The sequence below is a fragment of the Panthera tigris genome, chromosome E1 (genome assembly GCF_018350195.1).
Source record: "Panthera tigris isolate Pti1 chromosome E1, P.tigris_Pti1_mat1.1, whole genome shotgun sequence".
In the NCBI taxonomy this organism is placed as follows: Eukaryota; Metazoa; Chordata; class Mammalia; order Carnivora; family Felidae; genus Panthera; species Panthera tigris.
In genome coordinates this window covers 26,775,571-26,883,553 of record NC_056673.1, presented here as the reverse complement: position 1 = coordinate 26,883,553, position 107,983 = coordinate 26,775,571, and the positions used below count along the sequence as shown (strand labels likewise).

The following is a 107,983-nucleotide window of genomic DNA, read 5'->3' as shown; positions in this document are numbered from 1 at the left end:
AAAAATTTTTTTTTAAGTTTGTTTGTTTGTTTATTTAAGTAATCTCTACATCCAGCATGGGACTCGGACTCATAACCCCCAGATTAAGAGTCACAGGCTCTTCTGACTGAGCCAGCCAGGCACCTCAAAAACATGCTATTCCCATTTAAGAGGTTTCCCTCCAGGAGTACCTGGGTGGCTCAGTCGGTTAAGGTCCAACTCTTGGTTTTGGCTCAGGTCATGATTTCACAGTTTGTGAGTTCAAGCCCTGTATGGGCTCTGTGCTGACAACGTTGAGCCTGCTTGGAATTTTCTCTCCTTCCCCCTCTCTCTCTGCCCCCACCCCCCTTGCTCACACACAACACTCTCTCTCAAAATAAATAAAATAAACTTAAAAAAAAGGTTTTCCTCATTTTCTTTTTTATCTTTTATTATAATCTAAGGTAACATATAGTATAAAGGTTTTCCTTGGGAATGCAAGCTGGTGCAGCCACTCTTGTAAACAGTATGGAGGTTCCTCAAAAAACTAAAAATAGAACTACCCTATGACCCAGCAATTGCACTACTAGGCATTTATCCATGGGATACAGGTGTGGTGTTTTGAAGGGACACATGCACCCCCGTGTTTATAGCAGCACTATCAACAATAGCCAAAGTATGGAACCAGCCTAAATGTCCATCGATGGATGAATGGATAAAGATGTGGTATATCTATACAATGGAGTATTACTCAGCAATGAAAAAGAATGAAATCTTGCCATTTGCAACTATGTGGATGGAATTGGAGGGTATTATGTTAAGTGAAATTAGTCAGAGAAAGACAAAAATCCTATGACTTCACTCATATGAGGACTTTAAGAGACAAAACAGATGAACATAAAGGAAGGGAAACAAAAATAATATAAAAACAGGGAGGGGTACAGAACATAAGAGACTCATAAATATGGAGAACAAACTGAGGGTTACTGGAGGGATTGTGGAAGGGGGAATGGGCTAAATAGGTAAGGGGCACTAAGGAATCTATTCCTGAAATCATTGTTGCACTATATGCTAATTTGGATGTAAATTTAAAAAAATTAAAATAAAATAAAATGAAACAAAGGTTTTCCTCCTGGGGCGCCTGGGTGGCTCAGCCAGTTAAGCATCTGACTTCGGCTCAGGTTGTGATCTTGCGGTTTGTGAGTTCGAGCCCCACATTGGGCTCTGTGCTGACAGCTCAGAGCCTGGAACCTGCTTCGGATTCTGTGTCTCCCTCTCTCTCTGCCCCTCCCATGCTCATACTCTGTCTGTATCTCTCAATAATAAATAAACGTTAAAAAAAAATAAAAAAGTTTTCCTCCTTTTCTGTGGTTATGGTATGCCAAAGGAAAGAGCATTCACCTTTGTTACTTTAGCAGGTAGGGATCTGAACACCTTACAGAAAAAGTAATATTGAAAATTGTTTAGCCCCAAAATGACCTAGGGTACTTTTTCTCCTTTGTTGGCGATCAGAGATTGCAGTAACTGGCAACAACTTGTTCCAACAATGTGAAACTGTCCAGAAAGTCCTCTTCTTCAATTCCAAATTTTGTGTACTGATGAATGTAGGCTCTGACGAAAGAAACAGAAAATGTAAAATAAAAAAAATCTCAGAGAAATTAGTAACTCCTAAAATCAAACCATAAATAGAACTGTCCTAGTTCATGAATAATTGAAGATGGAAGAATCTCTTAAATGTCTTATATTTATTTCAATGTTTATTCCAAAGATTAGTAAACTTTGAAAGTTTATGTCAAGCTCCCCGCCTTTTTAGTATCCAAGAGAGTGACAGTAAGAAGCACATAGGAAGAAGAAGCATATTCAGATTTGGTTATCTAACCAAGCACATATTGAACACCCTACAGAGATGACTGGGTTCAATACAAACTCTAAAAGGTGCCTGAGAATTTTTACCTAAGGCTTGAAATGCATTAATCTAGTGCTAGGAATGAACTGAAGTCTCCCAAGTATTTTTCAGACATTTACTTTGCAGTTATACCAGGTGGTTCTTTTAATACCCCGTACCCTCCAAATGTTCTGAGGTAGGAGAAATATTAAAAAGAATGCCAGGGGCAGACATGGATTAAATTGATGTAATAAGAGCTGCTGCCATTTAAGGGGGGTGGGAAGTGAACGATATCAGAAAAGGACAGAATTCACTGCTGTCCTTTTGGACGGGGCTTGTGGAATAGCCACGTGTGGAAAGGGGGAGCCCTTGGGAATCCTGGATAATCAGAGTAGAGGCCTTGCCAATTAATATGAGGAATTCTGCTTTGACAAGTAATTGTGGCAGAGGTCAGGAGACCTGATAACTCATTTCTTAGGATCAAGCAGACATTTTGTAGTGGCAAATGGAGTTAAACTTGCAATATTTCTTGCTGAACAAGATCAGGATCTCTTCCATTCTTCCAAGGATCTTATTTTGGAATACTATTTTATTGTCCCAGCCTTATAATGAAATTTCTACTTTAATTTCATTTCATTTGGAAACTACTCCTTTTATCAACAAGAGTTAACAGCAATGTGGTAGGTATTTTTACATGATTATCTCACTTAATCCTCTTATTTTGGACCCATTGTGCAGAAAAGAAAATGATGCCTGAAGTAACATGACTGAATTTCACACCTACAAAGTAAGCCATGCTTGCTCCATGTTGTAGGTTGAATGTTTGCGTTCCCCCAAAATTCGTACATTAAAATCTTACCCCCAAGGTGAGAGTATAAGGAGGTGAGGCCTTTGGAAGGTGATAGGTCATGAAGGTGGAGCCCTCATGAATGGAATCAGTGTCCTTTTAAAAGAGGCCCATAAAAGATCTTTGCCTCTTTGGCCATTTGAGGACACAGGGAAAGACATCACCTATGAACCAGGAAGTAGCTCCTCAGTAGACATCAAATCTGCCAGCACCATTTAATTTGGACTTCCTAGCCTCTAGAACTGTGAGAAATAAATTTCTGTTGTTTATAAGATATGCAGTCTGTGCTATTTTTGTTAGAGCAAATCAAACAGACTAAGACATTCCAGATCCTGCTTTCTGTTTTAAGATTTATATTCCTAAGGGTAGAAAGACTTGTAGATTTCTGGGCACCTGGGTGGCTCAGCCAGATAAGCATCCGACTTTTGATTTTGGTTCAGGTCATGATCTTTCAGTTTGTGAGATTAAGCCCCCCATCAGGATTTGTGCTGAGGGTACGGAGCCTGCTTGGGATTCTCTCTCTCTCTCTCTCTCTCTCTCTCTCCTGCCCCTCCCCTGCTCACATACACTCTCTATAAATAAATAAATAAGTAAATAAATAAATAAATAAATAAAACAAAGAAAGGTTTGTAGATTTATTTTTTACTTACTTTGAAGCAAACATATTCCATGCTTTGCCCACAATTGTATCAAGTGGTTTTAGTAAGAACTGGCTATTGCTGACCAATGCTGCAGACTTCTCATATTTGCTAAATGCTCGCTGGGTTTTCCACACATTGAAAGCATTAACAGGCGCTAACCAAGAAGTATAGAGTGCTGGATCTTTAAATCCTCCTAGAGTAAAACAACATTAAGCCATTTTTCATACCATAAATCATTAATTTTGGAAACAAATTAATAAACAGATTTTTCTTATTTTAATATTTAACCAGAAATCTTTTGTTTTACCTATTTAAAACTAGTTTATAGTGCTTTTAGATAAATGACCCATAGACATTGTAAAAAAAATAGTAGTAATTCACACCACTCAGAGAAGTATTAAGAAGAAAATTTAAGTCAACTGAACAGGTGAAATGTCACCATCCAGAGAAGATTGTGAACATTTTGTTGACCCTCTTGTGTATATAATTTTACAGACACGCTGTTCTATAATCTATGTTTTCATTTACCAGTATGGTGTGAACCTCTTTTTCATGTCAATAAATATCACTCATATTTAAAGCCTTAGTATGTGAATATACCATAATTTATTTAACATATTTCCTACTGTTGGGCATTTAGGTTGTTTCCACATTTTTGTGTGAAAGATACTACAGTGAATATCTTTGCAGGAACACCTCTCTGTACCTATGTCATTTGTTGTGGGTAAATTTTTGGAAGTTTGATTACTTTATATATTCTCTTATTAATTCTCTTGATTTAGAATCTAAAATGAAGACTATGAAGAAAATGTTCTGAGGTAGGAGAAAGTATACCATCTGATGGACCTGAAATGATCTCTCTTTAGTTTTCACTTTTTTATCTAAGGTGCATTACAGATTATTTGGTCTTCTTTCTATCATAGCTAGAAGCAGCCAATTTGATACTGCTAAAATCATCAAATAAGGATAATACAAACCTGGAGATTCGCCATAGAAACAAACTAATAAGAGTACTGCTCTTTGAACCTCCTGAAAATTTTGTAACAAAATGCTTGTCACAGAGATCCTAGTTGTGCTACATTACCTGTTCTCCCCTTCTTTAGTAACAGAGCTCCCCAATTTTAACTGTGCTCATGACACCCTTGCAGCTAGTTGTAGCACAATATTCAGTCCCAATCAAAGCTATTCAAACATGAGTGTGGTGTGCGACCCTAGGAAAAGGCAGCATACCCTCCTTTGCTCATTCCTATGTGATTTGATGGCTGAAGCTCAAACAGAGGTCTTGGACTATGAGGAGGAAGCCATGGGACACCCGGGTGGCTCAGTTGGCTGAGTGTCCTACTTTATCTCGGTCATGATCTCACAGTTTATGAATTCGGGCCACTTGTCAGGCTCTGTGCTGACAGCTCAGAGCCTGGAGCCCACTTCAGATTCTGTCTCCCTCTCTCTGCCCTTCTCCTGCTTGCACCCTGTGTCTCTCCCTCTCAAAAATAAATAAACATTAAAAAATTAAAAAACAAAAAAACCAAAAAAAGCAAGAGGAGAAAGCCATAAGGTGAGGACAGAAAGAATTTAATCTGTATCTTGTTTCAACTACTTCTATTTTTTGGTGTCCAGTTACATAATACTGATACAATGCTTACACTTTGCTACTAAAACACAGTTATTATTTTCCTTTCTTTAAAAATAAATTCAGGGGGGAGGCTGGGTGGTTCAGTCGGTTGAGCGTCCAACTTCAGCTCAGGTCATGATCTCACGGTCTGTGAGTTTGAGCCCCGCATTGGGCTCTGTGCTGACAGCTCAGAGCCTGGAGCCTGCTTCGGATCCTGTGTCTCCCTCTCTCTCCGCCCCTCCCCCACTCATGCTCTGTCTCTCTCTGCCAAAAATAAATAAACATTAAAAAAAATTTAAAAATAGATTCAGGGACTTCCTTTTTTCCTAAAATTTTTTATTTTTTTGAGAGAGTACAAGAGGGGGAGGGGCAGAGTGAGAGGGAGACACAGAATCTGAAGCAAGGTTCCAGGCTCCAGCTGTCCACACAGAGCCTAACATTGGGCTCGAACTCATGAGATCATGACCTAAGCCAAAGTCCAACGCTTAACTGACTGAGCCACTCAGGCACCCCCGGGGAGGAACTTCCTTTAAAAAACAAACAAACAAACAAAAAAACGTGTACCATGTACATGAGCAAAATGTACATCTTAATTTTCACCTTAACTTCTGCTTACCCAGATCTGCACTATGCACATCTTTCCCACGAAGGATGACCAAGTTAGCAATGGAAGTGTTAAAATGAAGCTCCCTGTTGAGAGACACTTTACCAAGAGTAGGAAGTCCTGATAAAGGAGGCCGAACCTGCCAATCAATACCTACCAAAGGAAAAAAAGCAAGAAATTTTATAAATCACTTTGAGCAACAAGAGAAAGATGTATTATGGCAGGTATATTTTACATATATTTTTATTTGATAAGTAAAAAAAAATTTTTTTAAGGTTTTTATTTATTTTTGAGAGAGAGAGACAGAGCATGAGCAGGGGAGGGGCAGAGAGAGAGGGAGACACAGGATCTGAAGCAGGCTCCAGGCTCTGAGCTGTCAGCACAGAGCCCAATGAGCCCAATGCAGGGCTCAAACCCACCAACCGTGAATCATGACCTGAGTCCAAGTTGGACGCTTAACCGACTGAGCCACCCAGGCTCCCCAAAAGTTGTTTTTTTCTACTAAATGTTTAAAAATTTTTACCTGGTTGACCAAAATGATTCAAACTATTAAGTCCCGAGAAAGGGATGAAATACTCTGCATAGGGTGTTCAAGGATGGTGGTAGGTGCATACAATGGATTTCTACTCAGGAATAAAAAGAAACTACTGATACACATAACAAACAACATGGACACATCTCAAGAGCATTATGCTAAGTGAAACGAGTTTGACTCAAAAAAATTACGTACTGGATGATTCCATTTATAGGACATTCTGAAACAGGCAGAACCATGGGAACAAAATTCAAATCAGTAGTTGCCAGAGGCTGGAGTGGAGGGAAGAAACTGCCTACAAAGGAGCATGAAGGAACTTTTTGGGATGATGGAAATACTCTATCTCAATTGTCATAGAGGTTACTATAAGTTTGTCAAAATTCATAGAACTATACACCTAAAAAGGGTGAACTTTGCTCTATATGCCTGTATGAACAAACAAAATTCATACAAAAATGTTAAGGGATGTAGAAACACAAAACAAAAACAGGACTGAAAATTGACTGGTTATAGGGAAATATTAAGAAAATACTTTAAAAAGTTTTTTTTCTTAAATATTTATTTTTGAGAGAGTGAGTGCGAGCAGGGGAGGTGCAAAGAGAGAAGGGGACAGAGGATCCAAAGAGGGCTCTGCGCTGACAGCAGTGAGTCCAGTTCAGGGCTTGAACTCATGAACTGTGAGATCATTACCTGAGCTGAAGTTGGAAGCTCAAACAACCGAGCCACCCAGGTGCCCCTAAGAAAATACTCTTAAATTATACATAGGATAGGGATAAAATTCAGTGTTCGTAACAGACTGATTTTCAGCAAACAGAGAAATACAACAAACCAAAAATTTTGGCATGCTGAACTCAGTAAGAAGACAAGCCAATTTAAGAATTAGAAAGATGTTTGAATAAACATTTCACCAAAAAAGATAATCAAACAACTCTACCGAGCACATTAAAAGATGCTTAACATCACTGTCATTAGGAAAATGCAAATTGAAGGGCATGTGGTTGGTTCAGTCCGTTAAGTGTCTGACTCTTGATTTTGGCTTAGGTCAGGATCTCACAGTTTGTGATATCGAGCCCCACATTGGGCTCTGTGCTGACAGTGTGGAGCCAGCATGGGATTCTCTCACTCCCTCTCTCTATGCCCCTCCCCTGCTCTCTTTCTTTCCCAAAATAAATAAATAAACATTAAAAATGTAAATTGAAGGGCATCTGGGTGGCTCAGTAGGTTGAGTCCGATTTTGGCTCAGGTCACAGTCTCGTGGTTCATGAGTTCGAGCCCTGTGTTGGGCTCTGTGCTGACAGCTCAGAGCCTGGAGCCTCTTCGGATTCTGTGTCTCCCTCTCTCTCTGCCCCTCTCCTGCTTGTGTTCTATCTGACTCTCCCTCTCTCAAAAACAAATAAACATTAAAAATTAAAAAAAAAATGCAAACTGAAACCACAAGGAGATACTACTTCATACCTATTAGAATGGCTATAATCAAGAAGACTAACAATATCAGATGTTGGCAAGGATGTGGAAAAACTGAAACCCTCTTAAACTGTTGGTGGGAACGTAAATGGTGCAGCCACTTTGGAAGGGTTTAGCAGTTTTACAAAATGTTAAATACATACTTATCCTTTGACCCAGCAATGCTACTCCTAGGTATATAATCAAGAGATTGATGGGGTACCTGGGTGGCTCAGTCGGTTGAGCGTCTGACTTTGGCTCAGGTTCGTGGGTCTGAGCCCCACATCAGGATTGCTACTCTCAGCACAGAACCCACTTTGAATCCTCTGCCTCCCTCTGTCTGCCCCTCCCCCACTCGCATTCTCTCTCAAAAATAAATATTTAAAAAGTTAAAAAAAGATTAAAAACATATGTGTACACAAAAACTTGTACACAGATGCACACAGCAGCATTATTCGTTACAAAGTGAAAACAAGCCAAACGTCCAGTCAACTGTTGGACATCTAATTTTTTTTTTAACGTTTATTTATTTTGAGACAGAGAGAGATAGAGCATGAACGGGGGAGGGTCAGAGAGAGAGGGAGACGCAGAATCTGAAACAGGCTCCAGGCTCTGAGCTGTCAGCACAGAGCCGACGCGGGGCTCGAACGCACGAACTGCGAGATTGTGACCTGAGCTGAAGTCGGATGCTTAGCCGACTGAGCCACCCGGGCGCCCCTCAACTGTTGGACATCTAAATAAAATGTCATATGTCCATCTGATGGAATACTATTCAGCAATACAACAAACAGATTGAACTACTGATACATACTACAACGTGGATGAACCTCAAAGACATTAAGTGAAAAAGATCAGGCCCAAAAGACTATTTATTGTATAATTTCATTTATATGATATGTCCAAAATAGGCAGATCTGTAAAGACAGAAAGCACACCAGTGGTCATTTGGGACAGGGGGTAAAAATGGGAGCTGACTGCAAAATGAATACAAGGAACTTTCTGGAGTGATGGAAATGTTCTACAGCTGGCTTGTGATAATGATTGCACAACTCTGCAAAGTTATGAAAAAAATCACTGAATTATACACTTATCATAGGTGTATGTGGTATATAAATCACACCTCAGTAAAAATATTTAAAAATTTGTGACACGCTGGGGCACCTGGGTGGCTCGTTGGTTGAGCGTTAGACTTAGGCTCAGATCATGATCTCACAGTTTGTGGGTTTGAGCCCCACATTGGGCTCTGTGCTGACAGCTCAGAGCCTGGAGCCTGCTTCAGATTCTGTCTCCCTCTCTGTCTGCCCCTCCCCACTCACACTCGGTCTCTCGCTCTCAAAAAAATAAAAAATTAAAAAAAAAAATTTATGACATGCTATAAAAGCTGTACTTGTTAGATAATTCATCACTCTATATTACTCAGAAATAAAAGGTAATAAACTCTATCTAAAAGTTACAAAAAGAAAAAAGAAATGAAGCCATTCTAAAGTTAGGCCCTTGAAAAATTAATGTTCAAGAAGTGAAAAGGGGAAAAAAAAAAGTGAAAAGGGAAAAGTTAAGCAAATAAAATTTATTTACTTATTTATTTATTTATTTTTAAACTGTATCTAGAAAACTTTGCTCTTTTTTAAAAAAAATTTTTTTTTTTAACGTTTATTTATTTTTGAGACAGAGAGAGACAGAGCATGAACGGGGGAGGGGCAGAGAGAGAGGGAGACATAGAATCCGAAGCAGGCTCCAGGCTCTGAGCTGTCAGCCCAGAGCCCGATGCGGGGCTCGAACTCACGGGTCGAGATCGTGACCTGAGCTGAAGTCGGACGCTTAACGGACTGAGCCACCCAGGCACCCCTAAGCAAATAAAATTTAAAATGAGAAGAGAAGTAACCAAAAAAAAGCATTATCGGAAATAAAAATAAATCCAGATGGGTTAAAAAATTTAAATATTAAATATAAAACTATAAAAAATGCTGGAAAATACTAAGGAATATTTTATATCTCGGGCAAGGCTCAGAATCTATAACATAGGAAGATATATGGGTTTGCTGACATAAAAATGTAAAACCTCCATATGATGAAAAATACTACACAAAAGACAAAAATGATGGACAAAAATACTTGAAACCCATGTGACAAAAAAGAGTATAAATCCATAATATTATTTTCCTTCCATCTAAGAAACCACTGATTATAAAAAAGATTATCAAATTATGTCAATTATTCACTTAGATTATTAAATTTTATACTTATTGAAATAGTTCTTTTAGAGTAAATTAGGTTTGGATTTTTAAAAATTAGATCATTCTTGAACATCCATAAAAAATATATGTAACAAAATAAATTGGTTAAAGTTTTCCTAAAATGTTTTCACATTCAGTGGCTTTATCACTTTTTGACTCAGCATTAATGATGCCAATGTTTTTTCACCCATTATTATTCTCTGTCCCTCCAGAACATCTTTAAGGGAATCCATGAAAACACTAAGTCACTGGCTCCTAAATTAGCTTTCCTATCCTGTAGAGCACCACTGCCTTTGACTCCTGATCAAGGAATGTTGTTAAACTTGTCTGTTCAGCATGATTAACTGCCTCTTCTGTACTGTAGCATAAAACTAAAGGTTTATTTTCTAGAGAGGATATGATTGAGGGTCTCTGGTCTGGAGAACACAAGGCAGAGTTAAGGGTAAGGAACTAGAGAGATCAAGCAAAACCCAGAAAAACCATGACCCCTCTCCTCCCCTCTCCCTAGAACCCTTGGGCTTTGCCTAAACCTTCTGAACAGAACATTCAACACAGGAGACAGGCAAAGAGAATATCCAGGATGACAAGTGTACCCTGGTTAGAGAGGGCAAAAAGTCCAGATTGAAGCAGAGCAGATGGCTTTAGGAGAGATTTCTTAAAGAAGATGAAACTGATACAATATTTGAGCTTATCAAGAAAAAAATTCAGGGCACCTTGGTGGCTCAGTCAACTGAGCATCCAACTCTTGGTTTTGGCTCACAGTTAGTGATTTCTAGCCCCACATCAGGCTCTGTATTGACAGTGCAGAGCCTACTTGGGATTCTCTGTCTCCCTCTCTCTCTCTCTGCCCCTTCCATAGCCATGCTCTCTCTCACTCAAAAATAAATAAACATTGTTTAAAAAAGTTCTTAGGGTATTTCTAATACACAACTATATTTGAAAACCATGTTTTAAAAAAAATATTAGGGATGCCTAGCTGGCTCAGTGAGTGGAGCATGTGACTCTCTATCATGGGGATGTGAGCTTGAGCCCCATGTCGGATATAGAGATTACTTAAAAAAAGTAAAAGAACATCTTTTAAAAAAAGAAAAAAAATTAGATAAGTTATTCAACTTAGGACTGAATTGACAGGTACACAGAAAATGTAAGCAAACAAGAAAACAAGGCAATTATTAACTCCAAAGAAAATAAAAAACTATACAGGAAAGGAAAAGTAATTACAGGGTACTACATGGCTCAGTTGTGAATAGCATTTACTTGGTCACGATAATGTAAAGCTGAATACTGTTTTAACCCAATGATGACACTACTATGTTGGAAGGGTGGGAAGACAGAAGGGTGTTTGCAGGGTTTACATTGTGGGAAAAAGCTAAATCCTAACCTTCCACATTTTGGAAGTAAATAGGTAATACCTAAACAATTGAAAAATCAATAGATGGCAATGAAGAGATAAACACAGTAAAAGAACCAGCAAAAAAGTTTTGAAAATGGTTGCTCCTGGGAAGGAGAAAATACAGGAATTTTATGGAATGATTGTTTTAACAACTGGCTTTGTAGAATTACTTGACTCTTTAATCTATATGCACATAATAAATTATGACACATATATAGTAGAAAACTATGTAGCCATTACAAAGAATAAGGCATGTCCAAATTTAATGAATTGGAAAGAAGTCCACAAAATATTGTTATATTGAAAAAAAGCTATAGAGGCAAAAAATACATATAATGTGATGCCACTTTTATTTAAATTTTTACGTTTATTTTTGAGAAACAGAGTGTGAGTGGGGGAGGAGCAAAAAGAGAGGGAGACACAGAATCCAAAGCAGGCTCAGGCTCTGTGCTGACGGCTCAAAGCCTGAGCCGTCAGCACAGAGCCTGATGCAGGGCTCGAATTCATGAACCATAAGATCATGACCTGAGCCGAAGTCAGACGTTCAACTGACTAAGCCACCCAGGTACCCCATTTTTTATTTTTTTTAAAGTTTACTTATTTATATTTGATAGAGAGAGAGTGGAAGAGGAGTAGAAAGAGAGGGGGGAGAGAGAGAATCCCAAGCAGACTCCACACTGTCTGTGCAGAGTCCCACACAGGGCTTGATTTCACAAACCTGTGAGATTATGCATGACCTGAGCCAAAATCAAGAGTCAGACACTTAACCAACTGAGCCACCAGGGTGCCCCAAGCATGCAATTCTTTTTTTTTTTTTTTTTTTAATTTTTTAAATGTTTATTATTTTTGAGAGAGAGACAGAGAGCAAGCAGGGGAGGGGCAGAGAGAGAGGAAGACACAGAATCGGAAGCAGCCTCCAGGCTCTGAGTTGCCAGCACAGAGCCCGACGCGGGGCTCGAACTCACAAACCACGAGATCATGACCTGAGCCGAAGGCGGCCGCTCAACTGACTGAGCCACCCAGGCGCCCCCCAAGCATGCAATTCTTGATCTTGGGTTTGTGATATTGAGTCCCATGTTGGGGATAGAGTTTACTTAAAACAAACAAACAAACAAACAAACAAACAAAATTATAATTTAGCTTGACTCAAAGAGCTAAGCCAAAGCCATGAAAAATTATTCCCATGTCTTATATTTTTATCAGGAGACAGCCAGGATGTGCCCTGCTGAATTGTTATGGACCTATGACTTCTTTGTGCCTTCCGTTTCCCCCTTTTTAAGGGGGCTGTCTACCAGTTATGCTATGCCTGGTCCACCATGGTCTACTGATTGGAGGCAGGGGGAAGAACTGTACTCAAAGAGCTATACTCAAAAAATCTCACCTGAGGAGTGTAAATCCACCATACCTGGACCTGCTTTTAGATGATAAGATTCTGGAATTTAGCTTGATGTGCTATAGGGAAACAACTTTTGAAGCCTTTGGGAGGGGTTAGGTCTATTCTCCATATGGGAAGACATGATTTAGTAGGGGACAGAGGGTGGAGTGGTAGCCAGCCTCCAAGATGAATGCCATTGATCTTCCCTCTGGTACTGAAGCCCTTGTATGGTCCCCTCCTACATGCATAGGGCTGACCTCAATAACCAAAAGGATGGTGGAGAAATGATGTCCTGTGGGGGCACCTGACTGGTTCAGTCAGAAGAGTATGTGACTCTTAATCTCAGGATCATGAGTTTAAGCCCCACATTGTGGGTAGAGATTACTTAAGTAAAAATAAAACTAGGGGCGCCTGGGGGCTCAGTCCGTTAAGCATCCGACTCTTGATTTCAGCTCAGGTCATGATCTCACAGTGAGTAGGATGGAGCCCCGCAGAGGGTTCTGTGCTGACAGTGCGGGGTGTCTCCCTCCCTCTCTCTCTGCCCCTCCCCTGCTTGTGCGTGTGTGTGTGTGTGTGTGTGTGTGTGTGTGTGTGTGAGTTTCTCTCTCAAAATAAATAAACTTTAAAAAAATAAAAAGGGACATTTGGGTGGCTCAGTTGGTTAAGCGTCTGACTTCAGCTCAGGTCATGATCTCATGGTTCATGAGTTCGAGCCCCGTGTCGGGCTCTGTGCTGACAGCTCAGAGCCTGGAGCCTGCTTTGGATTCTGTCTCCCTCTCTCTCTGTCCCTCTGCCACTTGCCTTCTGTCTTTTTCTCTCTCTCAAATATATATAAACATTAAAAAATAAATAAATAAAATAAATAAAACTAAAACTAAAAAATAAAATAAAATAAAAAAGATGGCATGTGACTTCCAAAGCTAAGTCATAAAAGACACTGTAACTTCTGCCTGGCCCCCTCTGGGATCACTCATTCCTTCTGTTGCTAGGACATATGGAAACAGATACATGGCTGATAGTGATATTAATAGGGTCAATCTTCAGATGGAGTCGTCTGGTAATATACAAAGATTTTTAAAGCTATTTGTTTCAACCTGGTTAGTACATAAATATATTTATTCATATATCTTCACATATATGAAGATATTTATATGTTCAAAGCTCTAACTATAACTATGAAGAAATGTTGATACTCAGAGTCCCGCATGAGAAAATGACTAAGCAAACTGTGTTTTATTGACCTAAGAGAGTTCAAAGCAGCACGTCTTCTACTATACTCTGAGAAACAGTGTGTTCCTTGAGATATTAACAGGTATTACTAGAAAAACAGGTACTGAGGCCAAAAAATTGGGGAAGCATTACTTTAAGATGTGAACTTTCTATTTATCTTCAAACCTCAGACACTATAATCTAAAATCTATAAGGTTTCACTAGTAAGTAAATGTAGAAGAAATCCACTTTCATATTATTGAAACCTAAATTGTTGTTATTTGTGGTAAAACATATGCTACTAAAATAATACATAGTGGTGATTTCTAGTTAAACATGACAGACTGAACATCAGCTTGTCATAAACAAGAAAAAAGGGAAGAGAAGAGGAGACAATAGCAAAAAAACTTTGGAATCTGGAAAGCAAATGAATCAGTGGTGACTGACTTAGCAAGCAGGGGAAGCTTAGAATGTCTGCCCACAGTGGAGAGGTTCTGGGAGCAGACCAGCCACTTCTAAAAGAGAAGGAAACAAGAGGATTTAGTTAAAAATCTGTATGAGGGGCACCTGGGTGGCTCAGTTGGTGGAGCATCCGCCCAATTTCACCTCAGGTCATGATCTCACGGCTCATGAGTTTGAGCCCCACATCAGGCTTGCTGCTGTCAGCACAGAGCCCACTTCGGATCCTGTGTCCCCTATTTCTCTCTGCCCCTCCCCTCCCCCTCTCCTACTCATGCTCTCTCTCAAAAATAAAATAAACTTAAAAATAAATAAATAAAAATAAAAATCTGTATGAGAAGTGGTGAGAACCCTAGACCCTTCCCCACTCCCTGCAGCAGAGGGAGTGCCCCCCCCCCCCCTTCATCCTAAAAGGCTTCTGCTCCAGAAAGGCTAAACCAGTCAGGCTCTGGCCTCAGTAAAACTACCTGCTGGGCCCTATGTTCCAGGCTCTGAAGGTACAACAGTAAACAAAACAGAATCCCTGCCCTAATAAAGCTTACATTCTACTAAGCTCAATGAAAGATCCACATTAAGGAATTACAGAATTCCAGGGACAAAAAGGAAATCCTAAAAGATCCAAGAGAAAACAAAACAGGATTAGGAATCAGATTGATGTGAGACTTCTCGTGTGTGCGTGCGTGCGTGTGTGTGTGTGTATGTGTGTGTGTGTGTGTGTGTGTGTATAGCAGTGGTATAAGAAGATTCAATTCTCAATTTCACATTAGGAAGGCAATTGGTAATATCTAAACCTAGAACACAAAATAAGTAATAATATAAGCAAGATACTTAGAAATATGGAGGCAAATTCCAGAAGAGACAGCCAAAACCATTGACAGTATTTTCATCTGGGTAGTGGCGAAGTATAGGCCAGGGAGCTGCTCTTTTCCTCATTATAAATACATACTGGACAATTACTTGGCTTTATCTAAAAAAATTGAGATATAATTTACATACAATGCAAAGTAAAGATATAAGTATATACTTAGATGAGTTTTGACTATTTGTTTTTTTTAAGTTTATTTATTTATTTTGAGAGAGAGAGAGTGTGTGTGCACAAGCTGAGGAGGGGGAGAGACAGAGAGAGAGAGAGAGAGAGAGAGAGAGAGAGAGAGAGAGAGAGAGAGAGAGAATCCTAAGCAGGCTTGGTGCTGTCGACAAGAGGCTCATCTCACAAACCGTGAGATCATGACCTGAGCTGAAATCAAGAATCAGATGCTTAACCAAGTGAGTCACCCAGGCGCCCCTTGACTATTTGATTAAAAAAAATTTTTTTTTATATTTATCTATTTTTGAAAGAGACAGAGCATGAGTGAGGGAAGGGCAGGGAGCGAGGGAGACACAGAATCTGAAGCAGGCTCCAGGCTCCAAGCTGTCAGCAACAGAGCCTGATGTGGGGCTCGAACTCACCAACCGTGAGATCGTGACCTGGGCCAAAGTTGGATGCTTAACTGACTCAGCCACCCAGGCACCCCAGACTATTTGATCTTTTAAAAAAATTTTTTTTCTTTTAATGTTCACTTATTTTTGAGAGAGACAGAGAGACAGAGGCACAAGTAGGGGAGGGGCAGAGAGAGACAGAGACACAGAATCTGAAGCAGTCTCCAGGCTCTGAGCTGTCAGCACAGAGCCCAACGCAGTGCTCGAACTCATAAACCATGAGATCATGACCTGAGGTGAAGTCGGACGCTTGACCAACTGAGCCACCCAGGTGCCCCTGATTTTTTAAAAATTATGTTCATATATTACTTTGATAAAAATAAAATAAAATAGGGGCACCAATAAAATAAAATTGGCTGGCTCAGTCAATTGAGTGTGCGACTCTTGACCTCAGAGTAATGAGTGCGAGCTCCCTGTTGGGTACAGAGATTACTAAAAGTCAGTCAATCAATCAATCAATAAAACTTAAAAAAATGTTAAACTCCTCTGAAAATTTTTTTCATTTTTGGTTAATGAAACTGTGCAGTGATTAAGCAGTCCTCCTGGGATGCCCTGGTAAGTTTTTGCAGGAACCTCCCTGACCAGAAGTCACCATTATTTCAACTGGCCCAAGCCAGTTTATACTGAGAACTCCAGTGCAGGCTCTTTTCCCAGTTTGTGGCTTGCATGTTTTTAAAATACCCGTTACCTTCTTCCATTTTCGAATTAGAAATGAGCATCTGTCTCAGGTGCTTGAGGAGGCCAGCCCAAGTAAACGTACTGTAAGCCAGTGAGTTCTCAGACATCTGAGGAATGTTACGAATACCCAGCATCTTGAATTCAGGATGGGGGACTAAATTCTCCATTAACTCTCCTGTAAAGAAAAAAACCTGGACTGAAATTTTAAATTCCACAATGTTTCCATTGACCCTTACACAACTATGGTTAGATGGTTTGGGGGGCCAAATATGTTTTCTCCACCAAGGCCAGAATTGCTTAAATTTAAAAATGTAAATAAAATTTCAGAGACAATATCTATTTCAGATCACATATTTGCTTCATTTTGGCACCTATTTCAGCTTGAGCGAGAAAACATACTTTGACAAAAAGGAAACAAGAATGTAGAAGCTAAGAAACTGGAAATATGAACAAAATATGTAGCTACACCCCAGGAATCTAAGTGAGCATCAGAGCTAATATGCTTTTATCATCATTCATATCCACTAAATATTCCTTTAGAAAATTTTCTAGATCTCTTATTTATTTTATCTGGTTAAATGATAAGCAGGGCATGTTAAATCAAATTCTACTAGGGAAAAAAGACAAGATTAGTGATTCCTGAAGACAGGAATACACCTATCTTTAGAAACTTATATTTGTAATGAAACAGGATTATGGAAAAAATCTAATTTGTTTTACATTCAGAGCTGTTTTACATATTTTTGGGAAAAAACTAGAGAAAAGAGAAAAATATATTATTATAACAACATGAAATATAAATTTTGTAACACTGAGTGCAAACTCATCCTATATCCTAAAGAACAAATTTTGACACAAACATCTACAAAGTGTTGCACAAATTGATCTTATGACTAGTGGAGTTTCCTCTAAACATGAATCTTTTTTTTTTTTTTTTAATGTTTATTCATTTTGAGATGTGTACTAGGGAGCGCACAAGTGGGGGAGGGGCACAGAGAAGGAAACAGAATCCCAAGCAGGCTCTGCACCATCACAGCAGAGCCTGATGTGGGGCTCGAATTCACAAACCGTGAGATCATGACCTGAGCTGTGATCAAGAGTTGGATGCTTAACTGACTGCACCACCCAGGCACCCCTGAACATAAGAGTCCTTTAATGCAAAATACCTACAGCTGAATTTTATTGCATAGCACAAATAAACAATAGTCAACAAATATAGCCTGAGCACTGACACATGAATGATCATCCTTTAGAAAGGTAATTAATGATCTACCTTTTAATTTTTTGATTTATTTTTATTTTTTTGAGAGTGAGAGAAAGAGCAAAGGAGGAGCAGAGGGAGGGGGAGGGAGAGAATCCCAAGTAGGCTCCATGCTCAGCATGGAGCCCGACATGGAGCTCTATCTCAGGACCCTGAGATCATGAACTGAGCTGAAATCTAGAATTGGATGCTCAAGCAACTGAGCCACCCAGCCTCCCCAACACATGAATTATTAACGGTCACAATCTACTTTCCCCCCAACCTTCTTGTTCACCTACTCTCATTTTTAACCATGCCAAGACCTTGTTAAGACCCTATTATGGACTGAAGGTTTGTTCCCCCCTCAAATTCATATATTTGAAATCCTAACCCCCAAGATGATGGTATGGTAAGGGTGGAACCCTCAGAAATGGGATTAGTGCCCTTCTAAAAGGGGCCCCACAGAACTCTCTAGCACCCCCTGCCATGTGAGGACACAGTGAGAAGATGGCCATCTAAGAACCAAGAAGAAGGACTTCACCAGACACTGTACCTACTGGTGCCTTGATCTTGGACTTTCCAGCCTTCAGAACCATGAGAAACAATGTTATGTTCTAAATATGTTACTTAGTAAATAGCACTTTTGTTATAGCAACCTAAATGGACTAAGACAAACTAATCCATGGACCTCCTGCCTTCTCAGTCCATCAGTCTTCCCCTTGCTTCACTTCTTTTCTTATCCAGCTATTTGCCCCTGTCTCTTCATCAAATCTTCCTAAGTGAAAGTCCACTCTTGGACCAGCCCCACTCCTCACATTCTCTGTTGCTGTCAGAGCATTGCTGTAGAAAGTCACCCCACATCACAGACTGGGGCCCCTCAGAATTTAGATGCCCACTAATGCTGATGCTTTGTTGTAAAGGTGACATCTCCTCAAACACCTGAATGGAGCCATGTGGGTATCTGAGGTCATTCAGTACAGAGACTCTGAGGCACAACAGACATATCTGAGAAAAAGCATGGAGGCCAATATGGCTAGAAGAGAGAGAGCAGGATATAAGGTCAAGAAAGCAATGGAAACCAGACAGAACAAAACCTTGCATGTGATTCCAATTACTTTGGCTTTAACTCTGGGTGAGATGGGAAACCTCTTGAAGGTTTTGAATAAGAGAGTAACAGGATCTAATGGGATTTAACCTTTTAGACAAGTAAAGCCAGAGTTCAGTCTGGCTGCTACACTTTAGAAAAGGCTGTGGGCTGGCAAAGGTTGAAGTGGGAAGACCAGGTAAACTTCCAGCTAACTTATCACATGACATTTCCGTTAAGATATGGCAAAGGCACCTCACACTCAACATGTTTAAGACCCACCTCTTTCTTTGCCCCATACTATGCCCCACAAACCAGATCTTTTTTTAGTGTCCCCAGATCCAGCAAACACCACTACAGACTACACTGTTTTGTAACCCAGGGCCCCATGACTTATGCTCTGCACCTCCCTTTCTGTCATTTTCCAGATCCAATCCATCACCTGGTCCTCTGCATTTTACTCCACCCCCAATTTCTCTCAAATCTATCCTCTTTATCTCAGTGTGTTTAGTCCCATTTAGCAAGGACCTGTTATATGAGAGGCATTGTTCTGAGGATAGCAGACACAGTGGAGAGCAAGGTAGACAAGGCCTTACTTTCACAGAGCTTCTATTCCAGTGGTTAGAAACAAAGAACAGGGGCATCTGAGTAGCTTGGTTGGTTGAGTGTCCAACTCTTGATTTCCACTCAGGTCATGATCCCAGGGTTGTGGGATAGAGCCCCGCATCAAGCTCTGTGCTGACCCTACTTAAGATCCTCCCTCTCTCCTTCTGCCCCTGTCCCATGCTGGTGTGTGCTCTCTCTCCCTCTTGAGAGAAAGAAAGAAAGAAAGAAAGAAAGAAAGAAAGAAAGAAAGAATAAAAGAGGTAAAAAGAAAGAAAGAAAGAAAGAAAGAAAGAAAAGAAAGAAAGAAAGAAAAAGAATAAAAGAGGTAATAAATGAACAAAACAATGTCAGAAAGTAATACATGGTGGGAAGGAAACAAACAGAATGATATTATAGGTGCTCACTCCTCAGACAGGATCATGGAAGGCCATTTTAAGAAGGTAACAGTGAGCTGAGACTTGAAAGATGAAAGGGAAATGGTCAGGAGAATACTCCTGGTAGAGGGAGAAGGAAGTTAATGAGGACAGCAAGAACGGACACCCTGGTGAGAATGAGCTGGGCTATATGATACATAATGAGGCCCCTGAGGCTCTGTTCATGAATAGGGGAGAATGGCAGGAAAGAAGGGAAACTGGAAGACAGAAGATAAACCACATACAATGGAGGCAATTATAGACTTTCCTGTAAGAAAACTGGATCTAAGATTTAAATTAAAAAAAATTTTTTTTAAGTTTATTTATTTATTTTGAGACAGACAGAGACAGAGTGAGCAGGGGAGGGGCAGAGATAGAGGGAGAGAGAGGATCCCAAGCAGGCTCCACATCATCAGCACAGAGCCCGATGTGGGCTTGAACCCATGAAACTGTGAGATCATGACATGAGCCAAAACAGAGAGTCGGATGCTTAACCGACTGAACCACCTAAGTGCTCCTAAAAAACTTTTTAAAAATATTTACTTTTGAGAGACAGAGAGACAGAGACAGAGAGAGAGAGACAGAGAGAGAGAGAGAGAATGAATGGGGGAGGGGGAGCAAGAGAAGGGGACAGAGGATCTGAAGTGGGCTCTGTGCTGACAGCCCGATGCAGGGCTCAAACTCATGAACCATGAAACCATGGCCTGAGCCAAAGTCAGATGCTTAACCGACTGAGCTACCCAGGTGCCTCTGGATCTCAGATTAAAAAAAAAAATTAAAAAAAAGTTTTTTTTAACGTTTATTCATTTTTGAGAGACAGAGAGAGACAGAGTATGAGCAGGGAAGGGGCAGAGAGAGAGGGAGACACAGAATCTCAAGCAGTCTCCAGGCTCTGAGCTGTCAGCACAGAGCCTGACACGGGGCTCGAACTCACGAACTGCGAGATCATGATCTGAGCCGAAGTCGGACACTCAACCAACTGAGCCACCCAGGAGGCCCCCCCAAATTTTTTTTAATGTTTATTTATTTGAGAGAGAGAGAGAGAGAGAGAGAGAGAGAGAGAGAGAGAGGATGAGTGGGGGAGGGGCAGAGAGAGAGGGAGACACAAAATTCGAAAGCAGGTTCTAGGCTCTGAGTTGTCAGTACAGAGCCGGACGCGGGGCTCGAACTCACAAACTGTGAAATCATGACCTGAGCCAAAGTCAGATGCTTAACCAACTGAGCCACCCAGGCCCCTGCATCTAAGATTTTAAAACTGAGTAACTGAGGGAGTGAGAAAGAAATGAGCTTCTGGGGAAAAGCTCTCTGTTTTAGACACATTATTTTTGGGATGTCCATGAAATGTGTACATACAAATGTCATACAGGAAAAGGCTACTGGATATAGAAATCTGGAGCTTAGGGAATTGGTCAGAGTTGGAGATAAACCAGCAAGTTGGAGAATACAAATGGTGTTTAAAGCCATGGAACTAGGCCAGTTATCAGGGAGAGGGTCTAAGACCAGCATTTAGAGCTTGGGAAAAAGAAAAGGAGCCAAAGGAGGAGAAAAGAAGGGAATAAAAGGTGTAGTCAGTGAGATAAAAGGAAAATGAGGAGAGGGCCGTCACAAAAGACAAAAGATTTGGAAGACCAAAGATCAGCCATGCCAAATTCTACTGATGGAAATGAGGACAACAAAGTGTCCACTAAATTTGGCAATGTGGACACACTTGTGACTTATAAAAAGCATTTTCAGAGACATGGTGGGGTAGAAACTAGATCAGAGGGGGTGAAGATGATGAGATGAGGAGAAGCTAATGACAGCAAGGACACACACCCTTGCGTTGTTTTAAAGAATAACAGAGGAATGGGTGCAATCACTAAGGGTGATGTCAAGGGAGGATTTTTTCAGTGTAAGAGATGCCCAAGAGTGGTTGTAATGGCAATAATCCAGGAAAGAGGCATAAGTTTATGACAGGCGAGGACGAGAGATGAGTGAAGAATTAAGTCCCTGAGAAGGGAGAGGGAATGGGACCCAGAAATTAAGCGAGAGAGCTTTGACAGGAGCAGGACACTTCTCCCACCGTGACACCAGGTGAAGTGCAAATTGTGAGGTGAAGTGCACAGTAAGGTTTGCACATAGTGGGGGAGTTTTTATTAATAACTGTCTTTATTTTCTCAGTGCAGTTCAATGAATTCAAACCACCACAATCTCTGCAGGGAATGACTAGACCAGCCTACAGACTCACCTCCAATCAGCTATCCACAGAAGTCCAGTGGATTTTTCAAAAGTAAAAGTGATTATGTCACCAACCTGCTTAAAATCTTTCAGCAGCTTCTCCCTATTCTTAGGGTAATGAGGAAGGTCTCTAAATGGCTTATGAGAACCTGCAAGGCCTACCCCTGCTCACCACTTTAGCCTTACCATTCTCTGTGCTCCAGGGTCATGGGATTTCTATTTGATGTGCCAGGATTCCTTCTGCTGCAAGACCTCTGCCCATGCTGTTCCCTCCTCCTTCCCTTGGCTTAGTCATCTCCAAGTCCTTTACCAGCTTTTGGCTCAAGTATTACTTTCTCAGGGCAGTCTTCCTTGTCCCTGCAGTCTAAGTCTGATTCCTTTGTGACACATTCTCTTGAAACTGGACTTCTTTCCTTCAGAGCACTTCAGAGTGCAGAGCACTTCAGAGACGCCTGGCTCAGTCGGTTAAGCATCCCACTCCTAACCTCAGTTTAGGTCATGCACGATTTCACAGTTGGTGAGTTCTTTAATTATACATTCTTGGTGTAATTTATTTGTTTAATGTCTCTCTTTCACATTTCACAGTGAACACAATGTCTGCATTGGCTCCCATTGGATCCCCAACATTTAGCATAGTGCCTGGCACACAGTAGGAAGTCAATAAATATTGGTTGAATGAACAGATGTGCAATACAGTAAGTACTGTAGAATGCACAGAAATTAACAAGACATGTCTCCAAGGAAGTTGCAAATTAGTAGGACTACGTAATATGCACATGACAGAATCCCTCTCTAAGGAAACACATGGTGTTAGTTATAGTGGTAGCATCTGGGAAAGGGTGGGAAGGACACTTCCTTTTGATTGCGTATTGTTTTTCACTTGTTGAACAGGTGTGCTGTTTGTGTTACTTTTAAAGATAAACAAACACACTTAAAGAAATAATAATGGTAAAAAATATTAAGTGACACAAAAGAGATAGAGAATGCCTTAAAGTTCAGAAAAAGAGGGTTACTTTAGGTGAAGACCTCAGTATGAAAGCTTTACAGAAAAATTATCACTTGAATTGGGACACTGAAGGATGTATAAGGTTTTAATAGAGGTGAAGAAAGGAAGGAGGAAGCGATTTCTAAGGAGAAGGAACACTGAACAAAGGGACCTGGGCTGGAAAGCACCAGACTGAAGAGAGACAGTGCAGACAGGATGAAAAGTAGGTGGGGATCCATGCAGAGGAGACAGTAGGTAATGAAGCTAGAAAGTTAGGGTTCAGGGCATAATGTGGAGGCCAGGCGAAGGAATTCTGGCAAACCTGGCCATAGGATGAGCACGAGGGAATATAAGAATTAGATCTGCACACTGGGGAGGCTCTGTTGCAGTAAGCTTGCAAGATGGACTGCAGGGGGATGAGGCAGGTACAGGAAGGAATGCAAGGTTAGGACCACCTTCAGATAGGAATGTTGATTAGATCTAAGCTCTGTTTTTATGCCAGAGAGAGAGAGACAGAGACAGAGAGAGAGAGAGAGAGAGAGAGAGAGAGAGAGAGAAGGAATAGAAAGAGGCTAGTTTGCTTTGTGTTCATGGAGAGTATGCAGTATTAGTTGAGAGATACTGGCACCCTGAGTGAATGTCAGAGAGATAGGGAAGTAGGGGGAAGAATGCAGGCAGATGGTAGAGAAGGCACCATACTGATGGGATATGAGGACAGTGGGAGAAATCCAGGTGACAGAAACTTAGGAAGAGGGAGCAGGGGAGAGAGGACAGGGGAAAAAAAAGATGGATCTATTCAGAACATTCTAAACTCGAAGAAGCCAGAAGACAAGTAAAAAAATTGGGATAGGCAACTATTTGGGAAAGACATTAGGACTGAGAAGGGTATAGACTATGGAGTTATTTGCATCTAGGTGATTTGGATTGATAAGGCACCACTTGATGAATAAGCTGAAAAAAGAATGATGGGTGTCTTAATGGGGTGATGAAAATGATGGTTGTACAACTTTGTGAATATGCTAAAAATTGAATTGTAGGGATGCCTGGCTCAGTCGGTTAAGCATCCCACTCCTAACCTCAGTTTAGGTCATGCAAGATTTCACAGTCGGTGAGTTCAAGCCCCACATTAGGCTCTATGCTGATGGCATGGAGCCTGCTTGAGATTCTCTTTCTCACTCTCTCTGCTCCTCCCCCACTTGTGCACTCGCTCTCTGTCTCTCAAAATAAATAAACTTTAATTTTTTTTAATGTGTATTTATTTTTTGAGAGAGAAAGAGAGAGAGAGAGAGCGTGAGCAGGGGAGGAGATGAGAGAAGGGGAGACACAGAATCCGAAGCAGGCTCCAGGCTCAGAGCTGTTAGCACAGTGCCCGACATGGGGCTCAAACTCATGAACCACGAGATCATGACCTCAGCCGAAGTTGGACACTCAACCAACTGAACCACTCAGGTGCCCCAAAATAAATAAACTTAAAAAAAAATTGAATTGTACATTTTAAATTAGTGAATTATATGGTGTGTGAATTATATCTCAAAGTTGCTGTAAAAAAAAAAAAAGAAGAAAAGGATCCTGAAGAATAGAACCAATGTGCATCTATCACTTCAGAAATTTAGTAACTTCTCAAAACTTCCAACTATCTAGTTGGAGAGCTAGGTCGTTCTTCAGGAAGGTTTTTGAGATGAGGGAGATCTGAGTGTATCCTCAGACAGACGGGACAAGCCAGGGAGGAATAACTGAGGCTTTCAAAACGTAAGACTTTCATACAAGTTACATACAAGAGGACAAATACCTAATGGATTTCTTCTGTAGTGATACGAGCCTTCCATAGAATAAGTAGGTTGGAACACGCTTCCCAGCTGATGTGCAAGGACTTGGTTTATATCGCTAAAGGAGATTTGCTTGATGTTCATCAGTTTTGCACAGATCTTATGAACAGCATCATTTTCATGAACGAGGAGGGCGTCTGAAGATCGGTACAAGTGAGAAAGAGTCAAAATGGAGTTGTAGTTCTGAACAATAACCTGGAGAGAAAAAGGTCAGAAATAAGAAAGGCAAAAGAAAAGAGCGATTATGAGGGTAGATTCTAAGGGCATTCTGCTTGGGTTCAAATCCCAGCTCTGTCACTTTTTAGCTATATGATCTTGAACAAGTTATATAATCTCTCCATGCTTCAGTTTTCTCATTTGTACAACAGGTGTAATAATTATATCAGCTCCTAGAGTTGTATGGATTAATGACAGAATGCAAGTAAAGCACTTAAAAGAGTGTCCTGTATATAGTAAGGGCTTAATAAACAGTGACTATTACTATCATACTTTCTTCCTACAGCGTTTCCTATAGTGACTTAACTCACCTCCATTTTAGAATTTCTCCTACTAGGCTGATCAACAAGAAACTAGCCTATATAGAAATTTCCTCTCAATGGAAAGAAAGGAAAATTCTTTGAAGGTTGGTAATGTCATGATGAACCCCCACATGTGGTCAAGGTCCCTCCTTTACATACTATATCCAGAGGGACTAACCCAGGAGTGGATTCCTAAGATGGTACTTTTGTGAACAATCCATTTGACTTTGCTTAAACCTTTCCAAATGAATGAGGTGTCCTTGTTTTAAAAATTCCAAAAAGTACCATATTGTATAATGAATGACTCCTGTTGTAGTAAATTAATATTTCCAAAGAAAGGGTAAAATCAATCTTTAACCTACACTTATTTCACTGCAAAGTACACAAAATATAAAATTTTCAATTAACATGTTCATACCTCACCGGTTCCATAAGGCCATATAATCTGATTCATTTTCAAAGAGTTTGAGTAGTGATCTTGTAAATTCTGTGTAACGAAGGCTCCTAGACCTGATCCCGTGCCCCCAGCCATACTCATTATGATGAAAAAACCACTCAAACAGTCACATTTTTCCACTTCCTTCTGGATTAGGTTCATTATAGATTCTTCATGCCTGGGTCCATGAACAGAGTAACTATACAACACAAAAGAAACAAATACAAACACCTTTCAGTTTAATCAGAAAGAGGCAATGCAGAGAGGAAGATATAGGATAGAGAAGGCTTTTTAAACCCATGGATGTGAACTAACTTTCATGAAAGGAACAGGGGCTCTGATCGACAATATTTAAAATATACAAGTTAAAGGCGAATAGGATTGCAGGGAGAGTGAATTTACTGGGTACAGAAACTTATCTTTTACAGGATATTCCTTTAGCTGAAGACTTCAATTACCAGACAGTTCTGCAAGTTTATGGTACAAAATAACATCCAACATTCATAATAATATTCCTAAAACAGTGGTTCTCAAACTTTGCTGCACATTTGAATCACCTAGGGAAGCTTTGAAAAGTTCCAACATCTGGGCTTTAGCCTAAACCAATTAAATCAAAATCTCTGGAAGTAAGAACCAGGCATTGGAATTTTCCAAAGAACCCCAGGACATACTACTGCTTTGCTGGGTTCCCTATTAGCTGGAATACCTGCCAGGTAAAGATACTATTTTTTTAAAGTTTATTTATTTATTTTAAGAGACAGACAGAAAGAGATAGAGCGTGTGTGTCCATGCATGCACACATGAGGGAGGGGCAGAGAGAGGTAGAGAGACAATTCCAAGCAGGCTCCATGCTGTCAGCACAGAGCCTGATGCAGGGCTTGATTTCATGAATCGTGAGATCATGACCTCAGCTGAAATCAAGAGTCAGACGTTTAACTGAGTGACCTGGGCACCCCAAAATATTTTTTAATGAGAAATTAGTTGGCAGAACAACATGAAAAAGTAGGAAACCTTGCTGCAAGAGATCCCTGGTTTCATCATTACCTGGACCTGAAGCACAGACATACATGAGACAGAATAAAGAGTTTCTTCTGGATGAAGTCACACACTACATTAAAAAAAATTTTTTTTTAAGTTTATTTATTTTTGAGAGAGAGAGACAGAGTACAAGCAGGAGAGGAGCAGAGAGAGAGAGAGAGAGAGAGAGATACACAGAATCAGAAACAGGATCCAGGTTCTGAGCTGTCAGCACAGAGCCTGATGCGGGGCTCAAACACACGAACTGTGAGATCGTGACCTGAGCCAAAGTCGGACGCTTATCCAACTGAGCCACCCAGGTGTCCCTACACTCTACATTTTAAAACAGCCATTTAAAAAAAAAATTTTTTTTTTTTAACGTTTATTTATTTTTGAGACAGAGAGAGACAGAGCATGAACGGGGGAGGGCCGGAGAGAGAGGGAGGCACAGAATCTGAAACAGGCTCCAGGCTCTGAGCGGTCAGCACAGAGCCCGATGCGGGGCTCGAACTCACAGACCGCAAGATCATGACCTGAGCCAAAGTCGGATGCCTAACCGACTGAGCCACCCAGGCGCCCCTAAAACAGCCATTTTTTAAAAAAAAATTTTAACCTTTATTCATTAAATGTTAGCAGAGCATGAGCAGGGGAGGGGCAAGAGACGGAGGGAGACACAGAATCTGAAGCAGGCTCCAGGCTCATAGGTGTCAGCACAGAGCCCAACGTGGGCCTCAAACCTATGAACCTATGAACTGTGAGATCATGACCTGAGCCGAAGTCGGATGCTCAACCACTGAGCCACCCAAGTGCCCCTAAAACAGCAATTTCAAGATTATGTGCTTGGTATATTAATTGTGCAGCTATAACTAAGCTGTCCAGGTAGCTGTATCTAAACTGGAAAACATGAGGAGTTACTCTTACCCATATGCCCAGTTGTTTCCAGAACCTTGTTTCTGACAGAAGCATGAATGCTGGCCATATTTCCATCGGCCAGACTGGGCAGCCTTTGATAGTGTTTGATTGATAACTTTAGGTTCCATATCAACAAGTACAGCCCGGGCAATGGGAACTAGAGAGAGAAGAAAAACCAAAAGAAAAATATTTCATAAGTCTTATTTGGGTTCTCGCAGAGAACAAATTTCTAGGTCCAAAAAAAGAAAAAAAAAATCTAAAAGTTGAGGATAGAAAGATCTGTCACACTGCTTAGAAACTGAAGTCGGCAGCAGCAGGTATATGCAGATGGATCATAGTAGTCAGCATTCTTTTTTCTTTTATTTTTATCAAAAAAATTTTTTTTTAATGTTTTGTTTTATATTTGAGAGAGAGAGAGAGAGAGACAAAGACAGAGAATGAGGAGGGGAGGGGCAGAGAGAGAGGGAGACACAGAATCCAAAGCAGGCTCCAGGGCCTGTGAACACAGAGCCCAGTGCGGGGCTTGAACTCATGAACCGCAAGATCATGAACTGGGATGAAGTCGGAAGGTTAACCAACTGAGCCACCCAGGCACCCCTTTATGTTTATTTTTTATTCTTGAGACAGAGACAGAGACAGACCATGAGTGGGGGAGGGACAGAGAGAGAGAGAGAGGGAGACATAGAATCTGAAGCTGGCTTCAAGGCTCTGAGCTGTCAACACAGAACCTGACGCAGGGCTTGAACTCAGGAACTGTGAGATCATGACCTGAGCCGAAGTTGGATGCTTAACCAACTGAGCCACCCAGCCACCCCATTTTTAATTTTTTTTTAATGTTTACTTGTTTTTGAGAGAGAGAGAGAGAGACAGAGCATGAAGGAAAGGGGCAGAGAGAGAGGGAGACACAGAATCCGAAGCAGACTCCAGGCTCTGAGCTATCAGTACAGAGCCCAACATGGGGCTCAAATCCACAACCACGAGATCATGACCTGAGCTGAAGTCGGTCTCATAACCGACTGAGCCACCCAGGCACCTCATAATGCTAGCATTCTGCTAAGCAGGATGAATCAGTGTGGGCTAAAATGATCACTGGGTCAGGTCTACAAACATCTGTTGAGAGCTTACAATGTGCCATGTACTGTGCTGGTAACACAGAGATGAAGACAACATCAATCTAGCCCTAGAAGGACTAGTGGGAGAGATAAAACTTAATCACAGCATGACATGATAATGACTCATGACGAATCCACACTAAGAGTAGCACATTCAGAGATATAAAATACCATGGGCACAATAAGCAGCTCAGGATTGTTGAAGCACAAGATGGAGGAAGGGGTGGAGGAAGTAATGGATGGAGATGGAAAGTAGGCAGGCTCAGATCTTGGAAGTCCTGGTATGCAGTGCTAAAAACATTGAAATTTATCTTTTTAAAAAAATTTTTTTTAATGTTTATTTTTGAGACGGAGAGAGAAAGAGAGAGAGAGAGAGAGGCGGGGGGAGGGGCAGAGAGAGAGGGAGACACAGAATCCAAGCAGGTTCCATGCTCTGAGCTGTCAGCACAGAGCCTGATGCAGGGCTCAGACTCATGAACTGTGAGATCATGACCTGAGCCAAAGTCAGACGCTTAACCAACTGAGCCACCCAGGTCCCCAACTTGAAATTTATTTATTTTTTTTATAATTTTTTTTTTTTAACGTTTATTTATTTTTGAGACAGAGAGAGACAGAGCATGAATGGCGGAGGGACAGAGAGAGAGGGAGACACAGAATCGGAAGCAGGCTCCAGGCTCTGAGCCATCAGCCCAGAGCCCGACGCGGGGCTCGAACTCACAGACCGTGAGATCGTGACCTGAGCTGAAGTCGGATGCTTAACCGACTGAGCCACCCAGGCGCCCCAACTTGAAATTTATTTTTAAGGTAATGTGAAACTGCTGAAAATGTTCAAGCAGATAAGGAATACTCAGATGACTTTTTATTCTATTTTTATTTATTAAAAAATTTTTTTTAATGTTTAATGAGAGAAAGAGAGAGAGAGAGAGAGAGAGCGCGCACAAGCGGGGGAGGGGCAGAGAGAGGGAGACACACAATCTGAAACAGGCTCCAGGCTCTGAGCTGTCAGCACAGAGCCCGACACAGGGCTTGAACCCAAAAGCTGTGAGATCATGACCTGAGTTGAAGTCAAACACTCAACCGACTGAGCCATCCAGGTGCCCCTATTTTTATTTATTTTTTATTTTTATTTATTAAAAAAATTTTTTTTAATGTTTATTTATTTTTGACAGAGAGAGAGAGCGTGAGCAGGGGAGGGGCAGAGAGAGAGAGGGAGACACAGAATCTGAAGCAGGCTCCAGGCTCTGAGCTGTCAGCACACAGTTCGACGCGGGGCTCGAACTCACAGACTGCGAGATCATGACCTAAGCTGAAGTTGGATGCTCAACTGAATGAGCCACCAGGTGCCCCTTTTATTTATTTTTTAAGTAATCTCTACACCCAATGTGGAGCTTGACCTCATAACCCTGAGATCAAGAGTCACATGCTATACCAACTGAGCCAGCCAGTTGTCCTGTCAGGTGATTGGCTTTTTTTTTAATGTTTGCTTATTTTTGAGACAGAGAGAGAGAGAGAGAGAGAGAGAGAGAGAGAGAGAGAAAGAGAGAGAGAGAGAGAGGAGTGGGGGAGGGGGAGAGAGAGAGGGGAGACAGAGGATCCAAAGTGGGCTCTGTACTGACAGCAGAGAACCCGATGTGGGGCTAGAACTCACAAACTGTGAGATCATGACCTGAGCTGAAGTCAGATGCTTAACAGGCTGAGCCACCTGGGCGCCCCTTGTCAGATGACTTTTTAAATACAGTAGTGTCGGGGGCGCCAAGGGGGGTCAGTCAATTGAGTGTCCAACTCTTGATTTAAGCTCAGGTCATGATCTCAGGGTCATGGGATTGAGTCCTGTATCAGGCTCCGTGCTGTGCAGCGCTTAAGATTCTCCCTCTCTAGGGGCATCTGGGTGGCTCAGTTAAGCGTCTGAACTTGGCTAAGGTCATGACCTCATGGTTCACGAGTTCAAGCCCTGCATCAGGCTCTGTGCTGACAGCTCAGAGCCTGGAGCCTGCTTCAGATTTTGTGTCTCCTTTACTCTCTGCCCCTCCCCTGCTTGTGCTCGGTCTCTCTATCTCTCAAAAATAAACAAATATTTAAAAAATGATTCTCTCTCTCTGTCTGTCCCTCTCCCCCACTCACACTCTCTCTAAAATAACAAATAAATACAGCAGTCTGGAGAATAGATATGATAGACACAAAAGTGAAGACAGGGAAACTAGAAGGAATGTCTTGAAACAGTCCAGGTGACAGTCCAGGTGAGGGAGGACAAGAGCCAGAACTAAGCCAATGACAGTGAAGACAGAAAGGGGAGAAGAGATATATGTAGGAGGTAAATTAAGCAGATGGTTATGTTTGATAGTATGTGGGCAATCAGAGCCCAAGTTCTAAAGGAAAGATAACACCTTAGCATATGGAGATGCTCAGTTTGAGGTACACAGGGGGATGCAGGTGGAGATGTCCACTAATCAGTCTGCAGCTTAAAAGAGAGGCTAGATGGGGCACCTGGATGGCTTAGTCGGTTGAGCGTTCAACTTCAGCTCAGGTCATGATCTCATAGCTTGTGGGTTTGAGCCCCACGCTGGGCTCTGTACCGACAGCTCAGAGCCTGGAGTCTGCTTCAGATTCTGTGTCTCCCTCTCTCTCTGCCCCTAACCCACTCGTATTCTGTCTCTGTCTCTCTCAAAAATAAATAAACATTAAAAAAAAGTTTTAAAGAAAAAAAAAGAGAGGCTAGGCTAGATTTGAGAGTCACTAGTGTCAAAGAAGTATCAAATTACAATAGTAACTGAAATGGCCCAGAGAGAGCTATGTAAGTGAGGACAGAGGAGAGGGAGCCAGAGATGCAACCACTGGAGAAGAAAAAAGTTCAGAGACTAAGGAGAAGGAGTTTCAAGAAGAGAGTTTTATAGTTAATGGAATAAAATCCAGGAGAAAAGTTAAGTGAATTAAGAAAAGAAAAACAGTCACTGGATCTAGTGATTAGGAGAGTGAGAAGGTAAAGACATAAGAAGGAAAAAAAACTGGGGCGTCTGGCTGCCTCAGTCGGTAGAGCATGTGATGCTTGATCTTGGAGTTGTGAGTTCCAGCCCCATGTTGGGGGTAGAGTTTATTGAAAAAAAAATGTTTTTTCATTCCAAATGAAATTCCAAATTCTCTGTACTTTCTGTACCACCCCACAGTGCCCACACCCAAAAGGGAATAAATCTTGAAAAAAGAAAAAAAGCTATAGTCATAAGTTGTTTGGTTGGTTGTAGATTGGTGAGATCCGAGCATGCTCATGTGCTGAGGGAAGATGCCACTGGAGAGGCAAAGGTTGTTAACACAGACACAAAGTGCTGACAGCAAAGTCATGAAAAGAGATGGGATTCACATACTACATGGAGGACTTGGCCTTGAAGAGGTTGGTTATGTCAGAGAAAAGGAGAGGACGATGGATAGACTGACCACACATACCTCCATTTTCCTCTTCACTGAAGAATCTTTCTTTGCAAGATGCTTGATATACCTCATTCTCTCTTTTAGAGCAGAGTCCCTGGGGACAGTGTGAGTCACTATATAGAGCATCAAATACTTCAAAACCAATTTGATTGCCACACTGACCAAGTTGCACTGTTACTATTGACATGCTGAGATGCAAACTAGGCCTCCTTCAAAAAAGTGAGTAACCTGTAATAGAAAAATATAGGCTTTGAGAACCACTACATTACTAATAAATAAGGAATGTCATGTATTAATACACATCGATAAAAGTATAATTTTAAAATGCCATGTATATGGTGTTATAGATGAAACAGCTTAATCATTCAAGGAAGTTGTTCTCTTTCTACACACAGTTTTGGGATTTGGAATTTACTGTACCCAAATGCATTCAGACAGCTCAATAGTTTCTGAAATCTGATTTGTATTCACTATTTCCCTAAGCATGCATTTAAAACAAAACAAAATAAAATGAATGCTAGTTGAAGGAATTCCTAGTATATACTTCACACTACAGGAACACACAGAATGCAGAAGCTAGCTCAACAATTGTACATTTGATTAACATTAATTTTCTCTCTTCTACATAATGACTTTCTTTCTCTACCAATCACCTTCTGGCCTGGTAATGACAATAACACTTAGAAGAGTTTAGCTCATGTAGACAGCAAGGAATACTAAGCTTGGAAAGACAGAACCAGAGGAAATGAGGGAATAAGTCTTCTCTATTTTTAACAATGAAAAGACAATTTGTGGTAAAGACCTCACACCAGGTCTGTGCAGCACTAGAACGAACAGTGGCTTTCTAGCCAAACTGTACTTGTAAATTTTCAAATAACCCTGCAAACTAGGTATCATTATTCTCATTTTACAGATAAGGAAACCGAGGCTTTGAAAAGTTATGTGACTTTCGCAAGGCCACTGAACTAGAATAGCAAAACCAAGGCTCTCCCTTTCCCCACTAGCTCCAGGAGTTCCCCATAAACCCCACTCACTGACAGACCCAGAACCAGCCGTTTCGGTCCTGTTCAAACTTCCGAGGGCCAAGCCCGTCATTATGCGCATGCTCCCTTTCAATACCAAAAAAAGCTACGGAGAACGAATGCGCATGTTCATAAACCAAGAGTTTTGTTGTAGGTTCCTCCCCCCTCCCCCGGTATTCAGAGGTTAATTACGCATGTTCAATTTCAATTTATCAACTTCAGACATGGTACGCATGCTCCTTGTCCATCAAACGCTTTAGCACACAATGCGCATGACCTAGCTACCATAAGAGGCTTCGGCTGGGGTTCTGCGCATGCTTCTGCCAGTACCTGGCTCCAGGCGAAAGCTCTACGCATGTTCATTGCCCACAGTTCGGCTTCATAGAACTCTGTACGCATGCTCTAGAGCTGAACTTGAGGAGCCAGTCTAGGGCCTAAGCGCAGACGCACTAAGTCCAAGCAGCCGGTGATGGCGGCAGCAGCGGCGGTGGTTGCGGCGGGTCCGGGCCCATGAGGCGACGACGGAGGCGGGACGGCTTTTACCCAGCGCCGGACTTCCGAGACAGGGAAGCTGAGGACATGGCAGGAGTGTTTGACATAGACCTGGACCAGCCAGAGGACGCGGGCTCTGAGGATGAGCTGGAGGAGGGGGTGAGGCCCGGGGTCCCGGGGGGCCCGAGGTGACAGGGCCAGGGCGGCGGCGCGGGCCCTGGAAGCCTGGCGCTTCCGAGAGCGCGGAGACCCGAGGGGGCGCGAGTAGTCTCTTGGAGGAGCACAGGCGCCGCGCTGTACGAGACAGGGGAGCGGGCGGGGTGGATCTGGCCCTAGGTGTGAGGCCGTTCCGGGACTCGCAGGTGCAGGTCGCGCCCATAGCTCCTAATCAGCGCAGCCCGGAGCAGTCTGTTTGTGAAGTGAACGAAAAGGGCGCGTGGTCAATTCCTTGAGCTGTTGAACTTGAATGTGGCGGGGCGCGAGTGGTGTAAGCGCATGTTGGGGGGAAGGGGTGTTCGCTTACTGGGTGTCCCGTAAGTGCAGGTGAAGTGCGGAAGGGTTTTCCTTCGACTGTAAATTTCAAGTATTAAAATCTTGAGACCTCCCACAACCACCTCTCTTCTCGGCCTGTCGCTCTCTCCTAGGAAGCGCTCAGCTGTTAGAAGTGACAGCTGAAAACTTCTGTCGGGAGTAGCGCTGCCGCTGCTGTTACAGCCACCAGGAGTTTTATTTCGGGAGCAAGGGGGCTCTGCTGCATCTTCCAGGGTTTGTCTGTTTGCTTTTTTTTTTTTAACCCCCCCACCCCCGTTTCCGTGTGACTTTTTTTTTTTTTTAAAGCATCTCTAACGACACACGGCATTTGTAACTTTTACCCTAGTTGAAGATGTCTACATTTTTTCAGAATACTTCGTGTAATTTTGGGGTGGAAAAAACCCAGCGTTGACAGCTGTGATTTGGTTTGCCAAAAATAAATTGCTTGAACTGAGACTTGTGAATGGTGGTGTGAGGGCTTTCCTTGCTGTAATTTAGGGTACTAAATTTAGAATTTTCCTAATGCATAGCTTGTTTTTACCTTTGCTGTCTTAATTGTTTGTTTGTTTGTTTTTAAGTTTATTTTGAGAGAGAGAATCCCAAGCAGGCTCCACACTGTCAGCTTGGAGCTGGACAGGGGGCTCAAACTCAAATGGCTAGATCATGACCTGAGCTGAAATCAAGAGTCTGGTTACTTAACTGATGGAGCCACCCAGGCACCCTATTAATTTGTTATTCTTTGTGTAATGTCATTCTTTTTCTCAAGATAAATTTATTGAAAGATCACAAATTGCACTTGATGTTCAAAAATACTGTTGTCATGCTAAATCACTTATTCTGGGCAAATGATCATCAGTGATAACCTCATGATAATTTAAATTCTAAATCCCACTGTCTAGATCAGTACATGAGTTAACCATTGGTGTCAGATGTTTGCTCTAACTATATAAGTGGCTTCCCTATTTTTCACCTGATTTTCCTCTTCTGGAAAGTAAGTTGTGCCTTACTGGTTGCCAAAAACATTGGGATGTTTATGTAAACAATTTTGAACATCTTAAGAAACTAAGTGGGCTAAAATATATTGTTCTTTTCATAATCAAATGAGTCTAAATAAAAATCACACAGTTTATAAGGTGGGTATTGAAAGTTGTCCTTTTTAATACATTTGCCTATGGAGTTAAAGTTAGCTTTTTTTTTTAATTTTTAAAAAATATTTTATTTATTTTTGAGACAGAGACAGAGCATGAGCATGGAAGGGGCAGAGAGAGAGGGAGACACAGAATCCGAAGCAGGCTCCAGGCTCTGAGCTGTCAGCACAGAGCCCAGTGTGGGACTCGAACCTACGAACCGTGAGATCATGACCTGAGCCGAAGTTGGATGCTTAACCAGTTGAGCCACCCAGGCGCCCCCCCGCCTTTTTTTAATGTTTATTTTTGAAAGAGAGAGAGAGCTTGTGGGAACACGAGCATGAGTCGGGGAGGAACAGAGAGAGAGGGAGACACAATCCAAAGCAGGCTCCAGGCTCTGACCTGTCAGTGCAGAGCCTGACACGGGGCTCAAATCCACAAACTGTGAGATCGTGACCTGAGCCAAAGTGGGACACTTAACTGACTGAACCATCCAGGTGCCCCCAAATTTACAAATTCTGAAAAATGAAAGAAGTTTAGATTCTTAGAAAATCTGGCCATTTGTGAATTTACTACCTTTAGTACACAAACTTTTAAAACATTCGTTCATTTCACAGTAGCCTCACTTCTTCATTACATAGTAAGGAAACTGAGGCATAAACTTAGAGAGGTGGTTACACAAGGCCACATTGGTAACTACTGGTATTATCTTCTGACTCCTTTCAGCTCGCAAGCTTCATTGCACGGCTTCATTGCATTTACTAGTCTTTTTCATAATGTACCTCTTTGCAGTGTGTCAGAAGTTAATTCACATCCCTCCAGGCCTTGTCACTGACCGTGTGACCTAGAATAAATTGCTTAAGCTCTCTGACACTTTTTTTTCTGTAAAATGAGGATTATGTGAGATAAAGTATATAAACTACTGTCCTCTTAAAATATTCTGGCATATTAAGCAGTTAGGTGGTTCATGGATATATAGCTTGTCAGTGTTACTCATTGCCAAGGAACCAAACATTGAAGTTTATTCTTATCTATGCTTAGAGACTTAATAAATGCAGTTATACTAGAAGTGCATTTTTGAAAGTGTAGTATTTTTTTAAATTATTGGTCCTATTTAGACATGTATGCCTTTTTAGATGTATTACAGTGAATTTATATTAGGAAACCTATGTATTTACACAGCATAGTTAATTTCTTCAGTGTGTAAAGGATGAGGCGAGAAAATGAATGCATTTATGGATAAACCTGAATATCCATTACCTAACTAGAAAAAGACTCTGAATACCTCAAAGGACTATGTTAAAAAGCAGTGGGTGAGAGGGTTTTTTGGGAGGATAGGTGGATTTGGGTCTTTTTTGTTTGTGTGTTTTTCACTGGTGATGGTATAATTTGGAGAGAGTGAGTTGAAACTAAGGGAAAGTTTTCCTCTAGAGATTTTCATTAGGTTATGAAAATGTTGGAAACCTGTTTTCTGTGGAGACACAAAGTTAAAAGAGTAATAGAAAAGTCTAATCCTTAACTTTTACTCTACTAATTCAAAATTTGAAGTAGTCACAGAGACTGCATGAGTTCAGGTTGGGATATCAGATTTTTAGTGAGCAAAAAAATTTTAGTGTTTTGAGAACAAACTGCTATTGCAAATATTTGCAGCTATGAAAAATTACAGAATAACATCTCATCAGTTCTTATCTTGCATTGTAATAGGTTCTATAAAGCATTTTTATTTTTCTAAATTTTTTTCATGTTTATTTATTTTGAGAGAGAGTGCACACTTACATGCATATGATTTTGGGAAGAGCAGAAGGAGAGGGAGAGAGAGAAACCCAAGCAGGTCCTGCACTGATACCGTGGAGCCTGACACAGGGCTCGATCTCAGGAACCATGAGATCATGACCTGACCCAAGATCAAGAGTTGGACGCTTAACTGACCGAGCCACCCAGGAGTCCCATGGAACACTTTTAAGTAGCTGAAGATTTTGAGCAAGGTTTATTCCTTTTCTTCCAACTCATTATTGACTGAATCTTATTTTATAAGGAAATGTCTGTGAACAAGCAAGCAAGTGGATAAACAGTATAATGAATAACTGGATTGAGGATATTTCACCCATTCTGTTACAATTTATTTACATTTTTATAAAATGTGCTCGTTTTCATTGGGATTTTAGGCATATTAACTTGAATTTATATACAATTTTAATTTAAAGCTGTGGAAATATTCTGGTGGTCTGGTTTGAATCATGTATAGTACCTTAGATGAGCAGGATTCACTTTGTCAATCATAGTGGCACACAAAAAAAGCATTGGATGGGTCATAAAGCTTAAAAAAATCTAAAGAGTTTCCTTTGAAAGAGAGTTGTCAGTAAATATTACATAGTGTTAACCTGATACTTCTGATATAAGACTTTTCTAAAGGTAACGTTGAGTAGCAGAAAAGCATTGTGCCTCAAATACTTCTCTAGAAGGTAACGGGTAGGAAGTTATAAACACAGATGCAGGTGGTAATACAGGCCTGGCTGGCTCCGGAAATGAAACATAGCCACAGGGCATATCTTTCTAGGTGGCTTCAAAGTCATGGTTAGTGTTAACTACTCTGTGGTCTTTAATTTAAAATTAAGTAAAACTAACATTAAAGTAAAAACAATTATATATTACCAGTTTTATCACATGTGAGAGAAGTTAGTCTATTGTCTTTAAAGTGAAGCCATCGTGGGTGATTGTGTGAAGTACCAGAGAACAAAAAAAAACAAAAACAAAAACAAAAAATACAACAACCAAAAAACCTTTAAGCATAACTACCCCTACCCTACCCCCCCCCCCAAGAAGAAACTATCAAGTTGAAACTGCAAGAATTTTTTTCCCTTGATACTGACCTATCCATTTGCCTCGGTTGAATACTGAAACATACATCCCTAGTGTTAGACTTCATTCTGACTTGCTCACACCATGAGCAAATTTCCACTGAAATTGTGGTTTAGGGAGCATTTAAACACCCCTTGTTTAAGAATACTATCAGTTTTCTATGTGTAGTTTGTACTGACTGGTACCTTTGAAGAAAGATGTGTTCACTTAAATATTTTTTGAATTGTTCTAAAATTATAAATAAAAACTTCAAATCTTACCATTTTTTAAAAGTTTTTATTTAATTCCAGTTAGTTAACCTACAGTGTAATACTAGTTTTAGGTGTACAATTTAGTGATTCAACATTTACAAAAACTTAGCATTTTTGAGAGCCCAATTATGCTCTTTTGTATATATTGAAAGACTCATAACCAGACTATATTCAAGAATACTCATTTTAAAGCTATATTTTATAATATTAATAACTGAATTCTGCAAAGTTTTTTTTTTTTTTAACAATTTGACTTTTAGTATATTTACAGAGCTGTACAACTATCACACAATTTAGTTTTAAAACATTTTTTCTATCACCCTTGAAAGAAACTAGTCACTCCTTATTGCCACCTCTGTCCCTAGGCAACCACTGGTCTATTTCCCATCTCTATAAATTTGCCTTTTCTGGACATTCTGTATAAATGGAATCATACAGTATGTAGAGTTTTGTGTCTGGCTTCTTTCACTTAATGTTTTTGAAAATCATCCATGTCATAGTATATATGTACGTACGGCCAAACAGTATTCCGTTGTATGTATCAAGCACATTTTATTTATCACTTCACCAGTTGGTGTTCATTGGAGTTGTTCCCATTTTTTGGCTGTTGCGAATAGTGCTGCTATGAACAGTTGTGCCCAAGTCTTTGTGGAACATGTATTTTTATTTTTATTGACGGATACCTAGGAGTAGATTGCCTGTGTCGTATGGTAAGTCTATGTTTAATTTTTGAAGAAAACTGCCAAACTATTTTTTTAAGTTTATTTATTTAGAGAGAGACCACGCTTGCACCTGGGGGAAGGACAGAGTGAGGGAGAGAGAATCCCAAGCAGACTCTGCGCTGTTAGCACAGAGCCTGACACGTGGCTCATTCTCACTACCATGAGATCATGACCTGAGCCAAAATCAAGAGTTGGTTGCTTAACCAACTGAGCCACTCAGGCACCCCTAAACTGCCAAACTATTTAGGTGGTTGTACCATTTTACATTCCCCACCAGCAGCGTACAAGTGTTCCAGTTTCTCTACTTCCTTGCCAAATTTGTTTTTCTTTTTAATTATAGCCATCCTAGTGGATATGAAGGGGTATTTCAGCATAATTTTGGTTTACATTTGCATTTCTTTAATGGCAGATGATGTTGAACATCTTTTCATGTGCTTATTGACCATTTGTGTATCTTCTTTGGAGAAATACCTATGCAAATTCTAAATGATTTTTTTTGAATTAGGTTGTTTTAAATTTTGAGTTACAGAAGTTTTCATATATTCTTTTTAAAAAATGTTTATTTATGGGGCACCTGGGTGTCTCAATTGTTTGAGTGTCTGACTTCGGCTCACTGATCATGATCTCACAGTTCATGGGTCCGAGCCCCACGTCAGGCTCTGTGCTGACAGCTGGAAGCCTGGAGCCTGCTTCAGATTCTATGTGTCTCTCTCACTCTCTCTCTCTCGCTCTCTTTCTCTGCTCCTCCCCTGCTCTATCTCTCTCTGTCTCTCAAAAATAGAATAAACATTAAAAAAATAATAAAATATTTATTTTGAGAGCAAGCACTCATGTACACACGCATGCAGGGGGGTGGGCAGAGAGAGGGAGGGAGAGAGAGAATCCCAAGCAGGCTCTGCACTGTCAGCTCAAGGCCTGACACGGGGCCAGCTGTGAGATCATAATCTGTGTTGAAATCAAGTCAGACACTTAACGGACTGAGCCACCCAAGTACCCCTTCATTCTGTGGGTTTTGCCTTTTGAAGTGCAAAAGCTTTAAATTTTGAATACGTCCAATTTATTGATTTTTTTCTTTAATTGTTTGTGCTTTTCGTGATGTGTCTTAAATCATCTCCTACCCCAAGATTATGAAGATTCATTCCATCCTAGGTGTCTTTCAAGAGTTTTATAGTTCTATCTCTTACATTTAGACCTGTGATCAATTTTCAGTTAACTTTTTAGTATGGGGAAGTATGGTGTGAAGTAGGGGTCCAAGTAATTTTTTCTCATGTGGATATCCAAATGTCCCAGTACCATTTATTGGAAGACTGTCCCTTTTCTATTGAATTTTTTTGGCATCTTTGTAAAAAATTGGTTGACCATAAATGTAAGAGTTTATTTCTGGGCTCTGAATTCTATTTTATTGATTTATATATCTGTCCTTATCTCAGTACCACATTGTCTTAAGTGTTGTTGCTTTGTAGTACGTTTTGTTTTATGTTTATTTATTTTTGAGGGAGGGAGGGGGAGAGAAAGACAGCACGTGCGTGGGAGTAGGGGCAGAGAGAGAGGGAGACACAGAATCTGAAAACAGCTCCAGTGTTTGAGCTGTCAGCACAGAGCCTGACTCAGAGCTCGAACCCATGAGCTGTGAGACCATGATCTGAGCTGAAGTTGGACACTCAACTGGCTGAGCCACCCAGGCACCCTTGTAGTACATTTTAAAATCAGGAAATGTCGGCTCTCCAATTTGTTCTCCTTTTTCAAGATTGTTTTGGCTACTTTGGGTCCTTGGCATTTCTGTATGAATTTTAGGATCAGCTTGTTAATTTCTGTAAGAAAGGAACCTGGGATTTTGATAGTATTGAGTTGAATCTGTAGACCAGTTTGGTTAGTATAACTATCTTAAACAATATTAAGTCATCAGATCCATGAACATGGAGTGTCTTTTGATTTAGTTAGGTATTTAATTTTTTTTTTTTTTTTTTTTAAGTAGCCTCCACGCCCGGCATGGAGCCCAACATAGGGCTTGAAGTCATGACCCTGAGATCAAGATTTGGACGCCTAACTGACTGAGCCACCCAGGCTCCCTTCTTTAATTTTTTTCAGCAATGCTTTGTAGTTATCAAATGTACAAGTCTTACACTTCTTTTGATAAATTTTTTCTAATTGATGCTATTTTATTCTTGACTATTCTGAAGAGTTATCTTTTAGTAAAAAAATTTTTTTTAAGTTTATTCATTTTTGAGAAAGACAGACAGAGCGTGAGCAGGGGAGGGGCAGAGAGAGAGAAGGAGACACAGAATCCAAAGCAGGCTCCAGGCTCTGAGCTGTCAGCACAGAGCCCAGCATGGGGCTTGAACTCATGAACCACGAGATCATGACCTGAGCCAAAGTCGGACGCTTACCTGACTGAGCCACCCAGGTGCCCCTGAACAGAGTTATCTTAATTTCACTTTTGAATTGTTCATTGTTAGTGTACAGAAGGTTAGTTAAATTTTGCATCCCTTTATACTATGATTAGAATGAATATTTGGCCAACATGACTCCTGACAATTTGAGGGTAGTGCTTAATTATTTTGCTTTGGTCAGCCACATCATACACTACAATATTGTGGACTGGTTGTGGTTGCCTTAGGCTTAGTTAGGTTGTAGTTACATAAGGCTTATAACATTGTGTTAGTTTTTGTGCTTCAGAAGCATATCAGAGTACCACTTGGTGTAAATTGTTTGATCTAGTAACTCAGAATGTGGTGCTTTAGTTTTGTAATACACAAAATGTATTTTTTGAATAAATAATTTTTTTAAGTTTATTTATTTTGAGAGAGAGTGTGAGCGAGCTTGTGTGCATGAGAGAGAGCAGGAGCTGGGGAGGGGCAGAGAGAGAGGGAGGAAGAGAATCCCAGGCAGGCTCTGCACTGTCAGCATGGAGCCTGATGTGGGGCTTGAACTCAAGAACCGTAAGTTCACGACCAGAGCTGAAATCAAGAGTCAGACGCTTAACCAAATGAGCCATCCAAGCACCTCTGAATAAATGTATTTTTTTAAAAAAAATTTTAATGTTTATTGATTTTTTAAGAGAGAGAGAGAAGAGACAGAGTGTAAGCTGGGGAGGGCAGAGAGAGAGGGAGACAGAATCTGAAGCAGGTTTCAGGCTCTGAGCTGTCAGCACAGAGCTCAGTGTGGGGCTTGAACTCATAGACCGTGAGATCATGACCTGAACTGAAGTTGGATGCCCAACGGACTAAGCCACCCAGGTGCCCCAATAAATGTAATTTTTAAAGGAACAATCGCCTGGTTTTGTTTGTAGATCATTGATAAGTAGCATCTGTAGCTTAGTTGTCATAGAAAATTAAAAGTGAAGTCCCCATATTCTTGTGAACCGTATTTTATTCATCACATTTGCCTGTTATTAAAGTACTGAGAATTTTTAAGCTGGTTTATTTCATTCATTCTTCTTTAGTAGTAGGGTGAAGCGTTAAGTTTTTTTTTTAATTTTTTTTAATGTTTATTTATATTTTGTGTGTGAGAGAGAGATAGAGTGTGAGCAGGGAGGGGCAGAGAGACAGAGACACAGAATCCGAAGCAGGCTCCAGGGTCTAAGCTGTCAGCACAGACACCTACATGGGGCTCGAATCCATAAGCTGTGAGATCATGACCTCAGCTGAAGTCAGACACTCAACTGACTGAGCCACCCAGGCACCCCCGAAGCGTTAAGTATTTTGATTTTATGTTTATGAGATAATTTATTTTTAAAACTTTAACATATTTTTCAGGGTCAGTTAAATGAAAGCATGGACCATGGGGGAGTTGGACCATATGAACTGTAAGTTTATGTGAAAAGATTTTCTTGTGCTGCCTTTCTTACAAGTAGATTTTATCAGCTCTGGTTTGTAACCATCCTGTGATTGCAATAACCTGTTCTTAATTATCTAGTCATACACACACACACACACACGTGCACTTGGTTTATTGAGTTTAGCACCAATATAGTAACATATCTAGTGTTTTGAGATCATATATAGATTTTGAGGAAAAGGTATTCATTCCGACTTACAGTATACTGAATATGAGTCTGAGTGGGTTAGGAATTATTATTAGTTCAAGAGAGATTTTTTTTCTTAAGTGTTGGAGTCTTTAAATCAAGCTAATAGTAGGTATGGAAAGATGCATGGATACATTTTATTAGCAAGAATTTTTCTGTAGCAAAGAGACTTGAGCTAATTGGGTACTTTTAGAAAGTTCCCAGATTTTCTGAAGTTTCCAAATAAAGTTGAATAATACCTAAATCTCATGGACATTTTGAATGAACTAAATAAGAATAACCAGAAGACTTTTTTCCTTTGTCAATATAATAAACTTGTTCTAATTTATCTTAGTTTGAGGGTGCTTAATGCTTACAAAAATAAATAATAGCACGTTCTGTAAACAAATAGATTTACAGTTATCAATCCATCGTAATCTTGACCTACTATGTCACTGAATCATTAGTTTACAGAGCACAGGTAGTAAATTTGCTGTTCTATGCATTCTCCTTTTTACTTCTTTGGATTACAATTACAGTATATTAAAGACAATTTAACTTGTTGAGAATTTACTTTTGATTTTGCTCTTCTCCCCAGTGGCATGGAACATTGTGAGAAATTTGAAATTTCGGAAACTAGCGTGAACAGAGGGCCAGAAAAAATCAGACCAGAATGTTTCGAGCTACTTCGGGTACTTGGTAAAGGGGGCTATGGAAAGGTAGGAAGTATTTTTGAAATGAGCTGTTGTCTGTCTTTGGTAGATTAATTGTTACGCCCTGGTTCAGTAGTCCTCTTCAATCTTTGTTTGCTAGCTGTCAGCAGAGGGTATGATCACTTCACATGGTTTTATTTGAGGGATGTAAAGAAGTTCTCTTCCTACCACCATACACATAAAAGACTGACACATAACAGGCATTCAGTCGATATTTGTTGCATAAATAAATAGGCAATTATGCCAGGCAAAGTCTATTATTATTTTTTTTTTTTTCAACGTTTTTAATTTATTTTTGGGACAGAGAGAGACAGAGCATGAACGGGGGAGGGGCAGAGAGAGAGGGAGACACAGAATCGGAAACAGGCTCCAGGCTCCAAGCCATCAGCCCAGAGCCTGTCGCGGGGCTCGAACTCATGGACCTCGAGATCGTGACCTGGCTGAAGTCGGACGCTTAACCGACTGCGCCACCCAGGCGTCCCGAGGCAAAGTCTATTATTAGAAGATTCCTTCCTTCCTTTGGTTAAATGGTATCCCCTATAAGTATCCTCTTAAAAACCACTCCTTTCAACAGGCATGGCACATTAAATTGTTATCTGTTACTGAGACCTAAATCTGAATTGGTGTTCTTTGACTTGCAGTATTTGGAGCAATAGTTTGGGAAGCTGAAGAATATAAGAAGGGAGAATAAAAATGAAGAGAACTTCTTAGTTTCATAGTTCTTCTCAAGGCTTTCTAATAAATGACCTTAACCTTTGCATGTTCTGCTCAAGAAAATTTATACCTAGGTATTCTCTATCAAAAGATAGAATTTGGATACCATTTTAGTCGTTAGGATTAAGTTTAAGAACTATTTATGCTGTTGTGTAGGTTAATTTTTTCATAGCGTGACATTTGTAGTTTATTCTTAGGCTTAAGGACACATTCTAATGTGTTCTAATTATCTTGAATGTGCAACACATGCACTTAGAGTCTCATATCATTTCAGGTATTGCATGATGATGTTTTATATAGCTATATAGTTAAGGAACAGGTAAATGGTAATTCCTGTCAACTATTATTAAAGTTTTATGTGAAGCAAGGACAGAGACATTCCTGGAAGAAATTTATAAGGTATTTTATAATTTTTAATTTTGGTATTATGCTTCTGCAAACTTGGATTTTATGTATGAAGTTATATAGAGTGCTCATCATTGGATGGTCACTGACCAGCTTTGCCACCAGATGTCAGCAGACCAAATAGGATGGCCCCATGTTGTGGAGGAAATTTCACTACTAAATCTTTAATACAATCTGTTCTTTCAGCTCATTTTTGTGTGTTTGTGTTACTAATTTTTATAAGAATATAAACTATTGTATTGTTTGTTTCCTATAAATAGGAATTAAGGGAGTGTGGCTAGCATAGTTTAGCTTATAATAACACAGAAACACTTGTATTTTTTATCCAGGTTTTTCAAGTACGGAAAGTTACAGGAGCAAATACTGGGAAAATATTTGCCATGAAGGTGCTTAAAAAGGTGATTCCTTCCCTCCTCTCTCCCCTACCCCCATCTTTGTTGTCTCTCTCTCTTTTTTTTTTTTTTTTAATTTAAAGTATGCTCCACAGCCAATGTGGGTGTTGAACTCCATGACCCTGAGATCAAGAGTTGCGTGCTCCATCAACTGAGCCAGGCAGGAGTTTCCCCCCTTCCCCCACCAACTTTATTCTTAATTGCTATAAAACCCACATTTTGGCCTAAAATTCTTAGTCAAGAAAATGTAATTCTAACAAAATAAGTCCTCGTAGAATATAAGATATGTTTCATTATTGTTATTCCTGTTTTATTTCTGCTTGGTGAGGGTGGAAAGGAGAGGTCTTTTAATTTTCCTCTGAGGTAACTCTCTTGGCTCTTTGTTCTGGTCTCCATATTTCTAAGTAATAAGCATATTCTGCTATCACTTCAGTTTTAGAATTGTGTATTGACTTCCACTCTACTCTCATTCACTTCTTCTTCCCATTCTCTTATTTTGCTTCATTTTTTCTGAGTCTACTGTTGTCTTCTATACCTTCCAACAACTCTGTTCGAGCCAGTGTTCTATGGTCCCACTTATTAGGTAGTCTGTCAGTTCCATTTATTTCCCTGTAGATATCCCATCAGAATCTTCTGTTCCCCTGTTCCTGCCTATATTGGTAGCTCTCTAGGCATAGCTGCTGTTACTGGACTTTGATCAAATCCTTGGAATCCCCTTGGCACTGTCAGTGTTGGATTCTTTGTTTCCTGGATCCCATATCTTCCTTTTTCTTAGTTTATGCCGTTGTTCCCTCCTTTGGTGACCATCTACTAGTGGCTTCCTGAGAAAGGGTGCATGAAGGTACAATTTTGGGGAAATATTGCATATTTGAAATTTTCCCTCTTTATACCCTTACAGTTGTTTGATTGGGTGTGGTTTTGAAGTTGAAAATCATTTTCATCCAGGATTTTGCTTTATTTTCATCTAGCCTTGAGTGTTTCTATTGAGGAGTCCCTTGCCATACTGATTCCCATTATTCCTGTAGAGGTCTATTTTTCCTTAAAGATATCTAAGATTTTCTTTTGATTTCTGTTGTTCTAAATTTTTTACAGTGATGTATTATCTTGCTTTTGATCCTTCTTATTTTATTTATTTTTATTCTTTCAATCTTAAAAGTTGAATCCTTTAGCTCTAAGGGATTTTCTTGTATGGTCTCTGATAATTTACCCCTCTGCCATTTTCTTGGATTTATAGTTAGTTGGATGTTGGAACTCCTCAACTCGTCATCTGTCTTTCTTATCTTTTCCATTTCTTTGTCTTTTTGTTTACTTTCTGAGATTTTTCTAGAAATTTATTTTCTAATCCTTTTACTGATTTTTTTTTAAGCTATCATGTTTGTGGTTCCCCATAGCTCTGTTTTTTCTTTTTATAGCATCCTTTTTTAATGAACAGAGTATTTTTTCTTATTCCTCTGAAAGTATTAATGATAATTCTTTGAAATGTTCTTTTGTTCTATGCATTGTATCTCTTTTCTAAGTTTCTGTTTTCTTTCAGTTTGATTTAGTCTTTTTCTTCCATATCAAAGGCCTTCTTTAGATGTCTGGTGTTCTTCACTGATGGTTCATATTTAAGAATAGAACTCTGAGAAGCTGATCAGAAGTTCCATCTGTGTAGGGCAGTCGTGTAGTTGGCTGGCAACTGACTGAGAACCTCTAAATATTTGTTTGTAGGTCAGTTGGTACTGAGACAGATCCTCTATTCTTTTGCCTGAAAAAGCATCCTGGAGCTGGATGAGAGAGAAGAGATGGAGATCTTACCTTGTCAGCATGCAAACTTTCACTGAAGTCAAGTTTTTACTTTAGCACTTCACTCTGATCCTTCACTTTTTCTGGAGAGTACACATTTCCAAGTGGTAGCAATCTACCTGTTTTTGGTCCTCCATCTTCTGTAGTTTCTAATGATTTTTTTTTTTTTTTCCTTCTTGCTTTTTATTTTTGTCTCTGATTTTTGAACCTGTTAGTGTTACATAGATGGAATCAACTTCTTTTGAGTTATTTCTTTGTGCAGGCATTTAGGCTTGATAATACCCTACTCTACTAAGTCATTATTGCTTTATCCTGCTCTGTTTTCACCTTTTGGGGTGTGGAGTTAGGTGCATTTCCTAGTTTTATTGAAAAAGGATTATGTGTGTTTGGTTTCTTGTTCTTTTTGTTTGGGACTGATTTCTGAAAAGATCACACTGACTTAAAACAAGTCTTAGTAGAAAACTATTAAAAGACAGTCAAAATGACTTAACAAAAATTACAGCGTTTGTAATACTTTGACCTTTATCTTCTTCCTGATTTTTACTTAAGCGGTATGCATGACTTATTACTTTACAAGGTGAGGAACAAATGTTATGATCACAACTTTATTGGTGATTGTCTTTTTTTTTTTTTTATAAGTTTGTTTGTTTATTTAAATAATCTCTATATAACATGGGGCTTGCATTCATGACCCCAAGATCAAGAGTCCCATACTCTTCCAACTGAGCCAGCCAGGTGCTTCTGGTGATTGTCTTCTTTCTTTCTTTCTTTCTTTCTTTCTTTCTTTCTTTCTTTCTTTCTTTCTTTCTTTCTTTCTTTAAAATGTTTGTTTATATTTGAGAGAGAGAGAGAGAGAGAGATCGGGGGAGGGACAGAGAGAGACGGAGACAGAATCTGAAGCAGGCTCCAGGCTCTGAGCTGTCAGCACAGAGCCCAACTCGGGGCTCAAACTCACCAGCAGTGAGTGAGATCATGACCTGAGCTGACGTCTGACCCTTAACCGACTAGGCCACCCAGGTGCTCCACCCCCCTTCCCCACTGATTGTCTTAAAGAACCAATTTAGATACTCTTTTTTTTTTTTTTTATGTTTTATTTATTTTGAGAGAAGCCGTGTGCATACGTGTGTGAGTGGGGCAGGGACAGAGAGGAGAGAATCCCTCTCTCTCTGGGGAGAAAGAGAATCCCAAGCAGGCTCTGTGCTGTCATTGGGGCTCGATCCCACAAACTGTGAGATTGTGACCTGAACCGAAATCAAGAGTTGGATGCTTAACTGACTGAGGCACCCAGGCGCTCCAGCAATTTAGATATTCTGAACATCAGTTTCTGTATCAATAAGTCAGAATTAATGTACTGTCTGGCTTTCCCATTGGAAACATTTTAGATTAATTATTGATCTGTAAAACCTGTTAGGTATAGAATTGGAGATGTTGTAGTAATGCTTATTCTCGGAATGTTGAAAGAAGTACTGGTCAAGATTCTTAGGTTAATTTATTCCTTTTGATATATTTTATAATCAGGGCTGACCGTAATTAGTCCTAATTCTGTCTTGAGTGAAGTATGTTTCTGGCATGGGTATCTTTAATGAAAAGAAGAGGATATTGTTTTTTTCTACTGATGGTGGATGGGTGCAATGTATTGGGAAATCCATAGATTTAATTATTGCTAAATGTTGGACCTCCTTTTTGAGCCCAGGCTTCTAAACCTAACTTGTTTGCCTCTCCTTTTGCTTAGCACTCCTTCCTACTCTCAGGGTTTTTCTTTCCCTAAGCCTGGCTATAGAATCAGATATTGTCTCATTTTTTTCCCCCTTGTTGCCCCTGAAAATAAGCTCACAGGGTAAATAATGAAAGAGGTTGCTAGGATTAAGTCCATAATTTTGATTCCTGACTAGCTAAGATGACTGTATGCTGCCTTTGAGTTTCTTTATTCTGACATTATTATCCTGGAAGCAGAGCATACTAATGCTCTTGAACTCAGTATGTGGTAAGAACATCTCTCTTTCCCTCCTCGAAGATGAAATCAAAATAGAACCAGGTGTCTTTTATCTTAAATGAGGTGTGCATTTGGACAGTCTGTCTGAATTTATCAATTATCTTGGGATTTTTTTACAGGAATGGTACCATTTGGATATTTTCTCATGGTGGAATGTTGAGGAAAAGACTATTTCCCTTTCTTACCAGTTGCAACAAAAATGTATCCTGGAAGCAAAATACTATTGCCTATGACATTAGTTCAGACCACGCTGTAAATTTTAGACCCTTTGGTTAAAGGCTTGTGGTTCACAGATTGGTCATATTTCTTCCATTCTTTCTTTTTATTGAATCAATTGAAAACCAGCAGTGTGCCAGGCATTATGCTAGAAACTAGGATTTAGTGTTTGAGGCAGATGTAGTCTCTGCCTATCACTCTGCTTACTATATAATTCAAGGGAAAAACTGATAAGCTTATTGTTACCATTTCTCTTCTATACTGTGGTCAAAATCCTTTCTACTTTGAGGTTGGAGCCTCTCTCACCTTTTATCATTTTTTTATTCACTCCTAAGCCTTGTCATCCTGGATGTCTTCATTCTCCTTGTATTAAGTAAGTAATCCATAGCTTGGCCTTCTAATTCCTTGATCTTAACTCCATCAGGTTTCACCTCCATTCCACTTTACCAGTCTCCATGACTGTATTCTTCATCTCTGAAGTATTGGGTTATAATAGAACAGTAACTTTCTTCTTTATTCCCACAATGCATGGTCTTTGACCCTAAACCTTTTAGTCCTTTGACGTTTTTGTTTTTTTCCTGAAGTTCTTAAGCCCCTTCTTATTTCACTTTATTTTTGAATCCAGCCTAATCAGCATGATCTGCCATTTCAGTCACTTGCTAGCCCCATTGACCTTATGTTTAGGAAAGTCCTAATCTTAATCAATTTAGTTGTTAATGCTCTTTTATTCCTGTATGTCAGCTGCTGGAACATTGCTGGCAAAAATCACACAAACTTGTAGGTTGCTGCTGAAACAAATTCATAGTCCCCAACCTATTTGGACCCTCAGTACTCACCAACTATTTTTTACATGTCCTTAGACAACTTCTTCCATTCTCTACAACTTTTTAATAGACTGCCTCTCTTTTTATTTGAGGCTGTCACATGTGATTTCCTTTTACTTCCTGTTCTGATCCCTACCCCTAATACCATATTAATCTGCATTTTCACCTGTCTTTACTTCCTTCTTTCCAGTGTTAGTGGGAAATGTATTCTTCCTTCTTTGCAAGGTTAAGCCCATTCTTTATGTTTTGGATCTCATCCCTTTTTGCCTGTATGGGGTCTTTGTCACTTCTTTCTCTCTTTCCATCCTCTATCCTATCTTCTTTCTTTGTTTAAATATATTTATGTCTTTGCCATGTTTAGTAAAACAAATCCTTCGATCATACAAAGTCTCCCTATAGCTTCCACCCTCTTCGCCTTTCATACCTGAATTTCTTGAGAAGTCATGTTTTATTGTTTTTTGTTTGTTTGTTTGTTTGTTTGTTTTTACTTACTATGCTTTGACTTAATGACTCTACTATTTCAGTGAAAGTCTTGTTCCCTAAGTCACCACTAATCTCCTAATGGCTGAATCTAGTGGTCTTTCTTTATTTAATTCATCTTTAATTTAGCTTTCTGTTGTATTGAAGCTATTGACCACAGCATTTTGAAACTCTCTTTCCTTGACTTCTGTGATTCTACTTTACTAATTTTTCATCTTATCTCTTAGTCTTTTGCTTCTCAGACTTTCTCAAAATTTCTTATTTAAAAAATTCAAACTGGGAGGCCTGGGGTGGCTCAGTCAGTTAAGCATCCGACTCTTGGTTTTGGCTCAGGTCATGATCTCATGGTTCATGAGTTCGAGCCTCTGTCAGTGCAGAGCCTGTTGGCAGGATTCTCTCTCTCTGCCTCACTGCTCCTCCCCTCCCCACCCCCCCATCTCTCTTGCTATCAAAATAAATAAACTTAAAAAAAAACCTCAAACCTCCTGAGCAGTTAAGAAATAATGTATCTTTAAAATTTTTCAAACTTTCCAAAGAGTTGCTAGAATGGTACAGTGAACACCAATTAAGTTTGCCATATTTTGTCTACCCCCACTTTCTTCATCCCTTCCATGTATATGTGTATTTATGTATATTCAAATTTTTTATTTTTTTGCTGTACAATTTGAAAGTTAATTCTAGCCATCATGGTGTTTCACCTTTATTGTCTTTAATCTCTCTCTCTTTGGTTTTTAAGTTTATTTTGAGAGAGAGGGAGTGTGGGGGGGGGGGGCAGAGAGAGAGAGAGAGAGAGAGAGAGAGAGAGAGAGAGAATCCCAAGCAGGCTTCGTGCTGTCAGCCTGATGTGGAACTCTATCTCATGAACCATGGGAACTGAGCCAAAATTAAGAGTCAGATGTTTTACTGACTAAGCCACACAGGTGCCCCTGTATCTCTTAAGAGTAGGGCGTTTTCATATGTAAGAGCTCAGGTCAGTTGTTTTACACAGTATCCCTTAATTTGGATATATTTCCTTGTTTACTTATGAAAACATGTACATTTTAAATTTTTTTTTTTTAACGTTTTTATTTATTTTTGAGACAGGGAGAGACAGAGCATGAACAGGGGAGGGTCAGAGAGAGGGAGACACAGAATCTGAAACAGGCTCCAGGCTCTGAGCTGTCAGCACAGAGTCCGACGTGGGGCTTGAACTCACGGACCGCAAGATCATGACCTGAGCTGAAGTCGGCCGCTCAACCGACTGAGCCACCCAGGCGCCCCCGAAAACATGTACATTTTAAACTTAGGTTAAATATTTTTGTAGGAGTATTATGTCCTCAGTGCATGGGCTCAGGAAGTACATTATGTCATTCTATTCTGTTATTTGGTGAAATTGAGTATGATTACTTGGTTAAGGTAGTGTCTGACAGGCTTGCCATAGTACAGGTACCCTCTTCCCTTTGAAATTATTTACTAAAAAAAATTTTTTTTTAATGTTTTTTTATTTTTGAGAGAGAGAGAGAGAGACAGAGCTCAAGTAGGGGAAGGGTGGAGAGAGAGACACACACAGAATCCGAAGCAGGCTCTAGGCTCTGGGCTGTCAGCACAGAGCCCGACGCGGGGCTCAAACCCACGAACCATGAGATCGTGACCTGAGCTGAAGTTGGACACTTAATCGATTGAGCCACCCAGGCACCCCTAAATTAATAAGCATCTATGGTATAGTATTTAGGGATATGAATAGTTTATTCTAATACTGTTTTTAATATTTAGCGATATGAATAGTCTATTCTAATAATTTTTTTTTTTTAAAGTAATCTCTATGCCCAACATGGGACTCGAACTCATGACCAAGAGCTGCATGCTCCACCAACCAAGCCAGCCAGGCACCCCATCCTAATAATCTTTTATCTAGTGGTTTTTATTATCCTTTGTTTCTTATCCAAATCAAATATTACTAGGGTGATTACAAAATGGAGACTTTTCTATTTTTATTATTTTGTTTCTATATTGTCATTCTTCTATAAAGAGTTTTTCATACTTAAAAAATTTTTTTTTAATTTTGTTTTTTATTTTTTTAAATTTACACCCAAATTAGCATATAGTGCAACAGTGATTTCAGGAGTAGATTCCTTAGCGCCCCTTTTATACTTTTTTAAATTTAATTTTTAAGAGTCAATATGGACTTTTTATTTTCAGTGTTTTACCATCTCATTATTCATTTTGGTTCTCAAATTGTCTCAAATTTTGCTAGAGAGCTCTCTGTTAAGATGGGTTCTATGTCCTTTTGACATATCCTTGTCAGTTTTTTAGTACTTCCTGGTATAATAGAGTGCTCCAGATTTACCTTGCACTTTCCCTGACCCTGGTTTAGAATGATCTTTTTCTCTAAGGAACCCTGGTTTCTTTTGGTGGAGAAACCAAGATCTAGGTGCCAGCTATGCTCCTTACTACTAAGGTATCCACTCTTTTAGTGGATAGAGCAAGGAAGTTTTTGTTTTTAAATCATGGCTTCAAATTGATATCCCTAATTCCAGTCCAGTTCCATAGGGCTTTTCTTCTCTCAATCCATATTTGTATCTCTGTTTTTCCACAGTGAAAAGCTTGGTAGCAACATCAATAAATATACTCGTTCGCTCAGTTGTACAATACACGCATAATAGTTTGAGAAATATAATGCCAATACTACCAGCAGCTACAAGCCTACTAAGTGTGGTTTAAGATTTCTTTGCAGTTTTTGTTATGCTTACATATACATCATTAAGACTGCAGCGTAAAGTTATTTAAATATCATTTTTCTCCTGTGGTAAAATTGTCACTATAATTTTCAGTTACATTTTTGTATTTCTGTTTTATTCAATTTTATTTCCCTCCCCCATCCTTGTCGATTTAATTTTACTTTTGGAATGTATAAAACATTAACATGGTTCAGAATTCAAAAACCTCCATTTTATAGTCACAGTAATATATGATTTAGGTACAGAAAAAATTAATGCTAAAACCTTTGAGGTTTTACTTGGAAGGTATACTGAGAAGTCTGATTTCCCTTCTTACCTTTCTACTTGTCATTAGCTTTTGGCTTATCTTAGTTGTGTTCATTATTAAAGATACAAGGAGATACAGATATATATTCTTATATCCCCTTTCTTACACAAAAGGTAACATACTACTGTGATACTGCTATGCTGTGTTATGCTATGCTATGCTCTTTTGCACCTTCCTTTCATAGAGCTATTCCCCATTCTTTTACACATTAGGTAGTCAGTATTCTATGCATGGGCATTTCGGTTATTTCCAACCTTCTACTTTGCAGCTGATAACCTGTGTATATACTTTTTCATGTTACATGTACCAGAACTTAGTCCTATAATCTAAACAGACTTAACATGTCTAAAACAGTGCATCATTTTCCCCAATACTTTTTTCTTGACTTCCATTCCCTGTTATTGAATGATAACCATCATCTATCCTGTTACTTATGCAGAAACCATGGTATCATCATTTCTTCTCATACCTAGTTAGTCAGCAAGTGCTGATGATGCATCTTTATCTTTTATTTTTTTCTCAACTTCATTTCCTTAGTTACAATAAAACTCTACCTAAGGTCTTACTTTGCTTAATTTACTGTACTAGCCTCCTGATTGCTCTCATTTCTTCCCTAAAATTCCACACTGCTACTAAAACTGTCCGTCTTAAAGCCAAGGGTTTTTCATTTGTCTAACCTTAACATTTCTCCTGTGCTTCTAAGATTCAGATGCTTTTGTCTAGATGCCTAGGCCTTATATTTCCTGGTCTCCACCCAGATATCCAGCCTAATTTCTAGCCACTTCTTACCATACTGAGCTACTTATAGATTCCTTAGACATGTCCTGTCAAGCCTCTTTTGCACTGGAAATGCCTTTTTTTACCCTCTACATTTCATTTTAATTATTTTTCACTATACACCTTAAGTATTGCCCCCTCCAGGAACACTTCTTGCCAGGTCAGATGCAGTTCTCCATTCTCCCATAGCACCTTGTGCTTACCTGCATTGACTTACTTCTCTTCCCTGGGACTTCGGACTCCTGTAGGCTGGAGACTTCTGTTAGTTCTGCTTTCTTATTGCAGAGCCTCGAGCATAGTAGACATTCAACAGTTAGTGAATATATGAATAAACTTGATCTGTTTACATTTTTTAAAAAGGTATCTAGGTTTTCATTTACATGTTCACTGCAGAGAGTCTAGACAGTACATATAAGAAGTGAATGGCTTCCATTATTCCTAGCTCCGTCTTTAGTGGGAACTATGATTAATAGTTTTAATATTGGCAAGAAAAGCACAAAATAGATTTTCCAGATACTATAAAAATGTCTACTGTTATGTTCTTATAGATCATCTCTTTTCCTTTAGGCAATGATAGTAAGAAATGCTAAAGATACAGCTCATACAAAAGCAGAACGGAATATTCTGGAGGAAGTAAAGCATCCCTTCATTGTGGATTTAATTTATGCCTTTCAGACCGGTGGAAAACTCTACCTCATCCTTGAGTATCTCAGCGGTCAGTACACTCAGTTTGGTGTAATTATTTGCATTTGCTCCAGAAACTGGGTCAAAATTATTTTCCAATGGAAAAATGCTTTCCCCAATGTGATTAAATATTCTTAAAATTGACAAATACATTGACATAAGGAATTCAGATATGACCAAATGTTTCTTTTTGCAGAAAAATGTGAAGGAAACTTTAAAGGTTAAAGTTTTTTTCCCCATCTGTAAAATTTTATCTTAATCCTTATCCCTTTGTAATCAATTACATAAATAACAAACCCCTAATTGATAGCCATCACATTGACTGCACTTGGGTAATATACTATAATTTACATGAATCATCAAAGCATTTTTTCTAAATTGAAGTGGAAAACTTACTGAGAGTATTGTTTAAGCTATTGAATATTTTTGGAATTGGATCTTTAAAGAGAATAGTTTTTTGGTTTAATATAGCTTTTTTGATAGACTATGAAGTTTACATTGGAAAACATCCACACTTTCTAGGATTTACCACCTCCTAGAAACTTGTTGCTTCTTTATCATTTCTAGATCACAAGTATCTATTTCCAGCAAGCACATGTGAGTTTTCTGAATAACAGATTTCACAATGGTCTGTAACATGGAACAGAAAGCTGCAGAATTTCGCTTTTATGTGACTGTTGCCATTTTTTTCATTTTTTGGTAACTTTATTTTGACATAATTTCAGATTTACACAGAAAAGTTGCAGAAATAGTACAAAGACTTCTCATACATCCTTCACCTAGATGTCCCAAACATTTTACCAGTTTTGTTTCATCCTTCTTTTTCTCTCTCTTTATGTGTATATATACATATGCATGTGTGTGTGTGTATATATATATATATATATATATATATATATATATGTGTGTGTGTGTGTGTGTGTGTGTGTGTGTGTGTGTATACATATATACACACACATGTATTTGTATATATATTTTTTTTCTGGACCGCTCAAGAGAGTGTTGCAGACATGATTTCCCATTGCCCCTAAATACTTCAGTGTATATTTTCTGAAATCAATGCAGTATCTTACTTAACTCTACTAAAAGGATCAAAAATAGGAAATTAACGTTGATACAGTAATATCTCTCAGTTTCCTTTAATCTGTAACAGTTCTTCATTCTTTCTTTGTCTTTCTTGACCTTAGCATTTTTGAAGCGTATAGGGCAGTTATTTTGTAGAGCACATCAATTTGGGCTTATCTGATGTTTCCTCAAGATTAGGTTCAGGTCATGCATTTTTGGGAGGACCATCGAAGTGACACTGTGTCCTTCTCTGTCAGATCAGGAGGTACATGATATTAATATCTTTGTCCCATTACTGTTGATGTTAACTTTGATCACATGTATGAGGTGGCGTCTACCAGTTTTTTCCCTGGTGAAATTTTCCCTTTGTAATGAATAAGTATCTTGAGATACTTCGGGATTATTTAAATATCTCGTCTCTCATCGAACTTTCACATACAGTTTTAGCATTCATTGATTCTTGCTTGAAACACTTAACTATGATGATTGCCAACTGATTTTTCTTATTCCATCATGCCTCATTCATTTATTATTTGGCATTTTACTGTAATGAAGAACTTTCCCTTCTCTCCCATTTTAAAAATTTATTGATCTCTTCTTTGATTTACATCATTGTGGACTCATGGATTCTAAGGTTATTCAGTGGGATATAATTCTTTATTATCATTATTTATTTTAATATTCAGAATAGTGCCATGCTTTTAAGAAAGCTGCTGCCAGATTCCTCTAGATTAAGAGTTCTGAAAATATGGAATAAGGGAATTTACTAATTTTAATTTGTAAGGGTGGCTCAATTATATACTGACATTTTTCTGCTTAGGGTAAACTGTTGGAGAAGCTTTAACCCAGATTTCTTTTAACCTCAGGTCTGGAATCTACAACTATTTTGAAGTTTATAGATGTAAAACCTAGAATTCCAAAACTTATATATTTCACATAAAAATAAGAACACTGCTAAAAATAGAATCCTGAGGACTTAGTTTTAAACCTATAGTTTTTAGGATCTGTTTTTTATTTTTAAGGAGCTGATGTCTTTTAATTGTGGTTAAAAGGAAAGCACAGCCCTCATTAGAAATAGGTTGGAAATGAAGATTGTTCTATTTCTAATGTCTTTTCCTTTTCCTTACAGGAGGAGAATTATTTATGCAGTTAGAAAGAGAAGGAATATTTATGGAAGACACAGCCTGGTAAGTGAAATCTTTGTGGTTGCATGGATTCAGGTAATGATTCACATAATTAGAAGTAAAGCCCTGTTCTCACTGTGGGCAGCCAAATGATTCAATAAATTGTTCTGGAGCCAGTCAGTCACTCAGAACTTCAAGGGGGAGAAGTATCTATGGGACTGGGCAGCTTTTGGAGGTCACGTCATTCCTTTGCCCCCAGGCCTTGGGTGGAACGCTCTTCACGCCAGTCCTTAACAGAACCATTCTCACTGGGGCTTTCTTTCCTTGAATTGGTAAGCTGCCTGCCTTGGCTGTGGGTGAGTGTGGTTTTCCGGTGAAACTTTATGTGTGGAACAATGGAAAGTATCAGAAATCATCTCCTCTTTTTTTTTAGACTTTCCAGTTCCCAAGGTGCAGTCTTAGGGAGGTGATAAACCGGCACACATCATCTGTGGATTGATTCTATGGCCAGGATGGGATCTACCCTTATATTTCTTAAGATGGCATCTGCTTCAAATTAAAAATATACACATCCTTTTGTGAGAGGACAGTATTGGGTAACAATAAATCAGTTTATCCTACACATTAATTGAATAGAAAACACTTAAATGTTTTTTCTACCTTAATTACCAAACTGCATTCCATTGTTTAATTTCAGGCCTTTTCTAACACAGAAGCTGCATTTAAGAGCCTTAGGGATGAAGTGCCCTTTTTTGGAGGAGGCTCTCTGAGCCATGTTGGAGGCTGTGTTTGTGGTCCTGCTGGCTGTGAAACTGCCTCAGTCCTCTAGGACACACCCTCTCCATCCTGGAGTAATCTGCAGGATTGCAACATTGTTATGCAGCCAGTATTGCAGTGCCTTGTGCTTTTCGAATCCAGACAGGGTTGACTCAGCCCTTTATTCTTTTGAGGTAGATAAATTTGAGTGTCACACAGTTTATAGTTGTGGGCTGGCTGGCAAGAGGGAGGGCAGATACTGTGGGCATGAACTGTATATAAATAGCAGCTGTGTTAAGGGATGAGCGGGCTTCTAAGGGTCAGGTTATTTATAAGGTATCTTTTGAAACTAAGACTTAATCTCTAAGAATAACAAAGTTCCTATGTCCTGTGGGATTTTAAAATTGGGGGTGGGTGGGAGAAAATTGCTTTGATCTGAATGACTATTGGCCTAATTGCCACACAAACAGAACAAAAACCAGTGACAGTTTGGCATATTCTGGACTTCTTTGCAATTTTAGCAGTATGTTCTAATGATGAAATTAAACATAGTTTCACTAAATAAGTGAAACATAAATGTCATCATGCCTTTTGGCAGCATCCTATGCCATCTCTTTCCCCCATCCCCACCCCCATCCCCACTAATTTGGTCTTTGGTGCATGTCTATTTCTTTCAAGGAATTTTGCTCCATACATAAACTGCTTTGAGTATATTACTCTTTTTAATTTTATTAAATCACTTTTGTTTCCAGCTTTTACTTGGCAGAAATCTCCATGGCTTTGGGGCATTTACATCAAAAGGGGATCATCTACAGAGACCTGAAGCCGGAGAATATCATGCTAAATCACCAAGGTGGAGATATACCGTAAACAATTCTATAGTAAATAATCATCTTACAATCCTCCCTCACAGGTCATGGTCATTTTTCAAAGCCCCATAGTCACGTTATCTATTATTATACATTCCTCCCTCAGAATTTATGGCATCATAATACTCGCTGAAATTTAGGTATTTAGGTATTTGTAATTGATGAGATTAAAGGGAGTTAAGGATAATTGGCCACTCAACCCTTTCAGTTTAATCCTTGCTCTGTATAGCTTATAATTCTTTTGAAGTCTTTATATATCAAAAGCCAGTCCAACTCTAATTTTGGTTTGTTCCTTAAATTGGAAAGTAAATCTTAACTCTATAAATTGGATTTTCCTTAAGGATAAAAATACATAAATATTAGAATCAGTACTTTTTATGATAAATTTTCTTGATGCTATAAAAAAAAAGGATGAGAATGAAACAAAAATATTTGATACAGCCTTGGAAAGAAAATGTTTATTGTAGGCATCGGTTTATTCTTGCTCTTTGTAACAACAAACATAAAAATCAGAAAGGCTTGGGGCGCCTGGGTGGCTCAGTCGGTTAAGCGTTTGACTTCAGCTCAGGTCATGATCTCACAGTCTGTGGGTTCGAGCCCCGCATTGGGCTCTGTGCTGACAGCTCAGAGCCTGGAGCCTGCTTCCGATTCTGTGTCTCCCTCTCTCTCTGCCCCTCCCCTGCTCATGCTCTGTCTCTCTCTGTGGCAAAAATAAATAAAAACATTAAAAAAAAAATTTAGAAAGGCTAATATTCTGTACAGCTATAGGTAGAGCAGACTGAGTCTTGATTACAACTGCATGCTGCTACAGACTGTTCGATTTATGCAAGAGTAATATGGGGTATGTAGACTTTGCAGTTCAATTAACCAACCAGGCTGTTGGGGTGCTGGTAGCAACAGCTGATCCTTCAAGGTCTACAAAATGATACACGAGGTAGTTAAGAGTTTTAAATTCTTGGACAGGAAATGGTGTGTGGACAACTGACACTAGTATAAATCCATTTCAAACTGTGTTTTTCTTCTTTCTTTCCTTTTTTTTTTTTTTTTTTTAGGAGAAATGCTGTACTTAACCAAGTATATCATGGGAATCTATGTATTTCCCTCCCTCCCTCCCAGTTCTGCTCTCATCCCCCCAAACTTGGATTCTGATTCTGAATTCTAAGGCAAAGGATAGAATAGGGAAGTGACTAGTTAACTTCTTTGATCCATAAACTTGAGTGTGTCAGTGTCAGGTAGTTCTGTGAAAATAAAGGTCATATTTCTTCTGTGTCAGAGTGAAGTACACATTTACATTTGAATCAGGCCATTGCCTTTTCTTTTTTCTGAAACAACCCTGGAATAGTAGGGTCCCTGGGATTGTTGAACCATGGGATATCTAATAACAGTTCAGTAAAGCTAAACTTGAACTGAAATGTTCTTTGTGTAAGGTAGTCAGTTTTTTACTTTCTGGGCAAGAGATGACAGTCCCATGCCATGTAGCAATTTCATTTTTTTTTCTGAACTGGCAGTATTGGCAGAATAAGCTAACTTGTTACTGTGACTTTCTGAGACCATTTTAAAAACTCTCAAGTCACAGTTCACTGTGGTAAAAGTTACGTATTTGAAGTACATGTTAACACCTCTGTTTAAAAGGTACAGCATATCTTTATTAGGGATTGTATACTTAAGCCAGATTTTGGAGAATTTTTCCAGCGTTTACTTTCTCAGGATGGTAGAGAATTCTAGGTGTGGGTAAAGCTGGAGCCTTGGACAAGCTGTTTCAGTTTTTTCTCTATTTTTCCTTTGCTAGGTAGATTATATCTTCGGCAAAAGATGATTACACTAGCCTTGTAGGGAGTTAGCATCTCATTTTATGGATGGCACCTTGCTAGTTCTTTGTATCTTCAAAAAAATATTTAAGGCAGAAAAAGTTAATAATTAATAATCTACATTATTGTAGATTATTGTCTTGTATGATACATTAAAACACTGTACATACTTAGAATTCTCAGAATAACCATGCTATGATCTTTCATTGTAGGTCATGTGAAACTAACAGACTTTGGACTATGCAAGGAATCTATTCATGATGGAACAGTCACACACACATTTTGTGGAACAATAGAATACATGTGAGCTGCATGTTGAAAGAAATATAACTGGTTTGGGGGTAATAGCTGACTTTTACCTGGCTACGTAATAATAGTGTGCTATATTTTCGATAGCAACAATTGGCTCTGTATATTGTTTTAAAAATTCTAATTCAGACGACATGCAAATGGGTGAATTTTTTAGGAGTATTATTTTTCTCGTTGTAGGGCCCCTGAAATCTTGATGAGAAGTGGCCACAATCGTGCTGTGGATTGGTGGAGTTTGGGAGCATTAATGTATGACATGCTGACTGGAGCAGTAGGTGCACAGTTAAAAGCTGCATGTATTCTGGTCTGTGCTGGGTAGTTATAAATCATTATAGGAAGAGACCTTTTCTGTGCTTTCTAAAAGTGTTACTGATGGAGTAAAAAAAAAAAAATTAAAAAAAATCATGCTAATAATGCTTTATTAGTAGTACTTCCTCTGTACTGTTAAAAACATTTTTGTTTAAATGATCTGCCACGGCAGTCCTGTGAAACAGGTATAAAATAGGTACTGCCCTTATTTTGTAAATAGAGAAAGTAAAGAATATAAGCACATGGCTCACATATTACCACACAAAGTTAATAGTGGAAACCCAGTTTCTTCTAGGATGTTGCTGTTTCTTCTGTCCCATTGCTTAAAAACTACAGATCTTTAGCAGTCAGCCCATATCACATCATATATTTCTGGTGTCTATGCATAACTGACTAATTCAGGAAATCGATGATTTTATTTTTTTTATATGCTGATTTTTCTCACTCTCTTCTGCTCCTAGCCCCCGTTCACTGGGGAGAATAGAAAGAAAACAATTGACAAAATCCTCAAATGTAAACTCAATTTGCCTCCCTACCTCACACAAGAAGCCAGAGATCTGCTTAAAAAGGTAGGACACCAAACAATAAGCCACAACTACTGGGATTTAAATGGACATAATTGAATATACGTTTTGAATAAGGAATCATACACATATATTAAAAAAAGAAAGCCTACAGTTTTTGCAGGTAAAGTACAAATTTGTTTAAAGATTTTCTTTATTTTTTATTCCTAAACAGTATTTAGTAGTAATTAATAAGTCATATTTTCTCAAAATAGATTAGCAGTATAGACAAGCAAATTTTATAAATGAAAACTAATCAATTTGACTAAGGTTCATCAATTTTTTTCCTCCTCCCTAAAGCTGCTGAAAAGAAATGCTGCTTCTCGTCTTGGAGCTGGTCCTGGGGATGCTGGAGAAGTTCAAGTAGGGATTGATCTGTTTGGTGGTTTGAGTGGAAGATAGTGCTAATTTTATGTATTTGTGAAGCTTGTATGTAGTTGTTTACAGCTTATTTTGTGATTGGTATAACTTCAAATAGGCAGTTACTTTGTCAATCCAGTGAAGTCTGTTTCCCTTGATTTTTCTTTCTGTTCCCTTTTTCTAGGCTCATCCATTCTTCAGGCATATTAATTGGGAAGAACTGCTGGCTAGGAAGGTGGAACCCCCTTTTAAACCTCTGTTGGTATGTATACACGAAAGCATATTATTTGAAAGACCTCGTGCTTTTTTAGAATAAGAAAATCTCAGAGCATTCAGAAACATTTTGTTTATACTAACAATTTGGAAAACTTTGACTTCTCTTCAGAATCTTTATTCTATGCAGTCTTTTCAAGGACTTACTACCAGTAGCAATTGATGAGTGTAAGATGATTAACTTTTTTTTAATGTTTATTTTTGAGAGAGAAAGAGAAAGTATAAATGGGGGAGGGGCAGAGAAAGCGGAAGACAGAGTCCCAAGCAAGCTCTGCGCTGTCAATGCAAAGCCTGATGTGGGGCTCAAACCCACAAACTCTGAGGTCATGACCAGCGGCAAAGTTGTACGTTAAACCACCTGAGCCACCCAGATACCCCTATATTAACTATTTTTAGGTTGGTTGCTAAAGACAATTAAATATTTCAAGTAGTTGGAACATTTTTAAATTTTTTTTTAATGTTTATTTATTTTTGAAGGAAGGGAGACAGAGCATGAGTGGGGGAGGGGCAGAGAGAGAGAGGGAGACATAGAATTTGAGGCAGGCTCCAGGCTCTGAGCTGTCAGTGCAGAGCCCAGCGCGGGGCTCGAACCCACAAACCATGAGATCATGACCTGAGCCAAAGTTGGTTGCCCAACAGACTGAGCCACCCAGGTGCCCCTAGTAGTTGAAACTTTTTTGCATTTTTTTTTTTTTTTTTTTTTTTGCTTAGATCTACCCTATTTTATTTTAAAATAAAATTTAAAAAAATTTTAATGTTTTATTTATTTGCTTATAAATGTTTATTTGTTTTGAGAGAGAGAAAGAACGTGAGGAGGGGAGGGGCAGAGAGAGAGGGCCAAGCAGGCTCCCTGCTGTCAGTGCAGAGTCCAGTGCACGGCTCCATCCCACGAACCGTGAGATCATGACCTAAGCTGAAATCAAGAGTCAGATGCTTAACGGACTGAGCCACCCAGGCACCACAAAAGTTTTATTTATTTAAGTAATCTCTGCATCCCACATGGGAGTTGACCTCACAATCCTGAGATCCAAGAGTCTCATGCTCTTCCAACTGAGCCAGCCAGGCGCCCCTATTTTATTTTTTATTTCTAATTGAAGTTTAGTTGATGTATAATATTATATAAGTTTCAGGTATGTAGCATAATGATTTAACATTTATATACATAACAAAATAGTCATCAAGGTAAGTGTGGTTACCCTCTGATTCACCCTTATTTTGAATTGAATTTTCTGGAAATTTTTTCTTAAAAATACAGCATATATGTGTATTAGTTTGCTAGGGTTGCTGTAACAAAGTACCACAGGCTAGGTGGCTTAAAGCAGAAGTTTATTGTATTCCAGCTGTGGAGACTAGATGTCCAAGGTTAAGATGTTGACAGGCTTGGTTTCTTCTGAAGGCTCTGAGAAACTTCTCTTCCATTCTGCCACTCTCCTGGCTTTTGGTGGTTTGCTAATAACAATCTTTGGGGATCCTTGGCTTGTAGGCATGTCACCTGATCCCTGCTTTTATGTTTGCATTTTCCTTTTATGCAGATCTGTGTCCAGATTTTCCCTTTTTATCAGGATACCACTCATACTGAATTAGGATCTTCCCTGCTCCAGAATGGCCTCATCTTAACTAATTTCATCTTCACTGACTCTCATTCCAAACAAGGTTCCATTCGGAGGTCCTGGGGGTTAGAACTTCAACATATGAATGTTGAGGGGGACACAACTCAGATCATTACAATATGTTTATGAGTAAATGGGTTAGTGTGTTCTTGTCTTTCTCCCACCTCAGAATGTGAGAAAACATAGTTTATATTTCTTGAAATGAAGGTGGAGGAGGAGGAGGATAATGATGATGATAATTTGGTCCTGGAGCACAGGTTAACTTGCTTTAAAATTTTCACATATACAATTGTAAGGATATGTACCCTCATGTACCAATTGTCCAGCTTGTCAGGTCATCTTATTTAATTGTAAATATACTGCTATGCTATCATTACAACTAAAAAGCTGACAAGTTCCCCAGTTTCTTTTGCTTTGTTTTGCTCCCCATTGGTTTGTTTCAGTGATGATTCAATCAAGGTCTATGTACAGTTTGGTTATGGTGTCTCTTAGTTCTTTTTCCATCTGTAGATAATACCCACTCCCGCTCAATTCCTCTCCTGAGGACTTACTGAAGAAACTGGGTTATTTGTCCTGTAGGGTTCCTTACATTTTGATTTTGTTGATTTTTAACCCCATAGTGTCATTGACCATATTCATCTGTTCCCTGTATTTCCAAAACCTAGTAGTTAGATTTAGATGCTTAATCTGATTCTGATTAAACTTTTGATGTTGTATGTTTTGGTCATTTGTATTTTTTTTTTTTTTTTTTTTAGTAATGTTAGTGGTCATTGATCATTGCCTACATCAGTAATTCTCAGCTAAGTTCAATTTGCCAAGGTTTGGAGACAAGTTGTCACAATTTGGGGAGGGGATACTACTGGAATGCAGTGGATAGAGGCCAGAGATGCTCCAGACATCCTGTATTACACAGGACAGGCCTCTACAACAAGAATTATGAAGCCCAAGATGTCAGTAGTGCGGAGATTGAGAACCTCTAGCCTAGTTTCAAGATTTCATTAGGGGTTTGCAAAATTGTTTTATTTTAATACTATTATTCATTCTTCATTACTGAATTTATCCATAAAGAGAAACTCTTACATTTCCTACAGGAAAGGCAGGATAAATGTTTCTTTCCCAGTTTTCAAAATAATAAATTAGTTCCATAACATCTTCCCAATTGACCAATGAATTGTATAATTTTTTTTTTAAGTATAATTATGAATTCATGCCTTTTATTTGTGTTTCAATCCATTGCACTAATCTTTAGTGATGCTCATCTTTTACCATCTTTGGATACTGGGTGCTTCTTCATATTGGTTCCTAAGCTCTTTTGACATGACCACAAAGTCTGTTGTACCAGAGAGAAAGAATTAAGGAAACACATGTAGTTAGATTTAGGTGACATTTTTGTCAATAGTACCCAAAGCTATCTACACATTCAATGCAATCCCAATCAAAATTGCACCAGCATTCTTCTCAAAGCTAGAACAAGCAATCCTAAAATTTGTATGGAACCACAAAAGGCCCCGAATAGCCAAAGTAATTTTGAAGAAGACCAAAGCAGGAGGCATCACAATCCCAGACTTTAGCCTCTACTACATAGCTGTAATCATCATGACAGCATGGTATTGACACAAAAATAGAACATAGACCAATGGAATAGAATAGAAACCCCAGAACTAGACCCACAAAAGTATGGCCAACTAATCTTTGACAAAGCAGGAAAGAATATCCGATGGAAAAAAGACAGTCTCTAACAAATGGTGCTGGGAGAATTGGACAGCAACATGCAGAAGGATGAAACTAGACCACTTTCTTACACCATTCACAAAAAACAAACTCAAAATGGATAAAGGGCCTGAATGTGAGACAGGAAACCATCAAAACCCTAGAGGAGAAAGCAGGGAAAAACCTCTCTGACCTCAGCCGCAGCAATTTCTTACTTGACACATCCCCAAAGGCAAGGGAATTAAAAGCAAAAATGAACTATTGGGACCTCATGAAGATAAAAAGCTTCTGCACAGCAAAGGAAACAATCATCAAAACTAAAAGACAACCAACAGAATGGGAAAAGATATTTGCAAATGACATATCGGACAAAGGGCTAGTATCCAAAATCTATAAAGAGCTCACCAAACTCCACACCCAAAAAACAAATAATCCAGTGAAGAAATGGGCAGAAACCATGAATAAACACTTCTCTAAAGAAGACATCCAGATGGCCAACAGGCACATGAAAAGATGCTCATTGTCGCTCCTCATCAGGGAAATACAAATCAAAACCACACTCAGATATCACCTCACGCCAGTCAGAGTGGCTAAAATGAACAAAACAGGAGACTATAGATGCTGGCGAGGATGTGGAGAAATGGGAGCCCTCTTGTACTGTTGGTGGGAATGCAAACTGGTGCAGCCGCTCTGGAAAGCAGTGTGGAGGTTCCTCAAAAAATTAAAAATAGACCTACCCTATTACCCAGCAGTAGCACTACTAGGAATTTACCCAAGGGATACATGAGTACTGATGCATAGGGGCACTTGTACCCCCAATGTTTATAGCAGCACTTTCAACAATAGCTAAATTATGGAAAGAGTCTAAATGTCCATCAACCGACGAATGGATAAAGAAATTGTGGTTTATATACACAATGGAATACTACTTGGCAATGAGAAAGAATGAAATATGGCCTTTTGTAGCAACATGGATGGAACTGGAGAGTGTGATGCTAAGTGAAATAAGTCATTCAGAGAAGGACAGATTCCATATGTTTTCACTCCTATGTGCATCCTGAGAAACTTAACAGAAAAGACCATGGGAGAGGGGAAGGAAAAAAAATGGTTAGAGAGGGAGGGAGCCAAAACATAAGAGACTCCTAAAAACTGAGAACAAACTGAGGGTTGGTGGGGGGTGGGAGGGCGGGGTGGGTGGGTGATGGGTATTGAGGAGGGCACCTGTTGGGATGAGCACTGGGTGTTGTATGGAAACCAATTTGACAATAAATTTCATTAAAAAAAAAAAGATTTGGGTGACATTTTTCACAAGAAAATGTACTCAAACAGAGTAGAATGTTGTTATTTCTCCCTGAGCAGTCTCAAGGGATGAAATAAGCTATAGAAAGAAACTTTAGAGCATTTACAAATGTGTTTTGTGTTAAATCTCTGCTTCAGTAGTTTCTCAGGTTTATTATAAACCTGCAGTGGCCAACTGAGCAAATTATATCTAACAAGGAATTTAGCCAATGGACTAGGCACACTGAAGCTTTGTAAGTGGGGAAGATTGACATTCAGATTTTTTCGGAGGGGGTGGGAATGTGAGAGAGCACATGTGGGAGGAGCAGAGGGAGAGGGAAAGAGAATCCCAAGCATGTTCCATGCCCAACCCAGAGCCCAAAGCAAGGCTTGATCCCTCAACTGTGAGGTCATGACCTGAGTGGAAATTTAGAGTCAGATGCTTGGGGTGTGGGTGGGGGGTGGTGCCTGGATGGCTCAGTTGGTTAAGCGTCCAACTTCAGCTTGGGTCATAATCTCACAGTTCATGAGTTCAAGCCCTGCATTGGACTCTTTGCTGTCGGCAGGGAGCCCACTTCAGATCTTCTGTTTCCCTTTCTCTCTCTGCCTCTCTCTCTCTCAGAAGCAAATAAATAAACACTTAAAAAACAAAGATGCTTGGGGTGCCTGAGTGGCTCAGTCCGTTAAGCGTCTAACTCTTGATTTTGGCTCAGGTCATGATCTCACTTGAGCCGCGCGATGGGCTCCACACTGACAGTGCAGAGCCTGCTTGGAATTCTCTCTCTTTCTCTCCCCCCCCCCCACCCTCCCCCTCTCAAAATAAGTAAACTTAAAAAAAAGCTAAAAAAAAAAGTAAAAAGAGTTGGACACAACTGAGTGAGCCACCCAGGTGATCTGACAGACTTTTTATAAGAATGATAAAGAATGGTAAAGGTGTACTATAATCTATTTTAATATATGTCTAAAGTTTGAAGATGTAATTTGACCTTTGATACTTTCCACCTGTATTTAGTCTTTAGTCTTTGCCTACTAAGAGTATTCTGATATTTTATTACAGTCAAATCCTGTGAAAAGAGTTCTATCTAGAGTCTTGTCTAATGCAAGTAATGCATTTGATTGATATATATAATACAGCCATTCATCATTTTCTAATCATTTTGTTTTTTCATAAAGCAATCTGAGGAGGATGTGAGTCAGTTTGATTCAAAGTTTACACGTCAGACACCTGTTGACAGCCCAGATGACTCAACTCTCAGTGAAAGTGCCAACCAGGTCTTTCTGGTAAGTGAAAGAATTTCATATTGCCACAAGAAATTTAAGTATTAGTATGGGCCCTTTTCAATAAGAAAATTCAATTTGCTTCTTTGCAGTTCATGTAGATAACCTGAGATGCTATTTTTTATTAAGTTTTCTACCTTGCTAAGTTAAAAAATTCTCATAATCCAGATTCCATTTTAGCAGTTAGAATAGGACCGTATGATTCTTTGGAGTATACATGGGCCACTGACTTAAAATGATGTTTGGCTTAGCAAATCTCAATTGAAAGTCACACAGTTATAACAGTAGGAGGAGAAGAACTCACTGTAACTATTCTATTCCTGAAATAGCTACAAATTTTTGGTACTTTTTAGTGTAACTTTGTAGGGGATTTTTAACCTGTTAATAGTGAATATTTGGCATCAAAATATATTGGTTCATATGTAATAGTAAATATATTAATCCTCATTGTAGAAGTTTCTGTACTGTTTTATACCTTGTCTCTTCAGGTAGAAAAAAAGCTTTTAGATTTTTTTTAAAGATTTTTTAGATTTTGATCAAAAACCTCATTTTGTATCTTTTTTTTTGTTACTTGTCATTATCCTTTGTCATTTCTTTTTGGACTACATCTAGAGAGAGTGGAATATGGAGAAAGTAAGCATTTGGAAGGTTTTTTTTGTTTTGTTTTTTGTTTTTTTTTTCTATTTCTGAGTTTACCACATTTATCACCAACTTAATTGTCCATTTTTTTTATACTGTTCACAGTGTAATACACAGTAGTGTTGTATATTTTGGGGTGGAGGGTAAGTTCTAAAGTTAGCATGGAATGCAAAAATTGTGTATGGTCAAAATTATTCTTAAATCACCATAGTGCAGTATGGCTTTGAGTAACTAACATTGAATAGTAATATTATAAGTGTATGATTGTATAGTGTTATAAGAATAGAGCATATATGCAAAATATAATTTTACAGTCTTTTTAATTACATAAGAGATGAAATATGAATGCATGTTGTTAAGTTTATATCTACACGATGCAAAGTCATAGTATACCCCTTGGTAAAATATCTTGTGTTCAGTTAGTGAAGTAGACATGATTCATTTTATTTTTCTTTTCTAAATTTTTTTTTAACATTTATTTTTGAGAGACAGATACAGAGCATGAGTGAGGGAGGAGTGGAGAGAGAGGGAGACACAGAACCCAAAGCAGGCTCCAGGCTCTGAGTTGTCAGCACAGAGCCTAATACAGGGCTCAAACTCAGGAACCATGAGATCATGATCTGGGCCACCCAAGCACCCCAACAGGATTCATTTAAATTCTGGCATCGTTTTCTTTTTTTCTCTTCTGTGGAATTTTGTTTTCTACTGATGTGGAGTATATACCTTTGATTTAACATAGAGATCTTTTCCTCAGTTGGGCATTGCAGAGTTTCAACTAGTTTGACAATTTTCCCCCCATAAAAAAGTCTAGAAATTTCTTATCTCACTACAAAGAAATCCAAAGTTGTGGTGGCAAAATTTACATAACTAGGCTCTCATTGCCAGTTAAAGTATTGTTGAACTTTTCATAATTACTTAAATTGGCCAACTAATGAACATAAGAATAATTCATTTGTTAGGTTGTAGCCAGATTTCTGTATATAAAGTCAATCTCTTTAGAAATTGATAAAAATCAGTAACATCCTGCTTACTTGGGGATTGTGGTTATAACAACTTCAGTTTAATAATTATTTAAATTCCTCTCACAGAATTAAAGGAAATTCAAAGATGATCAAGGTACAGCCTGGTCCTCTTGGTAGTTATGGCTTTAGTTCACTAGACTATGTGGGGAAATGGCTTCTAAAGTCCACATGTACCTGTCACAAAGTATATGCACTAGAGAATGTACCTCACTGTTTAGGACTTCACCCAGAGCCTTGTTGAGTCGTTTTACTATAATTCATATGCCTATATATAGATGACTGGAATAATAAATAAAAGGGAAGATAGATGGAGGACTGATTGATAGCAATTGATAGGACATTGGCAGCAAGAGAAAGGACAACTGGTGTGGCCTAATAGCAAGGTCCAAGAAAGAACTAAAGCTAGCAAAACCGAATAATTGCGAATTAAAAAAATTTAGTTTTTTTTTTAATCATGAAAATATCAAATCTATCCAGTCATTGGTATAAAATCAGAAGATCACACATGCCAATTTAAAGAATTGTATTTTTACTTTGTCCTAATAATGAGAAACTGGGGAGTGATAATCTTAGTTGCTTATGTGCATGTGGCTAGAAACCCTAGAATTTTCTTTGCATATATCATATTTAATATCTTAATGTGGAGCCTACAATGTCCTGTTTTGTTCTGCTCCTTTCAGTAGAGTAGAATATTCTTTGCTGGCATACGAGGCTCAATTAAATTCTGCCTTCTTGAGGTCTGTGCCTCAAGAAATGGTTGGAAAGAAGCTAACAGATGTGAAATGAGACTGGGGAGACGGGTGTATACAGAGCAGTGGTTTTAGGTGTGCATTGTTGTTTTGGTGTGTCAGAGACTGAAACTACATTTTCTTGATTTATATAACAAAATGCCATTCTGTAGTCTACTTTTTCTGTCTTTCAGGGTTTTACATATGTTGCTCCATCTGTACTTGAAAGTGTGAAAGAAAAATTTTCCTTTGAACCAAAAATCCGATCACCTCGAAGATTTATTGGCAGCCCGCGAACACCTGTCAGGTATTCAGAGTTTGTTGTTCTCACTGTCTTTCTTTCTTTCTTTCCTTTTCTTTTCTTTCTTTGTTTAACCTAGAAGAGCATCACTTAAATGTGTGCCAAGTTACATAAACAAAAGAGGTGTCATACTCTATTTGGCTAACATAAGAACAGCATCTACATCTTCGTATATTGAATGCTATATAGTTTACCTTCCCTCCTGTGAAAGAAAGTAAGCTACTGTATTGGCAAATGTCTTCTTTACCCATTCATTCAACATTTATTGTGTGCCAGGGGCTGTGCTACATGCTGGGGACACGTGATTAACATAGGAATTGTCCTTGTTCTGATGAAGCTTATAATTGAGTGAGAAGAGAGTCACAATAACTAAAGAAGGAAATACAAAAAATATGTAAGCACAAGTAGTGTTCAAGTACTATTTGAAGAAAAATAGAGTGTGGTGGTAGAGAGCAGAGAATAATAACAAGGGGGCTCCTATTCATGGTGGTCAGAGAAAGGTCTCTCAGGTGAAGTAACATCTAAGAATGAAGAGAAAAAGCCACTCATACAAAAAATAGAAGTACAAGGGTGTTACAGGTACAGCAACAGCCCATGCAAAAGCCCCAAGGGAGGAAAAATCTTGGTCTTCATAATGAAAGGGTGGTCAACATTCCTGACATGTGAGTTTGTCTTAAATACATTTATCTTAAATGCAGTGGGAAGCTGTTTTAAGTAGGGAAGTACAATGACTTTAAAAAAAAAAAAAAAAAGTATCATTGAGTATTTTACAGAGGCAGGTACAGAGATAAAAAGACCAGTTAGGAAATTCTAGCAGTTAGTCTAGAGGAGCAATGGCTCAAATTTAGCCTTTGTACTAATTCACACAAAAATAAAATTGAATGAAAATAAGTGTCATCCCTTTAAATGTAAGGGAAATATTTCCTGTTGAGATAATCCTTGAGATAAATGAATGATAGCTCTTCCTTGTCTTAAAGCCCAGTCAAATTTTCTCCTGGGGATTTCTGGGGAAGAGGTGCTTCAGCCAGCACGGCAAATCCTCAGACACCTGTGGAATATCCAATGGAAACAAGTGGAGTAGAGCAGATGGATGTGACGATGAGTGGGGAAGCTTCAGCACCACTTCCCATACGACAGCCGAACTCTGGGCCATACAAAAAACAAGCTTTCCCCATGATCTCCAAACGACCAGAGCACCTACGTATGAATCTATGACAGAGCAATGATTTTAATGAATTTAAGGCAAAAACAGGTGAGGAAGGGATATGTGAGCATCCTGTAAAGTGAAACAAGAAAGCTCAAAATGACAGTCTTGAAGAGTCAGTGTCATTACATTGAACACTTTGGACAGAGGAAAAATAAACATGGATTTTAAAAAAATCAATCAATGGTGCAAAAAAAAAAAAAACTTAAGCATAATAGTATTGTGGAACTCTTAGGCACATCAATTGATTCCTAGCGACATCTTCTCAACCTTATCAAGGATTTTCATGTTGATGGCTCAAAACTGACAGTATTAAGGGTAGGATGTTGCTTCTGAATCACTGTTGAGTTCTGATTGTGTCGAAGAAGGGTTATCCTTTCATTAGGCAAAGTATGAAATTGCCTGTAATACTTGCAACTAAGGACAAATTAGCATGCAAGCTTGTTCAAACTTTTCCAGCAACATGGAATCAAAGACAAAAGAAACTTAACAGTTGATGTTTTACGTGCAAACAACCTGAATCTTTTTTTTATATAAATATATATTTTTCAAATAGATTTTTGATTCAGCTCATTATGGAAAACATCCCAACTTTAAAATGCAAAATTATTGGTTGGTGTGAAGAAAGCCAGACAACTTCTGTTTCTTCTCTTGGTGAAACAATAAAAATGCAAATGAATCATTGTTAACCACAGCTGTGGCTCGTTTGAGGGATTGGGGTGGACATGGGGTTTATTTTCAGTAACCCAGCTGCAATACCTGTCTGTAATACTAGGAAAAAAAAAATCTATTTAATCATTTCTACTTGCAGTACTGCTATGTGCTAAGCTTAACTGGAAGCTTTGGAATGGGCATAACTTGTATGTCCTACATTGCATCCTTGTCCTGGGCCTGCATTGCACTGGAAAAATATCGCCCCCTGTTCTTATACCAGTATTTGGTTCAAGACGCCAAATATTTTCAGCCTATGGCTGAAGAAGGATGGAGAAGAGGATAAAATACATACTGAGGGCAGTAAAGTGAGGGAGAGAGGGAGATCCAGGGGAAGAGGGTGTTATCATGTTCCACTCTCTATGTCTAATCTCTTTACAGCAAATTGTTAAGATTTTAAGTTTTACTTTTAACTGTTTTTGCTGTCTACCTTCCTTACATTTTTTTCCTCAGCAGTTTCAAAAGGAAAAAGAGTTTCTTCTATACTGGGGCTACATTTTTTGATTGTAAAAACATTTGATGGCCTTTTGATGAATGTCTTCCACAGTGAATAAGAAAACTTAGTGGTTTAATTTAGGAAACATGTGAACAAGACATTATGTTTTTGAAATTGTAACAAAATCTACATAAGTGGTATACAGGTACAAAGAATAAAAATAAAGGTAACTTTACCTTTCTTAAATACTTCCTGCCTTAAAGAGCGCATTTCCATGACTTTAGCTGGTGAAAGGGTTTAATATCTGCAGAGCTTTATAAAAATACATTTCAGTGCATACTGGTATAATAGATGATCATGCAGTTGAGTCTTATCACCTCCTTTTGTTATAATGTCTTCTGAGTGTGCAAAGTCAATTTGTAATATTTTGCAACCCTACAATTTTTTTAAATAGTTGCTGCTTGCTATGTTCTTCAAACCTTTTTGAGCCATAGGATCCAAGCCATAAGATTCTTTATGCATGTTGAATTCAGTCAGAAAAGAGGAAAGCTTTGCTTATTTAAATGGCAATTCAAGTGAGATGAGATGAAATCCTATGACACTGAGCAAAATAGAACCATGAAAAGTGATTGGAAATATACCTTTTCAATTTTGGCAATAAATGAAGAAATTGGTAACAGTTCATCTTTGGACAGAAAGCCTTTTATTTTTTTATTTATTTTTTTATTTTATCACTTCCTCTAGACCCCCTCCTCCCTTATTGCAGCAGCCTACTGAGAACTTTGTAATTGTAGCTAGTAAATTAGAAGCTACAATAAATGATAAGGGCAGAAATTGTACTTAACGTGCAGAGCTTTGTTCTATGACAGTTGATGTCTGAAAAACTAGAACCCAAAAACTATGGTGATAAGTATAGACTTTCTTTCAGATTGTAAATGACTTGTGCTACTCTGATACTTGTTTTCAAATGTGTTTACTAACTGTAGTGTTGACTGCCTAACCAAATTCCAGCAAAATTTTTACCCTAAAATATTCCTCCTCAGTCCTATTTGCTAGTAACATTTGCACTGTGATTGGCTGGCTATATAACCACCCCATAGTTAAACTATTTTCATAATTAGCACTGCCAGCAGTAGTGGCACACACCGCAAATTTTCTGCATAAAATGCATTAATTACATATTTACCATCCATACAAATAGCTTTCAGACTTAATATTGAGTGAAATTAATTTCCTGTGCTGAGGCAAGTTCCCTGAAAAATTGTTTTATAAATGGATATCCCTACTCTGACTGTGAAACATGTCAAGTGCCACTTTTAGTGTCACAGACAGAAAGCACACACCTATGCAATATGGCTTACCCTATATTTATTTGTAAAAATCCAAGCATAGTTCAAAATGTATGATGTCAATATTACTAGTCTTAAGTTTCTAAGAGGATTCTTTATGATTATTCCAGGTAAGTGTATAAAAGAGATTAAGTGCTTTCCTTTCATCACTCGATTATTTTCTTTAAAACCAGCTATTACAGGATATTTTTTTACTTTATACATGTTGTTTTTTAATTAAAATCACTGAGAACTGAACTCTACTAATTTTGATTTTATAAGGTTTGTAGCATTACAGAATAAACTGGGATTTATAAACCAGCTGTGATTAACAATGTAAAGAATTATTGAACTTGAACCAGATATTTTGGAAAATTATATTATTTCTTTTTCCCCTTTATGGTCTCACGTAATTTGAATCCTTCAAGGAGACTTTTTTCCATACTATTTTTTGAGATAGAAGATAATTGGGGGGTGGGAGGTAAGAATGCATGTATGATACTCCATAAATTCAACATTCTTTAATAAATGATTATAAGCAATACGCATCTTCGATAGTATCAATATACTGAGCCTTCAATTTTATTTTAAAGAAAGATTTTTTTTTTTTAATGTTTATTTTTGAGGGAGAGAGAGAGAGTGCGAGTGGGGCAGGGGCAGAGAGAGAGGGAGACACAGAATCTGAAGCAGGCTCCGGGCTCTGAGCTATCAGCACAGAGCCTGATGCAGGGCTCGAACTCACAAACTGTGAGATCATGACCTGAGCTGAAGTCGGATGCTTAACCAACTGGGCCACCCAGGCGCCCTGAGCCTTCGATTTTATATTTAATGTAGGACCTATTTTGGTTAGTCAGTCATGTGGTTCCTAGTCTACAAGGGTTAGATCTAAGAATATTCCCATGAGAAATGTTGAATTTATGAAGAATGGATTTTGAGGCTTTGAAAATGGTTAATTTCTCAAAAACATCAGTATCCAAACATCTACCCTTTTTCATAGGAGTAGACACTAGCAAGCTGGACAAAATAATCATAAAAGTATTTGTCACACCATGACCTGTGGTCTGTTACTGATTGATATAAAACTTTTGTGTGTGATTCTTAATTTATCACTACAGCACAAATGTTATCTCAGTGGATTATTTGAAGTAACATCTGAAAAATGGGTTCATCTGTGTTCTTTAATTATTTTATTCCTGTCCCAAGTTGGCTTTGCATCTATCAGAGTAAATATTAAGCTGCCTTATTAGGAGTGCTATGAGGGTAACACATTTTTCTGCTTTTCATCTTGTATTTAGTTTACTGTATTAAGTATTTGATTTCGGATTGAATGAATGTAAATAGAAATTAAATGCAAATTTGAATGAACATAAAATAGAAGTGATTTTTTTTTTTTAAATCCACAGATAGGAAGAAATAACTATCAGGTGCACAAATGGTTTCAATAATTATTTTCATTAATATACCAGATATGTTCAGGTTCTCATATTTAGTAACTACTTATATATATGAGGACTAACAGTTGTAAAAACTTTCTGCTGAGAAATTGAAGCTACTTAAATATATAACAAGTTTTAGTACTAATATATATTAGATGTCACACACTTGTAATTTCCAAGTTCTGTCCAATAGTTGAATTGGTTACTTAAAAAAAAGCTCATGTGAAAAATTATGTGAAACTAGTTTCATTACAGATACACTAGGAAGACTTTCTTGTCCTAACAAGTTTGTTCAGCCACACTTGTCAACAACATTTGATCATTGGGTGTGTATGTGCTACATAATGTCATGCCCCAAATCTGTTTTTAACTAATGTCTCAACATATCTAGTGTAAGATGGGTGTTTTGTATAAGCCACTTATTTGAGGCAATTCTATCACACTTGGATGATTTCTCTATAGAAGTTCTCAAACTGACTTTTTTATTAAACACAGTTGCAGCTCCTTTTTTTTTTTTTTTTTTTTTTTTTTTTTTGAGAGAATGTGAGCAGGGGAGGGACAGAAAAAAGGGGGAGAGAATCCCAGGCAGTCAGTGCAGAGCTTGACACAGGGCTCAAATTCACCAACTGTGAGGTCATGACCTGCACTGAAACCAAGAGTCGGACTGAACCACCCTGGTGCCCCATAGAGTTGCAGCTCTTAATGCTGATAAAACGATCTTTAAGAGGGTGTGATCTGAGTTCACAGAATAAGTGGGTTTTTGAATCCCTATTCCCATTTTTGAGGTGAAAGAGTTTAAGTAGAGAAATGCTTCCAGTTCATTAGTGTTATTGGTAGATGGCATAGCTCTCCTATTACATTCCCCCCCCCCCTTTTAAATTCATATGAACTGCTTTCTTGTTAATTCATTAGGAACAAAAACCCATCTGCCTATCATGGACCTCCTTTTTATTAAATCATCTTAAGAAACAAAGCTATCCATATAGCCACAGAGTAAGAAGAGTAGGTAGGTATTTTAATAGGGCTGAAATAACCCATGTAGTAAGATGTTATTCCTGTGTTCATGATAGGAATTCAACACACCTCTTTCGCACCCAAATTCTAATCTCAAATTGTCTTTCTCACCTATCTCCTACTGTATACCTAAATAACTTGCCTCACCACAGTCAAGAAGGTGATTTAAGGCCAAATAAGCTTGTTTCAATATTTGCAACTGTTCTCAAATTAGATAATAGATTTAAATATGTCCTCACTGAATAGAAACAGTTGTACTTATAACCTGGCAGTATTTACCTATAGGAAAAATAGTTACAGGCTTTCTAATGTTCTTATGTCAATTTGGGTGGCCATACAGGCATGAAAGTGGCTTTATCCGTAGCTGGTTGGTCACTATCCTTATATTAATCCATATTCTGGTTCAGACTTTGTCTTAATACTGCCAGATTTGTTTTCTACCTCCCAGCTCCTCCTTTCCAGTATCTTTTCCTTGGGTGCAAACTGATTAATGGTAATTGAAATAATGGGCAGAAGTTATACTCTAGATGTAACTAGCCTTTCATACTTCTGTTATAGATTTGATTCTGCCTTAAAGGTTTCATGGGGAGAGAGAAAATGCCTCATTCCCTTTTCCATTACCCTGCACAAATACCTAGAGGCAAACAAACCACACTATCCAAAGCTTTTGGTGCAAGCCTCTGAGTGCAAACTTTAATCTCCCAAGTAACAGTGACTTAAGCATAAGATTCCAAAACTCTTTGGAGAAGATTAGTTATAAGGGGAATTCTTTTGTAAGAGTTTGAGTGGGTCTTATTTGTCATATTATTGAAATCATCAGTGGAGCCAGCTATTTGTAATTCATGTCAATTATTTTAATAGTTACTTCAAGATAGTTCATGGCACTATACAAAAAGCAAGATCATGAACATTAAAGCTGACAGAAGGATTGTATGTATGAGGTCCACAAACAATGAGTTCAAATAATCTATTCTCGATTGCTGATCATCTTACAGAGAACAATACAATATTAAAATATATCATCCTCAGTAAATTTAATCTTCACTTAGAAAATCTGATTGTTTACAGGTAAAAAATAGTATTTAGAACTTTCATTTAAAAATACAAACTTTATGCAAATTTAAGAATTTTTAGAATGGGAATTATAAAAGTCAATGCTAAAGAAAATTCTACTTTCAGATAATGTGTATCTTAAAATATTATGAAAAATATTCTTTATTCTGAAAACAATGTCAGGAAAGAATACCTGAGTTCCTCCAAAATCACTAGTTTTAGTTACCCAATTGACATTTTGGGAACATTAATGAGAAAACATTCACAATTTAACACTGCAACCACCTGTCAAATAATTAGGACAGGATAAATGTTCCATATTCATTAGGTCGAACATTACTTACATATTTTTTAAAACATAAGGTTCTTTCATTTAATCTTTTGATAAATTAGATTACACACTTAAGTCTTACTATAATAGTCTAAAATCATTTGGAAACATTTTCCTTAATGTCTAGTCCTGAAAACCCATTCTAATGTCTTTATCAATTGTCAGTGTAACCAAATAAAATTAGTGTTTTGTGGCCTTCATAGTTTATACAACTTAGTATATCTGAAGGTGGGATGAAGTGGCTCCATCTTTCCATTTGTTTATATGGTCTGAGATCACAGTTCTGCACAGTGGACATGTTTTCTCTCGATTAAACCATAAGGTAATGCATTCTTCACAAAATATATGCTGTAAAGGAATTAAGAATTAGATTTTATACTTAACATTTTAATTTTAAAATCATCACATTGCAAAGAATCATACTTTAGAGCTGAAAGGAATTTTGGAGAGCACTAATCCCTTTATTTTACAAATGAGAAAACAAAGTACGACATTCAAGAACACAAAGCGGTATTAGTGGTAGAGCCACTAGTGTTCTTTTGACTATACTATTCAACTACTTTTAATAAGATATAAGCTATCCCTGGGTAATAACTTTAAGATCAAGTATTATGACCTCCTGTCTTAAAGTGTTTGAGAATAACTGCCATAAAGTATAGGAAAGGGACTTACACGATCCAATAACAAATGCTGGTATTCTTAAAGACTAGTAACCAGTTGTTAAGAGTAGCCTGTTTTCAAGTCATTTTCGTATCCAGTCTGCCATCTGAATTATTTTTCCCCCACATACCCTCCTCTGCATACAAATCATTAGAACATAAGGAACAAGGTTTAGCTAATCTACCAAACCCCTGATTATAGGGAAGAGATTTCTAGTATGTGCCCTGAATGCTACTTTATGCTAAACATTGCAGATTTTTCCTTGTAGCTAACATAAATATGACAGAGAAATGCTGTATTTGGTATGCTTAACAAATCTACTTACCTGACAGATGAGCAGAACTGGTTTTTGAAATTCAGCTTGACATACTGAACAAATATCATCCACATCTGAACACTGTCTCTTGCTGGCAGCCACTCCGTAACTCTGTGAAGATAAAAAGTTCTGTTTATCTACAAATCTTTCTTTCCTGTTCCTCAAATACATAGGTGATGCTGTATTTCTCAAATCTCCCTTGAACTAGGCATTTGAAAACTCTGCCGAAGGATACAAACATTTCAAAACTGAACTACGTATGCAGAACCATGTGTGTCTTGGATTGCATGCACCAAGATGAACTCATTAGATACACAATAGGATCTTGGAAGATGGTTAGATTTATTGGATTCCCACATGATAGTGCTAGAAATTCAACGGACTTAAGAGACTAAGCAATCTGAAATATAATTACTATAAAATCTACATTCATGTATTATGTGGCCCATATTGCCAAATAACCCACATATTACCTATAGCAGTGGTTCAAAAGAGTCCATTCAGAGCTTGGCTGCCTGAATGTAAGTCATGTGGAGATAGCTTTAAAAATAGATTTCTGTGCTCCACACTGGAAATTGACTCAATAGGTCCAAACATACTGTTATAATAAGACCCAGGAGTCTAATATTTTAAAGTTCTCTAGGTGAATTGAACGTAAAGAAGTTTTGGGGACCACTGAACATGTCCTGTTACTGAATTTAAAAATAATTTGAATTGTCATCCTTAATTATCACAAGTCAGAGAACACTTAGTACTAGGAAAAAATAAAATTTTACAAAAGAACCAGTACTGCAAAATGTCACAGACAGAGTTGTACTGTCAAAACTAACAGACTAACACAATTTCTTAAATTTTCTTTTCTCCTACTACAGTCCTTAAAAGTTCTTGATCTGTTTAAGATCTTAATAACTTCCTCACCAAATTCAATAGAATGTAGTCATTAACTAGACGTGAGAAGATTTTACAAATGAGATCACCTTTTTGTAGAAATGAGGAAAGGGTGGCTGAAGAGAAGTACACCCAAGTTCAGTTATGGTAATGAGAGCAAAGCATGACTTGACTCAACAACCTAAAGCTAGGATCTAAACTTCTTTCACTAAATACTGAGAGTTAACAAAATCAAACTAAAATTCAAAGGATAAAAATATTTAAAAGTAAGATTTCTGTTTTGGGTCTGGTGATGTTCAAGATTCCAGAAACAAATCAGGATACTGATGGATGATCCTGGTGCCAATTTACCTTCATTAAAATGTCATTTAGCAGAGTACACTGCAGATACAGAAGCTGACAGCTTTTAAAACAGCACTCCTTGGGCACCTGGGTGGCTCAGTCAGTTGAGTGACTCTTGGTTTCGGCTCATGTCATGATCTCATGGAGGTCGAGCCCCACATGAGGCTCTGTGCTGACAGTGCAGAGCCGGCTTGACATTCTCTCCCTCTTTCTCTGCCCCTCCCCTGCTCGCTCTCTCAAAAATAAATAAGCTTAAAAACAAAACAGCACTCCCGTCTGGGATTTTGCAGACTCCCTTCAGGTGAAGACCTCTCTTAATGGTGATTGCCATTTCTCTGGCAAAGTTAAGGAACATGTGTATATGTGTATTCCTGAGAGACTCAAGAATAAATCAAAGAGTATCAATGACTATGATTTCTCTTTATGCCTTACAGAGAAAGAATATCAAAGTATTTTAGCACAAGCGTTACTAAATTATAGTAAAATGGTTGGTACTCCTATAATCAATTGAATAAACTCCATCAAAACGGAATTCTCAATTTTATTATATCTTGTCTAAAGAGAGAAGTCTGAATAGGATGCAGCAAAACTTGTTATTAAATTACTAGCTCTAGGGGCACCTCGCTGGCTTAGCTGGTTGAACGTGCAACTCTTGATCTTGTAGTTGTGAGCTCACTTTAAAAATGAAAAACATTACTAGTTCTATCTAGCCAAAGAGTGTCCACATATAAGTACTGAGAACCTTTGAGACTACTAAATAGCAAATGAGCCTCTCTCTGCAATTTGTAACATCAGTGGAATCACGTAATAATCAAGTTTATAGTTGACACTGGAGTCTCAACTTATTGTTAAATAAATGAGAACTTACTTGAGAACTTGTGCATACAGAATTGACTACTGGTGGGGAAATTTTTTCAGTAAGAAAATTTCAAGGGGTATTTTTGGTAATGAGTTTTTCTCAAATTAACAATGAGCACTCTTACAGGAGCTGAATAAGAACTTAATGGAAGTACACAAACCCACCACTTGTGAATTTTTTAAAAAGGAAGAGGAACAAAAGTTCATGACAAGATTTTTATGGGAATGTATATAAATCCTTACATCAAGTGATTTGAAGGGCAAGAGGCATATTCAAAAATATAGGCACTGCATCAACTATCAGGTAGTTGTCAACAATCAAGTCATAGAGGGGTGTCTGGATGGCTCAGTCACTTAAGCATCCGGCTCTTAATTAGGCTCAGGTCATGATCTCAGGGTTCATGAGATCAAGCCTGGCATCAGGCTCTATGCTGATAGCACAGAACTACTTGGGATGCTCTCTCTGTCCCTTCCCCATATCCACACATGCTTTCTCCCTCTCTCCCTCTCTCTCTCTCTCTCTCTCAAAATAAGCATTAAAAAAAAAAGGAACTGATTATAGCCCCATGTGCCAGAATACTAAAAAAGCATGTAATTATGAAATCCACGCCTTTTTCTTTTTAAAGTAAGCTCTACACCCAACGTGGAGCTTGAACTCAAGAACTAAGATCAAGAGTCACATGCTCTGCAAACTGAGCCCACCAAGTGCCCCATGAAATCCATACTTGTAAAATTTATGAACTAAAACATTTTTATAATGAAGAAAGGTAGGGGCGCCTGGGTGGCTCAGTCAGTTGAGCAGTTAACTTCAGTTCGACTTTGGCTCAGGTCATGATCTCATGGTTTGTGAGTTCGAGGTGCGTATCAGGCTTGCTCTTGTTAGTGCAGAGCCTAGTTCAGATCCTCTGTTCCCCCTCTCTCTCTGCCCCTGCCCCACTTGCACTCTCACTCAAAAATAAATAAACCTTAAAAAAAAAAAAAAAGGTAAAAAGTGTTTTTAACTGATAAAAAGTACTTACTGGTCGTGTAAAAAATATTCGCAAAACCCGTCGGAAAGTTCTCAGATGTCCAAAAAAGTCCAAAAGCTGAAAGAGGAAGTAAGAATTCCTGAATTCAAAGAGCCCTATCTGTTAAACCTAGAGGGGCACCAGGGTGGCTTGGTCAGTTAAACGCCTGACTTTGGCTCAGGTCACAATCTGGAGATTAATGGCTTCAAGCTCCCCATCAGACTCTGTGCTGACACCTCAGAGCCTGGAGCCTTCTTCTGATTCTGTGTCTCCCTCCCTCTCTGCCTCTCCCCTCTTCTCATGCGCATGCTCTCTCTCTCAAAAATATACATCAAAAGGCACCTGGGTGGCTCAGTTGGTTGAGTGTCTGACTTTGGCTCAGGTCATGATCTCATGGTTCTTGAGTTAGAGCCCCACGTGGGGCTCTGTGCTGACAGCTTGAGCCTGGAGCCTGCTTTGGATTCTGTGTGTGTGTCTCTCTCTCTGCCCCTCCCCCACTCATGTTCTGTCTCTCAAAAATAAATAAATGTTAAAAAAAAATTTTTTAATCTATACATATACATTAAAAATTTTTTTTTAAAAACCCCAGAGATTAAAGCTCAAATCCCATCATATCAAATACTGGTATTAACGTAATGCTCATTGCGTATTCACTTCATTGTAAATATATTTAAAGTCCAATTATGGAATATTTTACTCCATTTACTGATTTCAGCCAACTTTTTATCTTCCACTCCTCTCCACCCATTTGCCCATCCTCCCATCCCTTTTATAGATTTCAGCCAACTCTTGACCAAAATGAAGTACATGTGAATAGAGTTACAATTTAGTTAAGACAAATATAACTGTCAAAGACCAGGCACTTTTAAAGTAGCTTTTTAAAAGTTTCATATTAATTTGAGGGGAGGAGGATAGTATTTTTGTGTATGACAGATGCTACTGTTGGGGATGAATATGTTCTATTCTACCCATGCTATCTGGAGCTCCACTGTCCCAATTAAATGTAAGAACCACTAGATTAAGATAAAGACATGTATTTCCATTTTTCCATTTCTAAACAGATACAGAACCTGTCATTACTTCAAACTAGTGATATAAACTATAAGACAGTCAAGGGGAAAAGCAGTAGTATGTAAAATCTGTCATCATCATATGAATCATACAATGACAAGATTTATAACATTACCTACTTTTAGTATGAGGTAGAGTAAAGCCAGCAATATCCCAAGACTCCGTCTAGTCACATTACCAAACTCCCCATAGCTTATAAAGTAACGAAACCAAACTGGTATGGGAACAAAAGTTCGGTAATACTGACATAATTCTTCTAAAAGCATATACCAGTAACCCTAAAAAGAAAGGAAAAAGAAAACAGGGCTATATAAGCTACTTACATAGCACAAATATTTCATATTGGATTGAGATCATCATGAGTACATAGCACAACTCAATTATAAAATTTTTACTGAATATGAGAAAAAACACATGAAAAACTGCCTGTAGTCAGTTATAAATAACTAATTGATAAAGCCCTGGAGGAGAATGGAAGTACAATCTAAATAGTATTTTTCTATATGTGATGTGAGGATTATTCTGAAGCAATGTAATTCTGATTTTACAGAATTTGGAATAGATTATTTAAGTTCACGTCTTTGAACAAATGGTCTCTAGTCTAAGGTAATACAGATAATTAAAATTAGGTTATTTAGGAAACTGAAAAGTTATAAAAGAGTCATTTCAACAAAGACTAAATAGTATTAATGTGGTTTGCTAATATTGTTCCAATAAAACATGTTGGTTTCTTACCTTGGATTTAAAAGGCATGATGAAAGAAGGCATCAACAAAATAAGGCATTTTAAGCCCATGAAGAGGAATTTCAGAATGAAGTCTGTAATTCCAACAATCCAAAGTACTTCCCAGAAGCTTGAATGGTCCAAAGTAGGATTTAAAAAAATTAAGCTACCAAGAGAAAAACATCAAAACTTACCAAAACAATATACAAAGGTCAAGTTTTGATAGGGGTTTTAAATTTGCTACCAAGTATTTTACTTTGATATGTAAAAAATGTGAGTTTGGCAAGATGTTAGAGTTCATGTAAATAAAATGGAAGATCATTTTGCTTAAAGGGACTTTTCAAATGTTTGAATTTCAAATCTTTCCTCCATAGAATAAAGAAAAAGAACAGTCTTTCTAGCATGTCATGGCTGGAAAGCTACCCTGTAATCTAAAGAATTCACTAAATACTAGACGTCCACCATTCTCTTCTCAACCAATTCCAATCAGGGTTCCATCTCCTTTCCACTGAATTGGTTTTGTCAAGATCACCAATTCCTTCTGTCTTGCTAAACTCAAAGGTCACTTCTTGTTTTCCATCTTCCCTCCCTGAATTATTTTCTTCTTAGACTTCTAACATCACACTTTCCTAGTTATTCTCATTATGTAATTGATGGTTCCTTAAATGTCCTTTGCTGCTCCTCCTCTGATTAATGTCCAGTCCTGGGCCCTCTCCTCTGTCTACACTTTCTTTTCCTGATTAGTCTTCATGAATTCCATGGTTTTTAGGTCTATCAACCATCTGCTGGATACCACCAAAATTTAAAGCCCTAACTTTGACAATGAGCTCATGACATATAGCTACAATCACTTTAAGAGTTCTACATGGCCTCTCAAACTTTACATATTCAAAGCAAAACTGATCTTCCCCTCAAAACCAGTTCTCTTTCCAGTCTTTCCTAGCCCATAAATGAACCACCACCCAGCCAGTTGCTAAAACTAAATCCCAGGGGTCATCCTGGATTCTTACCTCCCATCAACACACCCAATCCAATTTGAGTGGTATTGGTTCCCTCTATACACTGTTTCCTAGATTTGTCCCATCTCTCCCAACTCCGCTAAAACCAGGACTTCTAATCATCGGATTAAAGCTAAAAATTAAGAACACTTCCATCTGACCTGGAAACTTAACAACTATCCTTTAGTAAGTCTTCTTGCTTCTAGAAACAAAGATCATGTGTTCTTACCCACCCCCCCCCCACAAGTAACTAAGAGAAGTGACAGACATGTTAATTAGCTTGATTGTGATAATCATTTCACAATGCATACATATGTCAAAACATCATGTTTACATCCTGAATACATACAATTTTGTCAAAAATAAATAAAAATTTAAAAAGACCACCACCAACACCTAACGGTGTTTAAAACCACTGATTATATAAGTAAAAATTTAAGTATCGAAAACTAAAATAGTACCTGCTATGAGCCAAGGCACTTAGTATACAAATCTGAGTAAGTCATTTAGAGCTATTATCTTGGAAGGAGAGGGACCGGTAAAAATTGAACTCTAACAATAAGTATGTGTAAGTTAAGATATATACAAAGTGCTATGGAATAAATTTTTACATAAAAAATATGATTGTGTATTTGTACCTCAAATTACCTGTAATAAAGTGACTGAGAATGAAAAGTGTAATATAAAAGAACAGAAGATCCTGCTAAGAATACCAGTAACCAAGCACACTGAATCTTGGAGCACCTTTCCTGAAAAATAAACAATTTTATAATTTGTTATTATGAATTATGCCAGAGTTATAAATATCATTTAACTATTTTACTTTAAGGACTAATTTGTGAACTTAGAACATTTTAGTAGATTAATCTTAATAAAAATATAGTTAAATTGTACATCATTGCACTCTATGAATCTTTAGTGAACAGAACAGAATATTTAAACAGATTTTTAAATTACAGTTTTCTTCACTATATAAAAACAATACTCACATTACCCAGGTTTCAAAGAAGCCAAATCTACAAAATGACATAAAAGAACCATCCAAGTACAAACTTTACCTCTACTGCTCCCTATTTTTGCCTCCCTGACAAAACCGAACTTTAAAAAATACTAGGTTGTCAGGACTTAGAAAAATAACTAAAAATTTTCAATTCAGTAATATTTTAACAAGGTAATTTGTTATTAATCTTACTTTTAAAATTGTCTTAATTACTAGTTTAATTTAAACCCTGAATTAAATTTTTATGGTTTGGTAGATTCTAACTACAAATATCCAGGTCAGAATGCTGATCCTTTACACAGATACAGCCCTTTAAAGTTGCTTGAAGGTGAAATTTTATAAACTAATCCCATTTTTTTCCGGTAACGTATATGACTAATAATTTATAATTTATATTATGGAAAAACTTCTTGGGCATAATTTTCTTTAAAAAAGGGAGCCCTAATAGTTCGATACCCATTCAATGTACATTTTATTGAACTATTTTAGATCTTCTAGGGCAACAGGTGAAGTTTTTAATGATGGTAAAATTTACTCAAAATATGAAGGCACTTAACAAATCAGATCAAATAGTGCATTCTAAACCTTTTAATCTTATCTAGTTTTTCTATCAGGGATTCAACATACAAAGAAAATAAGGTGAAACAATTTATCAGGACAGATCATTTAGATAACAAAATTTAATATATCATGGATGCTATAACATGTTTGTCAAGAAAATGATCTTAATTCCTATTTCTCTCAAAAGTGAGTATATAATTAATTGTACAGAGAGAAACATTTAATGTTTTTTTTAAGTTACTTGTTATACTTACTCTTAGAAAAACCTGATTTACAATGCTTTTGTTTGCATACATAAAAGTTGTAAGCAGCCCAATTCCAAGAGAAATTCCTGTTAGGAAATAAGTTCCAGTTAATTGAAAGAAAAAAAAATCCAAGAGTTAACACAATAACATGAATTTACAGGAAACATACAATTTTCAAAGCTAACAAAATACAGAGGTTCAAGGAGATTACCAATAAGGAAATAAAATTAACTGAATTTAGCAATGAAACAATGCAATGTTTTATTATACCCTACCTGTTATATGCTGCATAACAAGTTTGACACCCAGAATCAAAATATATGGAAGACTTTTGTGCAACCACTTGAAGAGATATCGGAATTCTGAGAAAGAGCTACTACCATGATCTCCAGACTCTGTGGCAGTATCATCAGACTGCCTTGCTTCATTGTGGGAGTGACTCCGTAAGCGACTATGTATACATCCATGAGTACAGCTATGGACACTTGACCTTATATTTCTGGAGCTTGGATTTTCAGCACATTCTTTAGGTATGGAGTTTATCTGGATATGAACATCTCCAGAATGAAGACAAGAACCTTCTCCTGTCAATCTTGTATGAACACACTGGGAAGCTGAGGCATCCTCACTGCCTGCAGCTCCTGGAGGGCTGTGCAGTTGGCTACAGTTGGCTTGCATGACCCTTGAATACTTTTTCTGTGATCCAGATTTCTTTGCTTCAGGGCTCGGTCTCCTAAAAATAAAAAATCAGAAAATATTCTAAGTGAACAATTAAATACAGGCAATATATTGTTCAGTAGGAATCCTTTATTCACTACAGGACAGGCCAACAGTCCCAGTAGATGAATTATCTTCAGGTTATCTATATCACTTTTAACTAGACATCTCTCTTCCCTTAATGTCAAGACTCTGCTGCAGTACTCAAACTATTTTTTAGGGAACATCTGCTACAAAAAAAATTGAGCTTCAGATGCCCCCTTCTCTAATGACAGAAGGAAACAGCAAAATAGTCAAAGTATGGGTGCCCAGCAGATGTTAATAATGTACTAATACTCATTCATACTTGGATACTTCAGGACATTTACTCTGCCCAACTGAAGCAGTTTCATCTCCGGTGGAGATTCTACATTTCCTAAGAGTAAACAGTATTTTTTAATGCTTTGAAAGGCTAAGGAGAAAAAAAAATATTAAATCTTAATGCCTTTTAAAGTATCATCATGGATGGGGCGCCTGGGTGGCTCAGTCAGTTGAGCGTTGGACTTCAGCTCGGGTCATGATCTCATGGGTTCATGAGTTCAAGCCCTGTGTTGGGTTCTGTGCTGACACCTCGGAGCCTGGAGCCTTTTTCGGATTTTGTGTCTTCCTCTCTCTGCCCCTCCGCTGCTCGTATGCTCTCTCCCGCTCTCTCTCGCTTTCAAAAATAAACATTAAAAAAAATTTTTTTAAGTATCATCATGGAGAACTAATAATAAACATTTCACTTAAGTGACCTACAGATTTGCGTTTATGCTGAAATAGCTTTCCCAAGGCTGAAAAGATTTCTAATGATTAATACCAAAAGTATTACCTTCCCCCAGAAAAGAATGCTACCCAAACACCTTTAAATTTGGGACACTTGGGGAGTCGCTATGTAATTGCCAGGTAGGTAACTCTTTAGTCTGTGTAAAGATCATTATATAGTCTGCCCATTAAAAATGCCACCATTGGGGCGCCTGGGTGGCTCAGTCGGTTGAGCGTCCAACTTCGGCTCAGGTCATGATCTCATGGCTTGTGAGTTCGAGCCCCGCGTCGGGCTCTGTGCTGACAGCTCGGAGCCTGGAGCCTACTACGGATTCTGTGTCTCCCTCTCTCTCTGCCCCTCCCCCACTCACGCTCTGTCTCTCTCAAAAATAAACATTCAAAAAAAATTTTTTTAATTAAAATAAAATAAAAATAAAAATGCCACCATCATTGGGGGTTGGGAGGTGGGAAAGAAAAACGACACTGGCAGGAAAGGATCCCTAAATTACCAGTGTGGCAGTCTTCGAAGATGCCAGAGTCGTAATGACAGCAGACGACACGCTGAGCCTTATCCCTGACTGCCGTTTTTATAGGAGGAAGCTAGGATTAATGTCAGGATATGTTCTGCCATTCTATTTCTTTCTGAAGTCTAACCTTTTTTTTTTTTTTTTCCAATTACTGTATGGTGGTGTGGTTTTTAAATGATTTTCACTAAAGCCTTTCACCGATGCTCTGAAGCCACAGGTGCTATTTATTCCCTCAAACCTCTGAAGACTGACGTTGGACGGGACAATTTCTGTATCTTTTCCCATAAATAAAAACGTAGAACCTTCCCACTTTCCTCCAAGCACAAGCAAGAAGGGCACGAAAAAGTAAGAAAAATAAACGCACAAAACTCTTCCGGAATCCCCAGGACAGAGTTTTCCACCCACGTTCGAGCTTCGAGTACCTCACTTACTCTCCCAGAGCCCATTCGCCTTGGCCCCTCGCTTCCTCGGCCCGCTTCCCCCAGGCCTTACCTCTCATGACGAAGAGTGAACGGTACTCCCGGCAGCGACTGTGGGGACAGCGGGAGACCCCTCCTCGAGGCCTTCGGTCAAGGCCATCACCTTCAAACCCCACCACCGGCAAACCCAACCGAGCTCGCTGGTGGCGGCGGCGCGCGCGCTCCCCGGACGTCCTCACGCGCGCGTGCCCGCTCCCCGCGCAACGCGTCCTAGGACTGGCTGCGCCAGCGACGCCGCCTGTGGGTGGTGGCTGTGGAGAGGAGTGGGTGCTGCCTGGGGACTTCCTGCAGGCGTCTGCATTAAACAATAAGCGGCCGTCACCTGTGTGCGTGTTTCTGTGTAATCCGCCACATGCCTCAGAGATCTGGACGTTTTGAGATTAAACATGTTTTGGCTTCGGGAACCTGCTCTCGGAGGAGAGGCCTGACGTTGGTGGTTGCCCTAGGCCGGCCCCAGCTCGTCCCGTGGGGTCCTGGGCGCCTCCCCTCTGGAGGCAGGCCACCCCCCTGGTCCGCTTCGCGCTCGTCTCCTGGGACCTGAGTTGGAGGAGCCACGTCTGCAAGGGGCTCGGGCGTCTCTAGAATAGCGGGGCGGAGCGAGAGCTTTCGGGTTTGGCGAGCTTAAGCCCTAACAGAGTTGTGGCTGGGCGGTGAAGTTTTAAGTGAACTGGGTTTTCGTTACTATCCTAAAGTTGCACTGTGTGAACTAGGCTCTGCCAAAATCCGAGCAGAGAAGCAAAGAAGTCGGAAAGAGATTTGGCGGTGGAAGTGGGAGATTTAAAAACGGTCTTGTATGAGGTATAATAGGAACTCTGCTATTTTCGCTATAAGTTCTAAAATGAAAAGTTTTTTTAAGAAAAAGCTTAAACAAAACAAAAGAAACGGAAAAGCCCACCTCTTGAGCCCTGGCCAAAATGATATTAAATGTATTCCGTGAATCTCCCCCATCTCCTCACAGCGATCAAAAGCCTTTACATTCTGAACCGAAAGCGTTTTACCTTTAATTTATAGAAATTGACGTCAAGTAAATAATAGTCTTTCTCCAGTCTCGAAATTAAATATTCCATACCATGTGCACTGAACTTACTTGGCAAGGGCTTTTCTTTCCTCACTACAAGAGACAATAAATGTGCACATATATATGTTATGAGTTGACCATCTAGTGGAAAAAGTGGTACTTTGTCTTTTTATTGGTCACTACCTGATTTAAAATCATTCACAACTTTGCCCAAGTTAGTTTAGTGGTTTGTACTTTCTGAGGCTCCTTAATCATGAGCTTCTTTGCACTTTATTTTTTCCTGTATCAGAATACAACTGAGTCCAGTGTTTAACCTCAATTATGCACTTTGAGGCTGTAACATAAATCAGATTAGTTCTATCACCAAACTATTTGCCTTGGTTAGAGAGGCACTCTGTACTCCCCCTCCCCCCCCCCCTCCCCTGCCATTGGCATTAGATCTGCTTCTTACTGTTGATTAAGATACTGGGTTGTGTGTGTGTGTGTGTGTGTGTGTGTGTGTGTGTGTGTGTGTGTGTGTGTTTTAAACAAAAGTCTTCCTGACAAATTAGGTTTCTGGGTCAGTAAGGCTGTCTTAGCCCATTTGAGCTGCAAAGCTATAAACAACAAATTTATTTCTCACAGTTCAGGAGCCTACGAAGTCCAGCAAGGTTCTGGCAGATTTGGTGTCTGGTAAGTACTTGTTTCCTTCAGTATCTGTTTCCTAGTCTTTTTGCTGTGTCCTCATATGGTGGAAGGGTGGAAGGAGCTCTTTGGAATCTCATTCGTAAGAGCTCTGCCCTCATGACGTAATCACCTACCTTCACCTCCTAATACCATCACATTGGGTGTTAGGATTTCAATGTATGAATTTTGCAAAGGACACAAATACTAGGACTGTAGCAAAGGCTGAGGGCCAGGTTCTGGACTGCAGTGAATTTTTCAAGGAGACTTATCTGTGTATATATTCTCTCATTCCAGCAACAATACAACATGGATATTTTTACTTTAAACTTTAAAATGTATGATAATTTAGGGAAAGAGAAAGAGAGTCAGTCTTACTTAATCCAGCTATAGCTACAATGTGGCATCAATCTGTTTTAGTACATTGATAGTTTTAGTACATTAGGTACATTTTAAATTTAGTACATTTATACACCCCACTGTTAAATTCTCATTTTAACATATTCATAACACATTACAGATGTATTAGTACAGATTGAAAGTTTAGTATACTTGGAACTACATTCTACTCAAACAACTTCACTGAAAAGTAACGTTTGAAGAAGAGTACTGAATTGATGACAATATTTGACAATGAAAGACTTATCTCATAAATTTTCTTTCCACTAGCATCTAGAATGTTGGAAATGAATTAATTAAACAGCATTTAATGAGTACTTACTAAATGTCAATAATTGTTCTAAATGTTGGAGAGAGAGATATTTTAAAAGGTATAGTCCCTCTCCCACAGTGAAGTAAGTAGGTAAACAAGACTCTAAACAAATAATTATAGTGTACTGGAATAAACACTATAATTGAAGGTTGTAGGAGATGCAGTGGAAGCAAGAAATGGAGCATTTAACTTTGTCAGGCAGGACCTGCTTCATTAAATTTGTGGTGTTTGAGATGAATCTTGAAGAATGTGTTGAAATTTGGTAAGATACAAGCAGTAACAGGACATTCCAGATAGAAACAACATTAGGTGGAAAGGCATGTTATTGAAATACTATGGCCCTTTGAAGGACTTAGTTTTTTGTTTCTGAAAGAGTAGGGTGCATATGAGGGAATAGTAAGAGTAAGTAACATTTTAATAGTAAGAGTAAGTAAGATTTTGTGGATCTCGTTTAGGAATTCATTCCATAGTTTATTCTAATGGCAAAAGGAAAACTATTGAGTTTTAAGCAGCAGAGGTTTTTTATGTTTTTTGTTTGTTTTTTGTTTTTATTTGTGTTTAGAGAGAGAGACAGAGCATGAGTCTGGAAGGGTCAGAGACAGAGGGAGACACAGAATCTGAAGCAAGCTCCAGGCTTCGAGCTGCCAGCACAGAGCCCGACATGGGGCTCGAACCCACAGACCTCAAGATCATGACCCGAGCCGAAGACAGACACTTAACCAACTGAGCCACCCAGGCACCCTGAAATAGTAGAGTTTTGTGACAAGATTTGCATTTTCTGAAAAATTCACATGCTGATCATTTATAGCAATACAAGCTCAGGAGATTATTCCGAATAGTTGGAAGTAGGAGATGAGAAGCTCTTAAACTCCTCAGTAAAATGGGATTCATGAGATTGGAGGGGTTAAAAGAAGATAGAATCATAGAATCAATAGGATTAAGTGTAAATTGTTGCAGTTATGCCCTCCTTCTCAAGCCAATTGTTCATGCCCACCTATTCCATACTCTTGGGTAGTCCCCTCCCAGACTGACTAACTCATGTGACTTGCTGTGGCCATTGGGATAATAGCAGTTGTAATTTAGCAGGGACTTGAAGGATGTTTGCACATTTGGGACTTGCCGTTTTATTGTTGACGACCCTTCTGCCACCATGTAATCAAATCAGTTTCGCTTCCTAGAAGATGAAGGACCACTTGGAGAGAGGCCCCAAGTGTCCCACCTATCTCAACCTTCCCATTTGAGGCCCCAAACATATGTGTGAGGCCATCCTAGACTGTCCAGCCCCAACTAAGATGGTTCAGACCAGAAGAATCAGCTAGTCAACCCACAGAATCACAGGACATAATAAATATTTACTTTTAGCCCTCAGATTTGGAGCAGTTTGTTTCATAACAAAAGTTAACTGATACCCTAAACGACCACGTAGATGTGGATTGGATAAGAAGTCATCTAAGATGAATCTCTCCTTTGTAGCTTGAGTGGGTGGATAAATCAATATTGGAAAGCTATGAATATTAGAACAAGTAAATTGGTGGTATTACCAAAGGTAATGAGAAATATGTATTTTTAAAGACAAGTTTTGGGAGGGATAACAATAAATTCAGTTGTGGAAATAGAATCTTAGGAGTTCTTGGAATATACAGGTGAAGATATCCATTGACTGTGATATAAAGATCTGGAGATCATAACTTTGGAGTAAAAGCTGTGGCTTTGAATGACATTGACCAATTCTCATTTATTAGTTTTGGGAGCTTTCTTTGTAGATTCCTTAATATTCTGTACTTAGACATTGTTGTCTATTACCAGATACAGCTTCTAACTTTCTAATCTGTATGCTTTTTATTTCTTATTGTATTGGTTTGAACTGCCATTACATGTTGAATAGGAATGGTGAGAGTAGATGTCCTAGTCCTGTTCCTGATTTTAGGGAGAAAACAGGAAAAATAGTCTTTTACTATTAAGTGTTACCTATAGTTTTTTGTTTTGTTTGTTTTTTTTTTGTAGTTAGGGAAGTTCCCTTCTTTTCTTAGATTACTAAGTTTTTATCATGAATAGATGTTGAATTCTGCCAAATGCTTTTCCTGCCTTTATTGAGAAATCAGTTTTTCTTCTTTAGTCTGTTAATATGATGAATTATGTCAGTTAATTTTTAAATGTTGACTCAGCCTTGCATTTCCAGAATAAAACACATTAGGTTGTAGTATATTATCTTTTTCACATGTTGCATTTTTTTAAACTAATATTTTGTGGTGGATTTTTGCATCTATGTTTATGGGAGGTATTGCCTTTCTTATAATGTGTTTATCTGGCTTTGGTAACAGGGATGTGTTTCTGAATTGGAAATGTTTCCCCTTTTCCTGTTTTCAGAAAAGGTTGTATAGATTTAGTATTATTTCTTACACTATGATTTGGTAGATTGATGGTGAAGCCACTTGGCATATAATTTTCTTTATAGAGAAGTTTTAAATTACAGATTTAATTGCTTTAATATTTACAGGATTATTCAGGTTATGTATTTCTTCCTAAGTGAGCTTTGGCAATTTGTGCCTATGGATGAATTGTGTAATATTCTCTTAAATATCTGTAGTGTCTGTGATGATGTTACCCTTTCATTCCTAATTTTGGTAATTTGTGTCTTGTTTTTTTGGTTTTTTTTTTTTTTTTTTGGTCAGTATAGCTAGAAGTTTCTAGATTTTGTTAGTATTTTCAATAAAATTTGTTTTATTTTGGTATTACTTCTTTTTCTCTGTTGTTTTCCTATTTTGAACTTTACTGATTTCTGCTCTTTATTATTTCTCATCTGTTTTGTATTTACTCTTTATATGGTTTCTAAAGGTAGAAGTTTGTTTGTTTGTTTTTAAGTAGGCTTTCTGCCCAATGTGGGGCTTGAATTCGTGACCCTGAGATTAAGAGCCTCATGTTCTATTGACTTAGCCAGTTAGGCACCCCTCTAAAGGTAAAAGTTTAGATCATTGATTTGGGATCTCAAATTGGTTTCCATACAACACCCAGTGCTCATCCCAAAAGGTGCCCTCCTCAGTACCTATCACCCACCCTCCCCTCCCTCCCACCCCCCATCAACCCTCAGTTTGTTCTTAGTTTTTAAGAGTCTCTTATGCTTTGGCTCTCTCCCACTCTAACCTCTTTTTTTTTTTTTTTTTTTCCTTCCCCTCCTCCATGGGTTTCTGTTAAGTTTCTCAGGATCCACATAAGAGTGAAAACATATGGTATCTGTCTTTCTCTGTATGGCTTATTTCACTTAGCATCACACTCTCCAGTTCCATCCACGTTGCTACAAAGGGCCATATTTCATTCTTTCTCATTGCCATGTAGTACTCCATTGTGTATATAAACCACAATTTCTTTATCCATTCATCAGTTGATGGACATTTAGGCTCTTTCCATAATTTGGCTATTGTTGAGAGTGCTGCTATAAACATTGGGGTACAAGTGCCCCTATGCATCAGTACTCCTGTATCCCTTGGGTAAATTCCTTGCAGTGCTATTGCTGGGTCATAGGGTAGGTCTATTTTTAATTTTCTGAGGAACCTCCACACTGCTTTCCAGAGTGGCTGCACCAATTTGCATTCCCACCAACAGTGCAAGAGGGTTCCCGTTTCTCCACATCCTCGCCAGCATCTATAGTCTCCTGATTTGTTCATTTTGGCCACTATGACTGGCGTGAGGTGATATCTGAGTGTGGTTTTGATTTGTGTTTCCCTGATGAGGAGCGACGTTGAGCATCTTTTCATGTGCTTGTTGGCCGGGATCTTATTTTTTGACATGAGCATGTAATTTTATGCATTTCCTTCTAAGCACTGCTTTGGCTGAAGCTCATAAATTTTGATATGTTGTATTTTTATCTGAATTCAGTTCAAAATATTTTCTAATTTCCCTGTGTTGTCGTCTTTGACCCATGGGTTACTAGAAGTGTGTTAATTTTCAAATATTTGTGACTTTTCTAGATATCTTTCTGTTATTTGTTTCTCATTTAATTCTGATATATTCAGTGAATGTACTTTCTATGATTTCAATTCTTTAAATTTTGTATTATGACCTAGAATATGATATGTCTTTTAAAAAATATTTTATTTTTAAGTAATCTCTACACCCAACATGGGGCTGGAACCCCAAGATCAAGAGTCACATGCTGTGCCAATCAAGTCAGCGAGGCACCCCTAGAATATCATATGTCTTGGTAAATGCTCCAGGTACACTTGAAAAGAATATATCTTCTGCTCTTGTTAAGGTAGAGTGTTCTACAAATGTTTTAGGTCAAGGTGGTTGATGGTGTTGTTCAGGTCTTCTCAATCTTTGCTGACTTTCTGTCTACTTATTCTGTCCATTGCTGAGAGAAGTCTCCGGCACCTGGGTGGCTCAGTTAAGCATCTGACTTGGGCTCAGGTCATGATCTCACAGTCCATGAGTTCAAGTCCCACGTTGGGTGAGCTCTAGTCCCACTTCAGGTGAGCTCATGCCCTGCTTCAGATGAGCATGGGCCCCACTTTGGGTGAGCATGGGTCCTTCTTTGGGTGAGCATGAACCCTGCTTCATATAAACATGAGCCCCGCTTCAGGTGAGCCCCACTTCTCTCTCTCTCTCTCTCTCTCTCTCTCTCTCTCTCTCTCCCCCTCTCTCTCCCTCTTTCTCTCTGCTTACTTGCATCCCCTATGTCTCTCTCTCAAAAAAAAAGAAAGAAACATTGAAGTCTCCAAGTATAATAATAAATTTGTCTGTTTATCTTTCCAACTCTTTAGTTTTTGCTTCATGTATTTTGAAGATATATATTTTTATAATTTTTGTAACATTTATTTATTTTTGAGACAGAGACAGAGCATGAATAGGGGAGGCTCAGAGCGAGAGGGAGACACAGAATCCGAAGCAGGATCCAGGCTCTGAGCTATCAGCACAGAGCCTGACACGGGGCTCAAACTCACAGACTGTGAGATCATGACTTGAGCCGAAGTCGGACGCTTAACCGACTGAGCCACCCAGGTGCCCCTGAAGATGTATTTTTAGGTCCATACACAATTACAATTTTTTTTCACACTTACAATTCTTATGTCCTCTTGGCAAATTGATCCTTTTAACATTGTTTAACATTGTATAATATCCCTCTTTATCCATGGTGATACGTAGCAGCTCCACTTCTTTTGACTAGTGTTTTTCCCATCCTTTTACTCCTAATCTATCAATAGGTTGCTTATTTTATTTTAGTTGAATCTTAAAAAAAAAAAAAAAAAAACCTCATTCTGACAACTTTTTCTTTTAATTGGTATGTTTCGACTATTTACATTTAGTGTAATAATTGATGCTGTTGGACTTAGGTTACCCTTTTATTAATTGTTTTCTGTTTGTGTCTTCTTTTTAATTTTTCTCTTTCACCTTTTCTGCCTTCTTTTAGATTGTGTGGATACTTTTAGTATTCCATTATAATTTGTCTATTAGTTTTTTGGTTATTTGTTTAAAAAAATTTTTTTAATGTTTATTTATTTTTGAGAGAGAGAGAGAGAGAGAGAGAGAGTGTGAGCAGGGGAGGGGCAGAGAGAGAGGGAGACACAGAATCTGAAGCAGGCTCCAGGCTCTGAGCTCTCAGCACAGAGCCCAACATGGGGCTCAAACTCATGAGCTACAACATCATGACCTGAGCTGAAATCAGCCACCCAACCAACTGAGCCACCCAGGTGCCCCTGGTTATCTGTTTAGAAACACTTTTTCATTTTCTAATTTTTAGTTGTGGTAAAATACACATAACATAAAGTTTACTATTTTTAACTATTTAACTATTAACTATTTTTAGGTGTATAGTTCAGTATTGTTAAGTATATTCACACTGTTGTGCAACCATTCCTCAGAACTTATGCATCTTGTGAAACTGAAACCCATTAAGTAATAACTCCCCATTTTCCTTCTTCCCAAGCTCTGGCAAACACCATTCTATGTTCTGTTCCTATGAATTTGACTCCTCTAGATACATCATACAAATGGATTTATACAGTATTTGTCTTTGTGACTGGCTTATTTCACTTGGCATAATATCCTCATAGTTCCTTTATGTTGTAGCAGGTATTAGAATTTACTTCCTTTTTAAGGCTGAATAATAATCCACTTTGTGTACTACATTTTGTTTATTCATTCATCTGCTGATGGACACTTGGTTCCTTCCACCTTTAGGCTATTTTGAATAATCTGCCATAAATATGGGTATACAACTATCTCTTTGAGATTCAGCTTTCAGTTATTTTGGATATACCCCAGAAGTGGAATTATTATATCAATTTTTAATTTTTTGAGGAACTGCCATACTGTTTTCCTTAGTAACTACACTATTTTACATTATCTCCAACAGTATACCAGAATTTTAATTTCTCTACATCTTCACCACACCTGTTATTTTTTCCCTTCATTTCTTCCCTCCTTCCTTTTTAAAATAGTAGCCATTTTGTTAGATGTGAGGTGATATCTCATTGTTGTTTTCTTTTATACAGCTTTATTGAAATATAGTTGACATGTAATCATTATGGTTTGATTTGCATTTCCATAACGATTAATGATGTTGAGCATCTTTTCATATGCTTATGTTAACCATTTGTATATGTTTTTGGAGATAATTGTTTTTAATGGTTCTTTTAATGATTATACTATACATCCCTAACCTTTCACAGTTTACTTCAAGTAAAATGTCAGAATCTTATATCCGTATAGGTGCCTTTGTTTTCCTCCCTTCTGATTATCATGTTGATTGCATTTCTGTCATTTGAAAACTACATCAAATGATGTTATAATTTTTGCTTATAATAGTCATACAAATTTTAGAGAAATTTAGTGAAAAAATAGCCTTTTATATTTATCTACCTATTTAGATTTATTTTGCTTTTCTTTCATTCCTAAAGTTCTAAGTTTTCTTCTTAAGGGAATCTTAGGGAATCAAAAGGGTATCATTTCCCTTTATCTTGAAGAACTTCTATTTCTATTAGTGCAGGGCTCCTGGAAATGTATTCTCTTAGTTTTCCTCATTCTTATAATGTTGTTACTTTCATTAATGAAAGATACTTTGGTTGGTAACTAATTTTGGTTAGATAGTTTCAGCATTTTACAGATACCTCATTGTTTTTACTCTCCAAGGTTTCTAATGAGAAACCCATAGTCATTCAAATCTTTGTTCCTTTGTATGTTATGTCTTATTTTCCTCTAGCTGGTCTCAAGATTTTTTTCTTTATCTTGAGTTTCTAGCAATTTTTGTTGTTGTTTAATTGAGGTATAATTGACATACGACATTATTGTTAGTTTCAGGTGTACAACGCAATGACTCAGTATTTGTATATCCAGCAATTTTATAATGATGTCTTTGGGAGTGGTTTTTTGTGAGTTTATCCTGTTTGAGATTCACTCAGATTCAAGAATCTCAGTGGATCTGTAAATTTACATCTTTTACCAAATTTTGTGGAGTTTTTGGTAATTATGTCTTCAACAACATTTTTTTTGTGTGCTCCAATCTCTCCTACAGTAGGTTGACTAATGGCTACCAAAGGACATCAAGACTTAATCCTAGAACTTAAAATATTACTTTATTTGGAAAGTGGGTCTTTGCTAATGTAATTAAGTTAGGGATTTTTGAGATAAGGCAGTTACGTTGGATTTTTTAAGTGGGCCCTAAATGCCATCACAAGTGTCCTTATAAGAGAGAAGCAAAGGAGGTAACACAAAAAGGAGAGGGCAGTGTGAAGATGGAGTAGAGGGAGAAATGACCACAAAAGCTAAGGAATGCTGATAGCTACCAGAAGCTAGAAGTGGGCAAAGAATGGATTCTCTCCTAGAGCCTCCAGAGGAATTGCAGCCCTTCTGACACCTTAATTTCAGACTTCTGGCTTCCAGAACAGTGAGAAAATGGTTTCTGTTGTTTCAAGGCACATAGTTTGTGGTAATTTGATATAGCATCAACGGGAAAGTAATATACCTCCAATGTACCTTTACATAGAAACTAATGCCCCTTTCTGGAACTCCAGTGAATGAATGTTAGACAGTGTGATATTGTCCCACAGGACCCAGAGGCTGTCTTCATTTTCTTTTCAATCCTTCTTCCCCCCTCTATTCTTCAGACTAGATAGTTTCTGTTGGTCTATCTTCAAGTTCCTCTATCACCTTTATCCTATTATTGATCTTATCCAGTGAAGTTTTTTATTTTGATATATTTCTCAGTTTTATAATTTCTATTGGTTTCTTTTCCATAATTTCTTTTTCTCTGCTGAGAACTTCTGTCTTTCCATTTTTAAGCATGTCCACTTCTATCTTACAGAGCATAATGATAATAACAATGTGATATAATAACAAATATATATTTGGTTTCTGCCCCTGGTTCCTGATAGAGCTTCTAAAACCATTTTAATTTCCTGACCGATGGGAATGATAGGAATATCTTACACAGAGGTTTAAACCCTTTGGAATTTCCTGGGTGGTAGGAGCATCCTTTGTTCTAATGAGGTGACTCTTGGTTAGCTCCTGGATAGTTTCAGGATTGGGGCTGGTCATCAGGAATACCAAGCCATGATTAGTTTAGTCCTTTCAGTCCTACCCTCCATCCTCAGGAAAGGGAAGAGAAGATGGAGACTGAGGTAACATTGAATCATACCTGATTCATTCATACATGATGGAGCCTCCATAAAAATCCCTAAACTACAAGGAGAGCTTCCGGGTTGCTGTACACATCCACTTGCCAGGGAGGTGGTGTATCCCAATCCCATGGGAGCAGATGCTCCTACACATGGGACCTTTTTAGATTTCACCCTGTTTACCTCCTCATCTGGCTGCTTGTATTCATTATAACATCCTTTATAAAAAACTGGTAGACATAAGTAAATCTGTCCTTGAGTTTTGTAAGCCATTCAAGCAAATTCCTAATTCTGAGGGGATGATTATAGGCCCCCTTAACTTTGTAGCCAAGTCAGACAAAAATCTGGGCCCCTTGGGGACTCACTCATTACTTGTGACTGGCATCTGAATTGAGGGTAGTCTTATGGGACTGAGTCCTTAAGTCTGTGGAGTCTGACATTAAGTTATAGGATACCCAGTAGTTATCCAGAGTTGGAAAATTAGGTGATGTGCTTAAAAAAAAAAATCTTCATACACTTGGTGTCAGAAGTGTTCTGTGGGCAGAGAAACAGTTTTTCCTTTAGTTGGTGTTAGAGAAATGAGATTTGCTAAAATGGCCCTTGGCTCAAGGAAACATGTGGTGTATGAAGAGAAAGGATGAAAGGATGGGGATGAGGAACCTCTGATCCCAGGATGGCTACCTAATTACCCATGGTATGAAACTGCAGCTGCACTGCAATCAGTTACTAAAGGTAAAAATTACCATTGGAATTTAGAAATGATGGTAGACCCAACCCCTGTAGAGTTGGCTTACTGTGGATATGTAAGGAAATGCAAAATAATAAGAAACATATTAACTGTACAATCCCTTGGTTATTGTTATCTGTAATATCTAAAGTGAAAGAAAGTGTGGTTAGGCTTTGATGCTAGACCAAGCTCAGATTTTGATTGGTGTGAGCTTCGTCCACTAGCCTCAGAGCTGCCCACAAAGGGAAAAAATATGCCAGAACAAAAGAAATTGCCTCTAATACCTCTGGTTGCCAACAAGGTAGTCAACATGGGGGGAAGGCAAAACCAAGAAACTACTGAGAACAGTGGGTATAGTGTAGGACTTGTCTCATTTTGTAGGTCAGTATCATCAGCTTTCTGAAGAACCTTTACTCAAATGGATTGTAAGAGTAACTAAATTAGGAGAAGTATCTTTGGTTTTAAATACTGCTGAGTGGAAGAGTTTGTTTGGGCTGGTACAGGACCCAAAGCTCACTGTTAAACAATCACAGATGGCTATACATGATTCAGACACACAGGTGGTTATTCCCAAGGGAACATTCATCCTGGTGGACTGGTTAAAAGCCACTGTGAAGTGTGTTTGTCTGAGAAAGCGGGGGACTGTCTAACTCCTCCTATAATTGCCAAGTGGAACCAATCCCAAATGAAGCAGCTGATGTGCTTTGTATGCAAGCCATGTGGGACTGGATCTATGATGACTGGTATATTCACTTGATGAATATGCTCATTACTCAAGTTATGGTAGATGCTGTGATTAGGGAGGCCTCTGTTGTAGGGGCACTCCATGTAACTTTACTGTTGCAAAAATCAAACAACATGATGAAAAGTCCTATCAGATTTGCTGTATGAGCTTCCCAGTGTAAGTTTTACTGAAAACAAGATCTTTAAAGTAATTAACAAGAAAAGCAGGGAAAGACAGAGGGGAGAGTCAGGGGACTTGTCTCAGCAGAGTGGAAGTTTATGGATGGTTATTGAGAAAAGGGAGGAGTGTGGTGGACACTGATGATGTTGAAACAAAGGTGTTGATACAGCACTATCAAAGTTGGGTGGACCAGTGGGATTCCCTATTAGTCCCTCAATGTTGAAAGGCCCCAAACAAGTCTGCTTCATTTACCTCAGTTTGGAGGAACTTAAAAAGCTAGAAGGTATAGATTACAATGAAAAACCCTACCCAGAATTGCTTGGGGTGATGGTTAGCTGTATTAATCAGGGTGAAGATTTAACTCTAGGGGCCCAAATCCTCTGGCCCGACCCCTGAGGCCATATGAACTTGTGTGGGTAACGTGATCAGGGAATAGAGAAATTTCTGGTACTCCTTTGCAACAGAGCTCCATGCACTGTGCTATGGAAACATGTTTATGAAGCCCTAACTTGGACTACAGTCAGATTGAGAAAATACATAAGAGTTGATGGGATTATAAAAATTAGAATGTTGAAGCAGGCTTTATGTAAAGAAATTGTGTCTCCTCTATCTGAATGTTTTATAGGAATGAATATTAGGTATGACTGGGGAACACCTTCCATAGTTCATGTTATAAAACCAGAACGTGTTAATGAAATCTGAATGGAAGCTACAGCTAAGAATGTAAAGGCTGATGGGATTAAGGTGAAAGTTTGGAGGAGAATTGATGTTTCAACAGACCTTATGTGAAGTGATTGTGCCTCTACCTGATTGCATTATGGGGATGAATATCATATCTGATTGGGGAATATTTCAGCTACCTATTATTATAAAATAGAAGGCATATAAATCTGCCCTTCAAGCAATATTAATTGGACATGCTAAATGAAAATTAATGTTTGCATGAATCCAAACAATATAAAGTAGAAGCTGGAGTGCTGATATGGACAAATTCTTTGCGCAGTAACTGTATGTGGAGCATTCAGTGGGGCTTATCACAAAAGCCTAGGAGCACCTCTTAGCACTGACTATTGGGACTTTGGTCTGATGAATTTCCATTTGAAGGGCAATTAGTAGGTTACTATCAGACATTAATTAAAATGGCCATTGTGGGGTGTCTGGGTGGCTCAGATGCTTGAGCATCCAGCTCTTGATTTTGGCTCAGGTCATGGTCTCACAGTCGTGGGATCGAGCCCCATATCAGGCTCTATGTTGCGTGTGGAGCCTGCTTGAGATCCTTTTTCTCTATCCCTCTGCCCCCCCACCCCACTTCATGCATGTACGTGTGCTCTCTCACTCTCTCAAGAGAAAAAAACCAAAACACTGCCCTTGTGACTAAAGACATAAAATAATCTTGAAACCTAAAATGCCTTTGATGTCTTGGTTGATGTTGGAAAAACACTATACTGGGGAAGGCAGTGCCCAGAACAGTTCCATAATAAACTGGAAATGGTCTATTCAGGGTCATGCTACCTGTGGAATGCAAGGATGATGTATTCACAAGTAGGGGGCCTCTTTTCCCCTAGGCCTGACTTTGAAACTGTGTGAAGAGCTGCCAGATTCTGTCATCACTTGGATTGTGCCCAATAAACATCTCTCAGCTGACCAACAAATATCTCCTTGGTTCATGGATGGTAGTTGTAAAGTAAATGGACAACATTCTGTTTGGAAAACCACCACTCTGATCTGGAAGATAAAAATCAGCTAGGTGGGCTGATTTGTATACTGTTTTCTTAGCAGTGGTGGAAGAATTAAACAATGAATGATAACAATCTCTGTATTTCATTTTTTAACCAACTCATGGATGATGGCCAATTAAAACCTGATACTCTGGATCCTATTAAAATCCTCTGAAGAATATTGATTTTTATTGTTGTCTTCAGCAGTCAGTTATCTTGGTTGGATTGAGACTGCAAAGTCTATTTTGACTTTTTTTCCCTTATGGATTCTAATGTTAGGACAGTTTCCAAGGCCTATGCAGTGTTCTTTTAGATCTGTCCTACATTTGTACTACTCAGGGGCTAGTCTTGGACTTGTGCTTTGCTTTATATTGCCATTCAGTTCTCAAGGAGTTTACTATGCTGCTTTGGGGTGCTCTGTGTATGTGTACTTCAGAAGTGAGCTCTGGATATATTCTGATTTGTGCACAGAACTAAGAGAACCCTTCTCCAGCTCTCTCCTCTGTGAGATTCTCTTCAGCCTCCTGCCTCTGTCCTATAGCTGGAATGATGGGTTTTATTCTCTAGGAGTTTTACTTGCCCGTGCCACAGCAAGAGGGAAAAATGGGGATTTCTTCCCCACAACTCTTTAAAATCCAGGGACCCATTTTCTGTTTCTCTGTCTATAAAGACAGGTTTTTTTTTAGGAGTTGTAGCTGCCACAGCCTCTCTGGGCACCCACCCGCCTGTAAAATTCTCTCTCCAGCCACCCCCATTCCCGACACACACACACACACACACACACACACACGTGAAACTCTCTCTCATATGGACCCCTCTTCCAATTTGATTCTTGTCCCCAATACTGCTCTTGTTTACCTTTTCAGAATGCTCAGGTAGTGGCTTTTGTGTTTCATCCAGAGTGTTTAGTTATAATCAGCAGTGGAGACAGGTGTTAGTGGACTATTCCTTGGCTGGTACTGGAATCTCTGAATACTTATTTCTTAAATTAGCTATTTAATATCTGTCTCTTCTACTATACTCAATGCCAATAAGGACTATTTGGGTTTTATTACTGTATCCCCATGACTAGTACAGTTCTTAGCATAAACTAAGAACTCAGTAAATATTTATTGAACATATGAATGAATGGACACTTTTCAGATCTCATCTTACTTGACATTTTTGTAGCATTCTACACTATGGATTGTTCTCACCTGGAATCTTTTTTCCCTAGGCTCCCATATTATTAAAGTCTACTGGTTTCCCCATTTGTCTAGCCTTCCTTTGTAGGTAAGTTGCTATTTCTTTATGAACCTTGCAGCTTTAGAAATTACTTTTGAAAAGGGGGCACCTACATAGTCTGCTCATATAGGCACACATAAATTCTTACTAATAAATTCTCAGTCACCATTTCATCATTTTAGAACCAAATAGATATTTGTTAACTGCATAGTGGCCCTCCTTTGCTATCTATCTTATTTCTGTTACTAGGCCCCATATAACTCTTTTTTCCCCTGCTTATCTAGTTTATTTCCTACACAAATTCTTGCTAGAGTATAATTTTCAAAAATTTAAAAACATGACTCTTGGGGTGCCTGCGTGGCTGAGTCAGTTCAGTGTCTGACTCTTGATTTCGGTTCAAGTCATGACTCCACGTTTTGTGATCGAGCCCTGTGTTGGGCTCTGTGCTGACAGTGAAAAGCCTGCTTAGGATTCTCTCTCTCCCTTTCTCTCTGTCCCTTCCCCACTCACATTCTCTCTCTCAAACTAAATAAAAAAAGCCACATTACTCATTCAAATATAAAAAGAAGGTATTTCTAATATTTTATTCAACTCATTAATTAATGAGAATATATAAGATATTAAGACTGGTTGAAAGAGAAATTCAAGGGACAGAGAATTTATATAGTCAAAGGAATGCTGAAATAAATTTGTCAGTAGAGGCAAATTTCTGCATGGCAAGAGATATAAAATGTTACATCTCAGGTTATGTTTTTTCTAGATGAAAAACAAATCTCTGCCAGGAGATTTGTATTTATATGACTAAGAACAGGAATCATTTGCATTGCTCATCTGCAATTGCTTTGTTATCATTTACCTGTAAGTTAACCACTACCCCTGTAAAGTTGTAAAATAGCCTAGGCAATAGAAAGTCAAATCAAGATGCACATCTCTATACAATCAGGTAATTCCCAGAGGCTCTGCTAAATTATATCTTGCATTCCAGTGGAAGGATCCCAGTAATTTCTGCCTATTTCCAAGTTTTGAATGTTTTTTCTTTAAGGCTCTTTACCCTGGCAAGAAAACTTTACTTTTGCTTTTCTATAGCACCGGTCCCCTTTTCATCAGAATGTTTTTTTTCCCTTCCTTGTGCCCAGTTATTTCTCTCACTTTATTTAAATCTTGGCTCCATCTTGCTTCCTTTGAACACAAATTTTTGGTTTTCCTTCTGTCACCCTTATGTGATGTGGCTGATCCTCAGTTCACTTGCTAAACATTTAGAGAGTAATTAGGAGTGTTAGTTTTTTATTTTAAGGTATAGTAAGGTGGTATTATTTTTATTAAAAGTGGTCTTTATTGGGGCCCCTGGGTGACTCAGTTGGTTAAGCCCAGGTCATGATTCTGTGCTTTGTAGGTTTGAGCCCTGCATCCGGCTCTGTGCTGACAGCTTGGAGCCTGGAGCTTGCTTCAAATTCTGTATCTCTTTCTCTGTCTCTCTGCCCCTCCCCTGTTTGCACTCCGTCTCTCTGTCTCCCCAAAATAAATAAATATTTTAAAAAAATTTTTTAAATGGTCTTTATTGGTTTGGTATGTGTATATATGTGTGTGTGTATATATATATATATATATATATATATATATATATTCTCAGTTTTACTTTAAGCTTAAGCTCCTGGTGTAAATTACAAATGATGTGGGTTTTCATTCTTTTTTTGTTTTTTGGTATAGAAATTGTATCCATTAATTCAGGGATGTAAATACATAGTACTTGTGTTATCACTTTACCTACCTATACCTATGGCAGATAATTGACAGTGATACCAAACTCATTCTTATTCAGTCTGAACTCAGCCTCAGATTCATTCGTAATATGTAAGTCCAGCCATTCACTATCAATCAGTTGAAGTCGATACAAGGTGAACATGTGTTAAGTAATACTTTTAGGAAAAATGTCATAGAGCAGTCTGGTTTAGAGTTGGCATATAGGGAGGTAATCTTTGTCTCTCTTTCAAAATAAAAATATCTTTGTTATAAGGTAATTAGTTGTATAAAGTTGATTATAATCTTAAAAAGTATGTTTTCCTTAATACAAATCAAAACCATAATATACTACCTTAATCCAGTGAGAATGGCTAGAAACAAAAAGATAAGAAATAACAAGTGTTGGCAAGGATGTGGAGAAAACAAAATCCTCATGCACTGTTGGGAATGTGAATGTAAATTGGTGCAGCCACTGTGGAAAACTATGGAGGTTCCTCAAAAAATTAAAAATAGAAATATATGATCCAAAAATTCCACTATTGGGTATTTACCCAAAGAAAACAAAAACACTAATTCAAAAAGATATATGCACCCCTATGTTTATTGCAGCATTATTTAAAATAGCCAAGATCTCTGGGGCGCCTGAATGGCTCTAGTTGGTTAAGCATTTGGCTCTTGATCTCAACTCTGGTGTTGATCTCATGGTTGTGAGTTCAAGCCTTACATTGGGCTCTGCACTGGGCATGAAGCCTACTTAAATAAATATGAATAAATGAAAGAAAAGAAAATAGCCAAGATCTGGAAGCAACCCAAGTGTTCATCGATT

At 38.5% G+C, this 107,983-nt stretch overlaps 3 protein-coding genes and 1 long non-coding RNA gene across 14 annotated transcripts; 2 read left to right on the top strand and 2 right to left on the bottom strand.

The window, feature by feature from the left end:
• Positions 1-1,259: 1,259 nt before the first annotated feature.
• On the bottom strand, positions 1,260-33,540 carry TUBD1 (tubulin delta 1). 4 transcript variants are annotated; one of them, XM_042965765.1, is made up of 9 exons: positions 33,491-33,540; positions 32,154-32,366; positions 27,616-27,763; positions 25,660-25,876; positions 24,687-24,918; positions 16,363-16,527; positions 5,560-5,700; positions 3,341-3,524; positions 1,260-1,569 (listed from the first exon to the last, which is right to left on the bottom strand). In XM_042965765.1, exons 2-9 carry the CDS (start codon positions 32,323-32,325, stop codon positions 1,467-1,469), a joined length of 1,362 nt encoding a protein of 453 aa, XP_042821699.1. In that variant the 5' UTR covers positions 32,326-32,366; positions 33,491-33,540; the 3' UTR covers positions 1,260-1,466. The 4 variants fall into 4 exon arrangements, with proteins under 4 accessions (XP_042821699.1, XP_042821700.1, XP_042821698.1 ...); XM_042965766.1 differs by lacking the exon at positions 33,491-33,540 and adding an exon at positions 33,353-33,404; XM_042965764.1 differs by lacking the exon at positions 33,491-33,540 and adding an exon at positions 33,173-33,324.
• Positions 33,541-33,599: 59 nt separating this feature from the next.
• RPS6KB1 (ribosomal protein S6 kinase B1) lies at positions 33,600-75,477 on the top strand. 7 transcript variants are annotated; one of them, XM_007086747.3, is made up of 15 exons: positions 33,600-33,811; positions 42,898-42,947; positions 43,744-43,864; positions 45,307-45,375; positions 55,036-55,183; positions 57,347-57,404; positions 58,850-58,950; positions 60,987-61,077; positions 61,264-61,354; positions 61,854-61,961; positions 62,256-62,318; positions 62,500-62,577; positions 68,360-68,467; positions 71,048-71,160; positions 72,132-75,477. In XM_007086747.3, exons 1-15 carry the CDS (start codon positions 33,671-33,673, stop codon positions 72,367-72,369), a joined length of 1,578 nt encoding a protein of 525 aa, XP_007086809.1. In that variant the 5' UTR covers positions 33,600-33,670; the 3' UTR covers positions 72,370-75,477. The 7 variants fall into 7 exon arrangements, with proteins under 7 accessions (XP_007086809.1, XP_042821691.1, XP_042821692.1 ...); XM_042965757.1 differs by having other exon boundaries at positions 72,114-72,225; XM_042965758.1 differs by lacking the exons at positions 68,360-68,467; positions 71,048-71,160; positions 72,132-75,477 and adding an exon at positions 64,121-65,647.
• Positions 75,478-78,115: 2,638 nt separating this feature from the next.
• On the bottom strand, positions 78,116-89,985 carry RNFT1 (ring finger protein, transmembrane 1). 2 transcript variants are annotated; one of them, XM_007086750.3, is made up of 9 exons: positions 89,856-89,985; positions 87,612-88,069; positions 87,346-87,422; positions 86,179-86,279; positions 84,545-84,698; positions 83,929-84,087; positions 82,751-82,816; positions 79,653-79,754; positions 78,116-79,015 (listed from the first exon to the last, which is right to left on the bottom strand). In XM_007086750.3, exons 2-9 carry the CDS (start codon positions 88,012-88,014, stop codon positions 78,881-78,883), a joined length of 1,197 nt encoding a protein of 398 aa, XP_007086812.1. In that variant the 5' UTR covers positions 88,015-88,069; positions 89,856-89,985; the 3' UTR covers positions 78,116-78,880. The 2 variants fall into 2 exon arrangements, with proteins under 2 accessions (XP_007086812.1, XP_007086813.1); XM_007086751.3 differs by lacking the exon at positions 89,856-89,985 and adding an exon at positions 88,538-88,622.
• A 182-nt stretch (positions 89,986-90,167) lies between these two features.
• On the top strand, positions 90,168-104,194 carry LOC122233593. Its single transcript, XR_006211225.1, has 3 exons — positions 90,168-90,640; positions 91,485-91,532; positions 104,041-104,194. It is a non-coding gene; the product is annotated as an uncharacterized LOC122233593 (long non-coding RNA).
• The last annotated feature ends 3,789 nt before the right edge of the window (positions 104,195-107,983 follow it).

Bases quoted from the DNA above. Each gene is read 5' to 3' on its own strand.
- TUBD1 (XM_042965765.1), bottom strand. From the start codon at position 32,325: ATGTCAATAGTAACAGTGCAACTTGGTCAGTGTGGCAATCAAATTGGT. The intron at 16,528-24,686 runs GTATTTGTCCTC...TTTTCTTTACAG, and splicing joins CTACAGAAGAAATCCATTAG to GAGAGTTAATGGAGAATTTA. The intron at 5,701-16,362 runs GTAACGGGTATT...TTCCTTTGGTAG, and splicing joins TAATTCGAAAATGGAAGAAG to GTATTGATTGGCAGGTTCGG.
- RPS6KB1 (XM_007086747.3), top strand. From the start codon at position 33,671: ATGAGGCGACGACGGAGGCGGGACGGCTTTTACCCAGCGCCGGACTTC. The intron at 42,948-43,743 runs GTAAGTTTATGT...TCTTCTCCCCAG, and splicing joins GGAGTTGGACCATATGAACT to TGGCATGGAACATTGTGAGA. The intron at 61,078-61,263 runs GTGAGCTGCATG...TTCTCGTTGTAG, and splicing joins TGTGGAACAATAGAATACAT to GGCCCCTGAAATCTTGATGA.
- RNFT1 (XM_007086750.3), bottom strand. From the start codon at position 88,014: ATGCAAGCCAACTGTAGCCAACTGCACAGCCCTCCAGGAGCTGCAGGC. The intron at 84,088-84,544 runs GTAAGAAACCAA...CTTTCTTTTTAG, and splicing joins TCATGCCTTTTAAATCCAAG to GGTTACTGGTATATGCTTTT. The intron at 82,817-83,928 runs GTAGGTAATGTT...TTCCTCTTTCAG, and splicing joins TACTCTACCTCATACTAAAA to CTTTTGGACTTTTTTGGACA.